This window comes from Diabrotica virgifera, chromosome 1 (assembly GCF_917563875.1).
Source record: "Diabrotica virgifera virgifera chromosome 1, PGI_DIABVI_V3a".
Classification (NCBI taxonomy): domain Eukaryota; kingdom Metazoa; phylum Arthropoda; class Insecta; order Coleoptera; family Chrysomelidae; genus Diabrotica; species Diabrotica virgifera.
The window spans coordinates 313,870,718-313,995,020 of record NC_065443.1 but is presented as its reverse complement, the minus strand read 5'-3'; the positions used below and the strand labels follow the sequence as shown (position 1 = coordinate 313,995,020).

General features: G+C 33.4%; 1 protein-coding gene across 4 annotated transcripts; it reads left to right on the top strand.

Annotated features, from left to right (window-relative positions):
* The first annotated feature begins 31,401 nt into the window (after positions 1 to 31,401).
* LOC126886344 (circadian clock-controlled protein daywake-like) lies at positions 31,402 to 121,441 on the top strand. Of its 4 annotated transcripts, none has more exons than XM_050653241.1 (5): positions 31,402 to 31,564; positions 57,514 to 57,742; positions 60,477 to 60,610; positions 72,167 to 72,319; positions 121,277 to 121,441. In XM_050653241.1, exons 1-5 carry the CDS (start codon positions 31,489 to 31,491, stop codon positions 121,423 to 121,425), a joined length of 741 nt encoding a protein of 246 aa, XP_050509198.1. In that variant the 5' UTR covers positions 31,402 to 31,488; the 3' UTR covers positions 121,426 to 121,441. The 4 variants fall into 4 exon arrangements, with proteins under 4 accessions (XP_050509198.1, XP_050509182.1, XP_050509196.1 ...); XM_050653225.1 differs by lacking the exon at positions 121,277 to 121,441 and adding an exon at positions 111,642 to 111,842; XM_050653239.1 differs by lacking the exon at positions 121,277 to 121,441 and adding an exon at positions 96,593 to 96,784.
* The last annotated feature ends 2,862 nt before the right edge of the window (positions 121,442 to 124,303 follow it).

Below are 124,303 nucleotides of genomic sequence, written 5' to 3'. Positions count from 1 at the left end.
AAATATTGGCGAATTTATGCGACTCGGTTGCAGGTTAATGTTACCACTTTTAAATCTGGATGCAAATGAAGGTCCATCGGCTATCGGTCGGACGGTCGAAGACGGTCGGTGTCTGAAAATTTTGAAAGGCGAAGGCGTAAGCACGCTGTGGTTATTAGTATTCTTTTTACCATATTTTAGAATGGTTACATTCAGTTTGTGTGCGTCTATTACAGTGTTCGTGCAATTAAACATGGATGAGTGTCGTTGACGACTTTCTTATTAAAATTTATGACACTATGATTATCCGACTTAAAAATAGGTTTTCCAATTTAAATCAAAATTTTTCAGATAGGGAATTTCATCAATTTGTACAGCTATACGGAAAAAAATTTGTCACAGTAAAGTTATAAAACAGAATTGACAGTTCTTTATAATGATCCAGATTATATCAAAAAAATTTACAAGAATTGTATCAATATTTACCGTCTTCAAAACTTGATAATACATTTCAGGAACCCTTTAAATTGGCAAACCTATTTTTAATAATTCCGGCTACAAGTGCATCCGTTGAAAGAAGTTTTTCAGCAATGAAACGGATTAAAACATGCCAAAGAAATACCCAATTTCAAGATCGAATGTCGTCATTTTCTTTAATTTTCATTGAGTAACGCTTTTTAAATGGATTAATGACAGAACGCTCTTTCTACGATTCTGTTATTAACATTTTTCCAGATAAAATAAACAAAAACTTATATTTGCGAGACTCTTTTAAACAAGATTTTTTACATCTGGGTTTGGTAACACTTTAGAAAACGTCACATGTTGCCACTGAATGATAAGACATCGATTTTGGGACCTAAAATGAGCAACAGATGAGCACATCAACATTACAAAATATCATCAAGGCTACATCTATAATGATCGACGCAACGAATCTTGCACTTGTTAAGATAGAAGCTTTGATTTCTGATTTTCATGAACCGGTATAGCTTAAAGGAAAACTTTTGCTGAACAGACAGGCTGATATATTCAAACTGACACCAAAGAGTAGATAGACAAAAAGTAAAAAGATGTCTCTAAGGCCTTTTCCTAATTTGCTTCTTTGAAATACACACACCCAAACTTATATGGAATCATCATGTATTTCAAAGTAATATTTATTTCTTTTGTAAAAACTTGTTATTGTTGCGAAGAATAAAGGTTTTTATTGAAAATAAACAAATATATAAGACAATCGGATAGTACAGCTCGGTACGGTATAGGTTATTTGCTTGAGTTGCAAATTGAACGAAATTAAATAAACTAACTTTTGCGCCCAAAAACGAAAATATGCCTCTTGTGGGGTTATAGAACTTACAACGAGGAAAGATTATTGGTCTTGTGGAGAAAGTAATGTTCTCGGAGGGACATAGCTGTAGAGCTAGGCGTAATACAGGGCGTTCAAAACCTATGCTAGGTAACAGAAAGTAGGAAAGCTCAAAAATAAAGCAAGGGAAAGTCACCAAAAGTAATAACGGCTCTCCACGATCGTTTAATTGTCCAATCAGCTGGAAGACACCCAACCATATCTTACCTGAAGCTCCAAAGGTAGCTTTTGGAAGCTACAGGTGTAACTGTTTCAGTTAAAACGATGAGAAGAAGAGTTCGTACCAAGAAGCATACAACTGGAGACAGTTATGGGTTCCCGAGTTATCCGGGCAGCACAAGATTGATTGTCTAAATTGGTATCTTCACCACCAAAACTGGAGCATTGGGAATTGACAAAATGTGCTATTTTCAAAAAAAGTCAGGATTTGTTTAAAAACAGATGACCCACGAAATCGCGTTCTTAGAGGTCGAGGAAGAAAAACAAGAACGAAAACTGTCAGATCTGTTAACAAATATACAAGGGGAAGTGTAATGTTCTGGATAGGAATTGTGATCCCTAAAAAAACTCCTTTAATTTTCATCCAATCAACTTTAACTTCTCACAGGTATGTTGATATCCTGTAGTCAGGGTCTGGAGAGGTGCAACAGGAGAAAAGTTTATTTTATTGCATGATAATGGATCTCTACATACATTAGAGTGACTACAGACATCATTGAAGTAGAAGGTATCACTTGTTTAGAGTGGCCTGCTTGCTCACCCGAGCTTAATCTTATAGAGTATTTGTGGGATATGCTTAAAAGAAAAATTAGAGCTCGCCGCAAGCTTCTCCAAAGGATGGAGCAACTTACTACAACAAAATGTTGATAATTTGATTAGGAGCGTGCCCACGCAAACTGAAGCTTGCATAAGGACTAGAAGTGATAATACTGACTACCACAAAATAAAAAAAAATAAATAAAAACAATTTAAACATTATTCGTTTTACATTGAAATTTTGTATGCTATTGACTTTAAAAAAAAACTTTCAATTTTTTTGTTAAATACTTCATTGTTTTATTTAATTGTTATGTATTTGTTATTAAATTGCTTTTAAAATATCATTTAAAATAAATATTGTTTCACTTCGTTTGTTCGTTTTTTTAAATTCGCACGAAATAGTAAGAAATATCAGATGATTCCATTTAAGTTTGGGTGTGTGTATTTTATTAGTTACAGGAAGTTACTTTTACAATAAACTTTTTTAAGATATATTAACCATTTTATGTACCTATTATGTGCCAAATATAGGTTTTGGCAGTAATGTTTTGGATTTTTATATTGTTTTTTAGATTATCTCAAAATTTTGTTTTTGAACTTGGGCCTTTTCTAATTTCCACTCTTTAATTAGTTCGTTTATGTAGGGTGATGCATTTTCGCCTTTACATACGCCACTGTCTGAACGAAGTCCACAAACAAAACTCGTATTAATGATTACTTGATATCAATGTCACGAATCAAGTTTCAGAAGATTGTAAAACGCTTAAAACTATTTCGTAGATGGGTATTATTATTCGGCTAATATACAATAATTGTTTTCCTACTTCTAGGAGTTTTTTGTTTGTTTTTATATGATTATAATTTCGATTGAAAAGGCATCCAGACTAGCCACGAAACACGCTTTTTAATGACAAGGTGAAGGATTGACGAGTTAGATGAGATGTTTTTCTTCATGTAGCTGTCTTGTTTACATATCATTTGCTTAAGTATATGTAATTACATAAATTATAGTTTTCATCTGTACCTACTTTTTATATAATTGTTTGACTCTTTGTTTTTAGCTCTTCATACTTTTGCAAAATTAAAAAAAAAGAACGATAATTTAGACAACTGATTTAAATTAGGGTGGCACACCAATGCGCTGGAATAAGTCTACCCTTCCTCCAACAACTTACGTATCTAATTTTTGACAAAAAGTATCTAAAGCATTAAGAAATGTTGGTTTTGTGGCCTTAAAGTCTAAATAGTTTCATGGTCGGTTTCTGGTTCTGATAGCTTTTCTCTAGTATCTCTTTCAGCAAGAAAATCTGTTCTGTTGTGCCTCTTCCTCGATTAAAGTCCTCCTGGTATCCACCAGTTATATTTTACATTATTTTTCTTTAGTATATTCATTATATGTATGGCCAATATTTTATAGGAGACGTTTAGCCATGCTATGGCACTATAATTTTTGCATTTGCCCTTATCTCCTTTTATTGTAAATGGGACATATAGGTACCTATTATTGCTTCCAACCATTATTTTGGTAATTTTTCTTCATTCCAAATTTTTTCGATTAATTGCATTAATCTGCATTTTTTTATGCATGCTATTTCCTCCATATTTAAACCTCTCATATGTTATTTGGCCGTTTCGTAGACTTTTGTAATTTCTCATACTGTTATTTCTTATACTCTATAATGTGTTTAGCTTCTTCCCTAGTGGAAGGAGGCATCTCGTCTATATGATTTGGATTTGACTGTGTACTTGGATATTCTTCCTCGTTATCTAAGTTTACTTCCAGATTTTCTTCGAAATTTGATTCACTGCTTTGGAAAATGTTGATTCATACATTTTTTAATTCATTCTCCACCACTGTTTTTGGCTAATTGTACCATAGGTAATTCCTTTCTTAATTTTTCCGCACATTTGTTCTTGATTCTCTTCTTCTTCTTCTTTGGTATATTTGTTATTTTGGTAAAAACATTGATAATCGCGCTAGTGTCCGTATTCATTAGTTAGAAAGTTGGAAAAGCTATCAAAAGCTTATTTACGACAGTCCATAATGCAGGATAAGACAAATGTACCTATATCTTTTTGAAACCACAACTGTTAACCATAAACCTCAAAAATATTGACAATATCATTTTAAAGTCATCTACTTCAAAATGTATAATATATATCTGAATTGTCAATATACGAATGAGTCAGAAAAGAATAATCCATTCGAAGAATTTTTTACCAAGCCACAAAAACAACATTTGTTTAATATGTTAATGTTTTATATTTTGAGAACATTTTACTAAGTGGAAACCGAAATATAAAATAAACTTAAAATTGTTGTGGCTTATTCCCAAGAAAAATAATAAATGGCATTAAGATGCCACAAAAAAATAGCTTCAGAATAATATCAGTTTGTATATTATCGTTATAGACCGCGAGATATTAGATAGAAGTTCAGCCACGATGTCTGCCCTTTGCAATACTGGAAGGAGAAGGTTAGACTAGGTACTTACAATTTGTGGATAAATCCACGGGTTTCCTGTGACATTATCCCGTAAAAATTAGATTTTCCATGAAAAAAAATGGGGCGTAATATATTTCTGAATCCTATGGAATGACAGGATACTATCGACTTTTCCTTAGGTCGTGGTTCCTTATTTTGTCTATTTTTGTCACGCAGAGAATCGATTTTTCTGTTGTTTTTGTGAGCGTGAGAGTTTCTGCTCCATGTGTCATAAATAATAGGAAGAACGCATTGGTCAAATGTCTTCCGTTTCATAGCTATCGGGATGTTGCTCTTAAAGATGTCTCTGAGTGAACCATACACCGCCCAAGCAAGTGTTATTCGTCGTTGAAATTCACAGGTCTGATTATCCTTGCTTATTCTGATTCCATGACCGAGATATACAGAGTTGGGATAAAGTGTGGAACCAAGCAAATATCTTTGAAACGTAAAAAACAATATTTATGAAACTTTGCATGCAAGTACAGTGACGCAAAAGGCATCTGATGCCATATTTTTTGTTACTACTCCACTTCCGGTTTCACCGGAAATACCCTTAACTTATTTACTTTAAATGGGACACCCTGTATATTTTTGCAGATTTTAAAAGAACTTGTTATTTTTAATTCATACATACCAAGTTTGGAAGAAAAAACTATTAAAACAAGAAATAAATCTCTTTACAGTTAAAAAATAGGTTAATTTATTTACGTTAGACCAATGATATTAAAAATAAAAAAATAATAATTTCAGATGTTGAAAATGTTTGCTGTTCATCTCCCGACAACGTGCAAGCCTATAAATAAATTCGTGAGTCACTTTTTGCAAGATTTCTCCACGTATTACTTCACATTCATCAATTATTATTCTTTGTCTCAAATCCTGCAAGCATGTTGGTCGCCTAACGTAAACACGTAATTTTAGAAACCCAAAGAAAAAAATCTAACGGGTTGAGGTCCGGAGAACGAGCGGCTACTCTATGAATCCTCTACGTCCAATCCATGGATTTGTAAAATTCACTTCCAAAAAATGAAAATTCACCATAACCTATTATCATTAATATTTCAATACGATCTTTTCTACTTAAATGAACCATTTTTAATACAACTTATTTCTGTGAATTAGTTCAGTAACAGTTTTACCTACTATACTAAATTCAAATAAGTCATGCAGTGCATGTAAACAAAAATTTTAGTCTACAGTATAGATGGTACTCGTTTATTTCCTAGTACGTTGTATTAATACAAAAAATTATCTACAGACACTTTTTAACAAATTTTCTCTACCAAATTTGGTATGTATGAATTAAAAATAACAAGTTCTTTTAAAATCCGCAAAAATATATAGGGTGTCCCATTTAAATTAAATAAGTTAGGGGTATTTCCGGTGAAACCGGAAGTGGATAGTAACAAAAAATATGGCAACAGATGCCTTTTGCGTCACTGTACTTGCATGCAAAGTTTCATAAATATTGATCTTTTCATTTTAAAGATATCTGCTTGGTTCCATACTTTATCCTAGCCCAGTATGTACTTTTCTGTCAATTCGGCCACTTGATTTTGGATGGTTAGGTGTTCGCTGGGAACTAAACTTGTCACAAATTTGGTCTTAGTGAGGTTCATTTTTAGACCTAGTTTTGAACATACGTTTTCTAATTCTTGTAGCATTTGTTGTGCTTCACCCAGATCTTCTGTGATAAGTACTATATCGTCGGCAAAACGCACATGGCTGAACATTTCCCCATCTATTTTTATTATTCTATTTTCGCATTTTAGCATTTTAAACGCGTATTTGAGGACCGTTATAAATAATTTAGGTGAGAGAGTGTCGCCCTGTCTCACACCTCGCTTGATATGTATTTCTCTAGTAATATCATGTAGTTTTACACGCATTGTGGCGTTGGACCAAAACGCCATAACATTGTACCAAAACGACACAACGCCACGCCACAATATAGTTTACAAACACGTAATGAAAATAATGAAATTTTCATGTAATTTAAAAAATTGTCTTAATAAGATCGTTAGTATACTGTCAATCTATGGGTATGACAGGACTCAGAAATTCATTGCAACACCTCATTTCTTTTTCATAAAAAATATAATTTTCAGAGGAAAATGTCACAGGAAACCTGTGGATTTTTCCATAAGTTGTAAGTACCTAGTCTAACCCCACGGTATTGCAAAGGGAAGGACTCAGAAAATTGTGGCTCAACTTCTATCTAATATTTCCCAATCTAATAACATCGCAGTTGACCTTCTATCTAGTCCATCTCCGATTTCGAATTGCCTAAAAATTTAATTGTCCACCGTAATTATTTTTCAAAAAACACTTAATATTATTTTAATCACTTATTGCGGACTATTTTTTCGCCATTTATATACATGCATTTTGATATAATCATAGATAAATGTGTCCTTGAAGAAGATAGAAAACCTGTGGGAACCGTTTGTAAAATATGGAAATTGTTCAAATAATTAGTAACAACAACATCTAAACACTAATTGGCAAAGAAATTAGTTACCAGTCAGTATCAACTATACCGGCAGTTATATTTAAAAGCAAAGCAAAAAATTTGACAAAAAATATAATTAGCAAATCACAGGAAATCGTTTCTGTCTACAAGTATATCTTGTGTATCTAAACTAATACATAATCAACCTCCAAAAACTAATACATACAAAAATTTATACGTTTTTTTCACAGGTGGAAGATTGTTCTTCTTCCAGGAACTCTTACGTGGTCAGCAAATTTTCCGCAGCAATTTCACGCAGCACAGTTGATCAAATTTTTTTGCTGCGTGAAATACAAGCGAAAAGCTACAAACATGGGAAATCTACATATTCATCGACTTTAAATAATCTTTTGACCAAGTAAAACGAAAAGAAATATACAAGGCACTATGTGAAATTGACATTAGTGAAAAAATAATAAAAATGATGAAAGTGACACTCAGAGAAACAGAGAATAGGATTAAAATATATAGAAAAGAAACAGATAAGTTTAATGTCAATGAAGGGGTGCGACAAGGAGATCCACTGTCATCACTGATGTTCAGTATCCTTCTTGAAATTGTCATCAAAGAAGCCGAAATTAACATAAGTCATCAGCAAAGTCATAATAATCTTACTGTATAAAACAGGAAAATAAAACTGACCTGAAGAACTATAAACCTGTTAGCCGATTAATTCATGTATACAGGGTGTTTCATTAATAATTGTCCAAATAGTAACTGGAGAAACCTTAGCACAAAATACGAAGATTTAACATAAAACACTTAAATAAAGTGTGGTTCCTTACTGAGTTACAGGGTGTTTTATCTAAAAATTTAAAAATTATTTTTGCTCAGCATTTTAAAACTATTTGACCTATCCTTTTCATACTTGGCAGAAAGTGCGACTACTGTACACCCTACTAAACTATGATACACAAACGTTTCTAGCTGCTACCAGAGGCGTACGACAGGGAATAGTGAACGGTTAACTCTTGTCAAATTCTACGCTACTGGAGAAATTACTATTTTAGTACCAGTTTTAGATTCTCCAATACTTTCTACGTAAATAATATACTCTTCATTGGTAACGATAAAGTCATTAGTTTTCGAGATATTTGAAGTTAAATATGAAACGGCACAGTTATTTTGATTAATGTATGAAATAATTCATAATATAAAATTTAAAAATTATTTATACCCAGTACTTTAAAACTATTTGGCGTATCCTTATCATACTTGGCAGAAAGTGTAGGTTCTGTACACCCTACTAAATTAAGATAAATACACGTTTCTAGCTACTACCAGAGGCGTACGACAGGGGATAGTGGCTGGTTGACCCTTCCCAAATTCTACGCCCATGACAAAATTACTATTTTAGTGTAATTGGGTTTTCCAATACTTTTTATGTAAATAATATACTGTTCATTCGTAACGATAAAATGATTAGTTTTCGAGGTATTTGAAATTAAAAATGAAGCGACACAATAAAAATAGCCGTGTCGTTTCATTTTTAACTTCAACGATCTCGAAAACTAATGACTTTATCGTTACGAACGAAGAGTATATTATTTTCATAAAAAGTGTTGGAGAATCCAAAAATTGAACTAAAATAGCAAATCCGCCAGTGGCGTAGAATTTGGAAAGGGTCAACCATTCACTTTCCCCAGTTGTACGCCTCTGGTAATAGCCAGAAACGTTTGTTTATCATGATTTAGTAGGTTGTATAGTAGTCGCACTTTCTGCCAAGTATGAAAAGGATACGTTAAACAGTTTTAAAATGCTGAGCAAAAATAGTTTTTAAATTTTTAGATAAAACACCCTGTAACTCAGTAAGGAACCTCATTTTATTTAAGTGTTTTAGGTTAAATCTTCGTATTTTGTGCTAAGGTTTCTCCACTTACTATATGGACAATTATTAATGAAACACCCTGTATAAACTTAAAAAAAAAGTAATATATACACACTAAACCAGTTTTACAGCGTTATACGCCTTTACGTTCGTAATCGCCACTACCTTCTATTGTGGCAATCTTCCTTATGCAATATTCAAGACATTCCTTGTCCTTCTTCTTTGAGTACCTACTGTGCCCAAATTTTAGACGTGCGTGGGTAGCTTCCATTAAAATTTGCCTATAGTGTTAATAGTGCCATGAATATTTGTTTCCATTGTCTAAGGGCTTCATCAATATATAATATTAAATAATACTGGCTATTTAATTTTGGAAGTCGAGTTTCTATAATATAGCTAGTTCTTTGAGTGCCTGAATAATAGATACATTTATGCTGGTCTTTTCTAGTACTTCCCATAGTCTATTAATGAGGACCGTGTCATATGTATTCATTAGATCTACCATAAGTAAATGCAAGTCTTGGGCTCTTGACAGTTTTTTTTCTATTACTTGAGTTATACAGAAAATGCTGTCTATTGTGGATATACATGCCCTAAAGCCGCTTCGTTCCGCTAATTCTTATGGACGGTACTCTTCACATATTAGGTCTTTTAGAATTCTTCCGTACAGTTGACTTAGTGTGCTAGTTACGGTAATACCTCTGTAGGTGTTTGGATCTTGTTTACTGCCTTTTTTTGTATAGATGTTATCTAGCACCTGTGGTACTGGTTCTCCATTTAAAAATCTGTTAATCAATATTCTTATTAACAATAAATAACAACAATAATAAATAATAACAATTATTGGTATTAATATAAGGGTACGACAGAGAAAATAGGGAGAGTGCTGAGAAAACACAACATAGAAACGATATTTAATACGGACAGAAAGATCTCAACTATTTTACCAACACCAAAGACCAAAATATCGTTAGAAAGCCAAGGTGTATACGAGATTCCGTGTGGGGATTGTGGAAAGTCGTACATTGGACAGACCAACCGAATAATCCAGGTAAGACGAGAAGAACACCGAAATGCTATCGAAAGGGGAGAAACCACGTCATCCCTGGCTCAACATGTCGCAAATACAGGACACACAATAAACCTGAACCAAACAACGATGTTAGCTAACATCGAAATAAAAAGAAAACGGGAAATCAGAGAATCGATCGAAATTGAAAGAAATCCCAACGGCTTAAACCAAAGAGATGATGCGCAACGGCTTCCTACAACTTGGAAAACGGTATTGAAGAAAAAGACCAAAATAAATCAGGCCGCAACATCCACGCGTAACATCCCGCCGACGACTGCAACCTACACCCACGATACACTCAACCAGAGATAGAATGGTACACATTTGTGGGCGGATCCTCCTTGGCGCGAAATACGTCACTCACAGAGTTGTTTTAAAAGTTAGCTTGCAGTACACATATAGTTAACATACGTTTTCGCTTATAAATTCGTTTAATTGTGTTTTTTGAGGTTTTTTTAAATATTTCGTTTTAAATAGGACTTTTCCACACTTCTTATTTGTTGTGAGCTTCCGTCATATTATGTCGTATATTAATATTATACACGGATTATACGACATATGACCGAAGCTTGAAACAAATTCCACTTAAAATATTTCATTTTTTAGTTAAATTTTTAAAGCCTAAACATTCTATTGTTTATGCAAAAGATCTGATTCATTTTGAAGGGTCCAGGATTATATCGTAAATATTAATTTTTAATTAAATTTATGTTTATGAAGAATGCGATGAAAAATTATAAACGGTCATTAAAAAGAGGTCACGTTGTACGACAATTCAAATCAGCTGACCGGACATTTACAAAATTACTCACTGCACTAAAAAACATCAGACCTTTCTGACCTTCATCAACAGAAAGAGAACGTGTGTTTATAATTTCAGCAAATTTCTGTACAAAAAAGGAATCAGCTGGAAAGATCAAACACTGAACAATCTATGTTTTCCTAAAACTTATTTCAATAATAAAAACAACGAAAATTCAGATTAAACACAAATTTATAATTTTCCTGTTTCTAAATATGTTCAATATTTAATCAAATTTATACGTTTTAATACTAATTGCATTGAAAAATAATGAAGATAAAATAGAAAAATAAAAAAGAGAGTGAAAAATAATTAAAAACCAATTTCTTCTCTTCATTTTTAAATTTCCCGATTTCCGGGAAATCATAGGGGGCGGGAAATGGAGCTCTAACTGTAAAAGATACAGAATGGAGTTAAATGATCTGGCAGGATTCATTTGCCATAAATTTAAGAACGACTTATCATTGCAAAGTTCGTCGAGTGCATCATTTACGTGGATAGATCATTTGAGCGAGGGTGGTTTGTCAAAACCATCTTCTGCATTCATGAATGCCATTGAGAGTCTCAACAGGGTATTTTTTGCTGCACATAATAAAGATGGATTAGTATGTGGTGAAAATTTCATAAAAAGTCTTTTGTTGCAAAGTGTGGATATTCAATGCCCCGAAAAGGCAAAACGCTTGTTCTTTAGACCAAGAATGTTCATTCGCATAAAAGAACTAAATAGATCAATTACCCTCCAGAGAGCTACCTACCAAAAGAAAATGGAAAAAAATTTTGGCCTAGAAAACAATAAAAAGCTCTTAATAATGTGTATATGGGATTGAGCCACAATTGTTGGTGTAACGAAAATTACATTTCTTAAATACTACCGTTTGAGTTTCGATTTCCATTCCGGAAATCGCGAAAATTAAAAGTTAAAAGAAAATTACCTAAGTGTTGAAAATTCTGGGAAACTGTAGTAACCGTCTCGTAACCTCGTTCAGGTTACAAGAATTTTCCCAGAATTTTCAACACCTAATTTTCTTTTAAATTTTAATTTTCAAAGATTCAAGCTCGACTCTTCAATACGATTTGATTGATATGTCACAGGTACTATTTCTGCGATTATATTATATGGCACTTCCGGTTAGAACTTTTTAACCGAAAATTATAGGTATAATAACCAAAAGTATCTCTACATTTATTCTCATTTTGCTAAGGCACGTCAAATAATATATCGCTTTAAAACGGTAGGTATTTCCGGTTGCAACTCTAAAACCGGAAGTCCGATGTCAAATGTCTTATCTTTAACACCATCCTTGGGTTATAAGCTTTCATTCGACATCTCATTTGTCATTCTATCTGTATTAGTAACGGAGGAGTTATATTCACGGATGGACGGACAGACAGTCATGAAAACGGAAGTATATATTTGTTCTCGTCTTACTAAAGCGGATCGAATAATATATCGCTTGTACTATTCCGGTGACTTTAAAAGAGTACTTCCGGTTGCAACTCGAAAACCGGAAGTCCTAGGTCAAATTTCTCACCTTTAGTACCATCCTTATAATATAAGCTTTCATTCGACACCTCACTTGTCATTCTACCTGGTATAATGACGGAAGAATTGTGTCTACGGACGAACGTACGGACAGACATACGTAAATAATTCAACGTTTTCACATTTTTTCAAAATTGGGTGAAAACAACATGCATATTTTATTTAAACTACTGTATATGCGCATATTTCATACGTTTTTATTAGCATACTTGCCTAAGTTTAGTAATAAGTGTAGGAATAAAACTTTTATTTATACAAAGATTAATTCGAAAACAGCACTTATTTATTTCATGTTCTCTATTCAAACCTAACTAAATATTTAAAATAATGCTCGAACATATTTTGTAATTATGTACTTGTTTAGTTTTTAAGTTACTTATACAAATTTATTTGGTCTTTTAAATACCTTTTTTAATTTTAATTTGTGGGTAATTATTTTAAAATTTCTTGGACAAAAAGTTGTATTTACATTATAGTAACTTCTGTGTAAATTTCAGATTTTTACCTTTTGTAATTTGAATAAAATAAGAGAAGTTTGACGTTATTTATATTGGTTTCCTTATATCTCGCCAGCGATTACTCTGTGAGTGACGTCATGCGCTCGGCAGACGAAAACTCGTTTTTAGGAACATCCGGGCCTGAACCTACACCGGACCAATAACAAGAGCCAGAGTTCGCGCAGGGCAAGCAGCATCAGGATCAACTACATAAGCGACGGTATCGTGAGTAAAAATTCAGTTTACTTCAAGCAGCAGCGAGAAGCGGAACTACCTGACTTGACAATGGCAAGTGAGATCTTGCCGAAACGTCGTCAAAATAATGGTTTTTATCAAAACCAAAATTATTCAACGCGGAGTCAAACCCGGAAAACAACAGAAAGCATATATATATATATATATATATATATATATATATATATATATATATATATATATGAAAAATAGATAATTGCATTTCAGTTAGATTCGAACCCCACCGGTGCCCCGACTAGTTTCGACTCATGTCAAGTCGTCATCAGGAGACACTAGGTAGGTGTTCGAAGCTAACTGATTTGCGGCTATTACTTCGTGAATTTATAAACTAAATCCACCAGAGTATACTTAGTACGACCTCTATATGTGAAAAGAGAAAATAATTATTCTCTTGGTAGCCCGGCGAATAGCAAAATCAAGCTTTATAACAATAAAGCTATGAAAGGCGATGTAACGGAATCCTTTTTCCGACAATACATCATGCAAACACCGTTTGGGCTAACCAATTCGTCTCTTACTGGAGAATACAGTAAAATGAAAAATAGATAATTGCATTTCAGTTAGATTCGAACCCCACCGGTGCCCCGACTAGTTTCGACTCATGTCAAGTCGTCATCAGGAGACACTAGGTAGGTGTTCGAAGCTAACTGATTTGCGGCTATTACTTCGTGAATTTATAAACTAAATCCACCAGAGTATACTTAGTACGACCTCTATATGTGAAAAGAGAAAATAATTATTCTCTTGGTAGCCCGGCGAATAGCAAAATCAAGCTTTATAACAATAAAGCTATGAAAGGCGATGTAACGGAATCCTTTTTCCGACAATACATCATGCAAACACCGTTTGGGCTAACCAATTCGTCTCTTACTGGAGAATACAGTAAAATGAAAAATAGATAATTGCATTTCAGTTAGATTCGAACCCCACCGGTGCCCCGACTAGTTTCGACTCATGTCAAGTCGTCATCAGGAGACACTAGGTAGGTGTTCGAAGCTAACTGATTTGCGGCTATTACTTCGTGAATTTATAAACTAAATCCACCAGAGTATACTTAGTACGACCTCTATATGTGAAAAGAGAAAATAATTATTCTCTTGGTAGCCCGGCGAATAGCAAAATCAAGCTTTATAACAATAAAGCTATGAAAGGCGATGTAACGGAATCCTTTTTCCGACAATACATCATGCAAACACCGTTTGGGCTAACCAATTCGTCTCTTACTGGAGAATACAGTAAAATGAAAAATAGATAATTGCATTTCAGTTAGATTCGAACCCCACCGGTGCCCCGACTAGTTTCGACTCATGTCAAGTCGTCATCAGGAGACACTAGGTAGGTGTTCGAAGCTAACTGATTTGCGGCTATTACTTCGTGAATTTATAAACTAAATCCACCAGAGTATACTTAGTACGACCTCTATATGTGAAAAGAGAAAATAATTATTCTCTTGGTAGCCCGGCGAATAGCAAAATCAAGCTTTATAACAATAAAGCTATGAAAGGCGATGTAACGGAATCCTTTTTCCGACAATACATCATGCAAACACCGTTTGGGCTAACCAATTCGTCTCTTACTGGAGAATACAGTAAAATGAAAAATAGATAATTGCATTTCAGTTAGATTCGAACCCCACCGGTGCCCCGACTAGTTTCGACTCATGTCAAGTCGTCATCAGGAGACACTAGGTAGGTGTTCGAAGCTAACTGATTTGCGGCTATTACTTCGTGAATTTAAAAACTAAATCCACCAGAGTATACTTAGTACGACCTCTATATGTGAAAAGAGAAAATAATTATTCTCTTGGTAGCCCGGCGAATAGCAAAATCAAGCTTTATAACAATAAAGCTATGAAAGGCGATGTAACGGAATCCTTTTTCCGACAATACATCATGCAAACACCGTTTGGGCTAACCAATTCGTCTCTTACTGGAGAATACAGTAAAATGAAAAATAGATAATTGCATTTCAGTTAGATTCGAACCCCACCGGTGCCCCGACTAGTTTCGACTCATGTCAAGTCGTCATCAGGAGACACTAGGTAGGTGTTCGAAGCTAACTGATTTGCGGCTATTACTTCGTGAATTTATAAACTAAATCCACCAGAGTATACTTAGTACGACCTCTATATGTGAAAAGAGAAAATAATTATTCTCTTGGTAGCCCGGCGAATAGCAAAATCAAGCTTTATAACAATAAAGCTATGAAAGGCGATGTAACGGAATCCTTTTTCCGACAATACATCATGCAAACACCGTTTGGGCTAACCAATTCGTCTCTTACTGGAGAATACAGTAAAATGAAAAATAGATAATTGCATTTCAGTTAGATTCGAACCCCACCGGTGCCCCGACTAGTTTCGACTCATGTCAAGTCGTCATCAGGAGACACTAGGTAGGTGTTCGAAGCTAACTGATTTGCGGCTATTACTTCGTGAATTTATAAACTAAATCCACCAGAGTATACTTAGTACGACCTCTATATGTGAAAAGAGAAAATAATTATTCTCTTGGTAGCCCGGCGAATAGCAAAATCAAGCTTTATAACAATAAAGCTATGAAAGGCGATGTAACGGAATCCTTTTTCCGACAATACATCATGCAAACACCGTTTGGGCTAACCAATTCGTCTCTTACTGGAGAATACAGTAAAATGAAAAATAGATAATTGCATTTCAGTTAGATTCGAACCCCACCGGTGCCCCGACTAGTTTCGACTCATGTCAAGTCGTCATCAGGAGACACTAGGTAGGTGTTCGAAGCTAACTGATTTGCGGCTATTACTTCGTGAATTTATAAACTAAATCCACCAGAGTATACTTAGTACGACCTCTATATGTGAAAAGAGAAAATAATTATTCTCTTGGTAGCCCGGCGAATAGCAAAATCAAGCTTTATAACAATAAAGCTATGAAAGGCGATGTAACGGAATCCTTTTTCCGACAATACATCATGCAAACACCGTTTGGGCTAACCAATTCGTCTCTTACTGGAGAATACAGTAAAATGAAAAATAGATAATTGCATTTCAGTTAGATTCGAACCCCACCGGTGCCCCGACTAGTTTCGACTCATGTCAAGTCGTCATCAGGAGACACTAGGTAGGTGTTCGAAGCTAACTGATTTGCGGCTATTACTTCGTGAATTTATAAACTAAATCCACCAGAGTATACTTAGTACGACCTCTATATGTGAAAAGAGAAAATAATTATTCTCTTGGTAGCCCGGCGAATAGCAAAATCAAGCTTTATAACAATAAAGCTATGAAAGGCGATGTAACGGAATCCTTTTTCCGACAATACATCATGCAAACACCGTTTGGGCTAACCAATTCGTCTCTTACTGGAGAATACAGTAAAATGAAAAATAGATAATTGCATTTCAGTTAGATTCGAACCCCACCGGTGCCCCGACTAGTTTCGACTCATGTCAAGTCGTCATCAGGAGACACTAGGTAGGTGTTCGAAGCTAACTGATTTGCGGCTATTACTTCGTGAATTTATAAACTAAATCCACCAGAGTATACTTAGTACGACCTCTATATGTGAAAAGAGAAAATAATTATTCTCTTGGTAGCCCGGCGAATAGCAAAATCAAGCTTTATAACAATAAAGCTATGAAAGGCGATGTAACGGAATCCTTTTTCCGACAATACATCATGCAAACACCGTTTGGGCTAACCAATTCGTCTCTTACTGGAGAATACAGTAAAATGAAAAATAGATAATTGCATTTCAGTTAGATTCGAACCCCACCGGTGCCCCGACTAGTTTCGACTCATGTCAAGTCGTCATCAGGAGACACTAGGTAGGTGTTCGAAGCTAACTGATTTGCGGCTATTACTTCGTGAATTTATAAACTAAATCCACCAGAGTATACTTAGTACGACCTCTATATGTGAAAAGAGAAAATAATTATTCTCTTGGTAGCCCGGCGAATAGCAAAATCAAGCTTTATAACAATAAAGCTATGAAAGGCGATGTAACGGAATCCTTTTTCCGACAATACATCATGCAAACACCGTTTGGGCTAACCAATTCGTCTCTTACTGGAGAATACAGTAAAATGAAAAATAGATAATTGCATTTCAGTTAGATTCGAACCCCACCGGTGCCCCGACTAGTTTCGACTCATGTCAAGTCGTCATCAGGAGACACTAGGTAGGTGTTCGAAGCTAACTGATTTGCGGCTATTACTTCGTGAATTTATAAACTAAATCCACCAGAGTATACTTAGTACGACCTCTATATGTGAAAAGAGAAAATAATTATTCTCTTGGTAGCCCGGCGAATAGCAAAATCAAGCTTTATAACAATAAAGCTATGAAAGGCGATGTAACGGAATCCTTTTTCCGACAATACATCATGCAAACACCGTTTGGGCTAACCAATTCGTCTCTTACTGGAGAATACAGTAAAATGAAAAATAGATAATTGCATTTCAGTTAGATTCGAACCCCACCGGTGCCCCGACTAGTTTCGACTCATGTCAAGTCGTCATCAGGAGACACTAGGTAGGTGTTCGAAGCTAACTGATTTGCGGCTATTACTTCGTGAATTTATAAACTAAATCCACCAGAGTATACTTAGTACGACCTCTATATGTGAAAAGAGAAAATAATTATTCTCTTGGTAGCCCGGCGAATAGCAAAATCAAGCTTTATAACAATAAAGCTATGAAAGGCGATGTAACGGAATCCTTTTTCCGACAATACATCATGCAAACACCGTTTGGGCTAACCAATTCGTCTCTTACTGGAGAATACAGTAAAATGAAAAATAGATAATTGCATTTCAGTTAGATTCGAACCCCACCGGTGCCCCGACTAGTTTCGACTCATGTCAAGTCGTCATCAGGAGACACTAGGTAGGTGTTCGAAGCTAACTGATTTGCGGCTATTACTTCGTGAATTTATAAACTAAATCGAATCTAACTGAAATGCAATTATCTATTTTTCATTTTACTGTATTCTCCAGTAAGAGACGAATTGGTTAGCCCAAACGGTGTTTGCATGATGTATTGTCGGAAAAAGGATTCCGTTACATCGCCTTTCATAGCTTTATTGTTATAAAGCTTGATTTTGCTATTCGCCGGGCTACCAAGAGAATAATTATTTTCTCTTTTCACATATAGAGGTCGTACTAAGTATACTCTGGTGGATTTAGTTTATAAATTCACGAAGTAATAGCCGCAAATCAGTTAGCTTCGAACACCTACCTAGTGTCTCCTGATGACGACTTGACATGAGTCGAAACTAGTCGGGGCACCGGTGGGGTTCGAATCTAACTGAAATGCAATTATCTATTTTTCATTTTACTGTATTCTCCAGTAAGAGACGAATTGGTTAGCCCAAACGGTGTTTGCATGATGTATTGTCGGAAAAAGGATTCCGTTACATCGCCTTTCATAGCTTTATTGTTATAAAGCTTGATTTTGCTATTCGCCGGGCTACCAAGAGAATAATTATTTTCTCTTTTCACATATAGAGGTCGTACTAAGTATACTCTGGTGGATTTAGTTTATAAATTCACGAAGTAATAGCCGCAAATCAGTTAGCTTCGAACACCTACCTAGTGTCTCCTGATGACGACTTGACATGAGTCGAAACTAGTCGGGGCACCGGTGGGGTTCGAATCTAACTGAAATGCAATTATCTATTTTTCATTTTACTGTATTCTCCAGTAAGAGACGAATTGGTTAGCCCAAACGGTGTTTGCATGATGTATTGTCGGAAAAAGGATTCCGTTACATCGCCTTTCATAGCTTTATTGTTATAAAGCTTGATTTTGCTATTCGCCGGGCTACCAAGAGAATAATTATTTTCTCTTTTCACATATAGAGGTCGTACTAAGTATACTCTGGTGGATTTAGTTTATAAATTCACGAAGTAATAGCCGCAAATCAGTTAGCTTCGAACACCTACCTAGTGTCTCCTGATGACGACTTGACATGAGTCGAAACTAGTCGGGGCACCGGTGGGGTTCGAATCTAACTGAAATGCAATTATCTATTTTTCATTTTACTGTATTCTCCAGTAAGAGACGAATTGGTTAGCCCAAACGGTGTTTGCATGATGTATTGTCGGAAAAAGGATTCCGTTACATCGCCTTTCATAGCTTTATTGTTATAAAGCTTGATTTTGCTATTCGCCGGGCTACCAAGAGAATAATTATTTTCTCTTTTCACATATAGAGGTCGTACTAAGTATACTCTGGTGGATTTAGTTTATAAATTCACGAAGTAATAGCCGCAAATCAGTTAGCTTCGAACACCTACCTAGTGTCTCCTGATGACGACTTGACATGAGTCGAAACTAGTCGGGGCACCGGTGGGGTTCGAATCTAACTGAAATGCAATTATCTATTTTTCATTTTACTGTATTCTCCAGTAAGAGACGAATTGGTTAGCCCAAACGGTGTTTGCATGATGTATTGTCGGAAAAAGGATTCCGTTACATCGCCTTTCATAGCTTTATTGTTATAAAGCTTGATTTTGCTATTCGCCGGGCTACCAAGAGAATAATTATTTTCTCTTTTCACATATAGAGGTCGTACTAAGTATACTCTGGTGGATTTAGTTTATAAATTCACGAAGTAATAGCCGCAAATCAGTTAGCTTCGAACACCTACCTAGTGTCTCCTGATGACGACTTGACATGAGTCGAAACTAGTCGGGGCACCGGTGGGGTTCGAATCTAACTGAAATGCAATTATCTATTTTTCATTTTACTGTATTCCCCAGTAAGAGACGAATTGGTTAGCCCAAACGGTGTTTGCATGATGTATTGTCGGAAAAAGGATTCCGTTACATCGCCTTTCATAGCTTTATTGTTATAAAGCTTGATTTTGCTATTCGCCGGGCTACCAAGAGAATAATTATTTTCTCTTTTCACATATAGAGGTCGTACTAAGTATACTCTGGTGGATTTAGTTTATAAATTCACGAAGTAATAGCCGCAAATCAGTTAGCTTCGAACACCTACCTAGTGTCTCCTGATGACGACTTGACATGAGTCGAAACTAGTCGGGGCACCGGTGGGGTTCGAATCTAACTGAAATGCAATTATCTATTTTTCATTTTACTGTATTCTCCAGTAAGAGACGAATTGGTTAGCCCAAACGGTGTTTGCATGATGTATTGTCGGAAAAAGGATTCCGTTACATCGCCTTTCATAGCTTTATTGTTATAAAGCTTGATTTTGCTATTCGCCGGGCTACCAAGAGAATAATTATTTTCTCTTTTCACATATAGAGGTCGTACTAAGTATACTCTGGTGGATTTAGTTTATAAATTCACGAAGTAATAGCCGCAAATCAGTTAGCTTCGAACACCTACCTAGTGTCTCCTGATGACGACTTGACATGAGTCGAAACTAGTCGGGGCACCGGTGGGGTTCGAATCTAACTGAAATGCAATTATCTATTTTTCATTTTACTGTATTCTCCAGTAAGAGACGAATTGGTTAGCCCAAACGGTGTTTGCATGATGTATTGTCGGAAAAAGGATTCCGTTACATCGCCTTTCATAGCTTTATTGTTATAAAGCTTGATTTTGCTATTCGCCGGGCTACCAAGAGAATAATTATTTTCTCTTTTCACATATAGAGGTCGTACTAAGTATACTCTGGTGGATTTAGTTTATAAATTCACGAAGTAATAGCCGCAAATCAGTTAGCTTCGAACACCTACCTAGTGTCTCCTGATGACGACTTGACATGAGTCGAAACTAGTCGGGGCACCGGTGGGGTTCGAATCTAACTGAAATGCAATTATCTATTTTTCATTTTACTGTATTCTCCAGTAAGAGACGAATTGGTTAGCCCAAACGGTGTTTGCATGATGTATTGTCGGAAAAAGGATTCCGTTACATCGCCTTTCATAGCTTTATTGTTATAAAGCTTGATTTTGCTATTCGCCGGGCTACCAAGAGAATAATTATTTTCTCTTTTCACATATAGAGGTCGTACTAAGTATACTCTGGTGGATTTAGTTTATAAATTCACGAAGTAATAGCCGCAAATCAGTTAGCTTCGAACACCTACCTAGTGTCTCCTGATGACGACTTGACATGAGTCGAAACTAGTCGGGGCACCGGTGGGGTTCGAATCTAACTGAAATGCAATTATCTATTTTTCATTTTACTGTATTCTCCAGTAAGAGACGAATTGGTTAGCCCAAACGGTGTTTGCATGATGTATTGTCGGAAAAAGGATTCCGTTACATCGCCTTTCATAGCTTTATTGTTATAAAGCTTGATTTTGCTATTCGCCGGGCTACCAAGAGAATAATTATTTTCTCTTTTCACATATAGAGGTCGTACTAAGTATACTCTGGTGGATTTAGTTTATAAATTCACGAAGTAATAGCCGCAAATCAGTTAGCTTCGAACACCTACCTAGTGTCTCCTGATGACGACTTGACATGAGTCGAAACTAGTCGGGGCACCGGTGGGGTTCGAATCTAACTGAAATGCAATTATCTATTTTTCATTTTACTGTATTCTCCAGTAAGAGACGAATTGGTTAGCCCAAACGGTGTTTGCATGATGTATTGTCGGAAAAAGGATTCCGTTACATCGCCTTTCATAGCTTTATTGTTATAAAGCTTGATTTTGCTATTCGCCGGGCTACCAAGAGAATAATTATTTTCTCTTTTCACATATAGAGGTCGTACTAAGTATACTCTGGTGGATTTAGTTTATAAATTCACGAAGTAATAGCCGCAAATCAGTTAGCTTCGAACACCTACCTAGTGTCTCCTGATGACGACTTGACATGAGTCGAAACTAGTCGGGGCACCGGTGGGGTTCGAATCTAACTGAAATGCAATTATCTATTTTTCATTTTACTGTATTCTCCAGTAAGAGACGAATTGGTTAGCCCAAACGGTGTTTGCATGATGTATTGTCGGAAAAAGGATTCCGTTACATCGCCTTTCATAGCTTTATTGTTATAAAGCTTGATTTTGCTATTCGCCGGGCTACCAAGAGAATAATTATTTTCTCTTTTCACATATAGAGGTCGTACTAAGTATACTCTGGTGGATTTAGTTTATAAATTCACGAAGTAATAGCCGCAAATCAGTTAGCTTCGAACACCTACCTAGTGTCTCCTGATGACGACTTGACATGAGTCGAAACTAGTCGGGGCACCGGTGGGGTTCGAATCTAACTGAAATGCAATTATCTATTTTTCATTTTACTGTATTCTCCAGTAAGAGACGAATTGGTTAGCCCAAACGGTGTTTGCATGATGTATTGTCGGAAAAAGGATTCCGTTACATCGCCTTTCATAGCTTTATTGTTATAAAGCTTGATTTTGCTATTCGCCGGGCTACCAAGAGAATAATTATTTTCTCTTTTCACATATAGAGGTCGTACTAAGTATACTCTGGTGGATTTAGTTTATAAATTCACGAAGTAATAGCCGCAAATCAGTTAGCTTCGAACACCTACCTAGTGTCTCCTGATGACGACTTGACATGAGTCGAAACTAGTCGGGGCACCGGTGGGGTTCGAATCTAACTGAAATGCAATTATCTATTTTTCATTTTACTGTATTCTCCAGTAAGAGACGAATTGGTTAGCCCAAACGGTGTTTGCATGATGTATTGTCGGAAAAAGGATTCCGTTACATCGCCTTTCATAGCTTTATTGTTATAAAGCTTGATTTTGCTATTCGCCGGGCTACCAAGAGAATAATTATTTTCTCTTTTCACATATAGAGGTCGTACTAAGTATACTCTGGTGGATTTAGTTTATAAATTCACGAAGTAATAGCCGCAAATCAGTTAGCTTCGAACACCTACCTAGTGTCTCCTGATGACGACTTGACATGAGTCGAAACTAGTCGGGGCACCGGTGGGGTTCGAATCTAACTGAAATGCAATTATCTATTTTTCATTTTACTGTATTCTCCAGTAAGAGACGAATTGGTTAGCCCAAACGGTGTTTGCATGATGTATTGTCGGAAAAAGGATTCCGTTACATCGCCTTTCATAGCTTTATTGTTATAAAGCTTGATTTTGCTATTCGCCGGGCTACCAAGAGAATAATTATTTTCTCTTTTCACATATAGAGGTCGTACTAAGTATACTCTGGTGGATTTAGTTTATAAATTCACGAAGTAATAGCCGCAAATCAGTTAGCTTCGAACACCTACCTAGTGTCTCCTGATGACGACTTGACATGAGTCGAAACTAGTCGGGGCACCGGTGGGGTTCGAATCTAACTGAAATGCAATTATCTATTTTTCATTTTACTGTATTCTCCAGTAAGAGACGAATTGGTTAGCCCAAACGGTGTTTGCATGATGTATTGTCGGAAAAAGGATTCCGTTACATCGCCTTTCATAGCTTTATTGTTATAAAGCTTGATTTTGCTATTCGCCGGGCTACCAAGAGAATAATTATTTTCTCTTTTCACATATAGAGGTCGTACTAAGTATACTCTGGTGGATTTAGTTTATAAATTCACGAAGTAATAGCCGCAAATCAGTTAGCTTCGAACACCTACCTAGTGTCTCCTGATGACGACTTGACATGAGTCGAAACTAGTCGGGGCACCGGTGGGGTTCGAATCTAACTGAAATGCAATTATCTATTTTTCATTTTACTGTATTCTCCAGTAAGAGACGAATTGGTTAGCCCAAACGGTGTTTGCATGATGTATTGTCGGAAAAAGGATTCCGTTACATCGCCTTTCATAGCTTTATTGTTATAAAGCTTGATTTTGCTATTCGCCGGGCTACCAAGAGAATAATTATTTTCTCTTTTCACATATAGAGGTCGTACTAAGTATACTCTGGTGGATTTAGTTTATAAATTCACGAAGTAATAGCCGCAAATCAGTTAGCTTCGAACACCTACCTAGTGTCTCCTGATGACGACTTGACATGAGTCGAAACTAGTCGGGGCACCGGTGGGGTTCGAATCTAACTGAAATGCAATTATCTATTTTTCATTTTACTGTATTCTCCAGTAAGAGACGAATTGGTTAGCCCAAACGGTGTTTGCATGATGTATTGTCGGAAAAAGGATTCCGTTACATCGCCTTTCATAGCTTTATTGTTATAAAGCTTGATTTTGCTATTCGCCGGGCTACCAAGAGAATAATTATTTTCTCTTTTCACATATAGAGGTCGTACTAAGTATACTCTGGTGGATTTAGTTTATAAATTCACGAAGTAATAGCCGCAAATCAGTTAGCTTCGAACACCTACCTAGTGTCTCCTGATGACGACTTGACATGAGTCGAAACTAGTCGGGGCACCGGTGGGGTTCGAATCTAACTGAAATGCAATTATCTATTTTTCATTTTACTGTATTCTCCAGTAAGAGACGAATTGGTTAGCCCAAACGGTGTTTGCATGATGTATTGTCGGAAAAAGGATTCCGTTACATCGCCTTTCATAGCTTTATTGTTATAAAGCTTGATTTTGCTATTCGCCGGGCTACCAAGAGAATAATTATTTTCTCTTTTCACATATAGAGGTCGTACTAAGTATACTCTGGTGGATTTAGTTTATAAATTCACGAAGTAATAGCCGCAAATCAGTTAGCTTCGAACACCTACCTAGTGTCTCCTGATGACGACTTGACATGAGTCGAAACTAGTCGGGGCACCGGTGGGGTTCGAATCTAACTGAAATGCAATTATCTATTTTTCATTTTACTGTATTCTCCAGTAAGAGACGAATTGGTTAGCCCAAACGGTGTTTGCATGATGTATTGTCGGAAAAAGGATTCCGTTACATCGCCTTTCATAGCTTTATTGTTATAAAGCTTGATTTTGCTATTCGCCGGGCTACCAAGAGAATAATTATTTTCTCTTTTCACATATAGAGGTCGTACTAAGTATACTCTGGTGGATTTAGTTTATAAATTCACGAAGTAATAGCCGCAAATCAGTTAGCTTCGAACACCTACCTAGTGTCTCCTGATGACGACTTGACATGAGTCGAAACTAGTCGGGGCACCGGTGGGGTTCGAATCTAACTGAAATGCAATTATCTATTTTTCATTTTACTGTATTCTCCAGTAAGAGACGAATTGGTTAGCCCAAACGGTGTTTGCATGATGTATTGTCGGAAAAAGGATTCCGTTACATCGCCTTTCATAGCTTTATTGTTATAAAGCTTGATTTTGCTATTCGCCGGGCTACCAAGAGAATAATTATTTTCTCTTTTCACATATAGAGGTCGTACTAAGTATACTCTGGTGGATTTAGTTTATAAATTCACGAAGTAATAGCCGCAAATCAGTTAGCTTCGAACACCTACCTAGTGTCTCCTGATGACGACTTGACATGAGTCGAAACTAGTCGGGGCACCGGTGGGGTTCGAATCTAACTGAAATGCAATTATCTATTTTTCATTTTACTGTATTCTCCAGTAAGAGACGAATTGGTTAGCCCAAACGGTGTTTGCATGATGTATTGTCGGAAAAAGGATTCCGTTACATCGCCTTTCATAGCTTTATTGTTATAAAGCTTGATTTTGCTATTCGCCGGGCTACCAAGAGAATAATTATTTTCTCTTTTCACATATAGAGGTCGTACTAAGTATACTCTGGTGGATTTAGTTTATAAATTCACGAAGTAATAGCCGCAAATCAGTTAGCTTCGAACACCTACCTAGTGTCTCCTGATGACGACTTGACATGAGTCGAAACTAGTCGGGGCACCGGTGGGGTTCGAATCTAACTGAAATGCAATTATCTATTTTTCATTTTACTGTATTCTCCAGTAAGAGACGAATTGGTTAGCCCAAACGGTGTTTGCATGATGTATTGTCGGAAAAAGGATTCCGTTACATCGCCTTTCATAGCTTTATTGTTATAAAGCTTGATTTTGCTATTCGCCGGGCTACCAAGAGAATAATTATTTTCTCTTTTCACATATATATATATATATATATATATATATATCTCTTTTTACTAAGCGATACCGGTCATGTGACGGAAAAAGATGGCTAGACCACTCAAAATGAATATTGACCAATGGTGTCCTTGATATCGGCGTTACACCTCGATGCACAGAGCGGTCCATAGCTAGCCTAATCTACAGGTTATTATATCTATGGGTCGCCCACGTTTTCTCAACTGTCATCAATAGGACTAACTTCACGCGTAACTTTGATACGAGAATTATAAAAAAAATATGCATTGAAATCCAGATCCCGTAATTTTTGAGCATTATAAAGTGAGTACAAAGACATACATATTTCATTTTTTGTAATTACAGCTGAAATTTACCGTACAATTCTCGTAGACTCTGCCGATAAGGTAGAGTCGTGTTCAGGAGCGTCATTTGAAATTTTGATAGGGGGGGCAAGCATTAGATAATACAATACATTAATATATGCAAACATAATACAAAATTGATCTATTTTTTGTAAATTTCAGTCATTTTCAGGATCAGGGGGCAAATTCCCCCCTGCCCCTATCAAATGACGCCCCTGGTCGTGTTGAGAAAACCTGGCGTGCCTGATACGAGATACAGAGGTAACATACGATACCGAAGGAACCGTCAAAAAACGATCAAAAGTGCGATTTCAAACATTTAAAAGAACTGGGAACAGGCCACCTTACAACCAAGAATGACCAATATCATAATATCCAGAAATAGAGAACTGTAAATTATAAGTATTGTTATGCTCTGTATTTTCTCTCTGTTATGAGATTGATCAGCATATTCTTATTTTGATTAATTAATTAATTATTTTAATTACTACTTATGGAAAACAAAACCAAAATTAAATAAAACTTTCTAGTAAAATTTATTCTCAGGGCTAATTTCTTTTAATGTGTTACCTTTGGTTTGTGGCTTCTAGTATCTCTAGTTGCTTACTTCATCCAGGACAAAACAGGCAGGGGCGTCATTTGGGCGTCCAGGGGGGGCATTTGCCCCCCCCTGTCTCTAAAAAATGACTAAAATTTACAAAAAAATACATCAATATTCATCATAACATCATATATAATGTATAATATATATAGAGCTTGCCCCCCCCCCCCAAACAAAATTTCAAATGACGCTCCTGAAAACAGGGAAAATAAATATACTCAATGTCATATAAATTCTATAAATATTATTTATTTATCTAATATACCATAAATATATACCGTAAATATACAATAAATAAAGATTTAAATGTATGCTAAACTTAATTTGGTTGCAACTATTTCTTATCTAATAAATTAATCTTTAATTCTGCTATCTCCTTTTTTTAACAAAATTTTTATTTAAATAATTCGTTAGACTGTTCTTACGATTATAAAAAAAAACAAAATTTAATTTTCACCTTTTGAATAGGTTACTTATTTCTTCTTTGAGTTTATGGATGATTAAATTATGCTGTAGAACTGTTCAATAAAGAATAAACAAATATGGTATGTGATGTAAAACAACTCTCTCCGTTTCACAAATAATCTGACGAACCTTTTTTTTCTCTTCTTTACTTCTTCTCATGGATTGTGTAGTCCTCTATTCTCCCACACGTGCTCCTGGGATGCTGGGGACGATCTTTCTCGTCCAAACTGCTTCACAAACAAACAACAGCACTCGCTCGTAATCTCTCATCAGTTTCCTCTCTGCTCGATATCTTGTGCAAATTGATACCAACCGGCTACTCGTTCCAGACAGAAACAGGAATCTCTTCGGACACAAGGAGATTTAACTTCTCAGCTCGATCAACGATTTCGTTTCAACACGATTCTGCTTACACGGCTGTCAACTTCACCACTTTACACCGACTTCTTACTTTTCAAAAAAACTGGACTGCTCCTCTCAGATCTTCATTTCACAGTCCAACTTTTTTCCTCCTTTAAGTCAAATTTAAACACTCTATTCTCCTTCCATCCGTCTCTCTCGCCAATCACAAAACGTCCGCTCTACACATTTCATCCCGCCTTTCATTTCTTAAGAACAAATTAATTTTGTATACAACTTTTCCATTTTGTCAAATTCCAGGAAACACCAAAATTACTTTTGTGTTTCTACATGCTATAAAAACCCGATATATTCTAAAACTAAACAATAATTGTGTTTTACCGTCTTTCCTTCCAAGAAGCATTTATAAATGTCCTATTGTTTACTGCAAAGCGAATACATGTACTTTCTAATCCGACCGTTTGTATAAGTCCGTTCATAGAAACACTAATGCTGAACGATTTTCACTTTCCGCGAACCACTGCTTATGACTAAATTATACTATTTACAATATTTGGCCATATACAGGGCGATGAAAATCTATGATCCCGTGGTCTTTGACATAAATTAATTTTCTAAATTTTCCCCATAAAAATTATATATGTAACAGTATATTTAATAATGTCAATCTAATCATATCTATCAATTAAATTACATCAATCAAACTAGTTTAATTTTACACTTGTTTCATGGAAACTCATAAAATATTAAAATAATTAGATTATTACGAATAACTGAAAATATTGTAATAAAAATTAAATAGAAATACAAATTGAAGACAAGTTAAAGCGTAAACATATCATTATCATTATCATTTACTCCAATTGAACCATTAAGAATAGAAACTGTGGAACCTCCGTTAGATCTGAAAAGACAATTATTGGTAGGAAAAATGATAATCAAGAGTAAAGTCAAAAACTCACCACTTACTCACAAACTTTATACCCTAAATATTCAAGATCTTACAGGATCATACTGGACTAATAGAATCTGACCTGCATTATGTGAAGGATTTAGAAACACAGTAGACTTCACTCCTACAACCAATTATTAAAGTCAACATAGATGTTTTATTGTTGAATATTCGGGTGACTATACTTAGATAATCTGAATTAACGTAAAATTAGCGTAAAATAAAAGAGAATTGTATCAAAAATATCTGAACACAAAAAACGTGGAAGACAGAATACCTTCATTATAAAAGAATGCAAGCGAGGGTCAGAAGAAAAATATGTCAAAAAAAACGAATCCTGGACAAAACGTGTACCATGCTAAATACATACATAGGTGGAAGCCAAAGTTCAAACAGTTGGAAACTATTAAAAAATTTAAGAAACGACAGAAAGAAAGACATTATCCAGTCCATATCACCACAAACTTGGGAAGGATACTTTGAAGATTTACTAACAGAGCCAAGAGAGCCCTTCAAACAGATACCTTCAAATAGAATACCAAGACAAATCCTCGAATGGCAACCAAGAGGAAGGCGCAGACCAGAAAGGCCTAGAAGAAGTTGGAGAGAAGGAGTTGATAGAGAAACCAGGGACAGAGAACTCAAGGACGATCTATGGAATGACAGAACGAGATGAAGATTGGAAATCGGAAGACGTCGAAGAACGTTGTAAACCGATGTATACCAAAAAAAAAAACGATGTAAAATACCAAATGTGTACTGCTTTTTACACAGATGCATCAAAAGATTCATATGGTACAGGTGTGGCTTTTATTGTCCTACTGCAAATACAGCGCACATTTAAATTGAGTAAAAAAACATCGAATTTTACTAAATTTGTCATTATGACATCAATATGTCATAATTCTTCGCCTTCCTGGTCCAAGTTTTCCTTCTACTTTTCCCCTTAAAATAAGTTGCAGCAGTCCATATCTCCTACTGTTCCTCATGATGTGACCGAGGTATTCCATTTTGGCTATTTTTATTGTGGTTAACAGCTCTTTTCCTTTTTGTATTCTTAATAAAACACCCTGATTAGTAACGTAGTAGGTATAAGATATCTTCAGGATTCGACGATAAAGCCATATTTCGAAAGCCTCAACGTCAGTGAGAGTTCACGACTCGTGTAGGAAAAAACAAACCAACGAAAAAAACTATGATAACCAGGCTATAAAAAGGGACTCGAAAGGAAGTAAATTCAATAGTGTGGGTGTGAGAGAGAAAGAGAGAGAGAGAGAAAGAGAGACAGAGAGAGGGAGAAAGAGAGAAATAAAAAGGAAACCAAGCAAAACTAATTGAAAATTAAAAATATTGTTAATGTCCGACTGGTATCTTCTTCTAAAGGTGCCTATCTTCTGGAGATATTGGCGACCACATTGACCCATCTTATTCTATTGACGGCAGCTCGAAATAGATCAGTTGACGTTAGACCAGTCCACTTTCTAAGATTGGCTAGCCAGGATATACGTTTTACGTCCCGGGCCTCTCCTGCCCTCAATCTTGCCTTGTAGAATCAACTGTAGCAGTCGGTATTTTTCATTACGCATAATGTGGCCGAAGTAAGCCAATTTTATGTTCTTTACGGTGTTAACCACTTCTTTGTCTTTTCTTAGCCTCTGGAGAATAGTTATATTAGTTGTGTGGTGTATATATGAGACCCTCAACATACGTTGGTAGCACCACATTTCAAACGCCTCTAACCGTTTTATGGCATCTTCTGTCAGGCTCCAGCTTTCAACTCCGTAGAGAAGGACACTAAAGACGTAACATCTAAGAATTCTTATGCGTACATTGATACTTAAAGACAAGTTGCACAGAATCTTCTTAAGACTGTTAAAAGAGCTTCTGGCTTTTTCAATACAAGTTCTTATTTCGTAGCTATGATCCCAGATGTATATTATTTGACAAATAATGACGTGATTTCGAAGTCAGTTAAATATGATATAATGCCTTAGGGCGTTATTTTGAAAAATAGCGCCCTTGGGTGTTAAATTTAAATAACTAGTTAAATACTGTCAAGTTGACAAATAAAACCCTAAGTAAATCTATGGTTACCACAATTACGTCACGACTATTGCTGCTAAATGTACTTATTTGAAAACTAACTAATTCAAAATCCGTTCAAATTTTTTGCATATAAAGAAGAATTTAGTCGGACATTAAACGTTGAAGGCACCACGGGTATTATAGATAATAACGCTTTCGGTCAACGTATATACCTCAAGCGTTATTATCCTTATAATACCCTTGGTATTTTAATAAATATAATTTAATTGTGTGTAATAATGATAGTATAAATAATAGATTTTTTTAGTACAGGGATGTTGTAAAATATATTTTGGATAAAAAATAGCAGTTTTCATTGTTTTATTCTTAGATATTTTGTGTTTCTTAATACTTAACCTACTGCGTATTTGATGCGTAGAAGTACAAAGAGGGTAAAATAGATGCTAGTCACGCAAAAAAAATTAAAAAAACAAAAGAAAAGCTTCTGCTTACATATCCAGTAGGTATTTATTTTTTTATAAAAACTATGGGTTACCCCGTTCATTCAATATATTGTTTGCTAATAGGTACTACTTTACCCTGAAGTTTTTTGTTGATATAGTCGATGAGAAAGAGAATTACCCTGTATAACTATGAGGAAGGAGGGTATATAAAGGATTTTGATAATTCTGAATTCAGTAGTTCAAGATCTCGTTCTGTAAAATAACCGAATAACGAATAACAATGTGGGCAACCTTGATCACAGTTTCGATCTTCGGGTTAATTATTGGAAATGTGGAAGCTGGTCCAAAACATTTGCGTAAGCTTTGAATATTATATACATATATATCATCATTATTCATTGTCATCTTAATTTTCCAGTAATATTTATTTAAAAAAATAATGAGAACAGAAAATATTTTTAAAGTGCTTAAAAATATAGTCCCAAATGTGCCGTTTGTAGATGTTATTTCAATTTTTTCAAAAAAAACTTTTCAATTTTTCAAAAAAAAAAGTAGGATCCCTGTTTAGTAGTGGCAGTTTTGACCTTAGCTCTGAAGATGGCTTTTTATGCCGAAAGCACTCAGCTAAGAAATTAAATATTTTACACATTTCGAGAATGCTTTTCTTTTTCATTCATTTATTTGTCATAAATGGGTACAAAACCGTATCAGTATTTTTCAATATTAATTTGGGTTTGCCTTTTTTACCAGAATTTTATATTTTCATTAGTGTTAATAGGATTATTAAATAATACTGAAGATATTTTTCTATTTGTTACTTTTATGAAAAAATTTCACTTTATTCTTTGATTATAACAATAAACAAATTCCTTTTGGGGTACAACCCTTGTTAATGTGATCTCTTATTTTTTTTTACAAGCAGTTGGTAATTTTTGTCGTTGGAAATTTTATTTTGTGTCATCGCTAAATTTTATTTAATTATTCTGTACAAGTAGATACTATCAAAATATAAAAAAAACAATAATTGTTTTCCAGAGGTTTTATACTGTCTATTGCATTGTATCATATATCAGAGTAAGATCAATATTTCGCATTAATCATTGACATCTTAAGTTTCCGGTAAGCATATTTTACAGAAGCTCCTATACTACGGCACCAGAGTGCTGAAATCGGTTAGCCTTTGATATACATATGTTATAGTCAAAGCCCGAATTTCAGGCAGTCCTAGGTTTGACTAGGCAATCCTCAGGTCTGACTGACGGTCTTAGTCAAAGCCCGAAATAAATTACAGTTTCGGCCTTTGACTAGTTAAACCTAGGAGAGACTAAGTTGGACATGCAAAGGTCGAAATTTAATTATATGAAATCGGGGTTTGACTAGTCAAACCCCGATCAGCTATTAAAATGGCGTAATTTGTTAGATTAGGCTTAATAAAACGTCATTTTAATTTTAATGTTTATTATTGTTATATTGTCGTAATTTAAATAAAAAAATTAGTGTTTATTCTCACATGTTGAGGCATTATGGCATATAGAGTTGCACAAAACGTTTTACACTTACGTAAATTGAAAGAGCATTTCTTATTTCAGTAGCATTTTATAAATCCTTGACCTCCAAATTTAGAATCTTTTGTACTCATTTCTCTTAGAGACAGAGAGAGCTTAACGTCTGGAACATCTTCGAAATTAGGAAATTTCTCTTTGCATTCTCTTATTTGATTTCTTGAAAAAATTGTGTTTATTGTTCCGTATTTCGTACCAACTCTATATAAACCGTCAATTGTTTTATCTTGTATGCTACTCAAAATATTTCGAGCATCCTCTTTGGCTCTATCAAAGCTGATAGGTATTGTTACAGTTTTTCCGATCGAAATTGGAGGACATTTTTTTTCACTTAATTGTTTCATAGCATTAACCTGGGCATGAAGACCTTCAATTGCATTTCCTTTATTTATTTTAATCTTTTCTGTCTGTGCACAACGCATGCTCGAACGGGTGCCAAGGAGATGCTCGAAATATTTTGGTTATCATACATCATACAAGATAAAACAATAATTTTGACGGTTTATATAGAGTTCGTACGAAATAAGGAACAATAAACACATTTTTTTCAAGAAATCAAATAAGAGAATGCAAAGAGAATTTTCCTAATTTCGAAAATATTCCAGACGTTAAGCTGTCTCTAAGAGAAATTAGTACAAAAGATTCTAAATTTGGAGGACAGTGATTTTTAAAATACCAGTGCAATAAGAAGTGCTCTTCAAAACCATGTAAGTGTAAATCCTCAGATCTATAATGTTCTTATATTTGTAAACGTTGTTCTTCCTCCATTATGCACTGACGCGGTTACTTTGAACTTGTCAGAAAGAACTTTGCACTGTGTGAACCTTTACTTGTTACTTCTCACTTAACACCTTCTTGTCAGTTGTCACTTGTCACTTCTTACTTGTACTTTTTACTTCTCAAAGTGTAAATTAGCCTTAACGTATTGTGCAACTCTAAATGACATAATGCCTCAACACGCGAGAATAAACACTATTTTTTTTATTTTAATTACGACAATATAAAAATAATAAATATTACAATTAAAAAATGACGTTCTACTAAACCTAATCTAACAAATTACATTTTAATAGTTGATCGGGGTTTGACTAGTCAAATTCCGATTTCATAAAGTTAAATTTCGACCTTTGCCTGACCAACGTAGTCTCTCCTAGGTTTGACTAGTCAAAGGCCGAAACTGTAATTTATTTCGGGCTTTGACTAAGACCGTCAGTCAGACCTGAGGATTACCTAGTCAAACCTAGGAGTGCCTGAAATTCGGGCTTGGACTATAACACATACACTATTACGCTACAAACCCTCATTGATTTCGGCACCTATTAAATTACAAGACATCTATTTAATTATGGTGTCTAAGTTTTTATTGCAACTAATATTATTGTAAGTATTGTATGTTTATATTTCAATTTATTGCTTGAAAAACAGGAATAGAAATGTCTTTTCTTTTCTGAAAAATGTCTTTGGCAGAGCCAATTAGCCAGACTTGTTTGTGTTTGATTGCAGACTCATAGTCATAAATTTCTTATTTCATAACATAAGTACTACACTATTATTGTTATAGATACACAGGTACATTTTGTTGTTATTTTTTTATTTTTTTTTATAGAAATGTCGAATTTTTTAATAGATATGCAATTAACCTAGCAAACAAGAATGTCTTTTTTGACCCTAACCCGAGAAACAAATAAAACAAAAATTATATAAAAAAACGCCATTAAATAAAAAAGAAATAAATATTATTTATTTTTATTTATTTATACCTACAGATATACTCACTCGTATACAGTGCGTCCATAAAGTATCGCATAAACTCATTATTAGATAAATAAACATTATTAGAAATTACCGAAACAGGTCGACTTTTGATTTTAATTTATGATTTTTTGGCATATATATCACACTCGTGACGTCATCCTTCTGGACGTGATGACGTAATCGATGATTTTTTAAAAGAGAATAGGGGTCGCGTGCTAGCTCATTTAAAAGGCAATTCAATTCTCTATTCATGAATATAAATATTAACATAAATATTTATACAGGGTGTCCCAATTTTTTTTATATTAACCCTCGTAAGGCGGTGCTTAGATCCTTACATAAACAACGGTGCGGGGTGCATTTGCACCCCATCTGTATATCCATTTTTTATATGTGAACATCGGGGAAATTGATTTGAAAGATAATTAGGACTTGTTTATTATGCTATGAAACATAATTGTACAAACAAAGTACTCATTTCTTCTTTAAAACAAATTATTATCATTACAAGACAAACATGAAATTTTTCACAGAGTGAGTAACACAAAGTTTCTACACACAATACAGTTATCACGGGACTTTCGGTCTTTTTTTCTCTGACATAAGTAACACCGACCTTGTCCCGTAGCTCTGTTAGCTCCAGGTGGAACATCAGAAACGTCCAATTCAGAATATGAAATTTTCAACATTTGCATCCTACAGTCATTTTTCCAAAAAAGCACGTAAACGCAAAGAGTTTTATGTGCTGTAATGGGTGGAATGCGTTTGTAATTAAATTTAATGCGAATAAAAAAATGGACAAAAATAAAAAAAAATATTAAAACAGATAGGTAAGAAAAACGAGGTCTGGGGTGCACCTGCACCCCGCACCGTTTTACGAGGGTTAAATTAATTGACACAAAAAGACGAGTGTGCGTAATTTATTTAATTCCATACATAAAATACATTTTACTGCTGTCATAAAACAGAAATAAAATTTTTATTTGATAAATAAACATTGCTTTTCGCTTAAATTAAATGTTAAAACTGCCAAGAGGCAGGTGGGTGGCAGCTTAAACATTATTAAATATGGCAACATACCAGTTGCATTAGTTGCCATTCACCTTTCTCAATGTGAAGACTTAATTCTCACCTAGCAACCCACGTGCCTCGTGAGAGTCATATAGTGCCCCAGGACCTTATATTTAGGGATTACATCCATCCTTTGGATTTAATATTTAATATAACAATGTAAGACATTTAATCAGCATTTAAAAGATTTTAACTTCTGTATTTTTGGGTGGCTCAGCATATCAAGCCTGTAACACTGATGATGCTCTTTTTAGAGACCGAAAACGTTCTGTGATATTTGTGGCCCTTTCAAGGTTTTTTTTTTAATAAATATCTATACCTTTTACTAAGAGGAATTTTTCATTAAATTTTCTTGTAATTAATCGTAGACAGCGAGATATTTTCTTTGTGCATTCTTAATATTTACTTCTCTGATCGGAATTCTTCACTAACCTACCACTACCGACCAATCCGGAGAACCATTAAAATAAATTTGTCGAGCTAGTAGATATGTAAAAAAAATGTTGTTTACGGATGATGGACAGAATAATATTCAAATTTTTCTCAATAATTCTAATTTTATTCTTTTCTTACATCATAACCGTTAAAAATATCAATTTAAGTCTCATATTATCATTCGCTATATATATTTTTTTCAACTAACTGGTTTTATGAGTCATTTTTCAGTTTATATTAAAAAAAAACATGAAAAGTTATAAAATTATCGAAAAATGCAGATAATTTACACTATTTGCAAGTATAATTAATTCATAGAACGAGTCTTCTGTGAACAATAGGTGAGAAAGTATTTGTAGCAGATTATGATTTAATTAATCAGAATATCCTTTTCATCTTTACTCAGATTTTGAGTTCTTGAATGAAAGAGTCTTTCGGACCTTTTCCTAAACGAAAAGAAAGTGGATACGTGATCGTGTCTTTCCGCTTTCTTCTATATACGTCGTCTCTGTGCTTATAAATTGTTAAAGCCAGGGATTTAGGATGCTGCCCGAAAGCAGTTTCTTTTAACTAAAAGTCTATTGTTTATGAAGAGAACTATCCATATTTCTCAAATGTGGTCTCGAGGTAATGAAGTACAAGAAACCCGAAGAAGTACCACAATTTTTTTTATATTAAAAGGTCATACAAGGACGCGTTTCGGCTCATCACGATCCATCATCAGCTTAAATACAGGAACAAAAACAAAGGACTGACCAGACCAGGAAGGAGGAAGAATCCACTAGTTTACATTAGGTATACTTATAGTTCCACAAAACTATTAGGTTTTTTTAAGTTATTAAGCTATTTTTAGCATTTTGTGCTAAAAAACTTGTGTAAAGCTTGTATATTGGGAGGAACCATTAGGTCCACAAGATGGCTCCTCCCAATGTACAAGCTTTACACAAGTTTTGCAGTCAAATTACTACTAAAATGCTATTAATAAAATAAAAAAAACCTAATAATAAAGTTTTGTGGAACTATAAGTATAATGTAAACTAGTGGATTCTTCCTCTTTCCTGGTCTGTTCAGTCCTTTGTTTTTGTTCCTGGAATTATTGCGTTCGTGGTAATTTCAGTTAAATAATACAGTTTGTTGGTGTTTGGTTCAGAGTTGTGGCTACATAGCTCCATTGATTTCTGTCTAAGGAGGCAGAAATAGCTCTCTGGAGATGGTGGTCCAACTCTGAATCAAATAGAAATAAAAACTGTATTTTCCCAGAATATCCTTGTTGAAAGTTGCATTTCAAGTTATTTTTCTGCATGTTTCAATTTCATTTAATAAACGTTTTTTACTTTTGGACGCATTGGACGAAAAATCATTGATTTTAGTTTTTCAAATTCTATCTTCTGTTGAAGGCTGAAACCATCAATGCTATGTGGAGGTGGTTGTCCGCGAGCCCCAAGTTTTTTCTTTCGTTTTCATTTTTTGTCTTACGATGTCTTATTCAAAAAATGAAGAATGTTGGTGATTACTTAGGCAACTTTTTCTTTATTCTCCGCTGCTCTCATTAGTTCTTCATAATTTTAACCTGGTCAGTGTCAAATATTTCAGATGAAACAGTGTTTTCCTCCGGATTCAACATTTTCCTTTAATTTTCCTCTCTGAATATACTAAACCTAGTTTTTTCACAGTTGATTACTGTGATCGTGTAGAGAAACATACTGCGGTCGGTCAAGCGAAACGTAGAACAGGGGTTACTGAGTAGGTATCAAAGTTGCTTTCCTACGAAGGTAATTATTTCCATTTAATAAGGCTGAAAATCAGTACACACATTCTAAATTGAATATAAATAAAAGTTATTATAGTCGGTCAGCTGTACGACGGGACAGAACCGGTCGGTCGGCCCCAATGAATGTATACGGTTATTCACTATATTTTGACCCCCCTCTAAACTGCTTTATTTACATAATTAGAAAAAAATGTAAAATACAAAAGTTATTCGATTATTTAATTATGATTTTTTGACATATATATCGTACTAGTGACGTCATCCATCTGGGCGTAATGACGTAATCGACTATTTTTTTAAATGAGAATAGGGGTCGTGTGCTAGCTCATTATTAGTTAGCTAGCTCAGTTAGCTAGCTCAGTTATTCCATTCTCTATGCAGTAATATAAACATTAAGATCATTATCTATACAGGGTGTCCAAAAAAGTTTTTGAAGTTATACTTCTTTAGGCACGAGGGTAAATTTTTATTTTGCTGGGTGCATGCGCACACCGACAGTATGGTATGCAACGTTATGAGGGATCTGATTGGGTGATAAAATCATCTGTCAATAATTGTTCAAATGGAGATTCTGGATAAACAAAATGTAGTGTATATTAGTTTTTATTGTTGTGAGGACAGTAACAAAAAGCAAGTTCATAATTGTAGTGACTTTTTAAATAGTTTTTAAAAGCAACAGGTACGTACCTTATTGTAAATGTTTCAGTATTGTAATAAAAAATTACATTAGGTAAATACCTATTTGGAAAATGTACCTACCTAGCTAGTAGGTAATGCTTTGATTTATATAATTTGATTACCAACAAAAATCTCCATCTAATATATTGCTTTTTTAGTCTGTATTTTGTCGTATTTTACTTATTTGATTAAACTAACAGAATAAGCAACTGTCAAAAAATTTTTAAAATATTTAATTGTTAGGTATATCTTTCCACTTCATTCACATGTCTCGGTAGTTAAATTCTGCGTGGGGTGAGTTCAAAATAATAAAAACCTGATAGACGCAGGTTCAATTCCCAATGCAAATTTTTATTTTTTTTTTATTTTTTTTTATACATTTTATGATTGTAAGTATATTAATTATATTTTTTGTTCAGAAAATACGTATTTAGTTAAAATTTTCTCAACAATTGTTCAGAAATAATTTCTTTGGCTTCATTTTTCAATGTGTTTGCATGTGTTTTATTCTTTTATTTTTTTAATTTTTCGTATTGTTTTAATAAAAATTTTTGGAAAGTAGTAAGTATTAAAATTAGTTTAATATTTAAATAAAATATAAATAAACTGTTATATTGATTTCGTTGAAATCATATAATAGAAGTATAACTTCTTACGTGCGTACAAAATACACACAAATGAATAGGGAATTGAATAACCTTTAAAATGAGCTAGCACACGACCAATTTCAGTTCCTACCATTTTTGTCGAAAATTTAAAAATGGCGGAGATATTGAGCAAACCAGGTTATCCTTTAAAATCAAGATGGCTGCTAACGTAACGGAGGAATTCATTCGTGATTTTAAATTTAGGCTACTATTGACTTCCCTAAAGATCAGAAAAATAAAATTTTGGGCAGCTCGGCATTCAAGGTCAAATGCTATCCTGACTGGACTAATATATACTTTTGAGTCTGATATTACTGCATGTAACTTTTTTGTATTGTAATATAATTCAAATCCTTCTAACCACTTAAAGTCCTATCTTTTGGCTATCTGTGGGCAAATTTTCAGCCAAATCGATGATAATGTATTTTGGGAATGGAGGAAAATGCAAAAAACGGTATTTTAACGTTTTTTACACTATAAAATTTGATCAAAAACTTGTTTTGATTCAAAATAACTTGTTATAATGCCATATAATGACATTTTTGAGTCCTTTCTATTAAAATATTATGTTTTTCATCGATACTTTACGACAGAAAATGCAAATTTGTTCAAATAAACACCAAATCACTGTAAAATCGCATAAAATAACATTTTGCGAAAAAAAGAAGAAGAAGATTTTTTGACCTTAAATATCTTATTTTTACGTCCCGCAGAAGCTATATACCAATTTTCAGACAAATCGGAGATCCAAAATTTTTTGCCTGAGTGATTTGACATGGAATGTACCGTATATATATACCTACTTCTAGCTCTTCTGGGACTCCTAGCTCTGTCTCATAGTCTCTTATCATCGATTTTTTGAAGGCTTTTCATATCTGCTGTTTCTAGCATTATTTTTGTCTTCTGTGCATCAGCACGTGTTTCTGAAGTGTATACTATAATCAAAATAGAAGACCAGTTAACTGATAAAAGTGCAATAGAATGAGGAGTACGACAGGGCTGTATTGCATCTCCACTACTTTTCAATATTTACTCTGAATGGGTATTTAAGGAAGCTTTAGACGGTTATGCGAAAGGAGTGTTAATAAATGGAGAATGGTTGAATAACATTGATATGCAGATGACACCATAGTTTTTGCCGATAATCTGAATGATTTACAGATATTAACAAATCGTATAAGAGAAATCAGCAACAGATACGGACTAGCTCTAAACATAAAGAAGACCAAATTTATGACAATTAGTAAAAAACCAATACTAAACGCTCAACTTACAATCAACCAACAGAATATCGAAAGAGTTGAGCAATATACATATCTGGGTACAAATGGGACCACTCAACAGAAATTAAACAGTGAATAATAAAAGCGAAAGCAGCATACGTTAGAATGAGACCCATTTTCAACAGTCGAGACATATCATTAAAAACAAAATACTGTCTGTTGAAATGCTACATATTCACAGTTCTGCTCTACGGAATGGAAGCGTGGACACTAACTGTTGCATCTATGAATCGGCTCGAAGCTTTCGAAGTGTGGTGTTATAGGCGCATCTTACGTATATTCTGGGTTGACCGAATTACTAATGTGGAAGTCCAGCGTAGAATGGGGAAAGAGTGTGAAATTCTCATAACTAGGGAGCGGATTTATATGCGAGCAAATTTGATGAAATATTTGCATACATATGCAGTACAAAATTACGAAATATGCGCAAGATATGCACAATAATTTCAAAAAATGCGCATTTTCAGAAACCACATCTTTATTTACAATAAAATAAATGTATCGATTTTCCACTATCCTCTTGATTTTTTTATGGTATCGTTGTATACGTTGTATCATTTATTATAATTGTACGTAATTTTCTCAATGCATTTTCATCAGGAACACTTTTCTTGGAATATATTTCCAAAACCCTTTAAACATAGGATTTTCCCGTTTTTTTCAAAGGTATATTTGCACAAATCATCGCCTCGTATAAATCCGAAATAAATTTATATTGCTCATTTCAACGATTGTCTACTGTCAATGGCTAACTGATTAACTTTCGATTCGCTCAGCTTCTTGCATTCTGACGTATGTAGTTCTGTCCCTACGTGTTGTGTAACCGAAAATTTTCGCTGAGATGGTATCTACGACAATAACACATACTTTTCAAACTGTTTAAACTTAAAATGTCGAGGAAGCAGCCAAATATTATTTATTAAAGAAAAAAGAGGAAGAAAGCAATCTTAAACGCACCATTTTACTACATGCTTTGCAGAATAATTTTCCATTGGTGTAAAGAAGCTGGGGATAGGTTCACATTATTCACAAACAGAAGTACTTTTACACAAAAACTAAACATTCGCATTGACCGATTAAAGGTGACTAATTTACTGATTACGGGATCTGGTTTACCTAAATCATATTTAAATTTCCGTTAGAGGATCGTAAAACGATGTTTAGAGGTGTAAATATTCTCTTAACAATAGGGTAGGTACTTAATATCCTACAATAATTTTATTACGGCGTACTATACGCACTTTGTGCCGTATGCATTCAAAGGTAGTGAATGAGCCGACTTCAGGTAGTTCTTAAAAATATATGACAGCATATGCGGGGCAATATTTTGTGTCGAATTAAACAATTTTAGAATTTTTTCCTTTGTTCAAAAATGTTTTTAAATAGCCACATAATATGCACGTTTTTTTTAATATGCAAAATTTGGTAAAGTTCCCAAATATGCGAAATATGCAAGCAATATGCATTTAGCATAAAATCCGCTCCCTACTCATAACCATAAAAAAAAATTAAAATATCTAGGACATGTAATGAAAAATCAAGAACGTTACGGCCTTCTCCCACTGATTCTCCAAGGGAAGGTAAATGGTAAAAGAGGACCGGGAGGAAGACGCATTTCCTGGCTTCAAAATTTACGAAAGTGGTATAACACGACTACCACTGAACTGTTCTGCGCTGCGGTAAACAAAGTCAAGATAGCCATGATAATCGCCAACATCCGGAACGGATAGGCACTTTAAGAAGAAGATACCATTATCAGTCTGATGACTGTTCTGAAAATTCTGCCTTTCAGCCTACAAAATGCATTTTGTCTTTTGTGGGAAAATTAACATACTAAATTTTTCTTTCGGTTATTCTTATTTTTTTATATTATTTCATCCATTATCAGGTTTAACAACAGAGGACTCAGGAATCCCCCTATCTTATCCCATTGCCAGCTTTAATTGGGTCAGTTAGTTCTTCTTCTACTTTTAGTTTTATTATGTAGTTCTGGTAGATATTTTCGATTGTTTTAATTATTCCTAGAGGTACCTCTCTTTTATTTATTTTACCATCTAGCTATTACCTAGCTATTATATTATATAGCGAATCCAGGTACTCAGTTTTTTACTACATCATGTATAAAATACTATACTATACTACAGTATTTCAATAATAGATTACTATGCGTTTACATACTTCCAAATGTTCGCAACAGACAACTTATAATTTCACCATGTTTTCTTTAAAATCAAGATCAAACAACCGAATTTTTGTGTTAAGCCAATTAGTCCAGTTTTAAATCTACGTAACAACGCGTTTAGTGGTGTCACTGTCCTTGTTTGTATACAGGCAGTTTGCCCTGTATTCAAGTTCATTATTTGACATTATTCATGCAATACTACATTTCTTGTACTACTTAAGCGGTTTATTCTAAAAAAATCTTTATTCACGTTGAAGCCTTCATATCCAAAGATATTAAATAAAGGCCAAAATAAAATGCTGGTCAAAAGTTAGGGATATGGAATATTATATCCCAACATCTCATTTTCATAGTTGATTTTTTCGTGAACAGATTAATGGATTCCGCTAATTTTTTCCCACATTTAATAAGTTCTGCAGATATACCTTGTATCACTTCCCGGAGTTTTATTTTGTTATAAATATTATGTAGGTATTGTATAAATAATTCATATGTCAAAAGCAATAACATTTTTTAAGGTTCTTTTTTTTCTAATATTTGATATGAGATACAGTATAAAATTAGGCTGAAAATTGAGACTATTTAAGGTAATTTCCATATAAAAATACTTGTTTGCCAAGGTTATATTTATATTGAACTAATACAATTATTATTAGGACCGGTTTTTTTAAACGATTTATTTTTACCAAAAATGAGTTACAACAAAATAACAAAATAATAAACATCTCTGAAGAAATAAAACGATTACAAATAAGATAAGAGGCTTTAAAAATAACATGGCAACCGAAATGGAATACTGGAGAAGAGGCTGTGGTCTCACCAGAAGAGACAGAATAACAAATGAGGAGATAAGGAGAAGAATTCAAGTGGAAAAAGATGCCCTGCAATATATAGACGAGAGAAGACTGAAATGGTACGGCCACGTACGCAGAGCAGAAAACACTTGGATAAACAAGGTTGCAGAATGGAGCCCAAGAGGAACGAGAAGAAGAGGACGACCTAAAAGATCTTGGAAAAATGAAGTCGACGAAGCCATGTCTAAGAAAGGATTGGAAGACGGAGACTGGGAAGATCGAAAAAAATGGAAGTCCTGGCTGACGGAAGGGAAACGGCATTAGCTGTAGACAACCCTTTATTTATATATATATATATATATATATATATATATATATATATATATATATATATATATATATATATATATATGCATAATCGATGATCCTCTTATTAGTGATATTGATTATAGTTACTTTCGAATATTCGTTACAAATCGTTACTTTTGTATAAATTAATCATTTACAGTATTCGTTACTTTGATTACTATGATTACTTTTGTATTTGAGTACCGGTAATCATATCGAGAATCGTATTTCTCAGTGGGTTGGTATTTTGTATAGGTATTCCGATATAATAACGACTTTCACGAAGTACGGAGTAATCAGAGTAATCAAAGTAATCAAAGTAGATACAATAGTCGTTACTCGCTCTAATACGATTGGTATGATAGTCTGGGCTGATTATCGGAGAATAGGCCATTTTTGGGAAAAGTTATTTACCAGCAATTTTATTGCTGGAATCGAATTATAAGATCCTATATATTAATAATATAGGTATGCAAAGTCCTCAGATAGTGTGCTACTTTTTTTATAAACAAAATGGTGCCCGAAAATCGTGTTTTTTTCAATTATTGCTCTATAACTCCGAAGATTTTAATTTTACAACAAAAACTCCCAAATAAAAATTCACCATGATTAAATTCTGCATAGAGACGTGTTTTTTCCGATCTGCTCAGATGAAAATTTTCCTCGGAAAATGCGGGTTTTCCCAACAAAATCTTTAATTTTCAAATAAACTTTTAGATAAGTAATTATCTACCAATATTTAAATATTTTGGTGACTTAAAAGCCTTCTTGATTTAGATTACAGTTCCAGAAGCTGATGCAAATTAAACGAATATTTTAGCAACAATTCAATTGTTAATTAATAATTTACGGTCGCAATAATAACCAAAATAATTATGATACACTGATCAAACTTTGAAATCTTATAAACATGAGATGCCTTTTTAACATTTTGTCGACAAAATATAAATTTTTTATTTTTTTGCATAATCTTTAAATGTTTAAAAAAAATAGTTATAAACAAATTAACGTTTCTCAGAAAGTTTTTATTATATTGTAATTTTAAAAAATAGCTAAAATGCGCATTTCAAATATCTTGAAAATAAATGCTTTAAAACTTTTTTGCAACCATTTACAAAAAAGTTATGAAACAGCAAAATAAACATACGATTACGACGGTGTTTATATATTTTTTTAATTCTTTCAAAGCGTAGAAGTGAGTATAATGTACAAGCTAATTATTTACAAAAAAATATCGATTATCAATTTAATGGTTATATTTTAATTAAAGATTATAAATATATTTTTTTGTAACTTACACGCGCGAAAGTAGAATAATACAGCACTGTAGCTGAAATTTTCACTCGGAGCGATGACCGGCCGCGCGAAACGTACACTTTTATAAATAATATATGCTGCGTGTCAGTCGCTTCGAGTGAACATTTTAGCTCCGACTCTGTATCAGGCCTACTTTTGCGTTAAAAATTACAAAAAAAAGTATTTATAATCTTTGATTAAAATATAACCATTGCACTAATTTTTGACATTCTTTGTGAGTAATTAAATTGTACCATAGACTCACTTTTAAGCTTTGAAACAATGAAAACAAATTATAAACAACGGAGATTTCGTACATTTACTTTGCTGTTTCATAACTTTTTTGCAAATGGTTGGAAAAAATTTTTAAAGCATTCATTTTCAAGACCTATGAAATACGCATTTTAAGTATTTTATAAAATTAGAATATAATAAACAATTTCTGAGAAATGTTAATTTTTTTATAACAATTTTTTGTTAAACATTTAAAGATTATGCCAAAAAAATGAAAAATTTATATTTTGTCGACAAAATATTAAATAGGCATCACACCTTTATAATCTTTCTAAGTTTGATCAATGTCTCATGATTATTTTGGTTGTTACTGCGACTGTAAATTTTTAATTAACAGTTGAATTGTTGCTAAAATATTCGTTTCATTTTCACCGGCTTCTGAATTTATAATCTATACCAAGAAAGCTTTTATTTCACCAAGCTATATAATTATTAATAAATAATTATTGGCCCAAAAAATTTATTTGAAAATTCGAGATTTTGTTGGGAAAACCCACATTTTCCGAGGAAAATTTTCATCGGAGCAAATCGGAAAAAACATGCCTCTATGTAGAATTAAATTGGGGTGAATTTTTATTTGAGTGTTTTTGGTGTAAAGTTAAAATCTTCGGAGTTATAGAGCAATAATTGAAAAAAATACGATTTGTCGGCGCCATTTTGTTTATAAAAAAAGTAGCACACTATCTGCGGACTTTGCATACCTATATTAATAATATATAGGGTCTTATAATTCGATTCCAGCAATAAAATTGCTGGTAAATAACCTTTCTTTGTACTTTACTAATTAGACCAGCGTATTATAACTATTTTTTTTTTCAAAAGTTAAAGATTATGCAAAAAAAAGAAAAATTTATATTTTGTCGATAAAATATTAAATAAGCATCTCATCTTTATAATCTTTATAAGTTTGATCAATGTATCATGATTATTTTGGTTATTATTGCGATCGTAAATTGTTTATTAACAATTGAATTGTTGCTAAAATATTCGTTTAATTTTCACCGGCTTCTGGAATTACAATCTATACCAAGAAAGCTTTGATGTCACTAAGTTATTTAATTATTGATTAATAATTACTTACCTAAAACTTTATTTGAAAATTAGAGTTTTTTTTAGGAAAACCCGCATTTTCCGAGGAAAATTTTCGTCGGAGCAAATCGTGAAAAACTTATCTCTATGCAGAATTTAATTGCGGTGAATTTTTGTTTGAGTGTTTTTCTTGTAAAGTTAAAATCTTCGGAGTTATAGAGAAATAATTGAAAAAAATACGATTTGTCGGCGCCATTTTGTTTATAAAAAAGTAGCACACTATCTGCGGACTTTGCATAACTATATTATTAATATATAGGATCTTATAATTCGATTCCAGCAATAAAATTGCTGGTAAATAACTTTTCCATGAATTTTGCTAATTAGCCCAGAGTATGAAGTAACGAAGTAATCAAAGTAATCAAACTAGATACAATAGTCGTTGCTCGCTCTGATACGATTGCTACGAAGTAACGAAGTAATCAGAGTAATCAAAGTAATCAAAGTAGATACAATAGTCGTTACTCGCTCTAATACGATTGGTATGAAGTAACGAAGTAATCAGAGTAATCAAAGTAACGATTGGTATCTCTGTATAGTAATCGTTACTTTCGGTATTCGTAAGTAACGAGTACTTTGTAACGAATAGTTACTTTTTTAACATCACTACCTCTTATACCGTAAGGTGTCGAGGTGTCTTCTTACTCGTTATTCTCTGCGAACTTACGCCACTTTTTTCGGTCCCTAGCTAATTCTTTGGCTTCCTGCCACGATTTTCATCTATTCTGCAATATTTCCATCACACTGGTATTCCACTTTGTCCTTGGTCGGCCTGTCCTGTTTTTCCCTATCGGCCTCGCTTCCCATGTCGTTTTAACCTGTCTGCCGTAGTTCATTCTAAATAAGTGCCCAGTCCATTTTAATTTCTTTTCGTGAATTTTTTCCTTTAATGATTCTACTTTTAATTCTCTTCTAATATCTTCACTACGTTTTTTATCGGTTCTCCTAGCTCCCAAGACTTTTCTTAAATACCTGATTTCCGCGGCTTGCAATCTCTTTTCTTTTTTGTCGTTCAATACCGAATTCTCTACTCCATATGTAGTGATAGGTACGTAAATTGTTTTAAATATTATCATTTTGGTTTTCCTTGTTATTTCTTTTTTATTTAAGAAGTTTTTATACAGCGAATGATATGTTCTTGTGGCTGATTTTATCCTATTTCCAATTTCGTCTTCTTGTGTCAACTTCTTATTTAAAATGAGTCCAATGTATTTAAATGTATCTACCTGTTCTATTTTTTTGCCTTGGATTTCAATATTTAGGTTAACATCTTTCTTGGATATTGCCATTGCTTTTGTTTTTTATATTAATTATTAAATTGTAATTTTTTAATTCTTCCTCCCAGATTCTTAATTCTTATGTTCTCCTCCAGAGCTCTTTCAGTTCTTGCCACAATAACAATATCATCTGCAAATACACAGGCTTCGATTTTTATTTGTTGTAGGTTTCTGTATCCTATGATATATTATTTTGTTTTGGCCAGCACTTTTTAATTACTTCGTCTATTACACAGATAAACAGTAGGGGGCTCAATACCCCTCCTTGTCTGACTCCGTCGTTATTCGTAAATTTGATGGAAATAAGATTGCCTGTTCTTAGCTGATTTATGGTATTGCAATACAAACTGTGTATTGTGGTTATCAGTTCCATATCCACTTCCTTATTTGTCAAGCTTTGCCATATTCCCTCTCTGCTCACCATGTCAGAAGCTTTTTTTTTAATCTAGGAATCCCAAATATACCGTTTCATCTTTTAGTATGGCTTTTTCGATTATCTGCTGTAGAGTGAAGATATGGTCCTGGACGCTATGTGCTGGTCTAAACCCACGTTAAAGATAAGAGGCTTTAAAGATAAATTAAAAAATATATAAAAAACAAGAGTACCAAGAAGGATAAAAAATATATACAGACAGGAGCTGATCTTGGCTCAGGGAAGGGGGGCACTTCCAATGAAACACCAACATAAAACATAAAATAATATCTTATATGTCTTTCTCTTCCTCTCGGGTTTACGTGATTCATTAAATATTGAAGCTCCTGGAGGCTATCGCATAAGAACTTCTTCTTCTTCTTATTCTGGTAGCACTACAACCCGGGATGGGTCTTGGCTGACTGCAAAACTCGCTTCCATCTCAAACGGTCCTCCATAATAGTTGGATCAGTGGGTAGTCCCATTGTTCTTAAATCTAACCATATAATTATGTTTCCATCGCACCATCGCTTCGGTATTGGTTACTATTCGGGTCGTGATAAGGTGCAAACATTTAAGTTTTCTTTCAATTGCTTTTGTCAGCGTCCCCGTCTCACACCAATACATGAACACTGGTCTAATCATCATCATCATCATGTAACCTCTTCCGTCCACTGCTGGACATAGGTCTCTCCCATTTTTCGCCACTCTTCACGGTTCTGTGCTTCTTGTTGCCATTTCTTGGATATTCGGTTAATGTCGTCCATCCAGCGTGTTGGTGGTCGTCCTCTGCTGCGTTTGTCTTCTCTTGGGGGCCAATCAATTAGTTTTCTGGTCCATCTTGAGTCTTTCAGTCTCGCTACGTGACCTGCCCAATTCCATTTCAGCCTGGCTATGCGTTCGACGACATCAGTGATACCTGTTCTTCTCCTCAGGTCTTCTTTCCCTCAGGTCTTGGTTCTTGTCTTTTTTTTTGGTCTAAGCACTGTTTTATATATTTTGATTTGTGATATTACTGATAGGCTCTTATATTTAGTAGTATTGTGGAGGCTACACCTACACATACATCTACACATACCCAAACTTATATGGAATCATCTGATATTTCTTACTATTTCGTGCGAATTTAAAAAAAAGAACACAGAAAGTCAAACAATATTTATTTTAAAGCAATTTAATAACAAATACATAACAATTAAATAAAACAATAAAGTATTTGGAAAGAAATCCTTTGTAAAAGTATAAAAATTTTTTATTAAAAATCCCTTAAAAGGGCTACATCACAACAAAACGTTTTCGATTTTTATAAAAAATCATCATCAGTGTTCGATAAACTGGATGCTAGCTGAGCCACAAAAGAAAATATCTGGGTAAAAACCCTTTACATAAAATATAGATGCCTTAAAAGTGCATACTTCAATAAAAAGGCCTGTGATGGTCACATGGCAAACAGGATAATGCCCTAAGGTAAAGTATACAGGTTTCCCAACACGTGGGATCCAAATTGAGTTCAATGACTTAATGGCAACTGGACTAAAGTCATTGAAATGTGGTCAACTCAATTTGGATCCCACGTGTTGGGAAACCTGTATACTTTACCTTAGGGCATTATCCTGTTTGCCATGTGACCATCACAGGTCTTTTTATTGAAGTATGCACTTTTAAGGCATCTATATTTTATGTAAAGGGTTTTTACCCAGATATTTTCTTTTGTGGCTCAGCTAGCATCCAGTTTATCGAACACTGATGATGATTTTTTATAAAAATCGAAAACGTTTTGTTGTAATGTAGCCCTTTTAAGGGATTTTTAATAAAAAAAATTTTATACCTTTTACAAAGGATTTCTTTCCAATTTTGTGATTGATGGTATACAGCCAACTACAGGAAAACTTTTTCTTTTCCTTGTGGATTTAATAAAGTATTTAACAAACAAATTGAAAGAAGTTGTTTTAAAGTATACAAAATTTCAATGTAAAACGAATAATGTTTAAATTGTTTTTATTTTTTTTTTGTATTTTGTGGTAGTCAGTGTTATCACCTCTAGTCCTTATGCAAGATTCAGTTTGCGTGGGCACGCTCATAATCAAATTATCAACATTTTGTTGTGGCAGGCTGCTCCATCGTTTAAGAGCAGCTTGTATTAGCCGTGCGGTGATTTGTGGATTATCACGGAGAGCTCTAATTTTTCTTTTAAGCATATCTCACAAATACTCTATACGCTGTGAGCTCGTACGTAGAGGGAATATTTACAAATTCGCGAGCGCCAGTAGTGACAAGTCTGTAAACCTTTACCGGAAATTTGACATAAATGTCAAAGTGATTAATTTGAAATTAAAATTAAAAACATTAATTATAAAAAATATTAGTTGGTCAAAGCTGTGGTATATATTTTTACCTTAAATATACTTTCGTTTTAAATACTGAATTTAAGTTTTTTTAATGTTCCGTAATCTATTAATCTATTAATCTTAGCGCCATCTACACGATAATTGTGAAAGTATCCGAAATAAGAAATTCATATTTTATCAATAGAACGTCAAAATGATTAGCAAAATCTTAAATAAATCGATTACAATTTAATTACTTTTTTGCGTTGTAAATATTAAGCGATAACAATTAGATAATAAATTTAAAAATTACCGGTGAAAGTTGAATTAGTAGTCCGCTAGGAGCGACACCAGCGAAGCTCAGAGCGTATAGGATTAAGCTAGGGTGAGCAAGCAGGCCACTCCAAACAAGGGATACCTTCTGCTTCAATGATGTCTCTAGTCACTCTAATGGTATGTGGAGATCCATTATCATGCAATAAAATTAAATTTTCTCCTGTTGCACCTCTCCAGAGCCTGACTACTGGTTATCAACATACCTGTTAGCAGTTACAGTTGATTGGATGAAAATTAAAGGAGTTTTTTTACGGATCACAATTCCTCTCCAGAACATTACACTTCCCCTTGTATATTTGTGAACAGATCTGACAGTTCTCATTCTTGCTTGTCTTCCTCGACCTCAAGTACACGATTTCGTGGGTCATCTGATTTTACACAAATCCTAACTTTTTCTGAAAATAGCACAATTTGTCAATTTCCAATGTTCCAGTTTTGGTGATGAAGACACCAATTTAGGCGATCAATCTTGTGCTTTCTGGATAACTCGGGAACCCATAACTATCTCCTGCTACATACTTTTTGGTACGAACTCTTCTTCTTATCGTTTCAACTGAAACAGTTACACTTGTAGCTTCCAAAAGCTGCCTTTGGACCTGCAGGTGAGAAATGGTTGGGTGTCTTCCAGCTGATTGGACAATTAAACCATCGTGGAGAGCCGTTATTACTATTGGCGACTTTCCCTTGCTTTATTTTTGAGCTTTACTAGTTCCCGTTACCTAGCATAGGTTTTAAACAGAACGCCCTGTATTACGCCTAGCTCTACAGCAGCTATGTCCCTCTGAGAACATTACTTCTCCACAAGACCAATAATATTTCCTCGTTGTAAGTTATATAACCCCACATGAGGCATATTTTCATTTTTGGACGCAAAAGTTAGTTTATTTATTTTCGTTCAATTTGCAATTCAAGCAAATTATAACCTATACCGTACCGAGCTGTGCTATCCGATTGTGTTATATATTTATTTATTTTCAATAAAAACCTTTATTCTTCGCTACAATAAGAAGTTTTTTCAAAAGAAATAAATATTACTTTGAAATACATGCTGATTCCTTATAAATTTGGGTGTGTGTATATGCTGTCTGAATTCGTCGTCTTCTTGAACAGTACCTGTTAAAAAATGTTATTAAAAATGCTGCATTTATGCAACTGTGGCTATTAATGGATTAGTTAATTAGGATTACACTGTATGGCAACATCAACTGCAGGTCCCTTCTCTTGCGAGCCGGAGAAAATAAAGAGACCTTTTATTATTATTCAATACCTTAAATGGTATATACGCAGTTGTTCTCAACTTCTTCATAAGATTGGACTGTTTGTACCACCTCGCTTCACTAGACAAGTGCAAACTTTTTATGTACCCTTTCATAGAGTTAATTATTCACTTTTTTCATTCATACCCAGAGTCTTGAATCTAGCTAACTCCTTTCACAATTTGCAACTGTTTGACAACTCCTTCAGTCATTTTAAAAGCAATTCACAAGGGTTTAATATTTGAGTGAAACGTCTGTAATTTGTTTGTAATTTGTTTGTTATTTATTTTTGTGTTATTGTTTTCTATTGTTTATTTCTATATTTTATATATATATTTCAATATTCTATGTTATTGTTTTCATCCGTATAGTATGTAGGTATTTATGTAATCAGGGCCGCGCCGTCCATAAGAGCGGAGAGGGGCGGTGCCCCCCGGCGCCGAACAAAAAAGGCGCCGGTAGGTGCCGAAAAAAAATTTGACAATACCGAAATTACCAAAAATATTAATAATATTTTATTATCTTGTAAAATTGAAAATTTACCAATCGTAGGTAGATATAAAAATAGCAGTTATTATTACTTTGATCCCCTAAAACGATATTTCTCTCATTAAACTGAACTATTACTTCATTCACTCACGGTAAAATATTGCAATACCTCTGATTTAACAGAACAGCTTGGATTAACATGAAATTTGGCATACACATAGCTAACATGTCAAAGAAGAAAATGCTATTGTGTCGACGTGTGCTTTTGCCCTAGGGGAGTACCACCCCTTCATGGGGGTGAAAAATATACTTTCAAAATAAGTCTGGAAGTAGATAAACTGACGAATTGTAAGCAACTATAAAGTTAAGTTTTTCTATCAAGTTTTTATATTACTTAAGTCAATATCTACTTTTCTAGTTATTTGCGAGTGAATATGTTCATTTTTCAACAAAAAAACACGCTTTTAGACGGTTTTTCGCAAATAACTCAAAAAGTAAGTATTTTATCGAAAATATATTCTTGGGAAAAATTTCGAAACAAAGGCATTTCCTTCAAAATTTTAAATTATTATTTTTTATTTCAAACCATTTTTTTTCTTCAAAAATAAGCACTTTGAAATGGTAAAATTTCCAGATCATATAAATATACATAAGTGAAATAAATTGTAAAGATGGAACGATTAATTTCATTTGGGGTGCTAATTAAGCGGATATTTTTAGGATAGTTTTTACGAGAAAATAAGGGACCAACTTTATTTTCAGCGTTACTGGCTTACTTTTGCTGCTAGAAACTTTAAACAAGTTACTTTAAATAAGTCATAACGAGTTTTGCTCGAAAAGTGCTTCATTTTTTGGTTATTTCACGTTGAAATGTTCGATTTGGAATTTGACGAATAAGAACCCACTTTTCTCGTGAGCTACAACTCTTCCTCTACTAGATCTACTGTCTAAAAACCCACTTCATGCGTTCAGAAGTTTTTTAATTTTTTTTTGTAAGCTATATTTTTGCTAAGAACATTTTTTTCAATAAAATACACCCTTTTTATGTTATTTGCGAAAAACCGTCTAAAACCGTGGTTTTTATGTTGAAAAATAAACATTCACTCGCAAATAACTCGAAATAATTACACTTCTATAAAACAGAACTTTTTATAATAAAACGATTTCATTATTTATAGGACCCAATATAAAATTATAAACTATTTTGTTGTTTCAATTTCTATGTCATAAAAGAATTTTGTAATCGATTTCGATTTCATTATTTATAGGACCCAATATAAAATTATAAACTATTTTGTTGTTTCAATTTCTATGTCATAAAAGAATTTTGTAATCGACTTTTTTAGAGGAATATTTTCTCTTTTGGATTTAAACTCATATAAATCAAAGAAAATATTTAAAATAGTAGGTACATATAATATTTATATATAATGATAAACTTATAATAAAATATGAATTTTAAGTATATTAACTTTTAATTCGAACTCGGGACCTCTCGATCTGCAGTTTAACGCTCTACCATTAAGCCACCACCTATCGATTTATTAACGTACTTTAAAATGGAATTTAAATGTAATTGCATTGGTCACATTTTTAAAATAGTTTGAAATTAAAAAAAAAACGATTTATCCATAGCAGTTAAATATTGCCTTGTTAGCTAGTTCTCAGCTATTCTGAAAATTTCAGGTGCCTAGATAGCATAGAACTATTTTTAAAACGGATTACAAAATTTGCAGACATAGTGGCATAGTTACAAAGACCAAGCCAAGAATATAAACACGTTTTAAAATATTGACTTAGTGAAAAAACTGTATATGGAACAAAAGCTGCTTATCAGTCAGTTTATCCACGTCCGGACTTAATTTTATCGTATATTTTTTCATCCCCCGACGACGCAATATCCATTTTTTTTTTGTTATAAATTAGCTATGCGTATGCCAAATTTCATGTCAATCCAAGCGGTTCTTTAAAATACGGAGCAAAAACCGTGAGCAAATGGACTATAATAATAATTACATATTTATTTGTTCTCTGATAATGGTAATCGTTCTTTTTTGTAAATAAAATATTTATAGTATTCGTAATAACTTATCAGTATACCTATTATATACTTTCTTGCTGCTGAAAATCTAAGAGCAGAAAATGAGGGTTACCCAGAGGTATCACAAGGAGACAGAATACCAAATAATATCAAGCAAAGAACAAAAATCAAAGACATAGTAGAACATGTAGCAAAAAAGTAATGGAGATGTGCAGGTCATGTGGCAAGAACACCGAACAACAGCTAGACTAGAAGATTATTGGAATAGCGATCGCGGGCGGACAATCGGATAAGCGAAGCAGAGATCGACCACCAACGCGCTGGAGTGACGATGTAAAGAGAACGGCCGGGAACTGGATAGCTGGTAGCTCAAGATAGGGAGACATGGAGAAACTTTAAGGAGGCCTATGTTCAGCAGTGGACGATAACGGTTAGATTATGATGATGATGATAATACTTTCCTAACACATAAAAAATAGTTTGTAGGTATACCGTATAACGATTCACTAACCTACAAAAAACTACATACTTACAAAGGGAGGAGGAAAGGGGCGCCTAAAATATCTTGCCCCGGGGCGCTTGAAAGCCTTGGCGCGGCCCTGTATGTAATACATACATATTTTATAATCGGATATATATAATAATATCATAAGAGAGAAAATTTTGCCGGCAATATTTTCGACTGGTATGAAAGTTTGTTGCCTGGCAATTTTCGCGAATTAAATTTTGACAGTTAAATCACGAGACGTCAGTCGAAATTGAATAGAACCAGAAGAAAATTTTGCCGGTAAATAATTTTCTCTCGAATGATATTCGACAAGACTATTTCACATCTTGATTTTTCGTCTGGATTCATTATATCTGTCCAAAATTGATTACGCCTCAATGACGTTTGTCAAACTGACAACAATAGAATTACCAGACACCTTCGTGACGAATCTGTCATAATTTTGTCGCTGAGAAATCACGGGCAGGAAGTAGTCCAGAAAGCCACTGCGCATCCGCTAGGAAAAATATTCTAATTTGGATTTTTTGCAAAATCTTACTCAAAAAGGACTCCTTTTAACAAATTTGCATGTTGCCAGGACCAAAAGGTGATCAAGAATTTTTTAAACGTTTCTTTTTTTTGTTTTTTTCCTAAAATTATTTTTTTTTGCATGGAAAAAAGTTTTTTTAGGTATTTTGGATTATTCCAAACAGAAAAGGTCTTTAGTGACTTTTCTCTAAAAATGATAGTTTTTGACATATAAACGATTAAAAATTGAAAAATTGCGAAATCGGCCATTTTTAACCCTCAAAAACTATGTGAAAAACTGAAAATTTGAATATTGTCAAGGTTGGTACATATTCTTTAAACATCGATTGATAAAATCCCGAAGAGTTTTTTGCAATACAATATTCATAACTCCTTTGTTTTCTAATTGCTAATCAAGCGTGCGCGGCACTATTTTCCACCCGACAGTATGGTGCAAATGAAAGGAATAAATTCGTTATTTCCTAAACCGGCGATTTCAAGGAAAAATCCCGAAACAGGTCGATTTTTATTTTTAAGTTATGATATTGTGGCATATATGGTATACTAGTGACGTCATCCGTCTGGGCGTGATGACGTAATCTATGATTTTTTTAAATAAGAATAGGGGTCGTGTGGTAACTCATTTGAAAGGTTCTTCAATTCTCTATTCAGTAATGTAAACATTTACATAATTGTTTATACAGGATGTCCTTCTACTTCTTTTTTTGTCAAATAATTTAATTTAATAAAAATTTTTTGGACACCCTGTATAAATAATTATGTAAATGTTTATATTACTTAATAGAGAATTGAATAACCTTTCAAATGAGCTAGCACACGACCCCTATTCTCATTTAAAAAAATCATCGATTACGTCATCACGCCCAGATGGATGATGTCACTAGTATACCATATATGCCACAATATCATAACTTAAAAATAAAAATCGACCTGTTTCGGGATTTTTCCTTAAAGTCGCCGGTTTACGAAATAACGAATTTATTCCTTTCATTTGCACCATACTGTCGGTGGAAAATAGTGTCGCGCACGCTTGATTAGCAATTAAAAACAAAGGAGTTTTGAATATTGTATTGCAAAAAACTCTTCGGGATTTCATCAATCGATGTTTAAACAATATCTGCCTATCTTGGCAACATTCAAATTTTCAGTTTTTCACATAGTTTTTGAGGGTTAAAAATAGCCCATTTTTAAATTTTTAATCGCTTATATGTCAAAAACTATCATTTTTAAAGAAAAGTCACTAAAGACCTTTTCTGTTTGGAATGATCCAAAAAACCTAAAAAAACTTTTTTCCATGCAAAAAAAATAATTTTAGGAAAAAAACAAAAAAAAACGTTTAAAAAATTTTCGACCACCTTTTGGTCCTGGCAACATACAAATTTGTTAAAAGGAGTCCTTTTTGAGTAAGATTTTGCAAAAAATCCGAATTAGAATATTTTTCCTAGCGGATGCGCAGTCGCTTTCTGGACTAAAGGAGTTTTGTCAGTAGGAAACGTGGCGTTGCTATGATGTTTTATCAGTTAAAAATAGTCTAGTGAAATAGTCAATTGAAAAATGTAATTTTCTTTATTTTTATAGAATTGAGCTTGCCCGTAAATAAATAAATAAATAAATAAACAAAATTAAATTTAAATTAAATTAAACTTTACCTTTCAATTGCCAGATGACGCTAGTCACCTAATCCATACACGTCAGTTGCAATGTGGGGATAAACTTTCATGGTTGGTCACTTCGAGTAGAGAGCAGCAGACCTACGTCTCTCCGATGAGACTCCAATAAGAGTCGAAAATCGTCGATTCAGAGTGCTGGACTGCGCTCCGTATTCTAAGTGAAAAATAAGATTGTTTTGCCTTCGCATTGCAACTGAATAAAAATGGAATTTTTATTTTATTTTTATTTTAAAATTAAATTTATTTTATTTTTTAGCGTCATACATCACTGCCTGCAAAAGAAACGATCCAGAACTGAATAAATGTTGCCTGGAACAAGCACGCATAGCTTTACCTCACATCGTGGATGGAGACAAGAGATACGGAATCCCATCATTTAAACCGATGAAATTGGAGAAAGTTAGTGTGAACTCTGGAAATTTAAAAATCGATTTAAAAGATATTGAGCTCTATGGATTACCTGATGCTGATATCCAAGATTTGGCGTAAGCACATTTTTTAATATCTTCTTCTTTAGGTGCCGTGTCTATATTCAGACGTCATCATGCTTACAATTTCCTGAAACCTCTCTCTATCGGCTGCTGCGCAAAATAATTCTTCTACTGAGCAGCCACACCATTGTCTAATATTACGCAGCCATGAAAGTTTCTTTCGACCAATCCATCTCTTTCCCTCCACTTTTCCTTGTATTATAAGGCGAAGCAGATGGTATTTAGGTCCTCGAATTATATGGCCGAAGTATTCTGTGTTTTTCCTCTTTATGATGTTTACGACCAGACGTTCTGAATTCATCATTTGAAGAACATCTTCATTGGAAGTGTGCGAAACCCACGATATCTTTAGGATTCGTCGATAGCACCACAATTCGAATGCTTCTATTTTATTTAGCATTTTGGTTTTTAACGTCTATATCTCACAACCATACAATAGGATAGACCACACAAAACATTTCAAGACCTTCTTTCGAATATTCATCGACATGTTTCTGTTAAATAAAACTGGTTTCCAGGTCATAAAAGCCTTCCGTGATATTTCGATCCTAGTTATTATCTCTTCATCAGAGTCACAATTCACATTTAACCAGCTGCCAAGGTACTTGAAATGATTCACCCGTTCTAACTCCTCTCCATCAAGAGAAAGCTGACCTTGATCTATATTAATCTTTCCAACTACTTTACATCCACTTTGTTTTTGAAATGTTGATTTTAAGGCCTCTTCGATAACTTGCTTCACTGACTAGATTTAGTAGTGTCTGAAGATCTTGTAAATTTTCAGCAAGAATGGCTGTATCGTCAGCGTATCTAATATTGTTGATTACTTCTCCGCCTAGCCTTACTCCCTCTTGTCTGTCATCCAAAGCCTCCCTAAAGATTTCTTCAGAGTACAGATTAAAAAGGGTGGGTGATAAAACACAACCTTGTCGTACTCCACGTGTTATCGGTAGTTTTTTAGTACGACTGTCTCCAATTTGGATAGAGGCTACTTGATTGTAATATAAGTATTTCAGCAGTCTTATATCGTAGTGGTCATAAGTCCTACTGCCTGCAGGCAATCGAAAAGTGTATCATGTTGTACTGCCTTCTCGAAGTCGATGAAACAAACATAAACATTCTTTCGGAATTCACAACTTTTTTGTAAGAGAACACGCATACAAAATAGTGCTTCTCTAGTTACTAGACCATTTCTTAATCCAAATTGCTTATTACCCATATCCATTCTAGTTTCGCACAGAAGGAATACTCGGTTTTGTATAATACGTAAAAATATCTTAAGTGTGTGACTCATCAAACTGATTAGTCTAAAATCGCTACATTTGGTGGGCCTGCTTTTCTTTGGTAATGTTATAAACAGTGACTCCAACCAATCAACTGGTATTTTTCCTTCGTTGTAAATTTTGTTGAAGAAAGTAGTCAAGTAGGTAATGTTTTCCTCATCTAAAAGTTTAAGTAGCTCAACAGGGATTTGATCTGGTCCAGGTGCTTTATTGTTTTTGTATTTTATTATACAACAATATAAAATTTTCACTAGACGAAAATATATAAATATTATCAGTATTAATGAATTGACATATCTACCTAAATTAAATACAGAATCAGTCCAGGCTACCCTTATAATTAGCAATATTCTTTGTTAGTCTCTTTTGCTCCATTCGCTCTATGTGGCCAAACCAGTTCAATTGTTTGTTTTCGATCTTCCCCATTATCGGTATTTGCTCCAGCTCTCTCCTTATATCTTCATTTCTAAATCTTTCAAATTTCGTAACTCCAGCTATTCTTCTCATGTATTTCATCTCGGTCGGATTTATCATTGATTCATGTTTCTTTTGCATAATCCATGTTTCCGCCCTATATGTCATTATCGGATTAACTATGCTATACTTTGAGTTTAGTTTTGTTATCTATTTCTGATTTCCCAAAGATTATATTATTTATTGAGTAATACACGTTAGTAGCCTTCTTCAGTTTATTACTTATTGCCGTGTCCGTTGTCCCATCATCTGTTATTATATTTCCCAAATATTCAAAAGTAGATAATTGTTCTATTACTTGTTCCTTTACTGTTACATTGGTATTTCCTTCTTTTTTCTCATTTTCATTTATTATCAGAGGTTTTGTTCTATTGAGATTCATTTCCATTTTTAAGTTCTGTATCTCTTTTTCTCAAATGTCTATTAGTTTTTGCATTTTTTCTACTATGTTTGTATCAGCGTATAGAAGATTGATCGTTATTGCATTAAGTTTTTGTATCCTACTATTATATGTATATTAAAGGTTTCTTTTAATTCCAAATACCATTTTTCTTCTTCTAGTTCGTCTGGTCAAATATATTTTATGTGCTTCATTTCGTTCTTCAATTGCTACTTTACACTCATCATCAAACCATTGGTCATGTTTCCTTTCTGTAGTTCTTAGCATCGATTTTGCTGCAGTTATTTGTTATACTTATTAGTTTCCACTAGTCTCCTGGTGTTCTCTCTTCATGTTCTTCATATTCAGTCAACTATCTCTTTATTTCTTTTGAGTTTCGGGGTCTTTATTTTCCAGAATCTCTGTTATTGGTTGATTCTCCTTTACCTGTCATATGCATTTGCATGTATGGATAAGAGTAAACTACAGAATACCCAAAATACTCTAGTTCTTTTCTAGGTATATTCTATACTTAAAACTAACCACAGATAATAGGTACAAAATAAATAGATACACATTTTTTTATTTTTAGGGTTGATTTAAAAAAACAATCTGTTAAAATAGTCTTTAAGTGCCCTCAAATTGTCATTTTGGGAAAATACGTCATGGATGGTAAGATCTTGGTACTACCTCTGAACGGAGCTGGAGATGCCAATGTGACAATTGGTAAGTAATAATTACACAGACAATTTAATTAACACAAAATATGTTGATCAAAAATATGTATAAGAAAAGTGGTATTTATTTTAGCGATTGGTGCGACTTATCTTAATCTTTGTCTATTGCTGTCCATATTATGTAGTTAAAATGTTAAGATGCCGAAACTATCTGCTACGTCTTCTTCTTTCTACGTCTCATTAAAAGTAATATTTATCTTCTTTTTGTATTTTTAGGAGCCTTCTGCATGCCTGTATAGAATTGATCTATTTGATCTTCTTCGCTTCTCATTGTCGGAGTATACAATTGATACAGTTTAAATTAATTTAATTGATTTAAGTGAATTTTGATTTTATCCACTGTTATCTTGAGAAAATAAAATCTCGATATCAGATACTTTAGATCTTCCATCCTTTGGCCATCTTACTTCCTGACTAACCAACTTCACTGACTGTCAATTAACTGTATTTCTTGTATTCTATTTGCAGTTTTTCTTGTTTGGAACATACTTTGTGCATCTCAAATACCGATTTTTAAGTTAGTGGTCTTGGTCTTGGTCTCCGATAACCGGACATCGTATTTTTTTCTTCACACTCATGCCTCATAGTGATGTTGATTATAGTTACTTTCGAGTATTCGTTACAAATCATTACTTTTGTATAAAGTAATAATTTACAGTATTCGTTACTTTGATTACTTTGATTACTTTTGTTGCTTTTGTATTTGAGTACCGGTAATCATATGGAGAATCGCATTTCTCAGTACATATTTTGTATTAGTAGGATATTTTGATTACTATTGTATTTGAGGACCGGTAATCATATCGAGAATCGCATTTCTCAATATTTCGTATAAGTGTAAGGTCCGATATAACAACGACCTTCACCGATCTATTTAATGGATAGAAATTAAATGATATGTAATTGTCCTGTCATTTCTGCTCCACAATATCAGTACTCTCGAGTAATCTGTTTGCATCAATTAAGTGCCAAAAACAAACCCTCGAAACTCTAGATAACGTACTTTAGCAGTAACCCTGGGCACCCAGGTGCTTCGGAGGTCGCTTCTGATTGCATATTCGTGTTCAGTGACCCCAAATACCCCGAAATGAGAAAATCTGGCTCTTAATATACTGATTTTAACATTTTTATGCATTTTTCGATGCATTTTATACTCTTTAGAATGTAATAATGCATTTGTACCTATTTTTCTATCGCAGACTTTTCCAGACATAATATCCTAATCCTAAATACAATGCAAAAAGTTGCAAGTCTCTATGTACCTACTATATTTAAAAATAGATTTATTCCTGTGTTTTTAGTGTTAAATGCCTGGTCTAATAAAAACAATGTCATACCTACATGTAAAATTAAAGTTGATGATCATAGTCTAGAAATATTATTATTTCTACATATTTTCCGGTCAATCTAATCTATTTTTTTTAGGCCTGATAAGAATAGTGTGTATTTATTATTAAAATCTAATGTGTTGCATTTTTATTTTCAAAGAAACTAACATCTGTAAAATTCTGTGAATTATCTACCTTGACAAATCGTATAGACATCTGTTCTGGGTGCAAGCTTTGTTAAATGATATACCTCCCTCTGTTTCAGCTACTTCTCAGCACCCTGTAATCCTGTAAAACTCTTCATAGCCTTCGCCCTTCATAGATAAAATTTTGGTTAACTGTACTGATACCGAACACTCGTGAAATACCGGTCCGACTCAGATTGATATCAACCGATTGTAGATACAATACTCAAAATAGGTACTCGCTCTGATACGATTGGTACGAAGTATTCAGAGTAATCAAAGTAACGATTTACCTCTCTGTATAATAATCGTTACTTTCGGTATTCGTAAGTAACGAGTACTTTGTAACGAATAGTTACTTTTTCAACATCACTAATGCCTCATAGCCATCTCGATCACACTAAGGAAGCTCAAGGAATCTGTAGCCATGAGACAAGCGATAATTTACGGCGCTGTAAAAGCAGTAAGCGCAGTAACATGAAGCGGCAGTAGCTGCAATAAAAAGCATGGCCAGACGGGGATGTAAATTACGGCGTGTCGCGAGATGTAAATACAGTGTTTTGGTCGTTGTTTTTGCTAGATGAGCTACAAATTTGGACCCAGGTCCATTGGTTTGCGACACGACGCCGAAGATGGGCCCGTGCGATGTTGCTGCGCGATATTTTACAGCTCAGTCTGGCCATCTACTACACTCACCGTGGGACCCATTTTCGCGCTTCATTTTACTGCTCTTACGGCGCCGTAAATTGTCGCTTGTCTAACTGTAGCCTTAAAATTCAGGACAAGCAGTTGGTTTGAGCCCAGTTTCATGTATACAATCGAGCTACGTTGAGCTACATTCGGCTCGTTGAAGGCTACCCTGGTCTGACCGAGTACATTATACCTTCTATCTAGTTATCCAATCAACTCACTTCATTCACTCAGTCTCTCTTAAACCTAAGTTCAAATCTGCAACATCGGATCCAATTCATAAGTATTCGGTCTTTATCTTGAGATACCTTATACACATATTTATCTTGAGTCCCCATAGCTCATACTCTTCCTTTAATTTCCTTATAGTCTGGGCTGATTATCGGAGAATAGGCCATTTTTGGGAAAAGTTATTTACCAGCAATTTTATTGCTGGAATCGAATCTTATGATGGTATATATTAATAATATAGGTATGCAAAGTCCGCAGATAGTGTGCTACTTTTTTTATAAACAAAATGACGCCCGAAACTCGTGTTTTTTTTTTCAATTTTTGCTCTATAACTCCAAAGATTTTAATTTTACACCAAAAATACTCAAATAAAAATTCACCGCAATTAAATTCTGCATAGAGTCGTGTTTTTCCTGATTCACTTTGACGAAAACTTTCCCCGGAAAAAGCGTGTTTTTCCAACAAAATCTTTAATTTCCAACTAAAATTTTAGATAAGTAATAATTGTTAATCAATAATTAAATAACTTGGTAATATAAAAGCCCCTTTTGTATAAATTATAATTCCAGAAGCCGATGGAAATTGAATGAACCGTTTAGCAACAATTGAATTTTTAATTAAAAATTTACGGTCGCTATAATAACGACAATAATTAAGGCGCATAAGAATAACTATGATTTTTTCATAAAAAGGCACTATACCTATCTAATGTACTTTACAGAATTGAAATTGGACTATTTAAGCGGTCTCAGGAATATTTTAAAATTATAAAGAATTTTTTGGCTTATAAATAAATAGAATATCTCGGGAAATATTAAACTAAATTAAATTGTAAAAGCGGTAATAGAAAAACAGCGGCAGGATGCTCCTTTTAAAAGAAAAAAACGTTTAATTATGATGAGTAGTTCCTCAGATACAATCGGTCAAAGTTGACCGGAATTTACGACAAAGATATAAACAATAGGATCATAATTTTCAAACCATCGCCTTTTTATTTTGTCCTCTTTCTCCACACCAATTTTCATATCCTTAAAATACTCATAACATACATTATTATAATAAAAACCATCGATAATACGTGTGAAAATTGCCAAAAATAGCAAAATTCCAATCAAAAATTAGGTTGGAGAAAATGTAACACTCAAAGTTCAAAATCGGTATACGTTAAAAAAAATGCATTTTCTCGGCTTCCCATGGAGCAAATTCCTTCATTCTTTTTTTGTTCCCAAGTAACTCGAGTAGAGCCATCGAACTTACTCATTATTAAATGTCAAACTTGCTTTTTTTGTTATAATAAATTTATTTATTTATTATAACACAAAATTTTAATTTGTTTAAATAAAAATTGTTTAAATAATTATACAGCTTTTAAAATGAGAATATTTATGTTTTTAACTTTAAAAGGTACACTTGCAGTAGGTTTATCTAAAAAAAAAAGCCTACAACTGGAAAAAATATATAGTTTTCTGTTCTTATAAATAAATTAAGCTATTATAACAAAACAAAAGCAAGTTTGACATTTCATAATGCGTTAGTTCGATGGCTCTACTCGAGTTATTATGGAACAAAAAAAGATTGAAGGAAATTGCTCCATGGGAAGCCCAGAAAATGCATTTTTTAACGTACACCGATTTTGAACTTTGAGGATTACATTTTCTCCAACCAAATTTTTGATTGGAATTTTGCTATTTTTGGCAATTTTCACACGTATTATCGATAGTTTTTATTATAATAATATATGTTATAAGTATTTTAAAGATATGAAAATTGGTGTGGAGAAAAAGGACAAAAACAAAAAGGTGATGGTTTGAAAATTATGATCCTATTGTTTATATCTTTGCCTGAAATTTCGGTCAACTTTGATCGATAGTATCGCAGGAACCACTCGTAATAATTAAACGTTTTTCTTTTAAAAGAAGCGTCCTGCCGCTGATTTTCGAATGCCTTTTTCACGATTTAATTTAGTTTAGTATTTCCCGAGATATTCTATTTGTTTATAAGCCAAAATATTGTTTATAAATTTAAAATATTCCTTAGGCCGCTTAAATATTCCAATTTTAATTCTGTAAAGTACATTAGATAGGTACAGTGTATTTTTATAAAAAAATCATAGTTATTTTATGCACCATAATTATTGTCGTTATTATAGCGACCGTAAATTTTTAATTAACAATTCAATTGTTGCTAAATTGTTCATTCAATTTCCATCGGCTTCTGGAATTAAAATCTATACGAAAAGGGCTTTTACATTACCAAGTTATTTAATTACTGATTAACAATTACTTATCTAAAATTTTAGTTGAACATTAAAGATTGTGTTGGAAAAACCCGCTTTTTCCGGGGAAAGTTTTCGTCGAAATGAATCGGGAAAAACACGTCTCTATGCAGAGTTTAATTGCGGTGAATTTTTATTTGGGTGTTTTTGGTGTAAAGTTAAAATCTTTGGAGTTATAGAGCAAAAATTGAAAAAAACACGATTTTCGGGCGCCATTTTGTTTATAAAAAAAGTAGCACACTATCTGCGGACTTTGCATACCTATATTATTAATACATACAATAATAAGATTCGATTCCAGCAATAAAATTGCTGGTAAATAACTTTTCCTTGTATTTTGCTAATTAGCCCAGAGTATTAACATATATTCCACTTCCCTGCTCGGTCGCCAATATGATGATATCCGGTAACAAATTCAGTGGGAGACAATATTCGTTTTTTTTAAGATATTTATTTTGAAGCCAAAACATACAAAAGATAAAGTATAATTAGCGTTAATTACTTGTTAACTACAATCTACATATCGGACTTTCGTAAACCTCGGGCCGATGTGACGATATTTGATATATATATAATATCGGTTCACAACGTTCTTCGACGTCTTCCGATTTCCAATCTCCATCTCGTTCTGTCATTCCATAGATCGTCCTCGAGTTCTCTGTCCCTGATTTCTCTATCAACTCCTTCTCTCACACTTATTCTGGTCCATAGATCGTCCTCGAGTTCTCTGTCCCTGATTTCTCTATCAACTCCTTCTCTCTAACTTCTTCTGGGCCTTCCTGGTCTGCGCCTTCCTCTTGGTTGACATTCGAGGATCTGTCTTGGTATTCTATTCTCCGGCATTCTCCTTACGTGTTCGTACCAGCTGAGTTGTTTCGTCCTAATGTCGTCAACAAAAGTATGTGTAACCCCCATGATTTCTCGGACTCTCTCGTTTGTTATTCTGTCGCGTGTAGATATTCCCGCCGAACGGCGCCATAAGTCCATTTCTGTTGCTCTAAGCATTTTCTCTGTTCTGTCTTTTAGGGGCCAAACTTCGCATCCATATGTTGTGATGCTTTTTATTGTGGTGTTATAAATTCTTCTTTTATTTTCCTTAGAGATGTTTTTATCCCACAGTACGCTGTTCAGTAAGGATATGCCTTTCCTTCCCTGTATATTTCGTTCCTTAATATCTGCATCTAATTTTCACATAATAGCTTCACATAATTTTATTTTTTGATTTTCCTCTACTCCGGAGGCTTTGTTGGTCTCCTCCGATACTCATGTATTCAGTTTTCTCCATATTCACTTCTAAACCGCACTCTGTATACTCTTCTAATAGTTTTCGCATCATGTAACTAATATCTTCGGAGTCCTGTGCGATGATCATCTGGTCATCCGCAAGGCACAGCGTGTACAAAGTTGAGTCCGTTAGTGGTATGCCCATATTCGTACATTTTTTCTTCCATTTGTTGAGTGCTGCTTCGAGGTATATATTGAATAGCGTTGGTGAGATACAGCATCCCTGCCTTAGTCCTTTAGTTACTGTGAATCCACGTGTTATGAGATTTCCCGTTTTAATTCTTGTTGCTTGTTGGTAGTACAAGGTTTTACGGCTTCAACCAATTCTATATTTACATTTGTTTTCTCCAGTGCCTCCCATAATTTAACCAGCGGGACACTTTCATATGCTTTTCTAAGGTCTACAAACATCAGATGGACTTCTTTGCCACGAGCATCTTTCTTTTCAATTATCTGAGTAATGGAGAAAACATGATCTATTGTAGATCGACTCGCGCGAAAACCAGCCTATTCTACGATATTAGATACATGAATGAATGATACTAAACGACGATCAAGTCAAGTCAAGTCAAGTCAAATTTATTCATCACATGCGACATTGTACAAAGTACATGTATGAAACAAGTCAAAGTTACAGACATACAAAAGTATATAAATTAATAAATATGACAAAACATACTTAAATGTTATTTTTAGAATATGGCTCTAGCTCACAAATATATTGATGTACACACCTCCGAAAGTTTGGCTGATGTAAATTCATTTGTATATCTATTGGCAATTTGTTAAAGAAACTTATGGCTGCATAATGTGTGCTACCTTCCAACAAAACAGAACGATGTTGTGGATCTACGATCAGCTCTCGTAAGGGATGGGGTTTGTGAACCGTCGAAATCGCTCAGCTCGCCAAGACGAAGGGGTTGTGAAGGTTTCGGAATATGGTCGGGGTATACTTAACTCACCTATTATACCTTGTTGATTATTCTCCGTTCAACGCACCGATAATAATCAAATGGCTTTCTTTCCGTCTTTTATACCGTCAGAGACGGTATAAAAACACGTTTTGCTTAATACTAATTAATTGGCGTACTCTAGATGATAAAATTATATTATCGTCACAATCCCTTTGATATTTTTACTTCGTTTATTATTTCTGATGTTTTGTTATGTTTTTCCATTCTTCACTATTAATGATCAACCATTATAATTATAATCATCATCATCATCATCCAACCGATTCACGTCCACTGCTGGATATAAGTCTCCCCCAATTGTTTCCACACTTCACGGTTTTGTGCTGATTGTTGCCAGTTTTTACTAATCCGCCTGATATCATCTGTCCATCGTGTAGGCGGCCTTCCTCTAGTGCGTTTATCTTCTCTTGGTCTTCATTCCATCAGCTTTCGTGTCCATGTTAAAGGGTCACGGGCCATTTCAAATCACTCAATTTTGGAGCAAAAAAAATTTTGGACCTCCGATTTGTCTGAAAATTGGTATATAGCTTCTGCGGGACGTAAAAATAAGATATTTAAGGTCAAAAAATCTTCTTCTTCTTTTTTTCTCAAAATGTTATTTTATGCGATTTTACAGTGATTTGGTGTTTATTTATACAAATTTGCATTTTCTATCGTAAAGTATCAATGGAAAACATAATATTTTAATAGAAGGGGCTCAAAAATGTCATTATATGGCATTATAACAAGTTACTTTGATTCAAAACAAGCTTTTGATTAAATTTTATAGTGTAGAAAACGTTAAAATACCGTTTTTTACATTTTTCTCCATTCCCAAAATACATCATAATCGATTTGGCTGAAAATTTGCCCACAGATAGACAAAACATAGGACTTTAAGTGGTGAGAAGGATTTGAATTATATTACAATACCAAAAAAGTTAAATGCAATATTATAGTCAAAAATATAGGCGTCTACTGTAAGTACAATTAACTCGAAAATATCGACCTCACGACAAAAATTGTTAAAAAGAAATTGTAATAATTGTAAATACGATTTATTTGGAACAATTTCAGTTCCTACCATTTTTGTCGAAAAGTTAAAAATGGCGGAGATATTGAGCAAAAAAGGTTCTCCTTTAAAATCAAGATGGCGGCTAACGTAACGGAGGAATTCATTCGTGATTTTAAATTTAGGCTACTATTGACTCCCCTAAAGATCAGAAAAATAAAATTTTGGGCAGCTCGGCATTCAAGGTCAAATGCTATCCCGACTGGACTAATATATACTTTTGAGTCTGATATTACTGCATGTAACTTTTTTGGTATTATAATATAATTCAAATCCTTCTAACCACTTAAAGTCCTATCTTTTGGCTATCTGTGGGCAAATTTTCAGCCAAATCGATGATAACATATTTTGGAAATGGAGGAAAATGTAAAAAACGGTATTTTAACGTTTTTTACACTATAAAATTTGATCAAAAACTTGTTTTGGTTCAAAATAACTTGTTATAATGCCATATAATGACATTTTTGAGTTCTTTCTATTAAAATATTATGTTTTTCATTGATACTTTACGACAGAAAATGCAAATTTGTTTAAATAAACACCAAATCACTGTAAAATCGCATAAAATAACATTTTGAGAAAAAAAGAAGAAGAAGATTTTTTGACTTTAAATATCTTATTTTTACGTCCCGCAGAAGCTATATACCAATTTTCAGACAAATCGGAAATCCAAAATTTTTTGCCTGAGTGATTTGACATGGAATGTACCTAAATTTTTCAGCCTGGCGACGTATCCTGTCCAGTTCCATTTAAGCCTGGTGATACGTTCTATAACATCTGCGATACCGGTTCTTTGTCTGAGATCTTTATTTCTTATTTTATCCCGTAAGGTTACACCCAGCAAGGATCTTTCCATACGCCTTTGAGCGACCCGCATTTTCGACGTTGTTGCCTTGGTTAGAGTCAGTGTATCTGCTCCATATGTCATTACTGGCAGCACACATTGATCAAACACTTGTCTTTTCAAACCGATCGGTATACTGCTCCTAAATATGTCTCTCAGTTCTCCGTAGGCTGCCCAAGCAAGAGTTAATCTTCTTTTATTTCGCATGTTTGGTTATCTCTGCCAATTCTAATTTCATGACCCAAGTAAATGTACTTTTCTACTAGTTTTACTTCTTGTTTATGTATAATCAGCTGTCCGCTAGGAATCACATTAGTCATAAAAATTTAGTTTTAGGAAAGTTCATTTTCAGGCCTATTTTCCAGCAGATAGCGTCTAACTCATTTAGCATTTCTTTTACTTCTCCTAGGTCATCAGTTATAAGGACTATGTCATCTGCAAAACGAAGATGATTTATAGACCAGGGCGCATCTGTAAAAATATTAGTACATTTGGACGTTGAGAGGTGACTCAAATTTTTTTGCAGAAATTGCTTAAAAATAACTCAAATAGTAATATTTGAGTTATCCTCCCTCTTAAAAAGGTCCGGAACATTGTTTAAATAATTAAAATGTCAAAAAATGAAGGAAAAATTCGATTTTTTTCTTGGTTTTTTGATTATAACTTTAAAAGTATTCATTTCCGAGAAAAGTTCTTTTGACATAAAAGTTGTGTAATTAAATTTCCTACAATATTATATAATCGGTTAAAAATTTAAAAAATAGTCACCCTTGTTGCAAAATAGCAATAATTGCAAAAAAAAAAACATACAAAAACAAGTATTATACATTAAAACAATACTGTAAATTTCGTTAAGATCGGTTTAATATATTTTGCAAAATAAATTTTGCAATCCAGCTTTCGCAAAAAAAATTCATTTTTTCAAAATGTTACAGGACTGAAAATAAAGCAGATAGCAAGTTGAGTTTTTTTTTGCTTATAGAAGTATACTGTTCATTTGCAATTTGCAAAACTAAAATCGATTAACTACCACGGCGTCAGGAATGTTTTTAAATAAACATAAATTATTGGTGCTACGCGCAGGACAACGGATAGTTTGCTCTGATTGGGCATTCCAATGACCTTTGATAATGATTGATACATTTTAATTTTTATTACATTTCGATATAAATAAATAAATTTGTTTATTGCAAAATAAAAACACATACTCTATCCTTTGAAATAACACTTTTTTTAGCAAAAACTTTCTGTTTAAACAATATTTGTTTAAACAGTATTTCACAAACAATAATAAAATTCGTTTGATTTTTGTGGAATTAAAATATTAAAATACAACAAAATGTAGAGTAAGAAAATAATATATTAGATAAAGATTGGAAGAAATTTTGATGGAATCAACTTGTGTGAATCGAACACCACTGTCCTGCGCGTAGCACCAAAAATTAATGTTAATTTAAAAAAATTCCTGACGCCGTGGTAATTAATCGATTTTAATTTTGCAAATTGTAAATGAAAGGTATAGTACACTTCTATAATAAAAAAAAATTCAACTTGCTATCTGCTTTATTTTCAGTCCTGCAACATTTAAAAAAGTGATTTTTTTTTTGCGAAACCTGGATTGGAAAATTTATTATGCAAAATCTATTAAACCGATCTTAATGAAATTTACAGCGTTGTTTTAATATATCATAAAGTTTTCCTTGGTAAAATATGAAGGTCCTTAGTGTAGCAAAAATGGTTGAAAAACGTAAAATGCGAATACTTTTTTTTGTATGGTTTTTTTCGCAATTATTGTATTTTGCAACAAGGGTGACTATTTTTTAAATTTTTAACGAATTCTACATTGTAGGAAATTTAATTACGCAACTTTTATGTTAGTACAACTTTTCTCAGAAATGAACAGTTTTAAAGTTATAATCAAAAAACCAATAAAAAAATAGAATTTTTCCTTCATATTTTGACATTTTGATTATTTAAACAATGTTCCGGACCATTTTGAGTGGGAGGATAACTCAAATATTATAATTTGAGTTATTTTCAAGTAATTTCTGCAAAAAAAATTAAGTCACCTCTCAACGTCCATCTCAAAACAGATGCGCCCTGGACTATTAACTTTTCTCCATCTATTGTGATCCCTTTATTGTCCCACTTGAGCATCTTGAAGGCATATTCCAGAATAGTTATGAATAGTTTTGGCGAGAGTGTGTCGCCTTGTCTTACGCCGCGTTCTATGCTTATTTGATTGATTTTATCATGTAATTTAACACTCATTGTTGCCCCTTTATAAATATTATAGATGAGTGTACTGTAACGATAGTCAATACGGCATTCATTTAGAGCTTCTAAAATGCTATCCAGCTCTATCGTGTCAAAAGCTCTATGAAAATCCACGAATGCTAGGACAATGGGCTTATTATATTCTATTGACTTTTCAATTAGTAACTTTACTGTCTGAAGATGGTCGTTTGTTCCAAAGTTTGATCGAAATCCAGCTTGTTCTTTTGGCTGGTAAAAATCTAGCTTCTTTTCTACTCTTGATGTCACTACTTTTGTAAAGAGTTTGTATAAGTGGTTTAGCAGTCTAATGGGCCTGTAATGTTCTAAGTCTGTATTATCTACCTTCTTATGCAAAAGTAATAATAGTAATAATTAGAATGCCTATTAATAATACTTTCTATTTTAGACAACCCCGTATTTACCTACACATCCGACTACAAGCTGGTAAATAAAGATGGTTTGGACTACGCTCAATTAGGCGACCGCAATGAACTTTCTTACGACATGACTAGAGTATACTTCAAATTTGACAACTTATTCAATGGAAACGAACAACTATGTAAGTACTTTCTAACTTGTCTTGTTGGTGTGGGCTTGTGTGTTCTAACCATACCATTACATTTAATAACACGGCTCTTACATTTTTACATACTTTCGATTTAAATAATTTTACACAATGTAGTTTCTTTATGTTTTATTATACTTTGTTTGGAAATGTATGACAAGACAGTTTTTATGGCAGAAGACAACGATGGATTTTATATAGAATTGTCCAAAGCAGAAAACTTATAAATATCAGTAAAAGGGCAGCAACAGACCACAAAAAGACAAGAGCACAAAGGACCACAAAAATTAAATTTCCCCAGACATACTGAAAAACTGGGCATTTCACAACATCTGACATAAGAGACATAACGCCTTCCATAAGAGCCACTGTGTTACAGTGAAATAGAAAATCGATTTTTCCCCAGATACTGGGGAAACTTTTAAAAAAATCTAAGGTCTATTCTGGTCATCTGGTATCACACGCCCCAGTCGGGCCAATAGCAATGAAGATGTCCTTTTGGCAATGTCGTTGTGTTTGTTTTTTGTCTTAACATATTCTCTACCCACTCCTCTTTCATTTTACAGTACGTCAAAATCGGACCAATAACAAAGGATATACGATAAAGTGCCCTTTAGGCAATTCCATTGTGTCTGCTTTTTGTCGCTATGTATTCGATATCCCCTACCCTTCTATTTGGCGCCTCAATCGTAGCAATCGGACCAATAACAACGAAGATATGATGTAATGCCGTTTTAACAATACCGCCATGCTTATCTTTTCTATGTCTTTGTATTCATCATCCCCTCCCGTTCGCATCTAAACATTCCGTATATGTATTTGGACCATAGGAGTTTTCTATTGGTTCGTTGCAGCACGCGGTAATATTTTAACCAATAGGCGGCGAGGTTCCAGATGCATATACGGAATGTTGGTCGGTCCCAAATTCATATACGGATTGTTACAATATCGTACACCGAAAAAGATAAGTTTTTTTATAGTATTTTAAAAGGAGATTTATTTTAAAATACTTGTTACTGTATTATTAAATAAAAATAAAACAATTATAGTATTTCGAATGTTATTTGGTGCGAAATTCATATGCGGAATGTTAATTATTTGTAGACCAAAATAAATACAGAGAGAGTCTGTAATTTGAAATAAATTCAATATCTCAAATACTAATTGTTTTTTGAAAATTGCTCAGACCCGTGTATTAGTATTTCAAATTTTCCTTTTTTACATACAATAATAATGTATATAGGGTGTCCCAATTTAGAGATATGACGTCATCGTTGATTTTCTTAAATGGCAACACTCTCATTTTGATAGGGTGTGTAAAGTTATACATCACTGCAAAATATCAAATTTTTATTCTCTGCCATTTAAAAGATAATAAAAAATAACAAAGTTATGTCTGTAATTTGGAATAAATTCAATAATTCAAATAATAATTGTTTTTTTGAAAAATGCTCAGACCCGTCGATTAGTATTTCAAATTGTCATTTTTGACATAAAATAATAATGTATACAAGGTGTCCCAATTTAGAGATAGACGGCATCGTTGATTTTTTTAAATGGCAACACTAGCATTTTGATAGCTATTTTGACAGGGTGTGTAAAGTTAGACATAACTTCAAAATTTCAAAATTTTTATTCCCTACCATTTATAAGATAATAAAAAATAACAGTTATGAAAAACAAGTAATCAAATAATAATGAAATTTAATTATTTCAATTAAGCAAATGCTCATAATATTGCCCACTGACCATTTGACAATAATTGAGGGCAACATTATGAGCATGTGCTTAATTGAAATAATTAAATTCAATTATTATTTGATTACTTATTTTTTATTACTTTGTTATTTTTTATTATCTTGTATATGGTAGGGAATAAAAATTTGAAATTTTGCAGTTATGTATAACTTTACACACCCTATCAAAATAGCTATCAAAATAACAGTGTTGCCATTTAAGAAAATCAACGATGACGTCAAATCTCTAAATTGGGACACCCTTTATACATTATTATTTTATGTCAAAAATGACAATTTGAAATACAAATCGACGGGTTTAAGCATTTTTCAAAAAAACAAATAGTATTTGAATTATTGAATTTATTCCAAATTACAGACATAACTTTGTTATTTTTTATTATCTGGTATATGGTAGGGAATAACAATTTGAAATTTTGCATTTATGTATAACTTTATACACCCAATCAAAATGGCTATCAAAATGATAGTGTTGCCATTTAAGAAAATCAACGATGACGTCATATCTCTAAATTGGAACACCCTGTATACATTATTATTGTATGTCAAAAAGGACAATTTGAAATACTAATCGACTGGTCTGAGCAATTTTCAAAAAAACGGTTAGTATTTGAGATATTAAAATTATTCCAAATTACAGGCTCTCTCTGTATATAAACCAGAATATAATATTTAAAACACAACCGCAAACGTTATAACCAAGTTAACATTTATTTTCGTCTGATAGCACACAGCCCTAAACTTCAACAGAATTGAATTGAATAGCTGAAACAGATCTAAACATACTTAACAACACGTGCAAGTCATTAAAAATTCTGAGAAATAGTCAAATAAAGAAATATGTATGTATCTCAAATCTATACCATCCCATTTATGAATTTTGCACCAAATAGGTACCTAATCATTGTTATATTTTGCTTTAATAATACATCAATAAGATAGGTATTCTAAAATCAGTCTCCTTTAACTGATTAATAAAAAGTCCCATTTTTGGTCTACGAATAATTAACATTCCGCATATGAATTTCGCACCAAATAACATTCGAAATACTATAACTGTTTTATTTTTATTTAATAAGACAGTAACAAGTATTTTAAAATCAATCTCCTTTTAAAAGACTTATCTTTTTCGGTGTACGATATTGTAACAATCCGTATATGAACTTGGGACCGACCAACATTCCGTATATGCATCTGGAACCTCGCCGCCTATTGGTTAAAATATTACCGCGTGCTGAAACGAACCAATAGAAAACTCCTATGTTCCAAATACATATACGGAATGTTTAGATGCCTCCCGTTCCCAACGAGCCCACTTATGTCACGATCCGACGAGCACTCGCGCCTCCACCACAAAACGGGACAAAAATGACCAGAATGAACCTTAGATTTTTTTAATTTCCCCAGAATCTGGGGAAAAATTGATTTTCTATTTCACTCTAACACATAGGCTCTTATGAAAGGCGCTGATGTCAGATGTTGTGAAATGTCCAGTTTTTCAGTAGATTTGCAAAAATGTTATTTTTGTGGTGCCGTTCTGTTGCTGCCCTTTTACTAATATCGATATCTTCTGGTATTAATTTTGTATAATAGATTTTATGAAAATAATACAACCACCTCGACAACCTTCGAAGAACATAAAATACAAAATTGAGCTATGCCGTGAAAACTGTGCTATCAATTATTTTCAAACAGAGTATAATAATACTACTGGTCAAGACTAGGCATGACTTTCGAAATTTTGGTCCGGTGGACAGAGAGTAACCAGAGAAAGTATTCGGAACAGTGTTGCCAATCGGCGGAAAATTATCCGATTTGCGTACCTTTTGGAGAGTTGTCGTATCTTCTTCGTACCTTTAAATAAATCGGATATTTGCGGATATTTTTCAGTGTATCTACTATCGACTAAAACTTTCTCATCCATATATTCCCAAGACCAACAACACATTAATTTTGTTTGGTTCCACCCAATTTTTTATAAATAGCCTATAGTGGATGAATGTTAGTGACATCCGATACTTTTCATCTTTTGACAAAAGGGACATGTGCCGATTCTTTTGTTTAGAATTTAAATGCACAAGTGCATCCACTTAAGGCATACTAATCCAATTCAAATTTCAAAAACCGTTATACAGTGTGAAAGGCACTTATGGAATAAAATTATTTTTGTCCTTGTTTTAAAGAATTATAAAAAGCGCTGGGACCCGTCGATTTTAATAATATATAAATGTGCATTTTTTAAATATAAATTTAAATCTACAGGGTGATTGACGCAAGCCTGGCAGAGTCCATATGTTTTATTTTTATTGGAACACCCTATATATTTTTATATTTTTAAAAGCTGCTTAACAACCAATTTGAACGAAATATAATTAACAATAATACAGGGTGAAATTTTGAAATTAGAAAGTATGGAAACTACTTATGGAATAAAATTGTTTGTGTACTTATTTTAGAAAATTATTAAAAAATGCTGTGACCCGTTAACTTTTAAATTCAAATGGGCGCTTTATAAACATAGTTTCAAATATACGTGACGCACAGGGTGCGTCACGAAAGTCTAGCATAGTCCATGATCTTTAGTTTTAATGAATCACCCAGTATATTTTTGTGTTAGAAGCTAATGTTATACCTAATTATATTTATGATTTTTGAGGAATGTAATGGTACTATGCAGAAAAGAACTTTCCGGCACAGAAACGTCACTTTTCTGCACACTACTGTCAGTTATTCTGTAAGAAAATATTAAGTTTGTTAACATAAAATTGTACAGAAAAATGCATTTGGAATAGTGGTTGTAGAAAAATCTACTAATTCGAAACTAGTAATATCTAGATATCTACTAATTAACTCAAAAATCCTTCAAATTTTTTGCCTATAAAAATTATTTAGTCGGGCACTAACGTTGAACGCACCACGGGTATTATGGATAATAACTTTGATACCTTAATAACTAAAAGACTGTCAAATACATTTCTATTGTTTTAGTTGTAATAAATCTTTAGTTGTTAAAAGAGCGTAGGCGCAAAATTTCGGACCAATAATCTGTAAACTTATTCATTTTTTTCGAATCCTGAGAAAACTAATCAATATTTTTGAAAAATTTAAAAGCAGAATGAATGATTACATTATTATCGAGGGCTGAAAGTCCCTTAGAATAAACAAAATGTTTCTTTTGAATGAGATATTTGAAATTAATAATCACACTCAATATTCTCTTTTCGTTTTACCCCTGTAACATATTAGAATAAAAATTATAGAAGTGTTCAGAGACTTTAGGCCCTCGGTAATAATGTAATCTTTCATTCTGCGTTTAAATTTTTAAATAATACTTATTAGCTGTCTCAGGACTCGAAAAAATATTGCATTTTAAAAGCATTGACCAGAAATTTTGCGCCTATGCTATTAATGTAGCTGTAGTTTATTTTGTATTGATTTATTTATTATTTATTTTTCCAGTACCTATTTTTGCGGTAGTTATTACGTTCTAATAAAATAATATATAAAAGTGTTTTTTTTTTACTTAAATAATTATAATAAATTAATAGGTATAACGATCCAAATAATGAAATATTTAGATTTATTTATTTATTTAGAATTTAACACTTACGATAATACAAAATACGAATAATATAATAATAGTAAGTAAATAGTATTTACATACCTACATGAATTAAGTAAAAATTTTTAAACTTTGAAATAGAGAATCCAGTAGATTAAAGGGTGGGTTGCGGTTGTTCGAACGCTAATCAGAAATGGAATCAACTGATCATTATCAAATATTTAATTACTGTCAATGTCAACTTTGATTGGGTTGCTGAAAACATAATTGATTACAATTATTATGAGATTAGATTAATTAATCAATTATCTTAATAATTGTTACGTTAATTGATAATTAATAATTAATTAATCAATCAATTATGGTAATTATCATAATGATAATTGATTACAATCAACTGATTGGCGTACGAACAACGGATTTTGTTATTTGATGGTTGTTAAGGGGACTAAAAGAATAACATTGGCAACATTGATTTTAGTAACAGAATAATTTTTGACCTAGCGTACCTTTTCCTGACAAATCGGATATTTTTCGAGCGATTATCGGATAATCTAGAGAAATGCGATTGGCAACACTGATTCGGAAAGACAGAGATATATAAACGCCCGGTCTCAACTACCCATTTTTAAAAGCAGTTTACAAGTCCAGATTATTTCTCCTACTAAGAAAATTTTAGGTAATTTTGAAAATATTCCTAGTCTTGAAAAAATCTATATGTTTCTGTGCTGTAATTTTATTGTACATTGAACCAAATCATTTTGCTGCTTTTTAACACGGTACCTGTTCCCTAAAAGGAGAACACCGTAAATTATTCGTAAAAAACACTTAAAATATCTGTGTAAACATATGTTTGCATACATTAAACATTTCACAGATTTTTCTTTACAGATTCGCTAAATAAAATACTAAACATTTTAATAATCAACATCCACATTTGCAACAAGAAATCTCTTTCTATAAGCCCTATACGCTTACAAGCTGTATAAGCTTTTATACCTAAAACTGATAAATAATTTGCAAAATCGGCTGATAAATTATTCAAATTTTTTACAAGGTTTAACATTATATTAGTTTGAACAAACTAATTACGAAAATTATATTTAAATATCCCCTTTTTTGGACATTGTGGTGTCGGGCTCCCACTGCATCAGCCCAACTGATTTTCCATGTTCACTTGACAAAATAAAGACAACTTTTTCATTTATTATATAACTTAACACTTATAAAGTCGACCCAGGTCGGGTTGCTTACTTCATTACAAAAATGTGTCAGCGATACTAACTTGTAGCATTTTCTGTTACATAAAAGTAGGTACTTTTGTTGAGATGAACATACTACACAACAGAAGTACCTACTACTGATCTGAAGTATCTACTACAAAGCGTAGCGCCAGCCGTGTCTGCATTACACCAATCGTGATGGAACTAGTTTTCCATGTGCTTGGGATTTGTGAATTCAAATTTTTACGTACCAAATTATTAGAATTGTACATGAGTAAAAATGAGTGAATGATATTCCTTATCGACAAAAGAGTTATGCGAGGATACAAATTAACAATTTTTATTTGTTAATCTTCTTGAGAATTATTCAATTTTATTTGATAAAACAATACCCCAAAAATTAAGAATCTTCTTCCTAGTTTGTAGATTTTTCTATGACACACATTCATAAATGCTGCCATATTGTAACAAAATAATACTCACGCCGAAGTCGTCCATCCACCAACTTCACTTAAACTGACGCAAATACATACTACTAAACTAGCAAATACTTCAAAAGTGCAATACATTCTTCTATGTATCTGGTAAATAGTAGCAGATGCTACGGCGGAAAGTAAGTGCTTTGTAAGTGTAGTAAAATCTTCAAAAATATAGTACGTACTTGAAGATTGGCAGGTACTACATTTTATGCATTCCACCCAATGGGTGGAATGCATAAAACGTAGTAGATGCTATTGCTTCAGCAAATATTATCTACTTTGTAGCATTTTCTTTTACATAAAAGTAGGTGCTTTTGTTGACAAGAACATACTACACAACAGAAGTACCTACTACTGACCTGAAGTAGCTACTACAAAGCATAGCGCCAGCCGTGTCTGCATTACACCAATCGTGATGGAACTAGTTTTCCATGTGCTTGTAATTTGTGAATTCATATTTTTACGTACCAAATTATTAAAATTTTACATGAGTAAAAATGAGTTACTCAGATCCCAAAGCGACAAAATAGTTAGGATAAAAATGAACAATTGTTATTTGTTAATCTTTTTGATAATTATTAAATTTTATTTGATAAAAGAATGACCCCAAAAATTAAGAATCTTCTTTCTAGTTTGTAGATTTTTCTATTTTCTACGACACACATTCATAAATGCTGCCATATTGTAACAAAAAAATACTCACGCCGAAGTCGTCCATCTACCAACTTCACTTAAACTGAAGCAAATACTACTAAACTAGCAAATACTTCAAAAGCGTAGTACATTATTCTATGTATCTGATAAATAGTAGCATATGCTACGGCGGAAAGTAAGTGCTTTGTAAGTGTAGTAAAATCTTCAGAAATGTAGTACGTACTTGAAGCATTAGCATGTACTACGTTTTATGCATTCCACCCAATGTCTATCACAGTTACAGATGAAAAATCTGGAAATATCTACACCTTCAATATTTTTCTCTCCTTCTATTTTAACTTCTTTCAAACGCATCTACCAACTCCGTACTCTTACTTGTTAGGTTCACAAAGACCAATACTCTATCCTTCCATTAGCATCCTTCCTTTAACCCAGTAAATGAACGGGAAATTCGGCGATACCTTGTAATTTTCAGGGGCAACTCCGAATTGCATGAAAATTTTTATTTAGGTTCTACTTACCCTCCACTTCAAAGTTGAAATTGTGCCGTTGGTTGCTTTTACTTGGGGGGTGACAGTCACCCCTTCTCGGGGGTGAAAATGGATAAATTGACTGATTTTAAGCAACTTTTGTTCTATAGAGTTTTTTACGTAAGTCAATATTTTTCGAGTTATTTTCCATTGAAAATGTTAATTTTTCGACAAAAAAAACTACGTTTTCAGACGGTTTTTCGCAAATAACTCAAAAAGTAAATATTTTATCGAAAAAAATATCCTCAGCAAAAGTGTAGCTTATAAAAAACCCAAAAAAATGGTGTATCAGTAAAGTCTATCAATCAAATAAAAACAAAGTTGTAGCTCATGAAAAATACGTTCTGATTCGTCTAATTCCAAATCGAATGTTTCAAGGTGAAATCACCGAAAAATTAAGCAATTTTCGGGAAAAACCCATTTAAACTTTGTTAAAATATTTATAAAAAGCTTTGTTTTAATTGTTAACAAAAGTTTTAGCATTAAAAATAAGCGAGTTACACTCAAAATAAAGTTGGCCCTCTATTTTTTTTTGTAAAAAATCATGAAAATCTCGCCGTGTTTAGCTCCCCAAATGAAATTAATCGCTACCGCTTTACAAACAATTTACTTACCTATCTATTTTTTATATGATCTGTCAGTCTCACTGGTTTAAAGTGTTTATTTTTGAAAGGGTTATAATTGAGAAAGCTTGAATGGATCACTAATCATGAGTGTATGCAAATTTTGAACAGCCATATCCTAACCAATTTTTGTCTTACGGAGGAACAAAATGAAACTAGCATATTTATAATAGCAAAACCTACATTTTTACTCTTTAAGATTTTTCTTATCACTAATACTTTTTAAGTTATTTTGAAAAAATGAAATTTTTCCAAAATTTTTAGAAAAATTTTTTTTACTGTAAGACCAAATGTTTTCAAAAATAAGCACTTCAAACCAATCAAACTTACAGATCATATAAACAGTACACACATAGTTAAAATAGATGGTAAAGCCAAACGATAAATTTCATTTAGGGTGCTAAATAGAGGGAGGTTTTCACGTTTTTTTTTTACCAAAAAAAAGGGGCCAACTTTTTTTCAGTGTAACTCGTTTATTTTTGATGCTGTAAACTTTTGTAAAAAACAAATAATAAGCTTTTTTCGATACTTTAAAAATGTAGTAAGGTTTTTCCGAAAAACGCTTCTTTCTTCGGTGATTTCGCGTTGAATTATTCGATTTGGAATTAGACGAATAAGAACGTATGTTTCATGAGCTACAACTTTGCTTCTACTCAATTTATAGACTTTACTGATACACCATTCTTTTCGTTTTTTTATAGGCTACACTTTTTCTAAAAATATTTTTTTCGACAAAATATTTACTTTTTAAGGTATCTGGGAAAAACGGTCTGAAAACGTATTTTTTTTTGTTGAAAAATCAACATTTTAAATCGCGAATAACTCAAAAAGTATTGACTTACGTAAAACACTTTATAGAACAAAATATGCTTAAAATAAGTCAATTTATCCATTTCCGGCCCTATTTTAAACACGCGTTTTTCACCCCCCGAAAAGGGGTAAATGTCACCCCCAAGTAAAAGCAACCAACGGCACAAATTCAACTTTGAAGTGGAGGGTAAGTAGAACCTAAATCCAAATTTTCATGCAATTCGGAGTTGCCCCTGGAAATTACACTCCAAAACGGTCATTTATTGGGCTACTTAGATATATTAGGTATATTATTGAAAAATATGCTGATAACAAATATTAAAAAATTTCACTTTGGAATTCAAAAAAGATAAACAGAGGTTTTGTGCTTTGCATTTTGTTTTATGTTTGGCATTTTATGTTTTATGTTTTGCATTTTATGCTTTGTGTGTTTGTTTTATGTTTTTGTTTTGTGTTTCATGTTCTGTGTTTTTATAACATGTTAAGTGTGTTGTGTTTGTATAAAAATAAATAGATAAACTAAAATAAAAAAAAGACAATAGAGTGTGAAGAAACTATACCATAAGACTTTGATATGGGAACCATAGTGATAATATAAAAAACCCTAGACAATAAATAAAGCAATATATTTTGTAAAAACTACCAGTGATCAATTTAGTAAATCTAATATATAAATGTGACTAAAGTTGAGAAAAGAATTTCAACAAGATACAATACATGTATACATGTAATTACATGTATACATGTAAATACATGTGAGCTACCAGAACGACACAGTAAAAACAACGAAAATGGCATTTTGGAACCGTTCGGTAAGAGTGCTTGTTGCGCTCTCTATACGAACTAAATATACGACGGCTTTGGCTTCGGATTGCAATGAGATGAAAATTGTTATTCAGTTTTTGAGTACATGAAGAGACCGACATTCTCAAATTCAGACGGCAAAATAAGTAAAACACAACCGCGTAGTAGATGGATTGTTGATATGGAAGAAGACCTTGAGTTTCTAAGGGTCAAAAGATAAAGGGAAGTTGCTAGGAGTCAACGGGAATGGAGACTTCTCTGTGAGCAGGCCAAGATTCACTCAGGATTCACAAAGGAATAAACAAAGAAACTTAAGGTATAATGAAGGCAACGAAATGAAGAGAATAAATATACAAGAAGAATGAAAAAATTAAAGCAGCAAAAACGAAAATAGGCTTAATCTGAAACATCTGGTGTCTGATCGGCCTATGAGGAGCAGTATGGCAAGGGATAAGGGCTTGCGGCTCAGTGATACTCCTCCATAAATCCGTACCGGAAGGGCGTTGACGCCTAAAAGCAGTGTACATATAAATATAAACGAAAATCGGAAAAATATAAAGAAGTTCATAAATTATTACAGCATAAAGGGTACAGTCCCAATGTATATTAAAATAAGCATCTTCTACAGGTTTACTTAGAGCTTTTATGTATGTATTTAGTTTTTTCTAATCTGTGTTTAACAATATTGTTATAAATGTTTTACGTTCTAATGTGTTATGTTACGTGTTCGTGTGTTTTGTGCTACTTTCCAGGATTGTGGACTTAAACCTTGTACTGGACGCTTTCGTTGTTCTTAGATAATTATCTAATAACCCCGTTTGAAATTTTTCAGCCAAGTCGACTAACGAGGTCCTAAATGCGGAATGGAAAACTATGGTCGGAGAATTGAATCCTGCTGTAAAAATAGTGGTCGCCACTATAGCCACAACTATAGTAAATGGAATAGTATCAAGAATACCTTATGAGGAGGTATTTGTATAACCTCACCGTATTATATGTACCCATGCAGCCATAATGTCTGTGTTATAATATGTATTATCTGCAGTATTACTATAGTATTAATTAGAAACTAATAAATAGATTTGCATTCAAAATTTGTTCAATTTAATCTCAGATGTTTATTCAGCACCTAAGCACTACGAGCCTTTTTTTCATATTTAAAGAGGGGAGGTATGGAATCTTCAAAAATCTCAGTCCAGAATGCCGCCCGACTGACCTTAGTGCACGATTCATTATTCGTAGTCCCAGCGATAGTTTCCGAGGTACTTTAAAACGCCCTCTCGTCACCGAAGCTACGCCGAATGTCTACCTGCTAAACCAGACCCTCCTTTGTCATCCAGATCTCCGAAAGCGGAATGGCCACTGTAAAGTCGACATCGCTTTCGAAGCACTTTACCTTCATTCATCCACACTCTCAGCAACGAGGCCCTTCCATTTTCCACGTTTCCCCTTTTTTGCTCCCAAAATTTAGGTTTTTGGTTTGAATTTTTTTTAGAGCTTCTTTCCCACAATCTGTCTAACACAATGTAGCTCACTCTTTCTCCTCTTATCAAAACATATTCCCTCTACCTTCTACTTACAATATATTTCCCTCTTACCTTTGTCGTTGGTACTTACAGCTGTTTTTCTTCCTCTTCTTTCTTCTTGATCACTGCACGGATATAGTTTTGTATACCTACTAGTCCAACCAGATTTATTTTCAATCATTCTCTCAATCTATTGACAGAACAATTAACAACATCATAAAACATAATAAAATACCGGAAGAATGGAGAACGAGCGAACTAATTCTACTATTCAAAAAAGGAGATAAAAAGCAGCCAGAGAACTACAGAGGTATCAACTTGTTAAATACTACCCTAAAACTTACAACTAAAATCTTACAAGACGTAATGAATCAGATGATAAGTTTAGCAGATGAACAACAGGGTTTTCGTACTGGAAGATCGTGTACAGATGCAATATTCATCATAAAGTAAATTACTGAGAAATCACTAGAGTATAGTAGACCAGCATTTCTATGTCTGATTGACTTAAAGAAAGCATTTGACAGAATAAGACAAAAAGATGTAATCCATCTTCTGTATAATAGAGAAGTCCCTCTAGATATCATAAAAACTATTGAACATCTACCAAAACAACAAAATAGAAGCCAGAATAGATGGACAACTTACAGAACATATAGATATAGGCAGCGGAATAAGACAGGGAGACTCATTGAGTCCTATGCTTTTCAATTTAATCATGGATGAAATCATCAAAAATGTCAACAAAGGAAGAGGAAGAGGATATAGCATGGGAAACAAAGAAGTAAAAATACTCTGCTACGCAGACGACGCAATATTGATAGCCCAAGATGAAGTTAGTCTGCAAAGATTAGTCCACAGATTTAACATAAGAGCAAAAGAATTCAATATGACAATTTCATCTCAGAAAACCAAAACAATAGTAATCAGTAAAGAACCAATCAGATTCAAAATAGAAATTGATGGTATCAGTATTGAACAAGTAATGGAAGTAAAATACCTTGGAATTACATTGTCAAGTTACGGAGACCTAGACAAAGAAGTGAGAAATCAAGTCCTCCTCCTCTATATGTTATCCTTAGTAAGTATGTAGTGGCGTCATATAAGTCGTTTGACTATTTCTATCCAATCCTCTCTCTCCTGTGCGTGTTGTTTTGCTTCGGAGAACGAGTAACCAGTCATGTCCCTTATTTGGTCTGACCATCGTAATGGAGATCTTCCTCTGGATCTTCTGCCATCTACGTTGCCTTCAACTATCATTCGTTCCATGCCTTCTTCTAGTTATATGTCCAAAATATCTCAGTATATTTTGGTTGATAGTTATGCTGAGTCTAGTTTTTATGTTAAGTTCGGCTAATATTGAATTATTTGTGCGATGTGCGGTCCATGGTATTCGCAACATTCTCCGGTAGACCCACATTTCAAATGCCATTATACGTTTTGCATCTGCTTTTTTGATGGTCCAAGTCTCTGAAGCGTAGGTGGCGATAGGAAATATTAACGCTCGAACAAGGCGTAATTTTGTGTTATTTGTAATGTCAGTATTCTTCCATATTTTTGTTAGTTTGGCTGTTGCCGATCTGGCCATTATGATGCGCCTACGGATCTCGTCTTCGCATCCTCCACTGTTAGTAATAACGGAGCCTAAATAATTAAATTGTCTGACCACTTCGTAACCTGCTAAGTCTCTTGTCTCCGGTTGGTTGTTTCTGCTTCTATCGATGATCATTACTTTGGTTTTCTGTATATTTATTTTCAAACCATATTCTGTACTCACCGTTCCTAGCCTATTCATAATTTCTTCCAGTTCTTCTGGTGAAGAACTTCTGGTGGAGAAATCAAGTACATAAAGCAAATAGATTGGCAGGATGCCTTAATAACACTATATGGCGAAACCGACATATTAACACTGAGATGAAGTCAAGAATTTATAAAGCCAGTGTAAGACCAATAATGACATATGTATCAGAAACAAGACCCGATACAGCCACAACACAAAGACTACTGGAAACGGCAGAGATGAGAGTACGAGAAGAATTACAGGAAATACACTGAGAGATCGAAAGAGGAGCGAAGATATTAGTAGACAATGTAACGTACATTGTATAAACGAATGGACACTAAATAGAAAAAAAGAATGGAACAACCACATAACCAGAATGGGGGAGACAGGTGTGATCAAAATAGCACGAGATAAATCACCAATCGGTAGAAGAAATATCGGCCGACCGCGTAAAAGATGGAGTGCCAACCTTCCATAGAGGTATCAATCCGCCAATGAGCAAGCAAAATTGCTTATAAAGAGGAAGAAGAAGAAGATTCCCTCAATCATTTCTCTCACTGTCACAAAATTCACACCTGCCTCTCTTTCCATTCTGTTCCTTTCTACTATCCATTTATTGCACTCTAGCATCGTATGTGTAACAGTGTCCGGGTGTCTGCAGTATATATAGGCAGTCATCAGTGTCAGGCTTTCTGAACCTAGAGAGGTAACCTGTAAGCACCTGCGTTAGGAAATAATCCAGTCGTCTGTGACCACAGTCTACCAAATTTTTTAGGTTCGAGAGCAGCATCTTTGTCCACTGTGCCACATCCTCCATGTTGTTCCATTCTTCTTGCCATCTTTCAATTGACCTTTCTACCTTCTAGGGTCTGCGAGCCTAGTAGACCTATGGCTTGATGTACTATTTTTTCTACGCCCTTTTGTCAGTTTCTATTCTTTTCCAGTTCGTTCCGTGTAGTCTTCTCATATCTTCTTTAACTTCGTTGCTTCATCTTGATCTCGGTCTTCCTCTTCGCCTTTTGCCAGCCAATACACTAGATAGCACCATTCTGGGAATTCTAGATGGACTCATTCTCTGTACATGGGCCAACCATATAAGTCTTTGTGCCCTAATTACCGCTAATAGGTTTGTGATAGAGCTAAGTTAGCTCATTATTTGTTCTACTTATCAATTATCCATTTATGTTTTTTCCATCAAAGATTTTTCCGCTCCCAAACTACGACAAAGTAGTAGGCAAACTACGTAAAAAAAGGTTTCCTATGCCGCTGAGAAAGATTGCGATGCTCTGGGAGAAATGTGGCAACACTGCCTTAGACATCAACTCTTCCTCTCTCTTCCCCACCAGTTTCGTCTTTCTGCATTGCTCAGTGTCGGCCTAGCAGCCTTCGAAGATGGAGGTCCCGGTCGCTGTTAGCGCCAATGTGACATTCATCGTCAGTTAACCAAAGTTAAGCGAAGTCATAGCACAGGTAAAAGTGCATATCTGTTCAATATGTTGTGTAGAGTGTAGATTTGTACAAGTGTAAATGGTGTATTTAATGGTGCAAGTGGAGAATTCAATGAAGACCCATTTTGCATTTAAAAAACGTACTGCATAATTAGCTTTACCCACAAAAAAAATTCAGTGGGCATATCTATTCGAGAAGGCCATTCGATGCTTCCTCACCTCCTAATCCAATTCTGTGGAAAATGTTGGTCTAAATATTGACGAAAAAGTAAAGCATAATACGGAGGAGCACCGTCCTGTTGAAAAATCAAATGATCTTCATCATGTTGTTTGTCATTTTCAATAATATCAGTAAAGGCAGACTTAATCAGGTCTGATCCTGTCAGGCTGATCTACCAGCCCATCCATTTGACTTTTGCGGTTGCTGTGTAACAAGTGTTTTACCGTTGATTGAAATATTAATACGGATTTATATTTCAATCAACGGTTTTACTAACTTCAAAACATACTAAAATACAAATACTACCCTTTCCCGAATTAAATAAGCCACGGTAACAACAAACTTTTAAACACAACAAATTAGTGCTTACAACTGATTTTCATAAGAGAATCATGTTAGGTATTTATGTGTTTATTATATCATTTATTTAGTGTGGCAAATGTGACAAAACACATAAGCTGTACGAAGAAAGAAATTTAAATCTAAACTATTGGCGTACTAAATCAACTAATTAAGCAGGTAAATACAATTTAAATTTTAAAATCCTTTTTAAATAAATAAAATAAAATATTTGGAATAATTAAAAAATATAAAGACTGTGGTAAAGAGAATTGCAAGATCTTTCAAACGATATACTATTTAGCTACCCTTTCAATTAAATATTGTTGGGGTGATTCTTCTTATTATTCCTTGGCTTAGGGGTCAAAGTAAAATAATCGAAAATACCGGAAAATGTGTCCCTTTTAGTCAAAAATTTCACAGTAACGTAGAATGCCAACCGTGCCTCTTTTCTTTTCACTATTATATATTTTATATTTCTCTTTGCAAAAAGCAAAGGTTAAAATCGAAAATGTCGAAACGGAAACCATAGAAATCAAAAGAGGTGTTAGACAGGGTTGCTTCTTCAGGAAGTGATATTAGAGGAAAAATAGGGTATATCAATAAACGGAAAAATCTTAAACAACATAAGATTCGCAGATAACACCGCTATTTTTGCAGACAGTCTAGAAGCACTGCAAGGATTAGTAAATTGATTACTCAAGTCAGTATAAAATATGGACTACAAATGAACGTTAAGAAAACCAAGGTCATGATTATTTCTAAGCAATATACAGTAGGAAGGCTAGATATCGAGGGAAAACAAGTAGAAAGAGTAAATTAATAACTATAAATATCTGGGAACCTGACATGCATTGAAATTGCAAGAAAAGCATTTAAGGCCGCTTTACAGCTTGCAATTCTACCTGCAAGACGCAAGAAAGTTGCCTAAAGGCATGCGCAGTATGTCGTCAGTTGATTATTGTATGCAACTTCTTACAATTGCGCGATAATCGGTTTGGTGCCGTTTTCTCTGCAAGTTTTCATGCAATTCTAGGGGAATTTGTAGGAAGTTTGATTTTTCCACAATATCAAATGTCATAATCACTTATTGACACGGATTCACGAATACATGCCGATCAGCTGTTTTCTGTTTGTGAAATATATCAACGAAGGGAATGAATAATGAAATGGCACTTTCTGAGACTCTATAATTGTATATTAAGCTACGGAAGTTCTCCCCTCTAGCTAAGAATCTTTAGGAATTAATTAGTGTTTTGCAGAGATAGTATCTCGAAGTATAGATTTCTTTGTGATTATGGGTTCAATTTTTCCCAAGAGTTTATTAAAATGTACCTTCATTCATTTGTAGAAAATTAGAGTCATTTTCATCATCTACTTGGATAAATTCTTCTGTTAGAGATATATTACCCCTCTTCTTGTTCAACTAAGGTCTTACCCACCATCTCCGATCTCGGCGTTCTAAAGTACATAGTAACTAAAAGGCTGCCTGCAGCAATAATAATACTTAAGGTTGCTGCTACCGCCTTTTTCCTTTCATATTTGGCTATTTTTGGTAGTCTTGGCATTTCTAAATTTACCAAGTTAAATAAACAGCAATAAAGTAATTAAAAAAAAACAAATGTTTATAAGTTAGGTTAAGGGTAAAACTTTCAACATTAATTGTATACAAGCCGGGTTGCAAGCTGTAAAATCGCACATATAGACCATGCAATAGACTTGAATGAAAGTCTTGCATGCAAGAAATTGCAGCAAGTTTTCTTGCAAGCTGTAAAGCGGTCTTTATAAAAATGAAAAAATGTTTGTTAATCGAGACATTCCTCTGAGGATAAGAGCCTTAAGATGCTACGTGCTCTTGACTTTGTTGTATGGAATGGAAAGCTGGACACTAAAAGTAGACAATATAAAGAAGTTGAAAGCATTTGACATGTGGTGCTATAGAAGGATTTTGCAAATACTATGGATCCAACAAGTTACAAATGCAGAAGTGTTAAGAAGGCTACAAAAGGATTGCGAGGTGATAAAGAACATCAAAACAAGAAATGTGGAATATTTGGGCCACATTACCAGAGGCGCGAAATATGACATATTGAGGCTCATAATTCAGGGTAAAATATCCATAGGTAGAAGAAGATTTTCCTGGCTGAGAAACTTAAGAGAGTGGTATAGTTGCAGCTCAGTAGAGCTTCTCATAGCAGTCGCCAATAAGGTACGGATAGCTGTGATGATAGCCAATCTCCGATAGGGGAAGAAACTACAAGAAGAAGAAGATTTCTCTTTGCCGACGTAAACTGATGAAGAGTGCCACGCCAAACTCCATTGAATCCCGGCTTTTGAATCGCAAGGATAAACAAATAATTGTATTAAAAATTCAAAATTCCTATCAATCCTAAAATACACTAAGCATCAAAATTAACGCACCACCTTAAAATTGTGACATTTTTGATGTCTAGTATTTCCTAAACCTGTTGTCTGATTTTAGTGATTTTTTTAATATGTTATAGCTTTATTCTTCAAGAATATCAATGTTATAATATTGTTGCTAAACAGATACGTGTCATTGTATACCGGGTGTAACAATGATAGTGTGTTTTTTCCTCAAAGTTTGGTCCTCAACACCCTGTGGAATATTCTAGTGTATATAAAATATTCAAATTAAAACTCAACTGTAGCCTTAGGTAACAATCGTAAATTAGACGTAACGGAGTCGCAATCATTGTCAAAGAAGAAATTCGTAACTGTATCCGAAATTTCGTCCCTTTCAATGATCGTATCATGATGATTTAGCTGCAAAATAAACTACTGAATATTAATATAATACAAGTCTATGCGCCAACAGCTGACAAACCAGATGAAGAAATTGAGCAATTCTACAGCCAAATTAAACAAATTCTCCGGAGCACAAGAAAACATGAAGCTACAATTATTATGGGAGACTTCAACTCAAAAGTTGGTGCCGAAATCACACAAGATATAACCGGAAAGTATGGACTTGGAGAAAGGAACGAAAGAGGGCAAAGACTAATACAGTTCTGCCAAGAAGATAAATGCATTATAGCAAATACTTTGTTTCAGCAACCTAAAAGACGACTATATACCTGGAAATCTCCAGCTGATCAAGAGGGAAAGATAGTCAGAAATCAAATTGACTACATTATCATTAATAGAAGGTTTAGAAACAGTATTACATCTGAAAAAACATACCCAAGTGCAGACGCAGCAACTAACCATAATCTGCTCTGTGCTGGATTCAAACTAAAACTAAAAAGAATAAAAGCCCCCCACAACGCAGAAGAAACCTAATACTCGACTCCTAAGAAATGCCGTAATATCAGATGAGTTCGGAAATAAGATAAATCGTGAGATTAAAAAACAGTTAGAAAGATCTGGACAAGAAAATATCGGTCAAAATCTAGATATCATGAATTCCGCCATGGTCACCATAGCAAACGAAGTTTTGAAACCAGAAAAAGACCCAATAAAGAAAAAGGATTGGATGACCGATAAAATACTAGACCTTATTCAACAAAGAAGAAATTGGAAAAACAAAGACGAGATTCGGTATAGAGAGATATACCGACAAATAAGATACGAGGTTAAGCGAGCAAAAGAGGACTGGATGGAACAAAGATGTCGTGAAATGGAAGAACTACAAAGAAGACATGACGAGTTTAATATACATAAAAAGCTTAAAGAAATTACCTACACTCAGAGAAAAAGAACTCCTCACTTTATGAGAAACTCCAAAGGTAAAATAATTCTCGACTTGGATGAAAAAAAGGAAGAATGGACTAACTATATAAAAGAGCTCTTCCTGGATACGAGGCCATCACTTAACACGACAAAGTATGCGAATACTGGTCCTAGTATTTTAAAAGCGGAAGTAGAGAAAGCCATCAAACAGAGCAAAAACGGGAAATCTCCAGGCCCTGACCAAATACCATCAGACTGGCTCAAACTTCTGGATGACGACAATGTCTCACAACTAACAAACATTTATAACCATATATACGAGACTGGCATGATGCCACAGATATGGTTAGAGTCTACATTTATTCCACTCCCAAAAAAGCCTAATACATCATCATGTAAAGACTTTAGACTAATTAGTCTCATGAGCCACTCTCTCAAGCTACTTCTTAAGATAATTCTTAATAGAATCAAGCAGAAATGTGAAGAGACAATGGGAAACAAACAATTCGGTTTCAGAGAAGGATTGGGAACAAGGGAAGCTTTGTTCTCAATGTTAACATTACTTCAACGATCATGGGAAGTACAGAAACCAATTTACGTCTGCTTTATAGATTTTGAGAAGGCGTTTGATAGAGTTCAACATAATAGGTTGTTTGAATATCTAGAAATGATTGGAATAGACGATAAAGATCTGAGACTTTTACAACATCTATATTGGTATCAAGAAGCTTCTATTCTGGTAGACGGCAAAGAAACAGACAAAATTTGCATTCAAAGAGGTGTCAGACAGGGTTGTGTGTTATCCCCAACTTTGTTTAACGTATACTCAGAAATAATTTTTAATGAAGCCTTGGAAGGACAATGTGGAGTTCGAATCGGGGAGAAACTATTAACAACATCAGATATGCAGACGACACCGCGATCATGGCTGAAAATATCGAAGATCTTCAATTCCTTATAGATCGAGTCACTAGGGAATGCTCCAATAACGGACTTAACATAAATGCAACAAAGACAAAGTTACTTGTGGTTAGTAAACAAGACGTCGGCCCTATGCAACTAATTGTCAATGATGAATCAATAACAAAAGTTAACCATTTTAAATACCTAGGATGTTGGATAAACGAGACACTAAATCCGGATGAAGAAATTAAAACTCGTATAGAAATTGCAAGAGGAGCATTTATGAAACTTAGATCTATTCTGAGCAACTCTCAGCTGAACTTACAACTAAGAATCAAGTTCCTAAAATGTTATGTGTATCCTGTATTACTATATGGATGTGAAACCTGGATCATGAAGGTTAACATGATGAACAAATTAGAAGCCTTTGAGATGTGGTCGTATCGTAGAATGCTCAGAATATCTTGGGTTCAACGCATTTCAAACAGAGAAGTCAAGGCGAAGGTGACTTAATGAAGATGATAAAAAAGAGAAAACTTGAATATCTGGGGCATATAATGAGAGGTAGCAGATACAGGATGCTGCAGTTAATACTCAATGGAAAGATCGACGGAAAAAGAGGAATTGGTCGAAAGAAATATTCATGGCTCCGAAACTTCCGTCAATGGACTGGCTTATCAGCAGATCAATTGTTACATGCCGCACAAGATCGAGAACGATATCGGCAAATTGTTATGGAAGCTACCCACGCCTAAAAATTTGGGCACGGTACTTAAAGAAGAAGAAGAAGCCTTAGGTTTTCTTAACATTCTGCTTTTTGATTCATTCGCTTATGTTGGATAATAAAAAAGTTAGGTACTTTAACAACTAGCAACGTTCTTCATCAATACAGGGTTTTTCTAAATAAGTCCGACAAACTTCAAGGGATAATTCTGCAGGGAAGAATAATGATCGTTTGCTTTATGAAGATATGTCCGCAAAAGCTTCGTTTCCGAGATACGGGATGTTGAATTTTTTCTTACAAACTGACGATTATTTATTGCTCTAAAACCGGTTGAGATATACAAATAAAATTTAGTAGGTATTAAGAGGTTGTTATTGCGCATTTTTTGGCATACAACGAAGAATTTTATATTCACCATTAGCGTGCATACGGGTCATATTACCAGGTCATATTACCCGTATGCACGCCAATGGTGAATATAAAATTCTTACTTGTATGTCAAAAATGCGCAAAAACTACCTTTAAAACCTAGCAAATTTAATTTGCATATCTTAACCGGTTTTAGAGCAATTAGTCCAGGAACCGAAGCATTTCACCTCGCAATTTTTACAGAATGGATCGATTTGCTTGAAAATTTGAGAATAAGTAGTGGATAATTCAAGGATAAAAATCTATATGATGCCGAAAGGCGCTTTTACCATGGGGTCGGTTGCCACCCCATCTTAGGGGTGGAAATTTTTTATTATATTTTGACTGCAAAAGTTGATAAAAACATTCATTCTAAGCAAAAAATGTTCTATACATTTTTTTGATAAAATTAATACTTTTCGATTTATTCGCTATCGAAAGTGTTAGTTTTGTATAGAAAAAATCAATGTTTTTCGATATATACTCATTTACCATTCACTCAATTTTTGCCGTAGAAAAATTTTTTTCAAACCAAGTTCTTGGGAATTAAATAACCTACAATTTTATATAAAAACATTTTTTGGTATATCTGATGCTAATCTTTCTATTTTGAAGAAAATGGCATTTTTTACCAAACTACAAAAAGTCTTTATTCGCTTTTAACTCTAGTTTTTTAAAAACTAATCATTCTAAGCCAGTCAAACTTTTAAAATCTATTAATAATACATAAATAAAGAAGAATTCATAAGGCCAATGACTAAAAGCAAAGCTAACTTACATTATTATGCTTCCAATTGGATTTCTTTTTTTTTTTGAAAAAAATATATTGATTTTTTACCGTAACCTTTTTAATTTTTATCTTAGAAAGTTTGTTAAAAAAATAATTTTGTAGGTTTTTACAAGATCTATAAGATTATTAATACCAAATCCTTTTAAAATCCTCAGTCGCAAAAAGTGGTGACTTTGAATGGGTTGGTAAAGGTGATTTTTGCATGTTATTACAAGTTTTAATTGTCAATAGCTCACTCAATTTTTACCGTAGAGAAATTTTTTGCAAACTATGTTCTTGGGAATTAAATAAGCTACAATTTTATATTTAAATATTTTTTTGTATCTCTGATGATAATCTTTCTATTCTGAAGAAAAGGGAATTTTTTACCAAACTTCAAAAATTCGATATTTGCTTTTGACTCCATTTTTTTAAAAACTAATCATTCTAAACCAGTTAAACACTTCTAGAACCTATTAATAATACATAAATAAAGAAGACGAAATAAGGTCAATAACTAATTTTAATCAGGGTGGTGATTAGGGGTTTGCTTTCGATCACTTTTTCGCTGAAAAATATAGGGTCTGACATTCTTTTCATTATAAGCCACCTAAATTTTGAGCTAAAGACTTTTTTTTATTTCTGAAGATAGATATTTTTAAATACTTCAAATTAGTTTAAACAAGTGATCCTCGAAAAATGCATAGTTTTCCCGTCTTTTGACTTTGAGACTACAATATTTAGCATTTTCCGAAGAGGACCTAACATATAATAAAGTATAGCTCGATTACTATTGGTCTTAAAGAAAATTAAAAAAAACGGTTTTGTAGATTTTTTTAAAAGGTACATTTTTGTTAAGCAAAGTTGTTTTGATAAAACAAAATTTTTTTAACTAATTTGCAGAAAACTGATTAAAAACATTAATTTTTTTTAATATATAACTAACATTTTCGATAGCGAATAAATAGAAAACTATTAATTTTATCAAAAACATGTATAGAACATTTTTTGCTTAGAATGAATGTTTTTACCAACTTTTGCGGTCAAAATATAATAAAAAAAATTTCACCCCCGACATGGGGTGGCAACCACCCCCATGGTAAAAGCGCCTTTTGGCATCATATAGATTTTGATCCTTGGACTATCCACTACTTATTCTCAAATTTTCAAGCAAATCGATCCATTCTGTAAAAATTGCGAGGTTTTCTCCTATTTTAAGCTTCATTACTTGGACTAAATAAATAAATCGTCAGTTTGTAAGAAAAAATTCAGCATCCCGTATCTCGGAAACGAAGCATTTGCGGACATATGTTTATAAAGCAAACGGCCATTATTTTTTCATGCAGAATTACCCCTTAAAGTTTGTCGCACTTATTTAGAAATACCCTATTTTGATGAAGAACGTTGCTAGTTGTTAAAGTACCTAAATTCTTTAATATCCAACATAAGCGAATGAATCAAAAAGCAAAATGTTAAGAAACTCTAAGGCTGTATTTGAGTTTAATTTCAATATTTTATATACACTAGAATATTCCACAGGGTGTTCCAAACTTTGAGGAAAAAACATAATATCATTGTTACACCCGGTATATAATGACACTTATCTGTTTGGCAACAATATTATTACATCGATATTTTTGAAGAATAAAGCTATACCATATTTAAAAAAATCACTAAAATCGGACAACATGTTTAGGAAATAAAAGACATCAAAAATGTCCCATTTTTAAGGTGGTGCGTTAATTTTGATGCTTAGTGTACATTTTTGTTAATTAGATAAAATTGATGTAATCATTTTTCAATCAGTAGTTTATTTGCCTATATCGATCTCTTTGCACACTACCGATCTCTTTGCACCCTATCAACATTATCATTCGTCACATGTCGTCATTTGGCTATTAGCTCAGCCCTCTTCACTTTTCTCTTTGCACCAGACTTCTTCTATCTAGAATATCTATGTATCACTCAAGTAGAAGTAGGAAATGGAATAAAATGGTTTTGGTTCTTTTTAGCTAAAACTACCCACGAAGTCGCTAACGCCGAGTGGAGAGCCGTAGTAGAAGAAATGAATCCAACCATTAAAGGAACTGTTAGAAGTATTGCTGGTCTTCTAGTTAATGCTGTAGCTTCAAGGGTTCCTTATGACTGGTTGTTTGAATAATTAAATTTGTTATGTGTTGTTAAATATAGTAGTTTTTGTAGAATGCTGTTTTCTTGTAAAATTTTCTTGTTTACTTCTAATAAGACAAATACTCTAAGACAAATACTCTGGGCTAATTAGCAAAATACAAGGAAAAGTTATTTACCAGCAGTTTTATTGCTGGAATCGAATCTTATGATCCTATATATTAATAATATAGGTATACAAAGTCCGCAGATAGTGTGCTACTTTTTATATAAACAAAATGGCGCCCGAAAATCGTGTTTTTTCAATTTTTGCTCTATAACTCCAAAGATTTTAATTTTACACCAAAAACACCCAAATAAAAATTCACGGTAATTAAATTCTGAATCGAGACGTGTTTTTCCCGATTTCCTTTGACGAAAATTTTCCGAGGAAAAAACGAGTTTTTCCAACAAAATCTTTAATTTTCAACTAAAATTTTAGATAAGTAATTTTTTATCAATAATTAATTAACTTGGCAATAAAAAGCCCTTTTCGCAAAGATTATAATTCCAGAAGCCGATGAAAATGGAATAAACAGTTTAGCAACAATTAAATTGTTAATTAAAAATTTACGGTCGCTATAATAACCACAATAATTATGATACATAAGAATAACTATGATTTTTGTATAAAAAGACACTGTACCTATCTAATGCACTTTACAGAATTGAAACTTAACTATTTAGGCGGCCTCGGGAATATTTTAAAATTATAAACAATTTTTTGGCTTATAAACAAATAGAATATCTCGGGAAATAATAAATTAAATTAAATAATGAAAACGACATTAGAAAAAAAGTGGCCTTTTTTACTGTGTTACATTTCTTATTACAACCCTTAACTTTAAATAAGTACCAGACCAACCCTGTCCTGTCCAGTACCACCTAGTTCATCCCCTCCTAATTCCATCCTTTCCAATAGACAATATTTGGACACTTGCGAAATTGTGAATACAGAAAGGATCTCTTTTCTCTACGATCCGTCGAAGGATCAACTCGAGTACCGCTCATCCCTTGACGGTACATCTCATCAATCTCTTTGCCTGGCACCCACCTACGGGTCAACGTCTGTAATCTCGTACCATCCACCACGCGTTGGAGGTATATGAATTCTTCTCCTACGACCGCTAAGGCGCGAACACATCTCCAAAATAAGACAATATAATTAGACAGCACAACTACTTTTTAGAAAGGTTCAACTACTAGTTGTGTCAATGTTACAAAGAACCCTCTAAAGAAAATTATGCAAAAATACAAAAATTGCGCTGGGCAGGTCACCTTATAAGAATGGATAAGGACCCAACACCAAGTAGGACGCTTATTAGAAGACCAAGGAAAAGGTGGATCTACGAAGTCAGAAATGATAAATAGAAATATTGAGGGTGGATAAATCGAAGAGAATAGTCAAGGAAAGAGATACTTGGAGACAGATTCTGAGGGAGGCCAGGGTCTGTTGAGCTGTAGTGCCAGAGAGAGATTAAAAAGATTAAAAAGGTACAGAACACCATAAAACAATGTAGAAGAACACCATAAAACAATGTAATACAGGCATAGTTGTAGACATCGAAGACCAGGTTTTGCTACAACTGAAAATAAATTAAGAAGATGAAAAGAGTACATGCAAAAATTATTCAACGATACAGCAAGAAGACCGACTAAGATATGCAATACCTACGGCCCAGAAATCACAAACGAAGTAGTAACTATGGTCATTAAGCGAATTAAAGTTGGAAAATTACCAGGACCTGATGAAGTGCATGGAGAAATTTTGAAGATTTTAGAAACACATCAAATCACAGCCCTTATGAAGCTATTCAACAGTAGATATGAGATTGATCACTTACCAAAAGACTGTCTATTATTAATATTCAATTCACTTGCAAAAAAAAACGTTAGGAAATGAGAACACAGATTAATTCGTTTGATGAGCCATGTACTTAAAATACTTCTTACTATTCACCTATTCTCCTTTTTCGAGAATGGGTGATTGTTGGTACAAGTCCCGAAACAAGTCGATTTTTATTTTTAAATTACGATTTTTTGGCATATAAATCATACTAGTGACGTTATCCATCTGGCTGTGATGACGTATTCCATGATATTTTTTTAATGAGAATATAGGTCGTGTGCTAGCTCCATTGAAAGGTTATTCAATTCTCTATTCAGTAACATAAACATTGATAGAAAATTTGTTCAAAATCCGGTTCGAAGCTGACCAACAAGGCAGAAGATGATCGATCAACAAAAATGGAGGAAGATGAACAATAAATTAAAATGGCCATCGTACTACCATTTAGAGCGTAATGAGCAATGTAATAAAGAACAATTCGATGGACCACCCACTAACGTGGGAACAAAAGAATAAAAGCATTAACAAATATGTGACTTAATGAATAACTTTGTTCCTACATATTCCTAAAATAAGATCTGGTCAAAGTTCTTTCGTAAAGTTCTTAGATTTAAACATCCGAATTCACTATCCAATTCACACTAGTCCGCTACACAAACACAAACACAATAGCACGTTTACCGTTTATAGGTTTGCAGTTCACAGTCGGACATGGACTAAGGATGTTTTCTTTAGTACTAATAAACTTAATTATAAATAATAAAATTAATAATAGGCTTTTGCGAAACGTGTAGTTTTTAAACTAGAAGGGAGGCACATATTACCTATATAAAATAAGAGACGTTCAAATAAGTAAGTTGAAAACTACTAAATTCTTACTTTAAAACAAATACGCGAGAGTAGTAACTCTAAACTAATAAAGGCTCCGTCCAGACCTCGCTGGAATCTTAATTGATACTGACAGCCTAAAATTATAATTGCAATGCCTACCAGACCTTGGCGAGGGACAACTTTAAAATTTCTTGAGATAAAACCACCTTTTTAATGTTATGTTTATGTACCCGGGATTTCTTGGGTACAAGTTACTCAGTAGGTTTTATGAAGGTAGCCATTGTTTTACTGCCAGATAGTCCAGGGTAATAAGGTTTTTTCCATGACACTTGAACAGCCAGGGTACTGAAGCGTTTTTTCGACAGGTAATGCATATAAGAGCAAATTGTAACTATTTCCTGCGTAGGATGTGGCGGCCATTTTTATTTATAAACAATTAATTGTCAAAAAATGACATTTTTCACTTTTTTTCAAATCAATGGAAAACAGGGAAACTTATGGATTTTTTAGTACGAATATCTTCGAGATTATGGAAAAAGCTTTAAAATGACGTATTACAAAGTTTGATATACTCATTTATTGTTAATATAATTGCAAAAAAAAGGTCGGAATTGCAAAAAAAAATATTTTCGCAATAACTATTGTAAAAATTAGTGTACAGCTCTGAAATTTTTGTCAAATAAGGGTTCTTTGGTGCTTAATATGTGATAAAAATTTCAAAGCGATTCATTCAATTGTTTAAATTTTATTCAAATTGTTTATCCCAGAGAGCATTTAATTTGCAATAACATAAGTCAGAAAAAATGACGATAGAACCATTCCACAGGTGTCAAATGAAAAAGTATGAGCTATATTTTCAACTTGGTTTAAAAAAAGTGAACAAAAAGGCATTTATTAGTAATAAATAATTATGCAAAAGTATCGTAAATCTTTCCTTATAAACTTTTTATTTTGTTATATAAGAAATTATATATATTTATTAAAATTTTTTATCAATTATGACATAAATAACATTACTTGGTAGTTGTACACTTAAAACAGGGTAAAAAAGTTAATTATTTTGGAAAAAGTTATTTAAAAAGTTTATAAAGAAAAATTGACGATACTTTTGCATAATTATATACAGGGTGAGGCAGATAAGTGGCCTATTAGAAATATCTCGAGAACTAAAAGCAACAGAATCATGAAAATTGGAATACAGGGGTTTTGAAGGATGATCTATTAAATGAAAATATTTTTATCTCTTTGCAACTTCCGGTTATACCGGAAGTTGCTTATAACTTCGTTTTTTTTAAATGGGACACCCTGTATATTTTTACATTTTTGGATTCTCTTCGATGTCTTCTTTCTTAAAATATGAGGATTTGTAATGTTATACAGGGTATTTTAAAAGATAATTACGTTTGTTTATTAATTTCGTAGCAATATTCACACCCTGTAGAATTGTAGTAGTTTGACAACTAAAACTCTACTTACGTTCAAATGATTTTCAATATAGTCTACTATTGTCAGGAATCATTAGTATAGCTAAATTTTTAATTTTAGTATATAGGGTTGGTCGAAACTCGGAATGAGTATTTTCTGAGTTTTCTTAAATGGAAACCCTGTATTTTAGTATTGTAATGAAATTATATTTTATGGTACTTTTTTATTTCTTAAGCATTCCCTATACCTAACTCCTTTAATTTGTGCTTAATTGTTAATTGAACCAACAATCTTAACTACGTAGCTATTTTGATAGCTAAACCATTATTGGTAATTTTAAGGATCAGTCTGGATTAATATGTATTTATTTCTGAAAAATTGTTTGTGATTGAATATTTTCATGGCCAACCTAATAAAATTTTACGTATTTTTTGTTGCAATTAATGTTTAGCTTGAATCACCAATAACTCACAAATTAAAGCAGTTAGGTAGAGGGAATACTTATAAAATAAAAAAGTACTATGAAATATAATTTCATTACAATACTAAAATACAGGGTGTTCTATTTAAGAAAACTCAGAAAATATTCATTCCGAGTTTCGACCAACCCTGTATACTAATATTTCATAATTAGCTATACTAATGATTCTTAACAATAATAGACTATATTAAAAATCACTTGAACGTAAGCAGAGTTTTTAATGTCAAACTATTACAATTCTACAGGGTGTGAATATTGCTACGAAATTAATAAAAAAATGTAAATATCTTTTAAAATACCCTGTATAATATTACAAAATCTCATATTTTAAGAAAGAAGATATTGAGGAGAATCAAAAAATGTAAAAATATACAGGGTGTCCCATTTAAAAAACCAAGTTATAAGCAACTTCCGGTATAACCGGAAGTTGTAAAGAGATGAAAATATTTTCATTTAATAGATCATCCCTCAAAACCCCTTTATTGCAATTTTCATGATTCTGTTGCCTTTAGTTCTCGAGATATTTCTAATAGGCCAGTTATCTGCCTCACCCTATATTACTAATAAAAGCATTGTTTATTCACTTTTTTAAACCATGTTGAAAATGTAGCTCATGCTCTTTCATTTGACACCTGTGGAATGGTCCTAACGCCATTTTTTTCTGACTTACGTTATTGCAAAAAAATGTTCTCTGAAACAATTTGAATAAAATTTGAATGAAATTTTTATCACATATTAAGCACCAAAGAATCCTCATTTGGCAAAAATTTCAAAGCTGTATACTAATTTTTACAACAGTTATTGCGAAAATAACTTTTTTTGCAATTCCGACCTTTTTTCGCAATAATATTAACAATAAATGAGTATATCAAACTTTGCAATACGTCATTTTTAAGCTCTTTCCAAAATCTCGAAGATATTGGTACTAAAAAAATCATAAGTTTCACTGCTTTCCGTTGATTTGAAAAAAAAGGGGAAACTGCCATTTTTTGACAGTTTATTGTTTATAAATAAAAATGTTCGCCAGATCCTACGCAGGAAATAGTTACAATTTGCTCTTATAGGCATTACCTGTCGAAAAAACGCTTCAGTACCCTGGCTGCTGAAGTGTCACGAACAGGTTATATTTTTGTCTTATTACCCTGGCCTAAGAGGTACAGCAACATTTTGATAAATTATCTGTCAGACACTAGTAGTTACAGTAACAATAACATAATTATTTATACAGGCTGGCCAAAAAAAGTAATTTTTGAATTAAACACAACAGCAAGTATGAAAACATAATAGAAAAAATGTTTATTTGACAAATAAATATTGCTTTTCACTTAAATTGAATGTTTAAACTGCCACCCACCTGCCTGTTGGCATATTGTGGATCATTTCTGTAGGTACATATGTTAGGAATTTCTAATCTAATTCTATTTTTTAAATCTTGTAAATTTTGTAGTGGATCGGAGATCCAGATCATCCTCATTGATTTCTTAAAATATACTGAATTATATCTAAAGTAAATTAGTACCTAATTTTGTCTATTATTAAAACACTAGAATAATAATAAGAAGAAGAAGAAGAAGAAGAAGAAGAAGAAATAAATATTTAATACCGATGCTCTTTTTACTAGTATGAAAAACAAAAATAAATTCCGATGCTTTAATAAAGCTTCTGAAAATCGAGTTGGCTTTGTTTAAATTTAAGTCAGTTCTTTATATTTTCTTATCAGGACTCTTTTTATTGTATGAAAAAAATAAATACATAATAACGGAAACACAAAGTAGACCGGGCAGTATCGTCGCCCCCGCTAGCGAAATTATTCCGATTCGATTTTTTTGCACAAACTTACTCAAAAAGAGGTCCTTATAACATATCCACAGGGTGCCGGAAGATGCCGTGGTCGAAAAATTGTTTAAACAATTTTTTTTAAACAAATTCACAAAAATAATTTTTTCATTTTGAACAAATTTTTTTTAGATAAATTGGCTTACTCTGAGAAAAAAAGGTCTCTTGTCATTTTTTTCTAAAATTGATTGTTGTCGAGTTATATGCGATTAAAAATTTGAAAAATGCGAAAATGGTCATTTTCAAGGCTTAATAACTCGAGTAAACATTATTATTATGAAATTCAAAAAGTGACCGAATCAAGTTTCGAACCCCTTCTTCAAGGTCCTGAAGAGATCTTTGTGATTATTTTATTACAAAGCTGTTATTTTTAATTATTAACAATTAGCGCTATAGTCCAGGATGTATCCGTCGCCCCCGTTAGTGAAATTATTCCGATTCCATTTTTTTGCAGAAACTTACTCAAAACAAGGTCCTTATAACATATCCACAGGGTGCCGGGCGGTGCAGTGGTCGAAAAATTGTTTAAACAATTTTTTTAAAACAAATTCACAAAAATATTTTTTTATTGCGAATGATTTTTTTTAGATAATTTGGGTTATTCTGAGCAAAAAAGGTCTCTTGTGTTTTTTGTCTAAAATTGATTGTTGTCGAGTTATATGGCCATTTTCGCATTTTTCAAATTATAAATCGCGTATAATTCGACAACAATCAATTTTAGAAAAAATCACAAGAGACATTTTTTGCTCAGAATGTCCCAAATTATCTAAAAAAATTGTTCGAAGTGAAAAAATTATTTTTGTGAATTTGTTTAAAAAAAATTTTAACAATTTTTCGACCACGTCACCGCCCGGCACCCTGTGAATATGTTATAAGGACCTCGTTTTGAGTAAGTTTCTGCAAATAAATGGAATCGGAATAATTTCACTAACGGGGGCGACGATACATCCTGGACTAGAGCGCTAATTGTTAATAATTAAAAATAACAGCTTTCTAATAAAATAATGATAAAAATATCTTCAGGACCTTGAAGAAGGGATTTGAACCTTGATTTGGCGACTTTTTGAATTTCATAATAATAATGTTTAATCGAGTTATTAAGCCTTAAAAATGGCCATTTTCGCATTTTTCAAATTTTTAATCGCATAGAATAAGCCAAATAAAAACGGAACATACGCAGTTAATACAGTGTATCGGAACTACTTTTGAAATAGTCGACCAATATAAAAATTCGACATACATAAATGTGTAGTGGGTGGCCAGACTGAGCTGTAAAATATCGCGCAGCAACATCGAACGGGCCCATCTTCGGCGTCATGTCGCAAACGAATGGACCTGGATCCAAATTTGTAGCTCAATTAACCACAACAACGACCGAAACACTGTATTTACATCTAGCGAGACGCCGTAATTTACATCCCCATCTGATCATGCTTTTTACTGCCGCTTCATTTTACTGCTCTTACGGCGCTGTAACAGCAGTAAAATGAAGCGGCAGTAGCTGCAGTAAAAAGCATCACCAGACGAGGATGTAAATTACGGCTTGTCGCGAGATGTAAATACAGCGTTTTGGTCGTGGTTGTGGCTAGATGAGCTACAAATTTAGACCCAGGTCCATTCGTTTGCGACACGACGAGGAAGATGGACCCGTTCGATATTGCTTCGCGATATTTTACAGCTCAGTCTGGCCATCCACTACACTCACCGCGGGACCCATTTTCGCGCTTCATTTTACTGCTCTTATGGCGCCGTAAATTGTCGCTTGTCTGGCCGTACCCTTAGCCTAAAAGGAGACAGGTAGTTGAGTTGCTATGATTTATGTGTGTCAAACTTTTTTATTGGTCGACTATTTCAAATGTAGTTCCGATACACTGTATTAACTGCATATGTTCCGTTTTTATTTGGCTTATTCTGTAACTCGACACCAATAAATTTTAGGAAAAAATGACAAGAGACCTTTTTTGCTCAGAAAAGCCAATTTATCTAAAAAATGTTTGTTTGAAATGAAAAAATTATTTTTGTGAATTTGTTTAAAAAAAAATTGTTTAAACAATTTTTCGACCACGGCACCGCCCGACACCCTGTCGATATGTTATAAGGACCTATTTTTGAGTAAGTTTGTGCAAAAAATCGAATCGGAATAATTTCGCTAGCGGGGGCGACGATACTGCCCGGTCTAAAGAATTGAAGCAATAATTATAGTTGGATATGGGGATAAAATTAAAAGACAACAAGAAATATGTAATTCATTTAATATAAAATATCGGAATACGCCTATAACATAGTCCATTGTTATTAATTAATCCGGTTAATTTAGACATAAAAATAGTGGTCAAATACTAAAAATTCCCAGATAGCCAAATTTTTGTGGAGAGCTGGGTTTTACCATTATAAATAAAGTTTTAAAAATTCCCATCGATCCTATGTGTGCAACAAAAGTTATTTGGTGTTTCAAGGTAAAAATTTGAGATTTTTTGAATTTTTCTCGAAAACGGTAAGTTTTATCAAAAAAAACCTCAAACTAATGTTGTAGATCTTAAAATTATCTACAAAAATAGTCTTTATGATTTTTTTACCTGAGATATCGCGAGTTACCATTCCTGAGATATCGCGATTCTAAGAGTCACATTATACATTATATACGGGTCATTCCATTTCAAATCACTCAATTTTGGAGCAAAAAAAATTTTGGACCTCCGATTTGTCTGAAAATTTGTATATAGCTTCTGCGGGACGTAAAAATGAGATATTTAAGGTCAAAAAATCTTCTTCTTTTTTTCTCAAAATGTTATTTTATGCGATTTTACAGTGATTTGGTGTTTATTTATACAAATTTGCATTTTCTATCGTAAAGTATCAATGGAAAACATAATATTTTAATAGAAGGGGCTCAAAAATGTCATTATATGGTATTATAACAAGTTACTTTGATTCAAAACAAGCTTTTGATTAAATTTTATAGTGTAGAAAACGTTAAAATACCGTTTTTTACATTTTTCTCCATCCCCAAAATACATCATAATCGATTTGGCTGAAAATTTGCCCACAGATAGACAAAACATAGGACTTTAAGTGGTGAGAAGGATTTGAATTATTTTACAATACCAAAAAAGTTACATGCAATATTATAGTCAAAAATATAGGCGTCTACTGTAAGTACAATTAACTCAAAAATATCGACCTCACGACAAAAATTGTTAAAAAGAAATTGTAATAATTGTAAATACGATTTATTTGGAACAATTTCAGTTCCTACCATTTTTGTCGAAAAGTTAAAAATGGCGGAGATATTGAGCAAAAAAGGTTCTCCTTTAAAATCAAGATGGCGGCTAACGTAACGGAGGAATTCATTCGTGATTTTAAAGTTAGGCTACTATTGACTCCCCTAAAGATCAGAAAAATAAAATTTTGGGCAGCTCGGCATTCAAGGTCAAATGCTATCCCGACTGGACTAAATATATACTTTTGAGTCTGATATTACTGCATGTAACTTTTTTGGTATTGAAATATAATTTAAATCCTTCTAACCACTTAAAGTTCTATCTTTTGGCTATATGTGGGCAAATTTTCAGGCAAATCGATGATAATGTATTTTGGGTATGGAGGAAAATGTAAAAACGGTATTTTAACGTTTTTTACACTATAAAATTTGATCAAAAACTTGTTTTGATTCAAAATAACTTATTATAATGCCATATAATGACATTTTTGAGTTCTTTCTATTAAAATATTATGTTTTTCATTGATACTTTACGACAGAAAATGCAAATTTGTTTAAATAAACACCAAATCACTGTAAAATCGCATAAAATAACATTTTGAGAAAAAAAGAAGAAGAAGATTTTTTGACTTTAAATATCTTATTTTTACGTCCCGCAGAAGCTATATACCAATTTTCAGACAAATCGGAGATCCAAAATTTTTTGCCTGAGTGATTTGACATGGAATGTACCATACATATATCAGCCTCCTATGTACATATCAGGCACTTGGGACGAGTATAAATGCCAATGCCTATCTGTGTTTTTTTTTATAATAATATATTATACTATTCTGAAAACATTTATTCAAAAGGTAATCAGTCCCTAACTGAATTTTGTCTATCTACGTGGCCTTATTTGGCTAATCTATTGTCCGTAGGTCTTGTTCGTATACCTTTCTTTTAGTGCTTCTAAAGGTTCAGTTCAAGTGAATATAAGTACTTATTACAAGCGTCTACCATTTAAGTTATTTGTGCTATTTTATAGCTCTAAAAAATACTTGCAATAAACTTTTAAATAATGCTATACAAACTGAACAAGCTATAGATGGCTCAGATGTCCTCATAATTGAATCAGCAATTGAAAAATTGTATGCAACAAACAAAACAATTTATTGTCGTTGGTGATGATGTTGATTTGTTAGTATTACATGGTACTACGTACTACTTACTGCAAGGACTCCAATGGAAAAAATGATTTATTTTATATAACCTGGAAGGGCTCAACAGAGAACAGAAATATATTCTTTAAAAATTTAGCGGCTGGTCCCAAATTATTTTTACATAATGTGATAACCGGCTGCGACACTTCGTCAGCAATGTACAGAAGGGGCAAAACGTCAGTATTTAAATTGTTCAAAAAAAAAGTATTGACTGACTGCGCTAAGTCTCTTCTTGCAGTTTATGGAGCTCCAAAAAAATTACTTGCATTGATAAATACCGATACTTAACTTTTGTAAAAATACGCGAAACAAGAACAACTGTCATATCTTCCTTCAACATCGGCATCTGTTATTTAATACTTGTAGTGCCAAATGTGGCTGTAAAAATGTAGGATTACTGTGTTCTCCAGCGTGTACCAATTGCCAAGGTCAGTTTTGCTCAAATGTCCCGTTGAGTACAATAGAGGAAGATTCGTGTGATTTTAATGAAGAGACCAATGACTCAGCCACATTTGAACAATTTTTGAACATCCAGCAAGAGGAAGAAGAAGAAGAAGAAAACGAAGAAGACTTAACTGTTGAAGTAGACTTTCAAGAATGTGAATCTAATTAAAATATCTAAAGAAATCAAAACAATAGTTAACCCAATAATCAATATCAATAATAAGGCAATATCTACAACTTTACGGGTATTGTTCCCTTAAATTATCCTAAAATTGTCATGACATAGGGCAGCAAAGTATGCTAAATTTGCAGTCACTCCAGCGTTATGGGGATGGGGACCTAATGGGTTGTGATTATTAGGTCCTAAAACCAAAAAAAGTTAAGTAAAATTTTCAATTTTAGTGGGGACTTTCCATTTTTAATTAAATTTTCCATTTCCAACAATCGTATTTTCCGATTATAGCGCCATCTATCCGTAATTAGAAAAAATGTCTCGAAAGAAAGTTGCTTATTATTAAATAAACATTTCCAAAAGATCTGTTTTACGTGTACTAAAAAAAGACGAGAAGTACCGACCCATCAGCCGTATAAGATTTATATATTTATAGTGTCCATATTTATAATGTCCAGGGCAGCCGTACTCAAACTGTGGTACGCGTACCACTGGTGGTACGCAAAGCACTTTAAGGTGGTACTCTATAAACTAGAAGAAACGAAGAATTTTAATAAAATTTACCAACAAATGTTATCTTTTACGTTGTGCATGGCAACGCTGCGAGTTTGAAACCACAAGCGCGTAATGTCTTATTCATTGTTGGCAACACTGGAATCGCGGCAAACCCCGGTCACCGCCCTTGATTCACATCATCACGTATCACGTCATCAGTTTCAGTTTCCTCGTGGCCGTAAGTCGTTGTGGTTGGTTTTGTCGAAACTAGTAATTTGCTGTTACTGATTCGTGCTAATTTTTGTATATAAAAAATGGATAAGTGGCTTAAAAGAGACAACAGAACATCTGAAAATCCCGGTCCATCGAGCTCCACTTCAGAGTCGGAGTCTATACAGGGTGATGACAAAAAGAGTTCTTTCAAAAAAATAAAAGTGGCGGTTAGGAAATATGATCCTGAATACATTAATATGGGATTTACATTCACGAATATAAATGATGAGCCAAGGCCCCAATGTGTAATCTGTTCGGAAATTCTTTCTAACCAGTGTATGAAACCTTCGCTATTAAAACGCCACTTCAATACAAAACATTCAGTGTTGGAAAATAAACCTAAGGATTACTTCGTTCGGAAGTTAACGGAGATGAGAGGCACAAAAAAATTAATGTCGAATTTCACTGGCAGCAACCAAAAAGCAGTAGAGGCATCGTTCCTCGTGAGTTTAAGAATTGCGAAGTGTGGAAAAGCTCATACAATCGGTGAAGAACTAGTTCTGCCTGCCGCACAAGATATGGTAACGTGTATTTTTGGGGAGAATTCAGGTAAACAGCTTAATATTATACCATTATCCAATGATACCGTACGTCGTAGGATTGAAATAATGGCATTAAATGTTAAAGAAAAATTGATAAACCGGATAAAAAATAGTATTTTCTTTGCAATACAACTGGATGAGAGCACAGATGTAACAAACTATGCTCAGCTTATGGTTTATGTGCGATATATATTTCAAACCAAAATCGAAGAAGAATACTTATTTTGTGAGGCTTTAACGGAACGAACTGCTGCCGATGAAATATTTAAGAAAATCAATGATTTTTTTGTGGAAAATGGACTAGACTGGAAACAATGCGTTGGTTTCTGTTCGGATGGTGCCCGAGCCATGACAGGAAAATACGGAGGTGTAACTGCCAAAGTAAAACTGGTTGCAGAAAATTGTGCTTTTACCCATTGTAGTATCCACAGAGAAGCTTTGGTAGCAAAGCGAATGCCCGATGAATTTAAACATGTTCTCCATGAAGCCGTTCAGATAGTCAATTTCATAAAATCTCGAGCCTTAAACTCGCGTTTATTTTCAAAACTATGCTCTGAAATGGGGAGTGATCATATTCAGTTATTGCTACACACAGAGATAAGATGGCTATCAAAAGGAAAAATGTTGAACAGATTATTCGAGTTGCGTTCTGAAGTACATGTGTTTTTAATGGAAACCAATTTTGAACTGCGTGATCGGTTATTAGATGAATTGTGGCTCACAACACTAGCTTACTTAACAGATATATTTAATCGATTAAATGACCTAAACTTAAGCTTACAAGGTAAATCACATAATCGATTTTCTGTAAACGACAAAATAAATTCTTTTATCAAGAAATGTTATATGATGAAAAATAGTGCTTCAAACAAAGACTTGCAATCGTTTACCAATTTAGAAAATTTTGTGGTTGAACATGAAATAAAGATTAAAGATGATCTTATTTTTAACATAAAACAGCATTGTCAAATGCTAATTGATAGTTTTAAAGAATATTTTGACGAAGACTATGCTCAGTTTCTTTGGATACGACAACCATTTATTTTGGATAGCATTCCTGAAACATTAAAACAGGATGAAAAAGAGTCTTTAATAGAACTATCTTGTGATGGGGGCTTGAAAATAGAGTTTTCAAAATTAGAATTAGCTGAATTCTGGCTAAATATTAAAAATGAATATCCAGCCTTATCAGAAAAAGCATTGTTATTTTTACTTCCTTTTACGACGACCTACCTGTGTGAAACTGGATTTTCTGCTATGCTACAAGTGAAAAATAAATTTCGCAGTAGGCTTAATCTTGATCCAAATTTACGAATGAAACTAAGCACAATTGATCCTGATATCGATTCACTTGTTGTAGCTATGCAGAACCATCCTTCTCACTGAAGTTTTGTACTGGGTTAGACTCTTAAGTTTTATTTTGTAACATTTATAATGCTCTTTTTTAAATAAATACATTTTTGCCAAAATTAGTAAACGTTATTATCTAATTTTTTAATAGGTGGTACGCGATTGACGCAGAATTTATGTAAGTGGTACGTGTAAAAAAAAGTTTGAGAATCGCTGGTCCAGGGCATCAATGAGGACGATTCAGCTCGCTGCATGCAGTTTTACGAAATAATAATGCAAGATTTATGTAATCAAAATCTACGCTTCATTCGCAAAATACTATTTTCTCATGAAGCATGGACATTTGATCCTCCACCAAGATCTCTATAGCTTACATTACCGGATTTTTGCTGGCCTATGGGGTTATTTATTTTTTTATTAATTTTGCCTCTCAATATATAAGCAGAGTGTAATTTGGGTTTTGTTGGGAGTGATGTCTTTGAATCTCGAGGATAAACTAATAATTGTACATCCTAATTCAAACTTTCTATAAATCCTAAATAACATATTTTTCTTCAGATAAAATTCATGTTATAATTCTTTCAATCACTAGTTTATTTTCCTTTATCGATGTCTTTACACACAACATTATCATTCGTCACATTTTGTCTACATTTAGTTATTAGTTCAGCTTTTTTCACTTTTCTCTTTGCATCATACTTCTTCTCTCTAGAATATCTTTATAACACTGAAGTAAAAGTAGGAAATAAAATAAAACGGTTTTGATTCTTTTTAGCTAAATCTACCCACGAAGTCGCTAACGCCGAGTGGAGAGCCATATTTGAAGAAATGGGTCCAGGCATTAAAGCAGCTGTTAAAAGTATTGCTGGTCTTCTAGTTAATTCTATAGCTGCAAGGGTACCTTATAAGTGGTTATTTTTGGCTTAAAATTAATTTTTTTATTTGTTGTTAAATATACCTAGTAATTTCTCTAGAATGCTTTTTACTTGTCAAATTTTAGCTTCAATGGTATTATTACTACTACACGACTACTACAGGGCTGCTCCACATCCCCTACCCTGTTCAAAGTATTCCTGGAAAAACCCCTGAAACCATCTAAAATAAATTTCGAAGGAATGGGTATACCAGTAATGAACGAATATCTATATACCCTGACGACCAAATAGTAATCGCACAAGACGACGATGGCCTCAGTTTTATGATGAGAAAACTGGAACAGGAATATACAAAGAATGGGATGGAAATAAACTTAATTGAAACTGAATACCCAACTACAGAAATAAAATAGCTGGAAATAGACGAAGGTAAACAAACCAAAGGAACAGACAAATACAAATATTTAGGTTTCATAATATCAAACAAAGGAACAACTGAAGAAGATAAAAAAAAATAAACTAGGACAAACAAGGGAATGCATACTAAAATTGAACCAGGTGCTGTGACTGTGGGTTAAGAACGTCAGCATAAAAACAAAAATAAGAGTGTATAATACCACAACAAGAAGTATCCTCACTTATGGGTTTCAAAATTGGGCAATAAATATGAAAACCAAAAACAAAATAAGAGCAAAAGAGATGGAATTCCTAATGAGAAGCTGCAGAGTAACAAGAAAAGATAGAATAAATAACATAGAAATTAAGAAAAGAATGGGAATAAACTCAAATACAATATTCCCATGTTACAAAATCTAGCTGAGATGAACCTTCGGCAAAGTAGCATTCCTTCCCTTCTAAATTTCCTTTGTGATAACTAATAAAATTATAAAATTGGAAAAAAAATAATTAGACAAACTGTAAGTGAAAAGAAAAAGCCAGCAATACCTATGTCTAAAAAAAATTTAATGAAAAACAAAGTATAAACAAAAGAACAAACAAAATATATCTATTAAAAATAGCTATTTGTATAACAAGGGAGGAAAGTGCTACTTTTCCTCCCGAGCGGAGGGCAGTAATCATTCAAGGGAGGAAAAGGCACTTTACTCCCATGTTATACATATGATTTTTCTACCTTCCTCAAATAACAAGTCATTTTTTCATTTTTAAATAATTTATTTATGTAACTAAATGACAAAATTTATTAGAGATCTTTCTTTGCAATTCGGGAAGGCCCAAGCTATGGTAAGTGGTTAAAGCGGAGAGAAGAGGATATAGGTTTACTGATGAGGGGAAAAAGATCTTCGAAACCGGTATAGACTCTTCCTGCACTCTCCGATTTAACCAGAGTATTATGCAGCTGCTGCATTTTCGTTTTGCAAAGAAATTGAGAATGTTTATAGATTTTTACAAAATAAGTGATTGATGTGATCGTTCATGGGTATTCTTTCATTTTTTGGACTGTATAAATACTCATTTTAAAAATAGTCAATACATATTTTTTACTACATTGAAACGACGCACTTAGTAATAACAAGAAAAATCCAGGTCCAGATTAGCAAAAAAATATAAAGGAATTTTGACCTAGAAGCAACACCCTGTATATTAAAATTTTCAAAATCTATTTACACATTTGAAAAGAGCACAAAAAACTGAGAAATCCTTTTGCACATATGAAAAAGGATTTTGAAAATTTCAATATACAGGATGTTGTTTTAAGGTCACAATGAATTTATACTTTTTGTTAATACGAACCTGGATTTTTCTTGTGATTAGTAGTTGGGTTGGTAGTAGAGTTCTAAATGAGACACATGTTCACCAAATATACAAAAAAATATAGAAGGTGGTTCTAAAGTTATGGATCCAGAAAGAAATGAACAAAATTGATAAAACACCCTGTAACTAACGTGGTCACTTCTAACTGTAATGCGTTAGAGAGAATTCGATAATCTTTGACGCACTGAAAAAAGGGTTTGGAACGATCTGTATGGTTTCAACATTTCGGTTGCGCACACGCACGTCACATTATGAAATGGGCTATTATCCCTTGTTCAGGTCTTCTTTAAAATGCCTCATAAGCGAATAGGCCTAGACAGTGCCGGATTAACCAATAGGCAAAGTAGGCAGTTGCCTAGGAGCCTCGCAGGGCCCAAAATGAAAACATAATTATTATTATTATATTGAAAAATTCAAATATTCGCAATACCATAAAAGTTATGGTGGACGTATAAAATTACATTACAAGGAACAGTACTGCCTATCAGTCTGCACAGTTTCTTAGAAAAGTAGTAAGAGCAAGAGCAACAAATGAGTCAGCGCCCACTCGCTACCCTCTTCTTCATTACTCATGCCTTTTGCTACATGTCGGGCAAATACAATGGTCTCCAGGCTGCGTATTTCCTTTGCGTGTTCATTTCAAGACATTGCGGTTTTGAAACGGACACCGAAACAGTGATACATATCTAGTTCCAAAAAGGTGTTGATTTGAAAGCGCCAACCCCCGTAATGTGCACGGGTTTGTACCGAAACATGTGGCGTTGGAATTCTACAAACAAGTGCATAGAACTAATAGGTCGCATCATATTATAATGCACGTCGCGTTTTCGTCACGTAGCGTTTCGTTTGCGAAAAATATAATTTAATGGTTTTTAAATTGAACCATTCATATTGTACGTATAAGCCACGTAACGTAGCGTATAAGACACGTTACGTCTGCGTTCGGTTCATTCGAAAACAATATTTTTCGGATGTTGACAGATACAGGTCGTTTTCCCCTTGTTGTTTATGTAGGTATTTCTTTGAATTTGATACCGAGTATTTAGACCGGTCAGTATCGTCGCCCTCGCTAGCGAAATTATTCCTATTCGATTTTTTGCACAAATTTACTCAAAGAGAGGTTCTTATAACATATCCACAGGGTGCCAGGCGGTGCCGTGGTCGAAAAATTGTTTAAACAATCTTTTTTAAACAAATTCACAAAAATATTTTTTCATTCGAGCAATATTTTTTTTAGATAATTTGGGTAATTCTGAGCAAAAAAGGTTTCTTGTCATTTTTCTCTAAAATTGCGAAAAATCAAGGCTTAATAACTCGATTAAAAATTATTATTATGAATTTCAATAAGTGACCAAATCAAGTTTCAAACAACTTCTTCAAGGTCCTGAAGAGATTTTTGTCATTATTTTATTACAAAGCTGTTATTTTTAACTATTAACAATTACCGCTATAGTCCAACTGTATCGTCGCCCCCGTTAGCGAAATTAGATTTTTTGCACAAACTTACTCAAAAAGAGGTCCTTATAACACATCAAAAGGGTTCCGGGCGGTGCCGTGGTCTAAAAATTGTTTAAACAATTTTTGTTAAACAAATTCACAAAAATAATTTTTTATTAATAATTTAATTAAACCCAAATTAATAATAATTTGAGTTATTCTGGGCAAAAAAGGTCTCTTGTGATTTTTCTCTAAAATTGATTGTTGTCGAGTTATATGGCCATTTCCGCATTTTTGCAAGATATGTTTTTTTCTAAGAATAACCCAAATTATCTAAAAAAAATCGTTCGTAATGAAAAAATTATTTTTGTGAATTTGTTTAATAAGAATTGTTAAAACTATTTTTTGACAACGGCACCGCCCGGCACCCTGTGGATGTGTTTGTTATAAGGACTCTTTTTGAGTAAGTTTGTGCAAAAACATCTAATCGAAATAGTTTCGCTAACGGGGGCGACGATAAAGTTGGACTATAGCGCTAATTGTTAATAACTAAAAATAACAGCTTTGTAGTAAAATAATGACAAAAATCTCTTTGGGACCTTGAAGAAGGGGTTTGAAACTTGATTTGGTCACTTATTGAAATTCATAATAATACTTTTAATCGAGTTATTAAGCCTTGAAAATGGCCTTTTCGCATTTTTCAAATTTTTAATCGCATGTAACTCGACAACAATCAATTTTAGAGAAAAATGACAAGAGACCTTTTTTGCCCAGAATGACCCAGTTTATCTAAAAATATATTGCTCGAAATGAAAAAAATATTTTTGTGAATTTGTTTAAAAAAAATGTTTAAACAATTTTTCGACCACGGTACCGCCCGGCACCCTGTGGATATGTTATAAGGACTTCTTTTTGAGTAAGTTTGTTTAAAAATATCGAATCGGAATAATTTCGCTAGCCGGGGCGACGATACTGCCCGGTCTAATTTAAAAAGTAGTTTTCGAGGCAATTTGTCATGTAAACATGTGTTGTGACAATAAACACATCTGCACCACACCAAACTGAAACCAACGTAAACGTTCTATGTATGATAATGTGAATGGGCAGTCCGATTGACGGTCTGCAAACGCTACGTGCCGAAAACGCGACGTGCATTATAATATGACGCGACCTTAATAGGTCTATTATTCGTTGCACGTGCTGTTTATCAACTTAGCTTTGAGGGTCGTGTTGTGTATTTAAGTTTAAGTCAATTATTTAAGGTGCATTCGTAACTCGTTGGATCCATGGTATTTTCAAAATCCTTCTATTGTACCATATCTCAAATGCTTCCAACTTCTTTATGTTGTCTACTTTCAGTGTCCATCTTTCCATTCCATACAAAAAAGTCGAGAACAGGTAGCATGTTAAGGCTCTTATTATCACCTCCAGAGAAAGGTCTCGATTAACAAACATTTTTTTCATTTTTATAAATGCTTTTCTTGCAATTTCGATTCGTGTCCTGATTTTTCTACCTTGGTCGTTGTTTTCTGTTACCCAGGTTCCCAGATATTTGTAGTTATTCACTCTTTCTACTTGTTTTCCCTCGATATCTAGCCTTCCTATTGTATGTTGCTTATAATTAATCATGAACTTGGTTTTCTTAACGTTCATTCGTAGTCCATATTTTATACTGACTTCATGTAATCTATTTAGGTACTACTCGTTGCAGTGCTTCTAAACTGTCTGCAAAAATAGCGGTGTAGTCTGCAAATCTTATGTTTTTCAAGAATTTTCCGTTTATTGATATACCCTGTTCTTCCTCTGATATTGCTTCCTTAAAAATAGCTTTAAAAATAGCTAAAAATATGTTTTCTGAACAATAATTGTTTAGCTGTAACTAAAATATGTTTTTAATATACTGTTATGATCTGCTTTCTATTACTTTTATATTAATTATTATTTATTTGATCAATTATTTAATTAACGCAAATCATACATAAAAATATTAAGAAAAAATCTCAGGGTGCCTTTTTGTCAAAAAAAATTTAATTAAATTCCCTTAGGTTATACTTATCCTTTCTCGTGGCTTCAGTATCTCTTAGTTGATCCTTATCGGGATAAAATAGGAAAAGGAAATAAATAGAAAAATCATAAATAAACACATACAAATACCTTTATTATCAAAAGCAATGCTCTATAAATTTATCAAATAAATCCTGTGGGCATAACTGTCCAAGTGAAACTTTTACCATATAAATTAATCTAATTCAAACAAATATTTATCGAATATAAAAATGTATACTTTTTATTTATCGCTTTGTTCTTGATACCCTTAATAAAAAACAAGCTAAACAAACAAATTTGGTATTCGCAAATTACTTATACTTCCTATTAAATTTTTGAAATGTTGGAATCTTAAATGCATATGCTTTTACGTAAAAAAATTTAACTTCTGATTATAAAGAAAATCTATCATATAGGTTATGGACTGACCTTTTTGATTCACACACAATGATGTCTCCTCTTGACCCAAACAGCTCCTCCTTGTTGATTATGTTAGGCTACCAATCAAAGCCCTCTCCGTTCTCAGCAAACAATCTAGCAGGATAGCAGCAACTATTTCTCCAAAACACAAGCCAGGCCTCTTTTTGCCAGTACTCGTTCAATAAAATCCAAAACTCTCTCCTCTCTTTCTCTCAACAATAATCTCCTAAAATATTAAATAATTTTAATAATAATAATTCTTGTAACTTACTCTCTTGGACTTTACAGAATCAAAGAGGTATTTCTTCTCGATTTGATTTGTCTCTCGTTCCACTTTTCCGCTACTCTCACTATCAAAACAAAACACTAGTACTTGCTTCTGAACTACTCACGAAAACTTATGACTGCTCCTCTCGGCTGTCGGTAACACAACAATCTCCTGAGACCCAAACTGTCTGAAAATTCAACCTTCTCTCCTTCCCATTCCAAATTGCCAAACCAATCCGAGACATTTCTTCTTCCCCACTCTTTTTTTCATTCAAAAAAACCACTCATACTTTCAAAAATATTCCTACCATCATAATAATTACTTTCGGGAAATTCTACAAATTTTACTCGGGGTTAAACAAAAGAGTTTAAAATTCCAAACTCTCTTTACCTTAATTTTCTAAGAACTAATTACCTATGGCTTCTACCTTTCCCGTAATAAACAATCGGTTTAAAATAATAATCCTAAATAACTTTCACTTCACTTTTTATTTACAAAAATGTTTTTAATTCTTCATGGAAAACTTCATTAAGGAGAAACCACCTTGCGTGAAAACCAACTTCTAATAAATATTTACAAATCAATATATAGGGTGTATCAAATTTATGTGCCCGCGTTATATTAAAAAAAATTAAATTTTTATTCTATCTTTGATTGCCAAATTGATACACAATAATACATAACACTTTTAGTACCTATATTGTAGTGCATTACTACATAATGTATACGTATCGTAATAGTTTATTTTGACAGGATATTTTGGCACTACTTTGAGTTTTTTGAAAAATTATAAAGAAAAAAAGAAGGTAACTTTGGTAGCAAAATTGTTTTATTTCCACAGATCCAATGAATGATAATTTGTTATTCTGCAGATAGGAGCTATTTGTGATAAACAGTTCAAATAAAATAAAATAATGTTACAACTTAACACGTATTTGTGATAATTTTAGGCGCGAAGTTCTTTTACAAACCAATGCGCATTTCAAAATTAAACGTCTTGAAATGCACACGTGTTTGAAAGCAGATATGCTCCGCCGTTTACGTGCCGATTTCAAAACTACCCGGGCTTGAAATGAACACGGAAACGTAAATACGCCTCCAGGCCCATTTTCTAAGATTAACAAACTTGAAATTTTCATTTTTTGTGCCGTACACTCGCTTTAATTGGAGTAAATGCTGCTAAAAGTTGCGTTGGATCCGTTAGAGCAATATCGTATTTTGGATTTATTCAGTCGTGTACAAATTTTTTTCAGCCTGTATCCACCGTTGGGAAGCTACGATCAAATTCGTAAATGAAACTTAACTAGGCGATCCCATTCGCCACGATCTAAACCTTGTTCGTAAAGAACAAGCAGAACTGGATGGACTGCAAGGGCTGATGCAACAAGAGCTTTGTCTAAAGGTTACAATGCGTGCAAATCTGCTCTGCATTCTGCATACTCTTGCTGAAGACAATAATCAGAAAGCTGAAACAGTTAATGAGGCTTGTGCTAATAAGGCTGTTTGTTGAAAGAAATATCAAAAGAGAAACACTCATAACTCATCAATGCTGTCAGTAAATCATTACAGAGAGAAGAGACTGAACTTGAAACTGTAGTTCAGCTTCTAAAATACCTTTTGGAGTTCTTAAAATTCCAAAGAGATAATTTTGCTTACTACGGGCAGGTCTGCGATCTACAATACTCTCAATTATTATCCGACGAGAGTAAACAAACGCAAGCAAGAAAACTACATTTTGATGATGCTTATTTCAATGAAGTTTTTTTACAGGGTGGAGAAAAGTTTAAGTCGAAATGAATCTAACAATTTTGGATAAGCTAATTATTGAGCTGAGTCGTTAGTTAACAGCGTACGAGTCAGTAACTCAGTATTTGGTGTTTTGTGTGTTTTTCCAAAACTGAGTGATACCTACTCAAATAAAGGACCGTGCTTAAAAAATACATGAAAACTAAACTTATGATGTTGGACCGGAAATTTAAGATGAACTACTGCAGTTCCAGGACTTTTCCGTAGCGAAAACAATTTATTCCTGCTTCATAGTCTTTTTTGGGTTATTTATGAGAACAAATTCGAATCGAAGTTTCGAAATTTGTTAGTGCTTGTAAGATTTACCTTACGCTAATGATTACAAATGCCAATGCAACAGGCGAACGGTCAGTTTTAAACATGAAAATTATTAAAAACTGTCACCATTCAACAGTGGCACAAAATAGACTCGCATTGCCGCATTTCCCTCAATTATGTCTATTGAGAAAGATGTGCTCGAAAATTTGGAAGTTGAAGATATTTTAAGTAGGTAGGTAGTTTTGTTTCTATGAAACTCAGAAAAGTTACTTTATAATAATTTAATTAATTTATAAGGCTTTGAAAACTGAAACTAAATTTAATCCATAATTATTTATTATTACATAATTATGTAATAACAACGAGCATGTAATGATGGGTATTACTCACGATGATGAAGTTTGCGACACGAGCCGAAGGCGATTGTCGTTATTCATCAGAGTGAGTAATAGCCATTACATGTGAGTGGAATACTATGCTCTTTCTACGACCTTTTTTTTCATTATTAGAAAAAAATATTATAGTGTATTACATATTATACTTTAAAATGAATCGTTCGTTTATTGATAACTACAACAAAAAAAAACTAAATTAATTTTTTATTGCAAAATTATATAATAGTTAATTATTTATATGGGAAATAAGCCACAATTAAAATGAAAAAAATAATTTTATTAACGTTTCGACTATATAATATTTATATAATAGTTTCTTGACTATTTGTTTGTTTTATTTTTTCAAGTAACACGTTTTACAAAATGGAACAAAAATTTAAGTACAAAATGTCCACCAATATATCAAAGTAATACCGCTCGGCGATGGAGGGGTTATCCGAGGATTTGGAAGGAAAAGACCAAAATTTCTTAAGGGGTCTCCTAGCTTGGGTTGCCTAGGGGCCTCAAGATTCTTAATCCGGGACTGGGTCTAGATCCCGCGTAACAAAAAAGTTAATTAATACCAAGCTGAAAATTTGTTAATAGCTAAACGATGTCTAGTCGGACCAACTTTGATGTATGGGAACACTGGAACAGGGGAAGTTTTAATTGTGGAACATGATTTTAACCGTGGAACGTGTCATCCTGACAAGTTTATGATTGTGAAAACTAGCAGATTGTTTTTAAGTTTATTGAATAGCAAACTTTATATAATATATGAAAAAAATTTTGTCCGACAAATATATTGGGCGTTTTAATTAGTCCGACACGTAGAACATTTCAAATGACAGGAATTATGTTGGTGATAAATAGCAGTCTGATTTTTGCATGAGAGTTTAATGAAAGGGTAACAGTACTTTCGTAGTCTGTCGTTCGAAACCTGTAACCTGTTCCACAATTAAAACTTCCTCTGTTACAGTGTTCCCGTATATCAAAGTTTGTCCGACTAGACACCGTTAAGCTATTAACAAATTTTCAGCTTTCTCTTAATCAACTTTTTTTTAGCACGCGGAATCCAGGCCTAGAATAAAATCAATAGAATATATTTATTGCTAGGGTCATTTTAAATCCTAATTTATTTTACATTTTTTAGCAAAAGTAACGCACGAGACAGTGAATAGAGAATGGCAAATTGTAGTAAAGGAAGTGAACCCAGCCATAACTACAGCTGTCTTGAAAATCTGCTCGTTTATATTTAATGGAATAGCTATTAGAGTACCTTATAAGTATCTTTTTGTTTAGATATTTTTTGTATAAAAGAAAAAATAAAATATTGTTATATGTATTTGAGCTATGATTGCCTGCCTACCTACGACCCTGATACCGTACGATTACGGGACAGCCCCTAAACAGTTTATGTTGTTTATTTCAACTTATATACACCAAATTTTTGCTGACTACCAAATAGTAATCGCACAAGACGACGATGGCCTCAGGTTTATGATGAGAAAACTGGAGCAGGAATATACAAAGAATAGGATGGAAATAAACCTAAAGAAAACTGAATACCTACCAACATAGAACACAGAAATAAAACAGCTGGAAATAGACGAAGGTAAACATAAAAGAAACACACAAGTACAAGTATTTAGGTTTCATAATATCAAACAAAGGAATAACGAAATAAGATGTAAAAAATAGACTACAACTGCATACGAAAATTGAACCCGGTACTGTGAGATAAGAACATCAGCATAAAAACAAAAAGAAGAGCAACAGATATAAAATTCCTAATGAGAAGCTGTAGAGTAGTGAGAAGAGATGGAACAAATAACATAGAAATTAAGAAAAGAATAGGAATGAACTCAGATACAATAGACTACATTGAACAGAAGAAATGAATCTGATACTGACATGTCCGAAGCGCAGACCACAATCATTTAATAAATAGAATAACAGAGTGGCCCGATAGGAAGAAGGAAAAGAGAAAAACCCCGAAGATCTTTTAGAGATGAAGAGTACGAACCAATGGAAAGAAAAAATCTGCAGGCAGGGAACTGGCAAACAAAAAGAACTGGAGAGGACAGTTGAGTGAAGGAATACAGTGAAAACTATGGAAATCCTTATTATATAATATATTCCAACTTATCCTTGTCATCGAATCTTTTGCATCTGAATATTATTGAAATCTCCAGAAATTTAAACCTCGTGTTGTTAAAAATAATTAAAGTCAGTAATATATAAAACACCCTGTAGAAATTAGAAATTTTTACCGATTACAAAGAGAACAAATATCTCTCTTGGGGACAATAGTTTCGTAAGCGTTTTGTAGGTGAACCACCATTAAGACCAAACGACATCATTGACTTATTATTAATATAATTAGAAGCGGAAAACATCACGCTTTTGTGTTCTCTGCTCCGAGAGAAATTCTTTTATTTTGCGTCTCCGCTAAGCTTTTTGTGACATTCAATTACACCTGAACTTTCTACCCGACAGCGGACAGGTCTGGACTAAATATCGGTATTTTTTATTTATAGTACATTCTTTCACGGTTTTTGCTCTAAATTTTAAAGAACCGCTTGGAGTGACATGTAATTTGGCATACGCATAGCTAACATGTCAAAGAAAAAAATGATATGGTTCTCATGTGTGCTTTTGCCCTTGGGGTGACTTTCACCCCATGTCGGGGGTGAAAAAATATATGTCCAAGATAAGTCCCGAAATAGATAAACTAATTATTTTTAAGCAACTTTTGTTCTATAGAGATTTTTCACCAAATCAATACTTTTCGAGTTATTTGCAAGTGAATATGTTCATTTTTCAACAAAATAACCACGTTTTTAGACGGTATTTCGCAAATTACTCAAAACGTAGGCATTTTGTCGACTATTTCACTCATCTTAAAATTTTCACATATTCTGACCAATCACAAACCAAAGACAGCTTGTGTTATCGCGATTATTTCATTCATAGGAGATTCTGATCAATAAAAAGCTACAGACATGCAAATTAAGGTGATAATTTTTGATAATCTCCCGTCGTTAAGCATATTACGTCAGATGCCCTTCGTTGCTACGAAAAAATACATTCAGTGACATTAATGACAAATGTTTTAAAAATTATTAAAGTGATGACTTTCAACCGTCAAATACATATTTATAACAACTGTGTGTTTAATTTCACTAATTGGTACTTACATACATAAATTACAATAAAATTTTGGTTTTGAACAGTTTTATTCATGAAATAATCGCAACAAATTGCACTCGAACTCTAAAATTAATATAGAATTTTAGAGCTCTTGTGCAATTACTACTGAAAACACCAACTGTCTTTCAATTCTGATTGGTCTATCAGCTTCGTGTTTTCAACGACGTAACCATGGATACCGATCGCAAAGCAAAGTTTGACGTTTGCCAAAAAAATTATTGTAGCTGTATACGTTAAAGTGAGTCGTTTCGGTGGTACTTCAAACGAAGTTATAAACCAAAACATTGAAGAAAATATACCGAGTAACACAAGAAAATCTAAATCTTATATATGGAGACAATTTATGATGTTCTGTGTGGATCGCAACTACAAATTAGATGCAGAAAATAACAACGAAAGACTAGCATTCATTCTAAAAGACTGGGCCTTCAACTATTTATTGTTATAGGTAAAAAATAATTATAACAAATTATTTATAGTTATAATAAATATTTCATGATTATGACTAATTGTGAATTATTCAAAAAATGGGTAGATTTGGGTTACCTAGATCAAATGTATTATTATTAAATTCCTTTCTCTCATTCTACTGAATTTTTGACCTATCACTTTGTTCGTGAAATAGTCTAATAAAATACCACTCGTGATTTAATTTATCTTATAAGTCTGTCTTTTATTTCTAAACTCAACTGAGTTGCTTAAAGAAAACACCACTCGTCCTACGGACTCGTGGTGTTTTCAAGCAACTCAGTTTCGTTTAGAAGTAAATCGACAGACTTATCGCGAAAATTGAATCACTAGTGGTATTACTATTGAAAACAATATTCTTAAACTATATCCTATATAAAAGTGAAAAAACGGTGTATATATTATGTCTCTATACCTAGAAAAAGCAGAGTTATAGCTAATGAAAAATAGGTTCATATTCGAAAAATTCCAAATAGAATAATTCAATGTGAAATATTCA

Bases quoted from the DNA above. Each gene is read 5' to 3' on its own strand.
- LOC126886344 (XM_050653225.1), top strand. From the start codon at position 31,489: ATGTGGGCAACCTTGATCACAGTTTCGATCTTCGGGTTAATTATTGGA. The intron at 31,565-57,513 runs GTAAGCTTTGAA...TTTATTTTTTAG, and splicing joins AGCTGGTCCAAAACATTTGC to CGTCATACATCACTGCCTGC. The intron at 57,743-60,476 runs GTAAGCACATTT...TTTTATTTTTAG, and splicing joins GCTGATATCCAAGATTTGGC to GGTTGATTTAAAAAAACAAT.